The sequence below is a fragment of the Mytilus galloprovincialis genome, chromosome 6, assembly GCF_965363235.1.
Source record: "Mytilus galloprovincialis chromosome 6, xbMytGall1.hap1.1, whole genome shotgun sequence".
Lineage (NCBI taxonomy): Eukaryota > Metazoa > Mollusca > Bivalvia > Mytilida > Mytilidae > Mytilus > Mytilus galloprovincialis.
Genome location: NC_134843.1, coordinates 95,453,396 through 95,565,970, shown reverse-complemented (window position 1 = coordinate 95,565,970; position 112,575 = coordinate 95,453,396). Strand labels below are relative to the sequence as shown.

Sequence of the window (112,575 nt, the reverse complement as noted above, 5' to 3'; positions counted from 1 at the left end):
TTCTCAACAAGTTCTTGGTACCTTCCGATGAACTTTTTTTAGAAAAAGGACGAGACGTTCCTTGACATACCCCTGGTCCATCAACTTTCTGCTCAGACACTAGTGACGTTTTACAAAGTCTGAGTAGGTGCTGCAAGCTCTTGAATACCGAATAAGTTGGGAAATGCATATTCCATATGAAGATGAAGTTGGTATATTGCTACTAAGATGGGGGAAATTGATAATTTCAAAATCAAAATCGTCTTGTCATAGATTCTGGTACTGAGATGAATGTGTGTGTCAAATTCGAGGTATATGTCTAAAAATGAGGCGGAGGAAGCCGTGTCTTTAATTTCTAGGTCTGTTGGATATATTAATGGAACCAAATCGAAAAAGTTCGGATTGTTAATGGAAAGAACATCATCAATATATCTGAAAGTGAAATTAAATAACATGGCCTCTATGATCTTCTTGTTTTTGACAAGTGTCTGAAGGAACTCCGATTCATATGAAAATAAGAAGAGGTCAGCAAGGAGAGGCGCGCAGTTCGTTCCCATAGGAATGCCGACAATTTGTTGAAAAAGTCTACCTTCAAATTCAACAAATATGTTGTCAATAACAAACTCCAGCATACTGATTACTTGTTCCTCTATGTAACATGTTTTACCGTTTTGTTCACTATTAACAAAATATACCTTATGGTATCCCAAAGTAATAAATTTATAGCGTATGCTACCATTTTTATGATGAAAAGCATTGTGGATTATTTCTATTAGACAGTTTTTCAATTTCACATGGGGAATGGTGGTATACAAGGTTGAAAAATCAAAAGTTTTGATAGAACTAATTTCAGAAAAAGACTGAGATTTAAAGTTATCCAAGAGTTCTATAGAGTTTTAAAGAATCCACATATTGCTAATACCACTACGCGAGTAAACAGTTTCACAGCATTTCTGAAGACCCTCTTTCACTGCAGACAGAATTTTAGTCAATCTAATGGACAATTCTTTAGTGGAACATGCAGCTGAGGCGGCAATGTACCGTTGTTTGTATGGAATTTTATGAAGTTTAGGTATCCAATACAAACTAGGTAAGTCCTCCGATTTGTTGTTCAATGCAATGTTCATTGAAGCCATGAAGGACTTATGATTCGCCTAACTCTCATCCTTGCCAAATGATATGTTTTTGTATGTGGGATTACCTGAGTGCTCATTTATTCCTAATTCTTTTACAAGACACTCGTAGTAATACGATTTACATACAAAGACAATATTATTTGAAGCTTTGTCCGCAGGGACAACAACATACTTATCTTGAAGAGATGATAGACATTCTACCGCCTCTTTGTCTCTGAAAACGGACTTTGTTCGATCATTCACACAGTTTTTCAACTTGTGAATGCGACGTTTTATCAGAGACCTGATTGTTTTGACCCATTCTGACAAAGTGTCTAGTTGGACTTCTTCTCGTTCAGCCCATGCTCTGGCGTAGTCCTTAATGGAATCCATAATTATTTGAAGTTATGGTTCCAATTGATGTGTTGGGGTTCTCTTAACTTAGGACCATGAGAAATCACCTTTTGGAGATTTTTATGTTGAATAATGTTTAGATCCCCAGTAATAACATGGCCAGTGGGGCTGTAATTGTAAGGCGAGTGGGAACAGTCACATGCCACAGGTTTTTTTTTAGGAATTGTTCTAAATCAAGGTCCTGTAATGTTTGTTTATAGTTAAATATGTTTGGTGCAATGGTTTAAATGTGCTGTAAAAGTGGAACCGTTTATGAATAGTTGTACCTTTATTCTTATTGTGTAAATGTTATCTTTAGTAATACTATGTAAATTGAAATCATTCCTTAACCGAATTATACCTGCCAGATATATATACAAAATAAATATTTATTGTTCGTGGTTAGAATTAACCTGTCTAAGTTTTCCTCAGTCTACCTTGGATTTGATACCATGTGGGTTGAATTCAGATCACGTCATAAGGTACAAGTTTATCTATGAATGTAGATCATAATTGTAATGTTTCGGAGTAATTATATCTAATGATAGTCTGTCTCTGTAGAAGAAGTATAATTTGGCAGTTTTGTTCAAAATACAGTGTTTAAATCTGATATTAAAAAAATGCTGATTTCGACCTAAAACAAAAAGGACACACATTGTTTGTAAGAAATAGCAAAAATGAATACCGAACTCCAAGGAAAATTGAAAACAGAAAGACTTTTCGTGCAGTTAATTATTCTGGTGTGCTGTGTTTGTGTTATGTCGTAAATACATTTTAGGTGTTCGTTGTTATTCTGTGGTTTACATGTTGAAATGGACAACATTTACATATCATTTATGTATGTATTTCTCTGTCCTGAATGCTCTTGCTTTTATGTGTACTGTATTCCTGTCACGTAATGTTTTCATTTAAGGGGTACTTTTAACTTTGCAATATAAGCTGGAGGTTTGGCTAGCAATAAAACCTAGTTCAACCCACCATGTTTTTCTTAAAATGTCCTGTACCAAGTTAGGAATATGGCAGTTGTTATCACCCAGTCCGTTTTCATGTATGTTGGCGTTTATTTTTGAAGCAATTAGTGTTTCTGTTGTTCCGTTTTGTTTCCTCTTATAGTTGATGTGTTTTCCTCAGTTTTGGTTTGTGATCGGGATTTGTTTCATTTAAATCGATTTATGACAATTTAGCAGCGGTATATTCCTATTGCCTTTATTTATCAAATGGCAAAATCAAAACGTTTTAAAACTCATACACATCAAACGAATGGATAACAACTGTCATATTCCTGACTTGGTATGTTGGCATTTCCTTATGCTAAATATGATGGGTTGAACCTAGTTTTATAGCTAGCTAAGTCTCTCACTTGTATGACTGTATATAATTCATTTGTATTGACAACAATATGTGAACAAAACGACAGACATAATAGGAAAAAAATCATAATTACAAAGGTGGTTAACCCTTGATCAACCAATATTCGAATGTCCAAGTATAACAGAGACAAAAATGTAAGTAAAATAAGTCGGAATTACACGAAGAAGACAGGTTAAGTCGAAATGGTAGGCTTCAACATAAAAAAAAACCACACACACTAGAAAAGTTGATACAGCTTGGATGTTGTTCAAAGCGGCATAACCCAATGATAACTTCATGTAAAATAAAAATAATGAATGTAGTAATCTGTAATGGCATTTCGTTTTATAGAAATATAGAAGTAACATTTTGGTGTAATCATCACATTTAAAGTCATATGATAATTCAAATTTTTAAAACTAAAATTGAATATAACTTTAAAGCAAGTGCAAATCATTGAAGTTTATCCTATTCTAAGTCAGGAATTGAACTTAAGACTTTGGCAATTGTAGCCCACAGCTCAAATTTTGTAGCCCACATATATTCATTTGTAGTCCTATACAAGAAAAGCAGAAATTTAAGTAGTCCACACCAAATTTTAGAGACTATTGGCGAGTTGGCCCCTGCTAATTTCAAACCCTGATTTAAGTCTTTCGACATGTACGGTGACCTATGCTTGATAACTTCTATTTGGTCCCTGATGAAGATTTTTTATTATTTGCAATCTTACCACATCTTCACATGTTTACACTTACTGTACTAGACCTTCTATGTTTTTGGTTTTAAGTGTACGTACAGAAAAGACGCAATGAATGTAGCTATGTATGTGTTATTTGCATTAACTACTTGTCAGATTTTAAAGGGATAGATGTTATCAACCTAGTCACCAAAGCGGTTTAAATGCGGATGCAGACAATATGGCTTTAAACATGCATAACTAAAATCAAATTGTATTTTGATATACATATTTTTAAAGGTAATTTTAGTATCGTCGTGACGTAATACAGTAGCTATATCTTTTTATTATGCTTTTTCATGCTAGTGATTTTTTTGTCATTTGATTAAATTTTAATGTAATATTGATCTAGTTTAAACCCAGATTGCAATGATGTCATTGCAAGTTATTTGCTGAGGCTTGGATATATATGCAAACATTGGTGGCCATCGGTTGTTTTTCTGCTCTTTGATCGGGTTGTTTTATAGCTGACTATGCGGTATGGGCTTTGCTCATTGTTGAAGGACGTACGGTGACCTATAGTTGTTAATGTCCGTGTCATTTTGGTCTTTTGTGGATAGTTGTCTCAATTGCACCACATCTTCTTTTTTATATTGTTGTCTCTTTAACAATTCCATTCTCAATCTTAAATATTTGAAATATCTAAAAACATGTACCGAATTTTTATAAAACAATTCTGAAAATTAATTTCTGTTGGTACAGGGTGAATCATCTTCTACTGTACATCAATCGTTTCAATCTTCAAAAGTCTAATCCAGTAATCTGTAAAAATCCACATCCGGGCATGCCTAACAAAAAAGGAACGTCTGATTCATATCGTTACTTTCACTCAGACATTGACAGTGATATCTTATTATTTTATTGGTCAGTCAGTCAATATAAACAAGTGTAAATAACTAAAGTTGAGGATGGAAATGGGGAATGTGTCAAAGAGACATCAACCCGACCAAAGAACAGACATCAGCCGAAGCCCCGGCACCAATGGATCTTCGACGCAGCGAGAAAATCCCCTAACCGGATGTGGTCCTCAGCTGGCCCTTAATAAAATTGTGTACAACTTCAGTGAAAATTAACGTCACACTAAACTCCAAACTTATAAATGGGGTCCTACTAAAAAGCGCCCGGGAGCGCCCGGGTGGAGAAAAGGGGCCCGGGGAATAGAAAATGCGCCCGGGGAAGAACAAATAGCGCCCGGGGAGAAGAAAATGCGCCCGGGGAAAATATATAGATATTGCATTGGCATGCGACAACTTTGTGTCGATGATATAAGTTATGCACATTGACTTTTTTTTTATTTTAGACATTTTTTTGCAAATTCAGATAATAGACATTTGTAATAAAGCACAAAAACAGAGACCTGATTGTTTTGACCCATTCTGACAAAGTGTCTAGTTGGACTTCTTCTCGTTCAGCCCATGCTCTGGCGTAGTCCTTAATGGAATCCATAATTATTTGAAGTTATGGTTCCAATTGATGTGTTGGGGTTCTCTTAACTTAGGACCATGAGAAATCACCTTTTGGAGATTTTTATGTTGAATAATGTTTAGATCCCCAGTAATAACATGGCCAGTGGGGCTGTAATTGTAAGGCGAGTGGGAACAGTCACATGCCACAGGTTTTTTTTTAGGAATTGTTCTAAATCAAGGTCCTGTAATGTTTGTTTATAGTTAAATATGTTTGGTGCAATGGTTTAAATGTGCTGTAAAAGTGGAACCGTTTATGAATAGTTGTACCTTTATTCTTATTGTGTAAATGTTATCTTTAGTAATACTATGTAAATTGAAATCATTCCTTAACCGAATTATACCTGCCAGATATATATACAAAATAAATATTTATTGTTCGTGGTTAGAATTAACCTGTCTAAGTTTTCCTCAGTCTACCTTGGATTTGATACCATGTGGGTTGAATTCAGATCACGTCATAAGGTACAAGTTTATCTATGAATGTAGATCATAATTGTAATGTTTCGGAGTAATTATATCTAATGATAGTCTGTCTCTGTAGAAGAAGTATAATTTGGCAGTTTTGTTCAAAATACAGTGTTTAAATCTGATATTAAAAAAATGCTGATTTCGACCTAAAACAAAAAGGACACACATTGTTTGTAAGAAATAGCAAAAATGAATACCGAACTCCAAGGAAAATTGAAAACAGAAAGACTTTTCGTGCAGTTAATTATTCTGGTGTGCTGTGTTTGTGTTATGTCGTAAATACATTTTAGGTGTTCGTTGTTATTCTGTGGTTTACATGTTGAAATGGACAACATTTACATATCATTTATGTATGTATTTCTCTGTCCTGAATGCTCTTGCTTTTATGTGTACTGTATTCCTGTCACGTAATGTTTTCATTTAAGGGGTACTTTTAACTTTGCAATATAAGCTGGAGGTTTGGCTAGCAATAAAACCTAGTTCAACCCACCATGTTTTTCTTAAAATGTCCTGTACCAAGTTAGGAATATGGCAGTTGTTATCACCCAGTCCGTTTTCATGTATGTTGGCGTTTATTTTTGAAGCAATTAGTGTTTCTGTTGTTCCGTTTTGTTTCCTCTTATAGTTGATGTGTTTTCCTCAGTTTTGGTTTGTGATCGGGATTTGTTTCATTTAAATCGATTTATGACAATTTAGCAGCGGTATATTCCTATTGCCTTTATTTATCAAATGGCAAAATCAAAACGTTTTAAAACTCATACACATCAAACGAATGGATAACAACTGTCATATTCCTGACTTGGTATGTTGGCATTTCCTTATGCTAAATATGATGGGTTGAACCTAGTTTTATAGCTAGCTAAGTCTCTCACTTGTATGACTGTATATAATTCATTTGTATTGACAACAATATGTGAACAAAACGACAGACATAATAGGAAAAAAATCATAATTACAAAGGTGGTTAACCCTTGATCAACCAATATTCGAATGTCCAAGTATAACAGAGACAAAAATGTAAGTAAAATAAGTCGGAATTACACGAAGAAGACAGGTTAAGTCGAAATGGTAGGCTTCAACATAAAAAAAAACCACACACACTAGAAAAGTTGATACAGCTTGGATGTTGTTCAAAGCGGCATAACCCAATGATAACTTCATGTAAAATAAAAATAATGAATGTAGTAATCTGTAATGGCATTTCGTTTTATAGAAATATAGAAGTAACATTTTGGTGTAATCATCACATTTAAAGTCATATGATAATTCAAATTTTTAAAACTAAAATTGAATATAACTTTAAAGCAAGTGCAAATCATTGAAGTTTATCCTATTCTAAGTCAGGAATTGAACTTAAGACTTTGGCAATTGTAGCCCACAGCTCAAATTTTGTAGCCCACATATATTCATTTGTAGTCCTATACAAGAAAAGCAGAAATTTAAGTAGTCCACACCAAATTTTAGAGACTATTGGCGAGTTGGCCCCTGCTAATTTCAAACCCTGATTTAAGTCTTTCGACATGTACGGTGACCTATGCTTGATAACTTCTATTTGGTCCCTGATGAAGATTTTTTATTATTTGCAATCTTACCACATCTTCACATGTTTACACTTACTGTACTAGACCTTCTATGTTTTTGGTTTTAAGTGTACGTACAGAAAAGACGCAATGAATGTAGCTATGTATGTGTTATTTGCATTAACTACTTGTCAGATTTTAAAGGGATAGATGTTATCAACCTAGTCACCAAAGCGGTTTAAATGCGGATGCAGACAATATGGCTTTAAACATGCATAACTAAAATCAAATTGTATTTTGATATACATATTTTTAAAGGTAATTTTAGTATCGTCGTGACGTAATACAGTAGCTATATCTTTTTATTATGCTTTTTCATGCTAGTGATTTTTTTGTCATTTGATTAAATTTTAATGTAATATTGATCTAGTTTAAACCCAGATTGCAATGATGTCATTGCAAGTTATTTGCTGAGGCTTGGATATATATGCAAACATTGGTGGCCATCGGTTGTTTTTCTGCTCTTTGATCGGGTTGTTTTATAGCTGACTATGCGGTATGGGCTTTGCTCATTGTTGAAGGACGTACGGTGACCTATAGTTGTTAATGTCCGTGTCATTTTGGTCTTTTGTGGATAGTTGTCTCAATTGCACCACATCTTCTTTTTTATATTGTTGTCTCTTTAACAATTCCATTCTCAATCTTAAATATTTGAAATATCTAAAAACATGTACCGAATTTTTATAAAACAATTCTGAAAATTAATTTCTGTTGGTACAGGGTGAATCATCTTCTACTGTACATCAATCGTTTCAATCTTCAAAAGTCTAATCCAGTAATCTGTAAAAATCCACATCCGGGCATGCCTAACAAAAAAGGAACGTCTGATTCATATCGTTACTTTCACTCAGACATTGACAGTGATATCTTATTATTTTATTGGTCAGTCAGTCAATATAAACAAGTGTAAATAACTAAAGTTGAGGATGGAAATGGGGAATGTGTCAAAGAGACATCAACCCGACCAAAGAACAGACATCAGCCGAAGCCCCGGCACCAATGGATCTTCGACGCAGCGAGAAAATCCCCTAACCGGATGTGGTCCTCAGCTGGCCCTTAATAAAATTGTGTACAACTTCAGTGAAAATTAACGTCACACTAAACTCCAAACTTATAAATGGGGTCCTACTAAAAAGCGCCCGGGAGCGCCCGGGTGGAGAAAAGGGGCCCGGGGAATAGAAAATGCGCCCGGGGAAGAACAAATAGCGCCCGGGGAGAAGAAAATGCGCCCGGGGAAAATATATAGATATTGCATTGGCATGCGACAACTTTGTGTCGATGATATAAGTTATGCACATTGACTTTTTTTTTATTTTAGACATTTTTTTGCAAATTCAGATAATAGACATTTGTAATAAAGCACAAAAACAAGTATGAATGTTTCGATTTTAACAATAATACATCGGAATACGATTTCTAAATACAGATAATAATGGATCACAGTTTATGTTGAAGCTTTATAAAATGTAAGACATCAAAAGACAGGTTTTTAATAAACGATATAAAAATGAAAAATGCACAAAAACTTAAATTTCGCAGATAAATATTAATTTAATCAAAATTTAAAGAGTTACACATAATAAATCATCAAATAAAGCAGTACTATACATGAACCGTAGTTAAAGAAGTTGCGAATATTAGACTTCGGTCACTGATTATTTTTAAATAACGAAATATACGTTTTGATCGAGGACAATATCGTTCATGATTTTTTCTATTTACTATTGTTTATAACATTTACTTTCTTACTTACTTATATATAAAGGACCAAAAAAACCAATGTTTTTTTTTTTATTCAGGAAAACATTTGTTGTTATAAAATATTTTTATTTTATTCTCCCGGGCGCTTTTTTCCTTCCCCAGGCGCTTTTTCTTCACCCGGGCGCTTTTTAGTAGGACCGCATTAACGAACTAAAATTAAAAAAAACATACAAGACTAACAAAGGCCACAGGCTCCTGATTTGGGACAGGCGAAAATATGCGGCGGATTTAAACATGTTTTGTGAGATCTAAACCCTCATCCTATACCTCTAGTCATAGTAGAATAAAGAAACATAAATTTATACGCTCAGTAAAACTCGGTTTGAAAGAAATCCGAGTACGATGTCAGTCTGACAGAATAGGTAACAAAAGAAACTAGGAAAAATGTCAACGATACATAAAGTAACAAAAGAAACTAGACAAAATGTCAACGATACATAAAGTAACAAAGAAACTAGGCAAAATGTCAACGATACATAAAGTAACAAAGAAACTAGACAAAATGTCAACGATACATAAAGTAACAAAGAAACTAGGCAAAATGTCAACGATACATAAAGTAACAAAGGAACTAGGCAAAATGTCAACGATACATAAAGTAACAAAGAAACTAGGCAAAATGTCAACGATACATAAAGTAACAAAGAAACTAGACAAAATGTCAACGATACATAAAGTAACAAAGAAACTAGGCAAAATGTCAACGATACATAAAGTAACAAAGAAACTAGGCAAAATGTCAACGATACATAAAGTAACAAAGAAACTAGACAAAATGTCAACGATACATAAAGTAACAAAGAAACTAGGCAAAATGTCAACGATACATAAAGTAACAAAGAAACTAGACAAAATGTCAACGATACATAAAGTAACAAAGAAACTAGGCAAAATGTCAACGATACATAAAGTAACAAAGAAACTAGGCAAAATGTCAACGATACATAAAGTAACAAAGAAACTAGGCAAAATGTCAACGATACATAAAGTAACAAAGAAACTAGGCAAAATGTCAACGATACATAAAGTAACAAAGAAACTAGGCAAAATGTCAACGATACATAAAGTAACAAAGAAACTAGGCAAAATGTCAACGATACATAAAGTAACAAAGAAACTAGGCAAAATGTCAACGATACATAAAGTAACAAAGAAACTAGGCAAAATGTCAACGATACATAAAGTAACAAAGAAACTAGGCAAAATGTCAACGATACATAAAGTAACAAAGGAACTAGGCAAAATGTCAACGATACATAAAGTAACAAAGAAGCTAGGCAAAATGTCAACGATACATAAAGTAACAAAGGAACTAGGCAAAATGTCAACGATACATAAAGTAACAAAGAAACTAGACAAAATGTCAACGATACATAAAGTAACAAAGAAACTAGGCAAAATGTCAACGATACATAAAGTAACAAAGAAACTAGACAAAATGTCAACGATACATAAAGTAACAAAGAAACTAGGCAAAATGTCAACGATACATAAAGTAACAAAGAAACTAGACAAAATGTCAACGATACATAAAGTAACAAAGAAACTACATTATAGGTAAAATGTCAACGATACATAAAGTAGCAAAGAAACTAGGCAAAATGTCAACGATACATAAAGTAGCAAAGGACTTCTAGCAGTTACTGACATGCCAGTTCCAGACTTCAATTTGCCAGTTCCAGACTTCAATAAACTGATTGAAAGATGAATGTCTTCATCATATGAAAATTGAGGACAATCCCTCCCGTTAGGGGTTTAGTATCATACCATCATAAAGTATATGAGAAGAACATAACCCGTATAATGCCAAGTTTACAACTGGTTTTAGAATAAAACGTGTTTATTTCCGATGCAAAGACCCTAATAGTGAATCAATATTAAGCGTGGTGCATATGCATCCCTTAAACAAAATGTTAATATTAAAATTGTAGACTTGAAAGTCATTTATTTGATGAACAAATAATCAGAATGTTTTAATCTTCAAATATATTTGATAAGTTTATACTATTAAAGTCTGACTTATTCCGTGGAATTAATTTGGAAGATACAGCAGTGCATATGCAGTAAACTCTGTTTTGTAATTCATAAAATCTGACTTCAATGTTGAAATAGAAATACGTATTTAACTTGATAAACCGTTGTAAATTTAAAAAAAAAAATATGTCAGTTATATTGCCAAAGTGTAATTTTATAACTCGAGTTACTTTCATTAAATCATGGCTTTTAAATTGCATGTGTTTTTGTTTAATTCAGTGCTTGTCCCCCCTCCCCCCGTTTTATCGTGTTTCGTGGCATTTTTTTTTGGGGGGGGGGCTGTTCTGTTATACATGTGCATGGACACATCTGATAGTCTTTGCAAGATTCACACATTATCATATTTAGTTAGTCTCAGTGCAATTAAATAATTTAAAAAGAAATTGGCATGCTGTAAAGAACTTAATTTACACTGCTCCATTTATTCTGAGACTACTATAACAGTAGTTATATAGTAGTCTCAGATTTATTCAAATCATATTTCAAACAACCTATAAAAAAAAAAACCAAACTAGACCAATTGGACTATTGATCCGAGAGATAATCACACCATCAGAGTTGGTGTTATTGAATTACCTAAACAGGTGCTCCGTTGATAATCAATATCTATTTATAGCTGGTTAAAAATATTTTAATTGGTTAATGTGACGTAGTGAAATAAACAAGGAATCCCCTTGGACAAAAATAACCTTTTCGCGAGGATGCACAAGATAAATTTAAGACAGAAGAAACTGTTGGCTTGGCAATATATGGGAGTCAAAATCCTAAAGTAAAACAGATCAGTTTACATGCTACCGCTTCTGATTGGCCAGCGATGGTTGATATCACTGCAAAGTTAATTTGGTATCGGCTTGGGGAGACTTTCGACAAAATGGCGGAAGGAGGCAATAGAGTTACGTCGTGGTTGTTTTCAGATTGGGACGACAATTTGTTGGATGTTTTACTATTTGGGTGGATAGGATGGGCAGTTTTAGTCGTTCTAGTGGTCAATGCCGTTTTGACATTTTTCGGACCTCTTCAGCCGCGTGTGGCACGCTGGGAAAAGAAGGAAGGGGTTAGTGGGGCACCAGTGGCAGTGGAAACTGGTGCTGAATCAACCAGATGGTTAAATTCGGGATTAAATTGGTTCTATCTCCATTATGATTCTGTGCCGGAATTTATAGAATTATGGGTGAAATCTTTGAACGAGCAAGTTGTGAAATTAGGGGTAAGTTTCAGTGTTACAATCCAATCCCTTTTGTGTACCCCAAATATTAGTTCAATTGCATGTTTCTAGCTAATTACCGTATTTCCTGTATGCATTATACAAAGTGTATCTGATGCGCTGAGGTTCTTTGTACAGGAAATATATTACCTTTATTTCAAAATGTTAATTCCAGGTGTCACAGATGTTAGCAATATTCAGTTAGTTGTAACATTTGTAAATTTTCTTCCCAGTATGAAGCTATTTATAAAAAAAAAACATTTTCGGATTTTTTTTTTTAACTTTTTTTTTTGCATTTGTAATTTTAAATAAAAAATCAAAACAATGAAAATTAAAGTGCAATTGCTGGACATTAATTACAAAGTAATTATAGTTTACATACATGTAATTATTAATATTGATATTTTCTTTTAATGTTTTTTTGATAGACAACAGTGTGAGTGATTAATTATACATTTTTCTAACTTTATAATAAAGAAGCTGTTGCTTAAATTTAGCCTTAGACCAGGAACATATAAAGATATACTGTTCCTAGCTTGGAGCTAATTTATATTTCATTTAGGTCCCAATAATTTAATTGGCTTTGACTCATGAATAGTTTAAATTAATATTACTAACTTGGTACTTTTGCTCTCCAACAGAGACTGTGATGTGGATATAGGTTGATATGTCTGAACATGCTATATGAATGGTCTAATTTGTACAGTATTTAAGGTTCAATTATATATAATTAATATCATAATATTCAAACAGAAACATATCTTATACTCCAGCAAAAAATAAAGGTTTGTGTTGAGGGTTTACAAATTATAGTTACAGGTACATGTATGAGCACTGACCCATACATGGGGAGTTCCTGTTAAAGATATAACAATTGAACCCGACTTGTGAAAGTACTATTTTCTGGATTGGAAATATAATAATCCTGACCCTATAAATCTTAGAACTTTACATGACACTACAATGACAAAGACTTTTGAATGTGTTCAAGGATATAATTTGCCTGGTATTAGTGTTTCCAACAATCGGATGGTGTGATGCCATTCCATGTTAGGTTGGAATATAAGTCTACACAGTCAATGCCACAATCTTAAGATCAACTTTAGATCACCCTGTACAAATGCATTTATATGCAATGCAGCATGCATAACATTAAAATGTATACAAAGTTGTGTTTGATTCAAAACTTTTGAATTCCATGAATTCCCTGACCCCTGTCAGTGTGCAGTTTGTACCATGGTTAGAACCATGGTTAACCATGGTCAACCATGGTTGTATGACCATGGTTGACCATGGTTTGACAAAATTGTTAATTGGCCGACCATGGTTAACCATGGTTTTAATGACCATGGTTATTGGTGGGTCAACCATGGTAGGAACCATGGTCAACCGTGGTTACAACCATGGTCAACCATGGTTATTGATGAGTCAACCATGGTCAACCATGGTTGGAACCATGGTTATTCATGAGTCAACCATGGTCAACCATCTCCATTAAACCATGGTCTTCAAAACCATGGTTGGCCATTTTACATTCTTGTCAAATCAATCTTCAATTATCTTGAAACAGTTTGTCTACTTGTTATGGAGCCTGTATACTTCTCTTCCTTTTTGTATCAGGACTACCAACAAATGCTGAATTGCATGAAACTCTTTAAAGCTACCCTTGCAGAAATGTTCATCCATAAAATGAAAAGCAGTTTCCACCTACAAAAACATAAAATTTTCCACAAAGAATCAATTGCTCTTGATAATTTGTATAAAATAACAGATTTTAAGGATCAGAAATGTTTTTATTTTCTTTTGCAAATTTTCAATAAAAAAAAACATAACAACAAAATAAACATTATGAACATGTTTTTGTTTTAACAAATAATTGTAACCCCCTCCCCCTATTTGTTGGTTTACCTTTCAAACAAAAGAATGATTCTGTAAATTATTTTACCATAGGAATTATCAATTGACAAAATTTTCATATTGTACAGTTTCATCAGTTACACCTGGAATTAAAAACAATTGATTTATCTTAAATATAAAATTTATGTTGATATGGATAACTGATACTGACAAAAAAAATTAAAGACCCATTTCAGGTGGCATGTGTTCAATTAATGAAAGCCAAATCAAATACTGTAACAATCTTTATATCTTTTAAACAAAATATCAAACAGATTTCCTGTGAATGTACTTATCTGATAACAAATCTTCTTTACGTGACAACACTGGACATCAAATCCTTCACTTGAATTTTAAAGCGCGAAATAACTTTATTTTATTTTATTTCAAAAACACCATTTGCATAAGTTTTCAATTTATCTATTACATAGTTAAGCACAACAATTAGATATCAAGTTGACGACATGGGTACATGTATCTATCAAGTTGGATGTAAAAAATGCATAACCTTGGATTAAAAAAAAAATATTACCATGGACGGAGAACATATCAGTCTATTAGCAGCTGATGAGTTCAGTAATTTTCGAGGTGTATATTTTGTCTTTAAAACATACAGGTCTGCATACAAAGCAAGAGTATTTGAAATATCATTTCGCTTCAGATTCGATCATTTTTTTATATATAACAAAGCTACAGGTTGACTTTATAACAACAAAAAAAATCACAGTACAAAATGATGAAATATATGGGTCAAGTGAAATTCCTATAGATCTAATGAATCACAAAAACAGAGTAGGTGTGTTCGAATAGCTATTTTTTTTACTAGTTCTTGACAACAGTCTTTTAAGGTGGATGATGAAAATGCATATCTTTTCGAAAAAATATAATTTTTTGTGTGTGATAACTACTACATGTAGGGTTTATAATCTTCAACCACTGATTTGTTTTAGTCTGCCCTTCCACTAAATATTTAATTAGAATTTTTTTAAATGTTTAAGAATTTTTAGAAAATTCCACCTGAAAACTGATCAGACAATAGTTTTAAGTTAAATCAATGCAGACAAGATCATTAGACTGATGTTCATTAGCTAGTAGATACATTTGTCTTTTTAAAATACAACTGACATATATAAGGATCGTAATAGTGCTATGTTGATAAATTAATCGGTTTAATAGAGCAAAATTGGCAGCGCGTCATCCTTGCAATGGCTTCCATTTCTACGATTGTGAAATTGAACTGGCGTAATGGGGAGAGTAATATCCTGAATGTATAGTGTTAATAATTGCACATGTTGCAAGTTCAATATTAAATTATGTAAATATTTGTTTAGGGTCTGCTGAATAAAGCACACAGCACCTCTGGGTGCTGGATTTTCTTGCTCCTTAAATTCTAAGACCATAATAAAGAATATGTTTGTTTGCCATAACCCTACCTACTCAAAATATTTATTGTCCTGATGTTTTTTTTTTTTATTCAGATAGGCTTGAAGACTAATAAATATATGTCTCTTTGCCAAAACAAGAAAAGAAAATGCCTACCTACCTACCCACTGTCTCGATGTTTGGGTAGGATTTGGGCAAACCAAAACATTTTTTAAGTGTGGCCCCTATGGTTGCTTTAAGATGTTTTCTGCCTGTTGTCTCTTTAGCACATTCCCTGTTTTCGTTGTCTATTCTTTACATTATATAATTAACATAAACCTACAAAATCAGTTTGTGAGTGTTATTTAAAGTAACCTCTGCAGTATATGTATTTGTAGTTTTAAATCTTAATATATACTAAATAATTTAACAATATCATGGTTATTGATAATATATTTAAAATTGTTATAATATCTGCTGAAGAAAGATACATACATGTTGATATTAATTGTACATGTGCAATATATTATATCATATGATAATAATTGAAAACTTTTATTACAGGGTCCAGTACAGTTGAAGTTTGAGAGAGTAAAGCCCGGAAGCCTCCCGCCAAAATTTAATGAAATTACATTTGAAGCAGGATCAGATAACAAATATGTAAGTTATATTCATACAAATTATAAATGTGTTGTCATGGTTCTGAAATACATGAAATATTTGCCACTGGATGTAAAGCAGCACTCAATCAATTCATCATGGTTCAGACTTGAGAGAAATTAAAATCTGTCATGCATTTCATGAGGCACTTTTGTTTTTACAAAGTAAATTTATACAAACACTATATTCACTGATGGTTTTAATGTTCATTTGGTAAATGTATTTCCAATCATATCATCTCTGGTTATTTAATTTAAATAGTAATAATAAACACAACAAAGGCTTGTTTATTAATATATTAAAAATAAATAACTCAAGTTGGTATCAAGCGATATATCCAATGAAACTTATATTGTACAATGTATATATTGCAGTATGTGCAAGTTTTCATGTTTTTGAGTCAAGTTTTCTTTTTCCTTCAACATGACCCTTCACCTGACCAAACTGACATACACATGGTTTGATACTAGTTATGTATACTAGTAGTAGAGTATTGTCTGTCTCAAGTGATAATCTTGATAATTAAATTTTCATTTTTCTTGATGAGATTTGAATTATCACTTGAGGCAGGTGATACACTGTTATACCTACATATATACACAATGTAGCATATATATATGAGTCTAGTTTTGTAGCAATACGTTGACTATCCCATCAGTATGCATGAACTTCCAGAATACCTTAAGCTTTGAAATTATTCAAAGGGATTTTGGTTGACTCATCAAACCCAAAAGTGAAGAAACATTAAACATCAGTACTATCTGAAAGGACCAACATGTATGGCAGGTTTTTCCCCATGTTTTAAAACAATTCATGTTTAAAGTTGCTGACTTTTGTAATTCTTGTGGTTCTTATAAAATGTATAACTTGAGATATTATAATATCTTCATACTTATTACATTTGTAAAGAAAAAGAGAGAAAATATTGAAGGGTTCTCTATGTACGTGTGCATTTCTGCCACCAGTCAGAAATTTGATTGGATTATGTAACCATGGTAAATTTGAGGCGACAGTAGTATGGAGTGTTCAAATCACATAAATCCTTCAATAAGAGACGGTGCATCAACACAAACACATTGCGCCGCATTTTAAAATCACTCTTACACCTGAGTTTCATGAACTATATTACTGATAATTTTAAGTGCTGATTTCAGATTTTTGACATTTTATTTAATATTCATATATAGATCTCAGAGTGAACCAAAAAAACAATCATGAGAAGCAAAAATCTCTATTTGAGAAATTAAGTCTGATTCATCTGATACTTGTGATCAACACAATTCAGAAGCAATTATATCCATGGAAACAGATGTATTAAACAATCCTGGCAAATATGCAATTTTGACTATTTGTCTTATTTTCCTGTTCTTGAGAGCTCTATTGTTTAATTAGCACTAGATATCTGCTTAGGTTAAGTGTTTGGTTTAAAATGTCTGTCTGTTTCTTGTTACTCCATATAATAAAGATTTTACAAAATTCATGTCAAAAAGTATAGTTGAATTCATTTTTGTATTGGTTTTCAGGGTAAGAAGTTTTACACATTTCAATTTCTATATATATGTACATGTACAAGTTCCACTCCTATCATTGCCTATAGTTTTTCCCCAATTCCCCCTACCCCTTTTTAAAAATCCTAGATCCTCATCTAATATTTATATAAAGGCAAAGTTTCTGAGGACTTGTACTACATGTTAGATACATGCTATCATTACTGTGTGATTTTATCAGGCAAATCCATCTCCTTGTTGTCAATTTGTGTAAATGAACAAATGTAGCCATGCCATTCTTACATTGTCTAATTGAATATTGTTCTAAAATATAAGGATTAAATAGAAGGAAACAGAAAGTGTTCTGTTGAGAAACATCCAATCTATTACCATGATTACACTCTAAGTAGTGAAGCTGTTACAATGATATATATACTGATTATCTGTGGAAGATGTATATAGTACTGATGTTTGATTAGTCTCATTTGGAAGACTTTGGTGATGTTGACAGCTTGACATCTTAATAGATTTTGTAATTAATTTTAAAAAACCAGCCACTTAAAAAGTGTTGCATGTAGCTGTAAAGATTACTGAGGCTTGATATTTTTCTAATTCTTGTATCTCAAAATAATATCTATATATATTTTGAAATGTAAGACACAAAATCAACTTTTTTAGCAGTTTTTAAGTTGTTTTCCTCAAATCACGAGTAGCTGACTTTTAATTGAGTTTCAGGTTCTGTCATCGTTAGTTTTCATAAGATCTTGATACTTATAGCATCTGTAAAGACAAACCAGAGAGAAAATGTTAGAGGATTCTCTAGTAAAATACATTTCTGCATCCAGTCAGAAATTTAATTGGATTATGTAACCATTGTAACATTCAATGACATAGTAGATTTGACACATTCCCATTTTCTATTCTCAACTTTATTAACAGAAGAGAAAAAAACCTGTGAAAGATAATAGTGTAGCTTGTTATTTCTTCAACTAAAATGGTATAATAATGACTTGTTTGAGTCCACAGAAAGAGTGATCATGACCCACATGACCCACATGAAATTGTGATGCACAGATGCCCTTGGATGAATTGTTATGGGAAGTCAGGGTGATGGTTGTCTGTTGTATTGTCAGTACTGTTTATTTTTCATTTCCTGTAAATATTCTTTTTATTTACTATTTTCATTCATAAAGGAAATATTTCAGCTATTAACTATTATCATTTTTAGTGACTAAATTAATTTTCATTTGAAATGACAGGTAATGAAATTGTACATGTATGTAATTGTGTATAACGTACACCCCCCCATATAAGCAGGGAAAAATCTATTAAATCAAGATTCAGATTGACTATTAATGTCAGAGCAACATTGTCCCAAAATAACCCCCTCAGAGATATCTTGGCTTATATAGCTGATTATGAGGTATGTGTTTTTCTCTTTGTTGAAGGCCTTACCGTGACCTATAGTTGTTAATTTCTGTGTCATTTGGTCTATTGTGAAGAGTTGTCTCATTGGAAATCACACCACATCTTCTATTTAATGTTAGAATGTCCTATATTCCATCAGAAGTATATTAAAATGACTTCCATCTCATTTCATATAGATTTATGGCTTGTTTTATGTCTGGATCATGAAATACAAAAATGACAAATAAACTACAACTTCCATTTTATTGATAACCTGTATGGTTTTTTTTTAACATTCAATCTTTACCTGATATGATGATACAGAAAATCAGCTGGTCATTAAGATATTTTATATTTATTCTATTTCAGTTATTTCACAGTAAAGTTGACGCCAAAGATTTATCATTTGCTATATTTGCATCCCAACAAACATCAGGAGGGGTCAAACTGACCAACTTGACCGCTAATATACTCAAGCTCAAAGGAACAGTAAGTAGGAAGACAACTCTCCAACAAACTTATAAAAAGTGGTTTTCAATTTTGTTTGGCCTACAGGGCAGTCTAGTTCTTAAAGAAAATGTTTAAAAAAGAATTATTTTATTTTGAAATTGCAATTAAATATATATACATTATAAAAGAAAAGTTTATAGTTATTGAATCAATGAATGTGGCAATGTTCTGGTTGTGTTGTTTACGCATGCACTGTTACATGTTTTAGAAACTAAGCACAATTTGCAAGTCATCGTTAAGATTCAGAAATTCTAACAATACTCATTGTACATGTGTACCTTTGCCGTTTCTCCCAATTATGCACGCATATAGACATATACATAATACTCAGTATTTCCCTGTGCCTCTCTAAACATTGTATCTTCAGGGGGACACTGCTGAAACTCAATGAAACAGCATATATCAAACTCTGAAAATTGTTTGGATTGCATTTAATTAAAGTATATCTGGGACCAATGTATATATAGAAATCCATACGATTTTAACAGTATATATTCAAGTATGCAGATTAAAAGTTGTTTTTATACGACAGCAAAATTTTTTTTTGCATCGTATAATGCTATCATGTCGACGTCTGCGTTGTCCGAAGACGCATTTAGTTTCCGGACAATAACTTTAGTTTTAGTGAATGGATCTCTAATGGGATTTATTTTGGGGGTGATGGTCCCAATACATGTAGTTGGAATAAGGGGCCAAAAAGGGGCCCAAATAAGCATTTTTGTAGTTTTCAAACAATAACTTGTGTTTAAGTGTATGAATCTCTCTGAAATTATACCACAAGTTTCCATACCATGTTGGGATGGTTAGTATTGACTTTGGGAGGTTATAGCTCAAACTATTTTGCAATTAGGGGCAAAAAAGGGGGAAAACTAGGTTTTTATGGACAATTAAGACAATTAAAAGCAGTGTAAGGGAGGTAATTCAAAAACATTTAACATACAATGTTGGGTATGTTCTGATTTACCTCCCTTACACTATTTGAAAATTATGTATAAAAAATTGTCAGGTTTTGTACTAATTGCAAAAAAGGGGGGGGGGGTAGTAGTTTTCATTTTTTTCCCCCTCCAAATTTCTCAAATTCCAAATATTTGACAAGTTTGAAGAAGAAATCTTTAATTGCACAATATTGCGCAATAGATTTGTAAGAACTTGACATTTGTTTTGTGTCAGAAACTCATTATGTCAAAAATTTGATCACAATCCAAATTCAGAGCTGTATCAAGCTTGAATGTTGTGTCCATACTTGCCCCAACTGTTCAGGGTTCGACTTCTGCGGTCGTTTAAAGCTGTGCCCTGCGGAGCACCTGGTTGTTTATTGCAAATGTAATGGTTTGCTATTGTAGTTTATTTAATTTGCATTTGTCATGTAAAATTTTTAATTGCACTGCAGATTACTACTACATGTACAATGGCCAAATTTAAGTAATCTAAGAGTCACTTTTTTTAGGTTTATTCATCATGTTCATGTTTATGCAAAAATATTTCGCTATAACAAAACAAAATAATACAATACATACAGATCTGTTACCCTTTTGAACCAATTAAAATGTTAATTCTATTATAGTTTTAAAAAATATTCATACAAATTTCAGATCTGTTTTAAATGCTCAAAAGTTGGAAGTGATATGATACTGAACATCTCATTTATTGGACGACCTGATGTCAAAGTTCAAGGGAAGCCAGTAAATCCATACCAGGTAAGTTATGGACATTTAATTCAAAGGTCAAAGTATTTTTTGCTTAAAAATTTACAATTTAAGACACACTAGTCTTCCTTATAAGTGTTCAAAATAGTTCAAACAGCTGATCTATTTATTGGAGCCCCTTATAAAGAAACCAAAAACTTGTCTGAATCACGGTCTGCACAATAGACCATATATAATATGCTGAGTCTAATAGCTAGTGAGACTGAGTATTCAAAAAAACACTACATGTATAACCAGTTTTCATTATAGCTGATTTTAGAGGAAATGTGTTGACTGATTACCATCTAGAACATTGATTTGCACATTTTCAGTCTGCCTTTCCTATTGCTTATGCAATACTAAAATATTCCGTTCACTATCGTGTACACCAGATCTGTGTTACATGGTGCATCTGTAATTGCTGTTAGCTTGTAATCATATGTGTAAAACAAAACCTGTTAAAATCAGATCCTGGGAAATCAGTTTCTGTTCCTAATAAATTAAAACAATTATAGTGTTTGATTGATTTATCTTCAACATTTGGTTTTTCGACATGTAAAACCATAAATGTAATTCCATATAAGGCACCTCCCCCTAAATCTGCCTTTTCTTTCTGTAACATTGTAAATCAAGGAAGATCAGTGTGAATTATCTTGCGCTGCATCTTGTTATCCATTGATATTGAAAGATTATGTAAGAACAAGATGAAATTATTGCTTTAATTAGTTTCTTTTTGCTTGAAAACAAATGTTCTATAATGCATGGTAATAACTTAAGTGCAAAATTCTTTGCTAAACGCATTCTACAATGTTCTATGCTTACTTTAAACTATTATTCTTTCACCAACTATAAATATATATATTTACTCTGATTCTTCAAGGAAATGCGAGGGCATGTTCAGAAACCTAATTTAGCTTTTCCATTGTAAGCTTCTTACAATAAAATCTATCTGACCTTTATTGTGACATTGCTCATAGCAGTAATCAGTATAACATATGTTAAAGATTTCTCTCTGTAATGCAAAGGTAATGATATAAAATGATTTAAGGTTGGGCTACAAGGTGGGGAAACTGTGGGTTATTGATTGATATAGATGCAAGTCAAATCTCATTTCTAATTTAGTTATATTTAGAATAAATTACAGTATTTGAACATTTATAACCTCAGGTTTACTGTGGAAAAAGTCATCATGTATAATGTAACAAACAACAATTTCAATGTATTTTTGATGATATTGAAAAAGAACGTGTTATTATTAAAATTTCATATACAAATGTGTACCAGTACTTTATTTATTCTAAAGCAAGTTTTAATTTAATGTAAACAATAACAAATTTCAATGTATTTTCAATGTATTTTTCGATAAATTTTTTATAAATATAACATTTTATTATTAATATTTGATATACAAATGTTAATCTAAATTATTCTAATAGAACTTCATTCAGACTGCCATTGGACCTGAAATACTGATCTGTGTGCATGGTTTGCAAAAGTTAATGTGTGAGCATTTGTTAGCAAGTCTATCATTAAATCAAAACCTGAGGATCTGAAAAATATCTTCAAAACAGGAAATATATAATAGATTGTTGATTGATCCTTTTAAAGGAAAGTTTAAAAACCTGAATTTTTACATTCAGCCTTTATTAATGTTATTTGAATTAAAATATTTAACTGTTCAGGTTGATGTCCAAAGTTAGAAAGAAAAAATAATTTTGTGTAGATGTTGCCAATTTACTGTACAAAAACTGAGTATTGACTGATTTGATTTTAATGAACCACCAACTGTCTGTTCTCCCACCTGAAGCCTGAGTGTGTAACATGTGTGATGTTATTAGAAGCCTGAGTGTGTAACATGTGTGATGTTATTACAGTTCATCCAAGTAGTGTTACACTACTGTATTGTTCATTACAATCCTCACATCACATGGCTTTTCACAGTTGTTTCTTTCACTAGATCATGCCAAACATTTGGTGGAACAAGGCCAAGCCAATTATTTGTAGAATTTGTTGGTACTTGTCAAATCCCATTATTAAAGCATAATAATTAAAGCTTGGAGACGTTTGTCTACTAATAATTTTCCATGCTTTTGTGTTCATTATTATTGAATTGGTTTACATATGAGTTGATCATTTTATCAGCAAACAATAAGTTTTCACACATATTTGTTTTAGAGTATAAGTCATACGTGATGTGAATACATTTACATGCAAACATAAACCTAATACTATAGACTGATTTGTTTCCAGGGCTCTATCTACAAATGATCTATTTGTAAGGTTCTATATTCAGGAGTTTTTCTTGCCCTTTAGATGATGATCGAATTTAAAGTCATATGAAACCTCAAATTAAAAAAATGAGGCGTATGTTTTTTTATAACAAAATGGATAGTTTATATTATTGAACTTATGTACATATACTTTTTTCTGAAGAAAATTCTTCAATTTGTCCACATTTAGAAGAAGTTAACTTTTTTTTTAATTGCTTGCTTCCAGGAAGCAATTCGCTGACATATTTTCTGTATGCAATGTGACCTTAGCGTGAACCTTCTCGTAATAGTCCGGTGATCGCAATACGCATGGATCTGCCATTGAAATAAACTATTATCTGATTGTATAAATTGTTAAACACATGCTCAATATCCATGCTTTTTTGTTGATTGTTTACTATAAGGTGACAATCGGTAAACTTCAGAGCCAAAACACGGCATTTAATGAGCTGCCATATTTGTTAAATCATGCATAACAGACAGAGAGAAAAAAAATTGAAGATTATACAATATATTTGGTAAAAAATGATAAAATCTTGCACAGCAGAATAAGTTTATGATATACATGCATTGGTTCAAAAATTAGATAAACATTATTTTTCACCAGTCACTTGTTTCATATGACTTTAAGAAATGAAAGATTTTTAGAGCATTTACCTTAGGATAAACCATTGAGAATAATGTCCACTTGACAGTACTACATTTGTAAATCTACCGTAATTGAAAATATAAATCTTTGTGATTTAGGACAATTTTATCGTATAACTAATGTTTCCTTCTAGAAGTGTATCTTTGTGTTGTATTGTTCACTCATTGACATATAAGCCACATTGATAATTCAAGACCTGAAAGTCTGTTCTACATACAAAATGGATAATTGAGTTGTTCAAGAAGCATTCATGCTGGCACTTGTTCTTTTTGATGCCATTGATATATTATGTTTTAGCTGATAAACATTCATAACAGGGGTGGATCCAACCATTTACAAGGGGTCCATATCCAGGATAAAGGGTGAGACCCCTGCATCTACCACTGTTTAGGTGGGAGGGGATTGTCCAATTTAAGGCATAAATGTTTATAAGTATATAAATATATGAAAATTCTTCAAACCCCCTCAGATTACAGAGACAGTAATACATTTTGTAAATTTACAGTTCAATATATTGTCTAACTTGTGAACAATCAATGCTTTTACAACCCTATAAAATTTCAAAAAGAAGCTTTACATTCTAACAATTTCATTTTGAAGAAAACTTCATAGTTCTGCCAGTTATAGAAAGTTAAAAGATCTGTTGTATCTTGTTATGAAAGCTAATTAGCCTTCAAGGTCATTGCCATTTATTCAAGGACTGGATTAAGTCTATATAGACTTTCCTGCTTTGTTTCTAATATTTCCCATATTTTTTAATTAGAACAAAGAATCTTGTGTTAGCTGTTGGCCTTCAATATAATCTGTATAGATAGCTGACAGTTAGATGTGAATGATCATTTCTTTTCTCTGCAAAATTATTTTATAAAACATATTATATGTTTTGTTTCCATGGTAATACATTCCATGTAATTACCCGATTTATTATTAGACATGTATTAAGTATTCTCAGGAGATATAATTAATGACATTAAAACTCTTCCAGAAGTCTTAAGTAGCAAATAATCAATCTTCATCTGTACCTTCAAATGTCAAAGTTAAAATTATAGATGAAAATATCATCAAAGTTTATATAGGTAGTTCAGTGCAAGCTCTGAATGATTGATATGATCTGTTCCATGTTGTCAGAACTCACCTTTAAAGAAAACAAACATGTACCGGTATCCATCAGTGCATATCCCTCTCACCAACAGAAACAGGACCCCTTCCAAAAAAGCCCAATAATAAAAGTAAAAGAACAGAAATATCTTTTGAACTCTTTTATAGCTGACTGAATTTAATTTTTTGGCAATATTCTTTTATCTGCATTTGAAGTGAATTTTTTCTTGAAAGTCTGCATTTCAAGTATAGTCTGATTTTATAAACTGCTTTGGGAAAAATGAGATATATTTCAGAAGGGAGTGTAAAAAATAGTTTGTTTCCAACTGAAAATAAGTCGTCTTTATTTATGTTATTATTGTTGAAAAAGGCATAGCACACACTGATTTTAAACAGACTTGTGGTTCATATTAGAGCTTTTAGCTGTAAAGAAAAACATTTGGTAAATGTTTTTCCTCAGGTTGTATGTTTTAAATTGCTCCCAACAAATTTACAGAAATAGCAATTGTTTATGTGTGATATTGGGTAATATTTTGGCATCAAATTTCCAACAAAATAAATCCTTTTTCAGTTATTTGGCAGCTAGCTGTGTTTACACTCAATGAGTCTCAGTTTATGCCTAGGCCGACAGCTATAGAAATCAGTAAACAGGATAAATATTTGATGAAGAGTTGATGATAAACTCCTTGATTTTAATTCCACTATAATTACTCAGACATTGTGATAGACAAATTTCAGTAGGAAACTAATGAGACTTTGTAGATTGATGGATAACACACCTGACTATAAATAAAGTAATCATTTTCTCACTTTATTTCCTGGTAGTTGTCTCCTCCTGATGACTGTTGACAAATATCGCACACAATGTGGCATTATAATCTAATACAGAAGCTACTGTCATATTAAGGGTTATTTAATCAGTGGGTGATGATAACAGACAATGTTAACTCTAGATACACCTTGAGGGTGTTACTGGAATGGGTGTATCTAACTTACATTGAAATATTATTGTCAATACAGAATGATAGTTTTCAGTACTTTAAGGGTGGGGGGGGGGGGGTGTCTTTGAGTGATTCAGTGGTTTAGATATATGTTATTGAAAAGCGCATGATGTCAATTAACATCACCTTGGTGTAAATTTGAATGCTGGTCACTGATTTTCACTGTCACTCTTGGTGATCATGATTTATTGTGAAGTTATTTTGGGTGCTGTAAACCATATGTCCTCAGGATTTTTAAGGAAACCAGGAAAAAAATGATGGCCTTGCAGTGCACTGGAATAAGAGTAAAATATATGTTTTATGCATGGAAAAATAACATATGTAAAGCATATTCTTCTTGTCTGATTAATAACTCATTGTATTCACTGTTCATAATAACAGGCTCGCAATGACATGTGTAAAACATGTGTGGCACTTTTCCTGTGTGCTATCCATTTTTACAAAACGGCCGAGTACTACTACCTTGCATCTCAATAGACAGAAGGAAGTTTTTTTTTTTCATTCAAGAATTTGGTTGTGATGGTAATCTTTGGTTAGTCCTCTGAAGGTATATTATTCGGATCAGGTATACCACTTTAGTTTCAATTATCTTTTGCTATACTTGATGTGTTGGCCTTCAGAGAATTTCAAGTATTGAAGTCAGATCTTGTCTGTTGAAAATGAATGGCTTCTGTAAAAGACTCGATCTAGATGATTAAGCGTGTGCAGTATGGTATAGGCAGTAGTTTATTGATGGTAGAAGACCTTGTATTTACTTCTGGTGTCAGTTTTGTTTTGTGATATGGGTTGCTGTCTCATTGATATTTATTTTTTCATGTCTTTTTATACATAGTGATATTTTTACAAATATTGAAATTGAAAGCAAATGTTTTCAGAATGTTGAAATAATCATCTTGGAAGTTGAGCCTAGGCTAAATAGAAGATAATTAATAAATATGCAGACATTTCTGGTTGTGATATTGTTTAGGCTGTGTCTGCTTGGTCAATGAATTAATAATTGGTCAGTTATTGTCTGATTGGTCAGTAATTGTCTGAATGGTCATTAATTGTCCAGATATATGTCTGATTGGTCAGTATATAGTCCAGATGCATGTCTGATGATATTGGCTATTCATATTTCTGGCATTATGCTCAATTTTATGAGGATTGCTCAAGGACTTTTGTTAAACAAATTAATATTTATTCTACCTGAACATTTCTAAGCTATAAAATTGATAATGCCTGGCAGTATCTAGAATAAATAGACAGAAAGGTTAAAGCAGATGAAAATTTCTGACAGAAGTCTGTACCACTCATCTGATCAAGGTTGGATGATGCATCTGAAACATTTATACTGCAACATGGATAGAATACGTCTGAATACCACATAAAACGGTTATTGGAGAAGTACCAGCATTCTGTTTCTGTTTGATGGGAGGATGAGTTATTCTTGCACAGTGTTTATCCTGTTCACAAGAAGATATTTAAATCACTAAACATATTGTACTAAATCAAGGGTTATAAAAGTGATTTTATGATGGCTTTTACTTTTGATATATAAACTATAAAACAATACATTAAATTTGTAATATGAAGTAATTGTACAGCAAGATGAAAGAAATATATCAATTGTTTAGTGGTGTTTTATACTCAATCAAACAAAGTACCATTAAAGTGTTGCCTGCTATCTATATACATTTGTATTGCTTTTGGTTTTTGCCAGGTCAGACCCTACAGTAAACGGTAGCTGTTGGTAATGACAGATTAATTGTATCCAATACATTTCCCATTCTCTCTTGAATAGCTGTTAGTGAGAAATTCTAAAGTAATTCATAGTTGACCAGTGATACTAGCCAGTAAACGTTTTAAAACCATGAGTTATAAATGAATTAGATGCCCTTGTGGAATATTTTTATAGTTTATTGTTCTACCAATATAATTGAAAAGTAACATAATGAAATATTTACTTTAAATTTTATCATACTGTTAGAATCAAGGGAATAATGCTGGTAAAGGAATATCTAAATTAAGGTCTATTTATAGATAGAATTGTGCCATTTATTGACTAAGTTTCTGCAGGTTCAATGGCATGCTGTAGTTTGTATGCTCTTTTGGTCACCTCACTCAACCGTTACAGATACTTGCTGATTTTTGCAGATTTAAAAAAAAAGTTAATTGTAAAAACTGTTTCAAACAGGATCAAAACTGAATTAAATGACTCTATTTTATCTGATTGAAACATGAATTAGAGCTCACAAGAAGTCCTGCTCATGGTACTGTGGATTCATTATTATTCGTTGGATACCAATTTTCGTGGACTTCGTGGGTAAAGGTGAACCACAAAATTAAATGTTCAACGAATGCCAGATTTCCTATTGGCTTGTATGCAATCTTTGGCGAAAACCACGAAATTAAAAATCAACGAATAAATAAGTTTTCCTTAATCCACGAAAATTGGTACCCACGAAAATAAGTGAATCCACAGTATCTCCACATGTCATGAATCTGCTAACAACTCTTAATAAGTTTACATTGAAAAGACGATAGTATCTGCACATGCCATGGCACTATTAAGCAAGAACTCTTAAAGTTTACATTTGTAAGAAAGCCTAATAGTTATAACATCAATTTAATGACTAAACAAGTATCTTTCCTTTTTTGTTTCAAGATTCTGCTTACGTATTAGACTTGCTAAAAAGGGTGTCATTTTGAACTTCCTTGCTGATAATAAATTAGTTGTACTGTTTTCTATTAATGAGTTGAAGAACAGAGAGACTCCTATGTTTATTATATACAGACATATACAGAGCAGCCTGAATAATAAGATTTTAGTGTTTGATGTTACATTGTGTGAAGTACACATACTCCCAACGTTTATACTGTTATATATTGGTGTATAAGAAAATGATAAATCAAGGTTACTGACTAATGATAAAGATGATGTTTATAAAGGCATTCTGGCAGTTTGCTAACAAAATGATGAGTTTTATGTTTTTCTAACTATCTTATCTGCATCTCAAAAGCAAAACTAAAAAAACAAATGATGATTAAAAGGGAAATTCCATGAATATGTCAATATCATGTTATAACTGCATGATATCTTCAAGTTTCTTACATTTATGTGTGTATGTTGAAAGGGTATACCTTTCATATAGTATTCAGACTAGTGCACAATATTAAACACTTAAATATTCCTTCAATATCTTAGTAAATTTCGAATTTAAAAAAGCAATTTCCATTGTTTTTTCAACTTGATTAACACCTGCTTTCTTGCGAAAAGTTCTTTCTTTAGAAGATGTGATCTTTTGTTTTTGGTTGTTTGCTGTCTCATAAACTTCCTTTATTCCTACCTATCACATTTTATAAAGATAGTGAGCAAAATGTAGTCTTTATTATAGAAATGGGAGTGAGTCTCAAATCCTGACCATATAGACCTTGGTCAAATACAAAATGTACTTAACTACATGTAATTACATTGTATATCATTCAAGATCTAGGGAAGTAATTTGCAAAGGAATATGTTTAACAGTTACAATAAAACTGAGAAAGGAAATGGGGAATTTGTCAAAGCGACAACAACTGGACCATAGAGCAGACAACAGCCGAAGGCCACCAATGGGTCTTCAATGTAGCAAGAAACTCCCACACCTGGAGGCGTCCTTCAGCTGGTCCATAAAGTACAGCAAGTATCCTACAAGTATCTATGCTAGTCGTTGCTTATTGTTCATTGTTGTTCTTTTTATTTTTACAGGATCCATCAGACTTGGTTGATATTGAGGTCGTAGAAGAAGTTGTACGTAACGCTATTTGTCTTGTTATTTTTACAGGATCCATCAGACCTGGTTGATATTGAGGTTGTAGAAGAAGTTGTACGTAACGCTATTTGTCTTGTTATTTTTACAGGATCCATCAGACCTGGTTGATATTGAGGTTGTAGAAGAAGTTGTACGTAACGCCATTTGTCTTGTTATTTTTACAGGATCCATCAGACTTGGTTGATATTGAGGTCGTAGAAGAAGTTGTACGTAACGCTATTTGTCTTGTTATTTTTACAGGATCCATCAGACCTGGTTGATATTGAGGTCGTAGAAGAAGTTGTACGTAACGCCATTTGTCTTTTTATTTTTACAGGATCCATCAGACCTGGTTGATATTGAGGTCGTAGAAGAAGTTGTACGTAACGCCATTTGTCTTTTTATTTTTACAGGATCCATCAGACCTGGTTGATATTGAGGTCGTAGAAGAAGTTGTACGTAACGCCATTTGTCTTGCCAACACTGACATCAACATTACTAAGTGGTTGACAGGTTCTACTCAGAATCTCCCCCGCCCAGACACCTCATCCCAACCCTCCAGCCCACTCCATGCTGCAGAACCTGTGTTTGAATCAATGGAAGCCAAGGAACAACACAGTGCTGTAAGTTTTTAACCAGCTATGATGATATACCATATATTGAATTACTTTTGACTGGGTTTTGTTTGCAGTTTTGGCATGAGATGTGGCATTTTACTCTTTAGAATGCATTTAAATGATCATGAATATTCAATCTTCATGAAGGGAACATTTTGCAGTAAAATCACAACCTAAAAAAAATGAAAATTGACTTCTGTTACTTTACAAACTGTGCACAGTTAACTATGAGTTCAATTTTAGTGCATTAAACATCCTTAGTGTGATGTCTGCTTGTGGACGTTACTAAGTAACCTAATTGAAGTTGAAGTTGAAAACACCCAACTCATTAATCAATAATAACTTGGTAAGACAGATATCAAATAAATAATCAACTAGCCATTATGCTGCAGCTTGTATGGAAATAACCTGACCTTTATTTAGTTTTTGTCATGTTTACTCTTGTTTATATTATAGTTCCATGCTCCACCACAACAGCGAGTGCAGCGATCCATGTCCGGTGATAAAAGGTTACTGGTTAAAATTATCAAAGCTAGTGGACTTGGATCAAAAGGTTTGTATAAGATTGATAGACTACTTTTTCAAGTATATATATGAAAGAAAGGGAATGTTTTAATAAGGTGACTTATTGCTGGCCAGCACTGGCTATAGTTTATAGGCAGCAACTGACATCATGCAGGTACCCTAGAATATATCCAGAGTACAACAGGCACGTTGATGTTACTGTAAACTAATTTTCACATGAAATTTATTAACCCTTCACCCCTTTTCCCCTTTTTTGCAAGTAGAAACATAAGGTGAATATAAATCTTCCCTCATACACCAACAATACTAAAACATCACTGAAAATCATGGTGAAGTCTGCTAGAAAAGAAAGTAAGTATCTTCATAACCCACTAATTCTTTGGAAAATTCCTGTACAAGTCAGTAATTTGACGGTTTTATTCCATTCATTCCGTTATCAGGTATCAGGTTTTTATTAACTTTTGCTAATTCTTTTTTATTATATCATGCTATTACAGTTAATGCAAAATGATAGTTTTCAATAATTAAGGACCCGTGAGGGTCTTTCGTCAATTTAACCTTATTTCAAGGTAAAGTATGATGAATGCAGGATCTCCAATTGAATTACATGGCATTGTAAATATTAATATAAAATCAATTAACGTAGATTTATCTAGATCTGCTTAACAGATATCATATATTATTATTGACTAAAAACCAGTATATAAAAAAGTAAGATTCAAATTTATATGTAAAAACCTGTGGATCAATATGATATGAATTGTACATTGAAATCAATAGGATTTTCTAGATCCATTTTAAAACAAAGTTTGCTCAGTTGAATGGGTTGTATCAACAATATACAAGTCTTTATGGCAGCTACTTTAAATGAGATTAAACAGTAAATACCTTGGGAATTGTGAAATATGGATTTTTATCAATTATTTATCTTATTTTATCACTACTTTGAATATTATGGCCTTATTTGTTTCATGTAGATGTTATATTTGTTAAGATATGACTTTCAACATATAATCAAAAGCCTTGACATAGATAGAGATTTTTGAAAATAATAAAACGTGTGCATAAAGAGCTGGGTATATCATTTTTTTTTAAATATATTTTGGAATTGTTTTCAAATTTGTAATACTTTTAATTATGAAATTTTTGCATTATTTTTGTCTTTGGATAAGATTGCAATATTAAAGAAAGGGTTGCAAAAATAACAACTTGCATTTTTAAATTTGATAGATTTGTTTAATATAGCTCGCGCTTTTTGGAAATTGAAATAGTTAATCTCACTTATTTGCCCATTTGTCATCAATAACAATAATGAATATTTGCCAAAGCTTCCAAAAGCATATAAAAATATATTGTAAATAAGACTTTTTTCCCTATGCTCAGAATTCTAAAGGTGAAAACAAAGTGTCCAAATTGAAAGTACTTTTAACATCAAATTGTACACGATGCGGTGTTAAACCTTAGTACATGTATCATAATTTGCATCTTTATTTTAAGAAGATGTGCTGATATATCCAAACCTCCAGCCCCAAAATTTGAGTAGGTCACAGGGAATCTTCCATATTTTCAGATTGGGTTCTGAAATGGTCTTTGATCAATAAGTCAGTCCAACTGATATTTCATATACATATCAATCACATTACTAATTCATTTGAATATTTCGATCCTGTTTCTTGCAATTTTAGAATAAGAGAGGTCAATATTCAATTTTTTAATATTATTAATTCGTATATTTTAACTTATTTGATTCATTCAGGGATAGTCACATGTTAAACTATATTTTCAATGGTATATAGAAAACAGCGGACAGCAAAAAGCATATTGCACAACAAAACACATATTGCACGGTTATTTTTAGACTGACATTCTTTGTGACGTCAAGATATGAATTTCATGATATTGTTAACAGTTTTTGATATTTTTTTTTATCTATGATCGATTATTTGAAGAAAAAAATTCTTCAAATAGAAAATAAGATGTAAAAAAAATAAAAATACAAGTAAATGAAATAACAACGTTTACCTATCTGTTGTTAATGTCTAAGAGACAATATGATATCTATAAAATTCCAACAATGTCAAAATCAAATGACGATTTTGATACAAATATGGTTGGAAATTAATAATATAACAATTATAGCCTATTTATGAGATCAATACAGGATATATCGACCCAAAGAAGAATATTGACCTTGGAACTTGTCCTCAGTCAATATTCTTCTTTCAGGTCAATATATCCTTGTATCGTCGACCTCATACAAATGCTATCATTGTATAATAAACAAAAGCAGTGCTGATCATGAGGCACAGCTATTTCACAGAACATGTTACAAATAGCACGAAGCTATTTTCAAATGACTGTTATAAGGAGTTCAATTCAGATAAAAATTTTAAAGTATTAAGACATAGAAGGAGCTTTGGTTGTTTTATGTCTTTCGTATTTGTTTAATCTCATGTATGCGTACCCCATAGCTCTGTTTTTCTAATGAGAGTAAGAAAATTAATGAACATAGGAAACTACATTTTGAACAATTTGATGTCTAAATTGAAGCACAAATGGTAATCTATAATAGTACTGTTATAATTTATCTCTTATAATATGAAATGGGTAAAGAAATATAACTTTAGATTAAATTTGTCTGATTTCAGCACAAGTTGACCCTACCTGTTTGGTGTACCTGGACACACCTGCTCAGACTTACTCCACCAATGAATGTAGAGGCACTGCCAATCCTTTCTGGGATGAACAGTTCTTGTTGTAAGTGATTTGGACTATGAGAAGTGCTTCTTGGCCCAAAACAAATGAAAATCATCCAAGCAAATAACCACAAGTAAAAGGGGAACAAAAATAACACTACAGCATCTATCTTTTTTTATTGAACAAATATTTTATGTGTACTTAAAGATGTTGTATTTGATTAGATTTTATTAACTCCAAATGATCTGTTGAGGATTCAGTATTATTTGTTAGATACCAACTTTAGTGTATTTTGTGGCGACCCATAAAATTAAATGTTTAGGGAATGACTAATTTTCTTAAGGCTTGTATTCAGACTTTGGTATAACCATGTTATTAAATGTCCACGAACATGCAAGTTTTCCTTCATCCACAAAGATTGGTACCCACAAAAATAATGGAATCCACAGTATTAGATTTAAGTTTTGAGAGCAGTATCTACAGAGTTTATTGCAGAGATTTAAGTTTTGAGAGCAGTATCTACAGAGTTTATTGCAGAGATTTTTTTAAAAAATAAGCCTGAATTGTACACAATTTAAAATTGACCGAAATAAATTGAACAGGATTGATTGTTTTGACTGATTTTCATTTTAGTGATGTTAATCAGAATTCCAGCCAGCTGAAGTTTGAAGTCCTAGACAGACGCAAGCCAACAACAGGTACAATGGAGAAAATGTTTTATTTAAATGTTTTTGTTTAGCTGCTTTGTTTAAGATTCATTGACATAGTTATTTTAGAATAGAAAATAACTTATATTTCTATAATCTTGCAAATTTCAGACAATTGTAGCCAAAAATGTATGATGGGGAAAAGATATTTTTATGTGCCCTGAATTTAGTAGTATTCTTAGGATAACTATTTCTGTGGATTTCATAGATAAAATTGAACCATGAATATATTTATGACATGAAGTACACATTTTATATAATTCACAAAAATTGTTTCCTACAAAAATAAACTAATGGCTATTTAGACAAAAATATTCATTTTTACGATCTTTTTGATTAATAATCCATTTGTTCATTGTGTATGGCTAACTATTTTGCCTTTTGTAGAGAATTTTCTTGGAGAGGCAGTTGTATACTATGATGAGTTAAAGAGAAATCCAAGCAGTCGCCAGATCATATCATTACAAGGCCGTCCTGAGAGAGGAAATGATATTGTCTCAGGTTCCATAACTGTGGAGGTATGTACAGTTGTCTCCCCTTATTTCTGTGTGATTTAATGGGTTTTACATTGATGATGGATTGGTTTATTTTCCATTAACTGGTGTGTTAAAAAAACAGGTCGATTAACAAAATATACAGTTCTAACTGATATAAAGGTCAATTCTATTAGTAAGAGAAAATACTGTAATGTTTACTGTTAGGTCATTGTATTCCTGTCCTGCTGCCTCTTAGATAAGGTCAGTTTTTAAATTCTTATCTAGTCCAAAAGGTGACCTTTTTATGCAGATTTGACAGCATTACATTTTTTGATGTATCCTTGATATGCCCAGAGATTTTGAAATATTCTTCATTTGAACCGAGACATTGAAAGTACAAACTGATAACAATTGTTGTTATGTGCTTTCTTCCTTCACACCATAAGTTTTTTTAAAAAACATTTAGTTTAGATTATCCTTTTAGTTGGGAGTAATTCTTTTTCATCTGTTTCTTTTCTGTCCTTCAATATTAAAAATATTTCTATCAAGTTCTTATTTTTGTGAAATATTTTTACTGAATACAATGCATAGAAATAAGTGATTTACCAGGTTTATGTTTCATGAATATCAAAGGAACAAACACACGTTCAAGCTTTATCTCTAAATCTATTTCCTATTTTTACTGTGCTTCAGAAATTTTTTTATATTTTTATTTTAGTGGTTTATTGCATGCATGTAATGATGTAATACTTCTGTAATTATTTTTTGAATTTCTACTTGTTTTTTTATGACAATGATCATATTTATTCACATTTTTTCTTGGAATATTTTCAGTCTTCTTAAAACTTTTTGTATTTTTATACTTATTAACGTTGTTATCACTATTTATCTCCCTTTGTTGTAATCCCATCATTTCTGCGGTTTCAGTTCCACAGTTTGGCGGCCTAAGACACTTCCTTTCTGTTTGATGTGTGTGTAATAGTGTAGAAAACGTTTTTGTGTCCAGTGTGTCTAAAAATAGCTTTGTAAATAGCAAGCAATCTACATACAGGTGAGTTGTCATGACAACCAATTTCAATGTTTCTATTGTTGTTTTGTAGCATCAATGACAAGAAAATGGATTTCATTTCTGGTTTTTATAGAATATATGAATTTTATTTGGCATTAAGTAAAAAAGACTCTTAATTTGTTGATTAAATTATTGGAATATTATTTTATTAGATTTAAATTACGCATTCTTGTCAATGATTATGGACTGATAGATCTGTACATAGTTTGCTTGTTATGTCAAAGTGAGACGCACATGCATGGGATCTTCACACACTAACAAGTTTGTTTCCTTATAGATCCCTGCTTTGATTTTTGTACATCAGGTTGTTTTATGTTAAATTGTATTGTTTATATCATTGTAAATGTTGATCTTTTTTTTTAAATGAAGGTATTTCCATACTATAAAGGTCATTATCGTTATTTTACGAAATTGTCCTTTGATCTTGCTGACTGATAATTTCCTTTCTCAGCAGAGTTGAGTGGTATGAAAAATGATTGCTAGAAACTAAGGGGCACATGGTGTTGCTAATACAATGTTGTCATAGGTAAAAATAGTGAAATATAGATTATCATTGGTCATCTCAACTCCATTCTTTATAGAATAGCTAATCAAAGAATTCAAATATAGAAAAATATTCAACGAGTGACCGATCAACACATTTATACAGGAATGCGTGTAGAGCATGAGTGAAGTATTAGTGTTGTTAGGTCATGAGTTGAATATTTTTGTATGTTTGAATTTTTATATTAGTTTTTATTTTTATTACATTGGCAAACGTTTTTTTTATGAAATTAAAGTAGATAATGTAAAGCACTATACCTTTTTCTATGAAATTCAGTTTGTTTTGATGCAACATCTTGTCAACGCTTATTGTTGTATGATGTCAGAGGAGTGAAATAACCACGTTTATTTCACATGTGAAATTATCGGTTTTTATTTCACTTAGAAATTAATGTAATTTATTGCAACCAATGTAATAATGTTTAAAACCTAATGAGAATTATTTATACAGCAATATATTTTGTGAATAAAATGAGATTTTGATTATAAGTGAATGAGACGGCAACGTAATCTGAAAGACCAACATATTGTAGAGGGAAACATGACATCCTTTATCAATACATTGGTTTCATCAAATCATCCAAAGTCTGCAATAAAAGTAAATGAATTGAACAAACCATCATAGATATACCTTCAATACCGTGTTCTCCAAATATTAGTTTTTAGTATTGCCTAAATAATTTGTTTTTCTCTCAAAAATGATGTGGGGAGAACATCAGTCAGACATCAACTCAGTAACACAATTTTAACAGTTATAGATATTGAGATATGGTGTATGTCAGCTGTTTGTTTATGCATGACATATTTATAAAATTGCCTGTATTTCCCACTTCACTAGGTTTGTAAAAGTAGTTAGAATTTGAACTTGTCTAGTTGTTTAATAGTGAATTAAAATAACACAGAATAAATTTTGAACGTTGAAAGTACTTTCCCGATTTAACTTTCAATGGCAACATTCAAACCTTAAAAAATTTGAAAACCAGAATACTTCAACACGTCAAAAACTATTAATCCAAAAGAGACCCAAAAAAATTATATCTAAATCAGTCTTAGACCAACTTTGTCTGATGGTGTTAGAACATTAGTTTCATACGAATTTCTAAATCTATCAATGGAGAATTTGATAAAGGTTCATGATAAATCTAGTTAGTACTGAGGCACTGATTTATTTTTATGCCTCTGCCTCAAGGCCATGTAGGCATTAAGTGTTACATTGACTGTCAATCCCTCAGTCCTACTGTCTTATTTTCGTTTGAGAAGCAAGCTTGAGTGGGGTCATTCATACCCTCAAATACATTCTTCTATTATAGTTTGTATTTTGTGCTAGCATGGTTATTGTTATTGTTTTATTAAAATGTAGATAGTATAAAATATAAATATATCTAGAGTCATAGAATTAATTATTCAGTGTTACTTATATGTTTTATGTTTTAAATGTTTAGAATGTTAATTTCTACCTTCTTTCTATTTCTGTTTCTATCATCTTGAATATTTGATAATAATTGTTCTTATTAAAATACAGATTCTCTGCCTGATTTGCCTAATACTTACAAGGATCTGACAATATTGAGTTGTACAATGTACTGTTAAATTGACCTATAACTACTTGTCAATTGTTAAAAATGATGGGGTATACTTGAAATAAAATAGTATGCATTTTCATGTGTTTTTTCTGAGATTTGATTGCTTAAATAAAAAGATAGTACATAGTAAGTGTGGAAATAATTCTACTTGTAAATATAAGTCTTCATAGACAGAAATATTTCCGTTGGTTCTGCCAGTGTTGTTCTCTATCTGAATTTAAAAGTATAAATTATTTATTTTTGTAGTTTCTTGTGTTGGACCCGTTAGAAGCTGAAGCCTACAACTATTCTACTCCCAAAAATCAGATTTCCCCCAAACGAACAATAGAAGTAACACAAGCTAAATCTCCAAGTGGCATGTTAGTTACCAAGACAACTACAACCACTCAAAAACATAACAACAGACATGAACCTGGTTTAAATAGTAAGTATTGTTAACATTGTACTAGACATCACAAAAATATTACTTTCACATAACTTTTTCGCACTGATGAAGTGTATGACAATCATCACAAGAATATTTTTTAACACGAACAAGAAACCTAGGGAAATGTGTTAAAACTGCAAAAGGAAAAAGCAACCATAGGCTCATAGTACAAAAATTAGAATATTCAATTTAAATCTGAGGTTATAAAAGTTGAATTGGCAAAAAAACATACAGCATAAATTGTGCACACAGCAATCTAAGGGTATTGAAATCAAATACTGGTATAAGAAAAAAGGAAAAAAAAAAGACAATATTATTCCAGCAGCCTTTAAAGCAGTTATCGTTCATTCTAATGCAACAACGTTTGTAACGTTCATTTTGATTGGATAACGTCACTTTCTTACATGGCATCAATTGACAATTGATGCTATGGGACGTACGCGCAAGCGCAGACGGCATATGACAGATTTTAAATACATGTTTTAACGTTATTTTCTGTCAGTTTCATTAGAATGGAGATAACAATATTGTATTTTAAGCTCCGACGGCATCAATTGGAGATTTGATGGTCGCAAATACCCGTTTACTGTCTCCGCTAACGCGTCGCCAGTAAACTTAATTTGCGACCATCAAATCCCCAATTGATGCCGTCGGAGCTTAAAATACAATACAGTTATCTCCTAATTTCAAAAAGATGGGGAAAACAGCATGGCTTCATGTTCCCTTGGTACATATAAAGTATGACTGATAAGATCTCAAAACATGTCATATAAATTAATTGTGAAAAAATAAAATTGAGAATGGAAATGGGGAATATGTCAAAAAGACAACAACCCAACCAAAGAGGAGACAACAACAGCCAAAGGCCATCAATGGGTCTTCAACGCAGCGAGAAAATCCAGCACCCAAAGATGGGTCAATAAGAGCACTTTTGTGTCAGTTTTCACTGATTGACACTCTTCAGCAACTTAAATGTTACCCATTGTAGTCTGAAAGTATTTAACTTTAAACACAAACTCTCCTTCGTTTTTATGAACCAAAAATATTGAGAACATGAAGAGAAGTACAAGGACAGGTATCAGATTACTGTAAATTATATGATCTTTCATTATAGGTTCGCCAAATTATGTAGAAAAGCATCAGAATTTTGATTATGATATATCGGGATCTTCCAGCCTGGATAGAACATCACCAGATAATATGTTACCCCAGGACAGATCTTTATCACAGTCTTCTGGTAAGATTAAACACATGTGTTAATCAATACACCTGATCGCTATTTGTCAGCAAATTACTGGACATTACACAGGTTCCTGTAAAATTTTGACATCAAAATACAAATATCTGATGCGACAATGGAAAACTGAATGTTGTATGATATCAAGCAGAACAGATTTTTGGGTCAGTCGGGAATAACGATAAGGTGTATACTATATAAAAATAGAGGATTATGAAGGGGTATACTTGACAGATTATGCAATAGATATATCTTTGATGAAGAAAAATATAAATTTTATATTGAATGATGAATTTCTGAAAATTAGTGCATTTTCATGAAAAACAAGTAAAATACCGTTGAGCACAAAACTGTGTTAGGCATAACAGGCACCATGCACAAAAATAATATTCCTAATTCACTACATGATTGGCTATTTACACGTTGAATGTAACAGCTGTGTATAAAGACTAATTTTAAAAATACTCAGTAATTGAATAAATCTATTTAGAGTGAAGCATCTTAAATTGCTGATTCCTAGAGTCCCTGTTACTTTCTGGCAAGAACATGCAGTATTTCCCCATTTAATTTCTTATGACATCAAACATTGATGTTGTAGAGGTGATTTTTGGGTTACAAGTATATAATGGCAAGTAACAATTAAAGTAAACTAAGACACCTCTGACACATACTTTTGTTCATTTATAAACCATATCATTAAAGTGTCAAATAAAAAAAGTTCATAAACTGTATCACAAGAGGAAAGGGGAAAAGTTGAATTAGAAATCGACCAACACAGTAAATAAAACTGATTAGTGAATGGAAGTATATTAAATGAATCAATATACAATGTTTACAGGAGCCACATACAGAGTAAGTCAAGCATGACTTTTACTGAAGCATGACAGACTAGTTCCTTGTTTAGTTATTGCTTTTCTACATGAGTATACCCTCAATTTGTTTACCAGGCTGTTAGTTGTTGCACTGATCTGAAACTTTTATCTTTGAATTATTTACCAAAAGATAGGTATAAATTTGTTATCCATTTCTTTGAAAGTTGGTCTTAAACTTTTTTTTTATCCTGATATAATTTAAATCCTTATAATTATTGAATTTTTGTGAATTGAGAAATTCAGTATAGATATAACAAAATTGTTTGAAATAGAAGGAAGTTTACAGGCAGAGCTAGAAGCTGGGTGACAGTAGAAAAAAATTCAGAATAATAAACAACTCAATTATTTAGGGGAAGAATCAAAAAAGAGCAATTAACAAAATAGAGGAAAACAAAAGGAACACATGATTTTAGAATGCTTTTGCTTTGCCTTGAGTAATCACCCAGACCATTATTCCATGGATCAGTTCATAATAAAAGTTCAGATGTATTCATCATTTGATTATTAAAAAAGATCTATTTAAAGTCTAAATGGACCATTTGCATAAACAGACTAAAATACTCCAACTGTCCATATGACTTCACAATTGATGTCAATTTTGGAATTTCTGTATGCAGGTTTCATGAAAAACTGAAGGTCTATGAAGTTTAATTGTTATATTAATTGTCCCAAACAAAGCATTTTATATTTGAATCTCTTGCTTACAAAGACATGTACAGTTATTAGTATTTCAAAAGATTTGAATTGAAGCCTAAAACTATATTCTTAAAATTAAAGTCAACGTTCAAAATTATGTTCTAGATCCATACCTATGCTTGCCATCCAAATTCTAAAAAACATATATTTATATTAGAAATAAAAAGAATTAAAAAACCGTGCATTTTCGGTAAAGTATATGAGTTTTATAACATGTTTGTTGAAATTTTACTAAATTATTCACCTTTTAAGAATCTTAAGGATTATGGGTAATGTCTTTGAACTCCAAAATTGAAATTACATTACACTATTGGTTGAATAGCCATTGTGTTGTACATTTTAAATCAATCACAAAGTTTACCTGCACACTTTAGAAAATATTACCCAGAATACATTAGATTCTAGCATGGTGAATTGTGTGATATTTATGTTTGCATGGTGTTTTGTTTACAGAGTTTGTTCAGATAGATGGTGTAGACTCAGTTGTAGAAACTGCCATTAGAGAACTTAAAAGTAACAAACGTAAATCTAGAACACCCACCAAGACCACCACACTTATTATAACAGGTGTACAAAGGGTAAGTCCACCACACTTATCAAATCCAAGAAAGATTTATAATTTTATAACAGATCAAATTTCTGTAAATGAATAATTTGATTTGTGACCTTTGAAATGAACCTTTTATGAGGTCTTGGAGGTGGATATTAGGCCATTGATGTTTCAGTTTTAATTTTTTTAAGGGTAACCATTTCGTACGTTATTTTAACATTAGTGAGGTCCATTAAATAAGAAATGTTTAAGTAAATAGAAATCAATGATATTTTGACACAAAGTTTATGACCACAAAAGTATTGATTTTGGGTGTTTTGGTTCCAACTGTTTAGGAATTAGGGGTAAAAAAAGGGCCCAAATAAGCATTATTCTTGGTTTTTGCACAATAACTTTAGTATAAGTAAATAGAAATCATTGAAATTTAAACACAAGATTTATCAACACAAAAGGAAGTTTGGGATTGATTTTGGGAGTTGAGATCCCAACAGTTAAGGAATCGGGGGTCAAAAAGGGGCCCAAATAAGCATTTTTCTTGTTTTTCGCACCATAACTTTAGTATAAGTAAACTGAAATCTATGAAATTTAAACACAAGGTTTATGACCATAAAAGGAAGGTTGGGATTGATTTTGGGAGTTTTGGTCCCAACAGTTTAGGAATAAGGGGCCCAAAGGGTCAAAAATTAAACTTTGTTTGATTTCATCAAAAATTGAATAATTGGGGTTCTTTGATATGCCAAATCTAACTGTGTATGTAGATTCTTAATTTTTGGTCCGGTTTTCAAATTGGTCTACATTAAGGTCCAAAGGGTCCAAAATTTAACTCAGTTTGATTTAACAAAAATTGAATCCGGGGTTCTTTGAAATGCTGAATCTAGAAATGTACTTAGATTTTTGATTATTGGCCCAGTTTTCAAGTTTGTCCAAATCGGGGTCCAAATTAAACTTTTTTTGATTTCATCAAAAATTAAATAATTGGGGTTCTTTGATATGCCAAATCTAACTGTGTATGTAGATTCTTAATTTTTTGTCCCGTTTTCAAGTTGGTCTACATTAAAGTCCAAAGGGTCCAAAATTAAACTAAGTTTGATTTTAACAAAAATTGAATTTTTGGGCTTCTTTGATATGCTAAATCTAAACATGTACTTAGATTTTTGATTATGGGCCCAGTTTTCAAGTTGGTCCAAATCAGGATCCAAAATTATTATATTAAGTATTGTGCAATAGCAAGAAATTTTCAATTGCACAGTATTCAGCAATAGCAAGAAATCTTTGATTGCACAGTATTATGCAATAGCAAGAAATCTTCAATTGCACAGTATTATGCAATAGCAAGAAATTTTCAATTGCACAGTATTGCACAATAGCAAGAAATCTTCAATTGCACAGTATTGTGCAATAGCAAGTATTTTCAATTGCACAGTATTGCACAATAGCAAGAAATATCTAATTGCACAATATTACGCAATAGCAAGAAATTTTCAATTGGAGTTATCTTTCTTTGTCCAGAATAGTAGTTGAATCAACTTAAATCATTGTTTTACACCATGTATAATGTATATTCACTTTTACTACCAACTGATAAATTAAAACAATCTTTACCATTCAGTGATAACAAGCACTTTTTTTACATTTCAATATTTTATGATGTATTTAAATGAGTAGTTATTGTTGCAAACTCCATTAGAAATTTGAATTGAGATCAGTTTTGGAATAAGGAAAAGGAGGATGTGAAAAAAAATTGGGGGGGGGGGGGGTGAATTTTTCTCATTTCAGAAAATAAAATTTCTTCAAACATTTTTTTGAGAGGATTAATATTCAACAGCATAGTGAATTGCTCAAAGGCAAAAAAAAATTTTAAGTTCATTAGACCACATTCATTCTGTGTCAGAAACCTATGCTGTGTCAACTATTTAATCACAATCCAAATTTAGAGCTGAATCCAGCTTGAATGTTATGTCCATACTTGCCCAACCGTTCAGGGTTCAACCTCTGCGGTCGTATAAAGCTGCGCCCTGTGGAGCATCTGGTTCTTTTTGAAAAAAGAACTAATTTAATACTTTTGATTGCAAATTTGAAAACACAGATGATTCAAGTGTACTTAAATTCCAAGCAATATTTACATGATTAAAGAGTATTCAGAACAAAAGGTGTGTTTTAAAAATTGCTTCCTTTAATCACAAAAATTGAAATAAGGACTTCTAAAAGCAACAAATGTCATAGTTTGAAATGGACATATTGTGTTAGGGAAACATACTTACTTTTTCATGTTCAGTGTATTGGTATAGGCCTTTTATATGTGTTAATACAGAATTTGATTGAAGAATCTACATGTAGATTGAATAAAACAATTTACTTCTTTCAAATACCATTGTTTGTATGAACTTAGTTAAGTAATTTGTCATTCAGTTTCTTGTAGAAATTTATCTTATTTGCAATCATACCACATCTTCTTTTTTTTAATTAATAAGCCTACAGTTTTATAACCCATACTACTTATTTTGTAGACACCAGAACAGTTAGATGATGATTGTATACCTACAGTGATAACACAACCCCCATCACCAGGGCATCATGACAGACCAGGTACATATTCATAACATCTGTTAAACATAAGTTGAAGGTTTTTTTTAATGTAAAATATGAAAATCTTTTTAGTTTTTTCAGACCTCTTCCAGTGCAACATCTTTTTACATCTTTAGAAGTTTTTTTTTATATTTTTTTTTTATAAAAGATGGAAAGCATATGAAGGTTTTCTATTGTAAAATATAAGATTTACAATGATTGAGAGATAATATTTACAGTAAGTGATAGATTTTTGAATATTTCAACGTAAGGATGTAGTCTATCTTGCAAAAATAGAAATTCCTACTTGGAGATTTGAAACCAGTTTTAAATAGTTTAAGGAATAGATGCTTAGTGGTTGTGTCAAAAATGTCGGTTATTGATTTGGGGATGTACGACAGGCGAGCGGGTGGGCGGGCGGCAACCAAATGTTGTCCGTGCATTTACTCATGAAGCGTTCAACTAAACCTTTTAAAATTTTAATATGTTGTTACTGACAACAAAATGGAGGTCAAGTTCAATAATGACGATTTTGACTTTTACCGTTCAGGAGTTACGGTTCTTGAAAGTTTAAAAAATGTTGTGTCTGTGCATTTACTCATGAACCGTTCAACCAAACCTTTTAAAATTTTAATATGTTGTCACTGACAACATAACGGAGGTCAAGTTCAATAATGACGATTTTTACTTTTACCGTTCAGGAGTTACGGTTCTTGAAAGTTTAAAAAATGTTGTGTCCATGCATTTACTCATGAACCAGTCAACCAAACCTTTTAAAATTTTAATATGTTGTTACTGACAACAGAATGGAGGTCAAGTTCAATAATGACGATTTTGACTTTTACCGTTCTGGAGTTACGGTTCTTGAAAGTTTAAAAAATGTTGTGTCCATGCATTTACTCATGAACCGTTCAACCTAACCTTTTAAAATTTTAATATGTTATTACTGACAACAAAATGGAGGTGAAGTTCATTTTTTAGATATTTTCAAAATCCTAGGTAGGTGGACTTACCAATTTTTTCTTACTTTATGCATTAAGGGCACACAGTTTGTCCTGCTAGAGGGTCATTTTCTATCTAGTTTATATGTTGTTATTGTTGTTATTGTTGACAACATGGAAGTCAAGTTTGATATTGATAATCATAAATTTTACCTATTAGGAGTTTTGGTCCTTGTAATATTGATAAATGCCAGAACACAAATAAATGTTAAAGAATCCGGTTTACTGTCATTTTGACAGCTCTTGTTTTGTAAAAGTTCAGAAAAGTTTTCCTTACAAAAAGATTTCTTATGCTTCAAATGTTTGACATGTTATGAAGTTTCAAGGGATTAAGTTGATAATTAAAAAGGAAAATCAGTAGAACATACAAAATTTCTAAGGAAAGATCTGGCACAATCTTTAGAATCTTTGCTAGCAATAAGGTTTATATGTATACAGTATATAATGATAGTTTATATGCTTTTTTATTTTTTTCATTATGATTTTCCCCCCCTTTTTCTGTGTTCTTTAATTTTGTACTGGTAACTTTTCAGAAAAAAAGAAAGGGTCTTCTTTTGCTGGTAGAATTAAGAAGAAATTCACTCGTTCCAAGAAACGCTCTCAGAGTGCAGATAGAGCTGGTGGTTCCCTCCGAGAGGGTTCCAACTATCTCCAGCCTCCAGAGGGCAGCACCTCTCCACGTTCTAAAGGTCTTTTTTTGGTTTCTGTTGTGGCTTTTGTTACCTTGTTTTGATGGTTTATAGTTATAGTTACAATTTCTATGACATTAATTTCAATGCATGCTATTTTATCGACTGTTGTTTAGTTTAATTAGTTGCTTTAAATTAAGATTTTTGTTTTACATATATTTGCTAAGATATAGGTTTTATTATCTACTAGATAGTATATTATCCCTTATATTTATATATTTTATGAATGTTATAGTTAGAGCTGTTATATACAATTTGATCATTTTGTCTGAGACAGAGCATGTGAAAATCATCCTGTTTCCACATGTTAAACAGGGAGATCATTAAATTTACTGTTCTTAATATTTATGGAATAATGTAATGTCAGCATAAATCAGCCAACATAGCTGGGCAGATATTGATGGGAAAAAAAATTGTAGACCACAGCCTGTTGATGTTTAAAAAGGAATGAAACATGGTTCCAAATGTATTAGGGGAGACAATCTAGTTTACACATGTGGACTCTTAGGTTCCTTTAATAATTAACTCATGTTGGTTTTTATCATGCCTACCAATCTTATTAAAGTAAAAAATTTCTTATTCCAAATATACGTGGAGACAATTTGTAAAACATTTGCCATGATAGCCTTTGAAGAGGATAAAAGACATAAAAAAACAATATTAGTTTTAACAAATAGGTTTGGTGTGAGCTAAGACTCGATGTTGAAGACCGTATTTTTACCTATAACATGATAATGGTTTACTGTTACAAATTGTGACGTGGATGCAGAGTTGTCTCATTGGCACTCATACCACATTTTCCTATACCTATAGATAAATATTGTACTTATAAAGAATTGTTTTAGTTGTTCATCACAGGCAATCTGCCCTATGTAATATGTTGTTGTCTTTCTTTTTATATTGGACTTTTAATGAACTTTTTACAAAATCTCTTCCAAACATATATTCCAACCAAAAGCAAAAAAGGAAAAAAAAAATTGTGGACAATACTTCTAGAAAATTATAGAAAAGAAACTAGAAACAGAAAATTTCCTATGTTAACATTTTCAATAAAATAGTGGGTAGATATCACTAGGCATACATGTGAGGATTTTATCAATATCAAATATGTTACAGTTTAATTATGGTCTGTTATCAATTGCATTTAAACCAAAATACTAAAAAAAGGCTAACTGAAAACATTTATTTTGTGAAAAAAATTATTTGAAATAATTTAGCTTTTCCAGAACTGGATGAAGTCTGTTACTAAAAATGCACATTCTATGCATCTTAATATCATTTGCATATTTATATTCCCATATTTGTCATTTGCATAGTATTTTAGAGGACATGGACATATTGTGTTGGTTTCCCGCTTAATATTCATCTTAATGATAATTTTGTTTATATGATTGCATTGAGGATTCTTTATCTTTGTTATAAGGTTTAAATTTTGAAGACGAGTAACAATGGATTAATGGATTAAGAAGAACCATGAATAAATATAAGTTTCTTCTATGATTTTATGTATTAATTTTTTAATTGTCTTTTTTAAAGTTTCATTAATTGGATTTTAGGAAAACATGACTCAAGTCAACAGAAATAGTGATGTCACCTGCATTTGCTTTTTACCAGTACATGTATATTTATACCTTGTTCATAATAATTTCTGTTTGTTTATTTTCAGATGATATGGAACTAGGAAGACAAGAAAATCCGGGAACACCTAATCTAAAGAAATCAAGATCATTAGGTGGTAGTTTAAAGAAACTTTTTAGGCGAAGTAGAAAACGCTCTCAAGGAAGAGAGGATCAAGAAATGTCTAGGGAGAGTTCGTTATCTAGGTCATCTGCTAGGAATATATCTAAGGGTCCATCACGGGAAACATCATTAACAAGGACTGGACAATCATCTAGAGAGTCTGCTATATCTTAATATGTTCATTATAGATCTAGATGTAATTAATTATCTCACAGCTTTAATATCTCAAAGAGTCAACTAAAGCTTTAAAATGTCTAGTCATCATCATGAGAAAATGACTGTTTATAAGTTGATTGAGAAATGTTCCTTCAAAAAGGAGAGCTCAGTCAGGAAAGATGATAAATTTGATTTCTCCACAATTATTTCAGATAATTTAGCTGAAGGTTTATCGAAAAAGTGAATATTCTAATATGATTTAGATTATGAAATGAACTTATATTTTACAGAAATGATTTCAGATGTAGCAAGTTAAACTTATGTTACATTATACATAATTATAACTTTTAAGGTTTCTGTATCATAATGGAAATTCAGGGTAATGATAGAGAAAATTATCAATTGATACTACTAGGGATTTTTACCATCATTTTGTAAATTTTGTTTATACATCCTGGTCAGTATAACATTCACAAGGACAATTATGATATTGATTTCTTAATCTATGAGGATTTCTTTGGTATGTGATATCTAAATGATGACCTTTCCTGGTTTTGACCTCTCCTTGACCTCTCCTTAAAGAAGATAGAATCTCAAACTGAAAGATTTACCTCATTAGTCGAAAGAATGAGACATACCAATGAAAGTTATTTATAGAACATGAAAAATGTGGAAACATGAGATATTTGTCTATTAGGTACTTCTAAAGCCTTTATTAAAGTAAATGTTTACCCTTGTATACATGATGTATAAAAAAACCCTAAGCTGTATCTTATTCATGATAAGATTATAGTCCTGTAAGGGTGAACTCCAGCTGAATTAGAACATATTCCTTGTCATATGAATTGTAGATGCCAATGAAGGAATAATATTAAAAAGATTTTCTTTCGAAATATTATTGTTTAGAGCCCAACCTCTCTGATTGCTAGTAGGTTTAGACCAGTCCACCTCTCTGCCTTGACCACAAAGTGTAGACTATGATGAACTATAAAAAATAGCAAAATAAAATGGTGACAAGAAGGTGGAGACATACATTGTATCAATATGTCAACAATTTGTAATCAATACTGGTTTCAGCTGATGACTCAATAGCTTTGTTCATTATTGACCTGGAACCAGTTTGCTGCATATGACCCTTCTCATGTTTGGGTCAAAATGTTAAATAATTCCAGAAGTGTTTTCAAAATGGAACTGAGTGTTGATAGGTCTGTCCAATGATGTAAAAATGTCTGATGATTAGCTTTGTTGTAATAATATACATACAAAATAAGATGAAACATATATAAAGTATGATTCAAAAGCAGTATGGAAGGACTAGAACATGATAAGCTGACATATGTAAGAAATTAAATGTATTATACCTATTTCAATTATCACTCAAAAAATGAGAGAGTGCTTAATGGTAACTACCATTTCATTGCTGTAAAATTGCCCAATCATGAAGTCTTGCCAGATATCATTGTAAATACTCAGAAACAGCTAGTTAATTCAAAATGGAAAGGGATCTTTTGTTGCAGCCAAAACTCATTATCTAAATCTTAGACATGCATTTTATTGAAAAATTCAATTACACGAACTGTCCTTTCTGACAAATACTACAAAGACTTTAGGCTGTTTAATTTTGAGATAATGATATTTGTCTGTAACTTGTTTGGGTTAGGAGGTGATTTCATCAAACCATCTTCCTTTGAAAGCCAAAATGCAAACACATATGCTCAAGGAGTGATAACAAGTCATGCAGAAATCGACAAAATGTTATATTTGTAATTTGAATACATGTGATATTTTTCCGCTAACAATTCCTTGTGTTGTAAATGACTCTATTTTCTATTAAGATTTTTATGTAATATGCAACTATGAATTAGCTTGTTTGTGTCAGTAAAATTTGAACATCTTTAAATACTTCATATATATTTTTATGATTCTATATCTCATATGGTAAATTGTTGTTACAAAAGTTTTCGTATTTTCATCACATATTTTTGTAACGCAGTTTCATTTTTCTGAAGCGTTTGTAAGAAACTACTTGACATTTACATGCGAGCTTATTTCAGTATTTATTTCTTTAACAATTTATGTATGGATAAAACTGAAAAAAAAATCCAGTTAAATGTGCTAGAGGTTGTATAGAGAACATAAAACTGTTTCTGTAAATGATACTATATATTTTTCTGAGGTTGGCAGACTAACTAAATTTTTAACAATTTATTTTACTTTGACTTTATTTTTGTAAAAAAACAAAATGACTGAGGGACAGTTATACAGAGCTGCAAGAAATTTTGCTAACTATATTTAGGGCAGGGATAAATGCTAAATGTATTTAGGGTAGGGATAGATGTTTATATTTTGGGGTGGGATAAATGCAAACTTATAACATAAATAAAAATAGAAAAATTGTAAAATGAATCATTTATCACATAAAAATAGAAATATCAAAAAGACTAACCTGTGTGAATCATATTTTATCTATTAGTCCCTTTTTCTCTTTGTCCCACTCATCCTGAAAGGATACTCTTAGTGTGAAGTAAAGATTTGATATAATTCTCATATATCATTTACAAATTATTTGTATTTTCTGTAGATGGGTAAACCTTTAAAAGTTTGAATTAATATTTAAAACTTTGCTAAAGATCCAGTTAGTACAGACGTTTTCAAAAAAATAAGGTTAAGAATTTGGAACTCCATGTAACTGAAATTTCTTGGTTGATGATGCATAGTCAATAACTAATGTTCTTCAAAAAACTTTCTAAAATAAGAAATAACAAATGTTTGAATAATTAAGGTAAAAGCTTTAAAGGAATACATTTTGAGAAGTAAAGATAAATAATTTTGTAATTTTTTTTCTAAAAGGATTTTTTTTCTCAGATAATTGACTTTTTGTACATGTTTACTAGCTTTATTTAATTTGTCAAGACCTAGTACCTCAGCTTTGTGCTATAAATGTGTCATGATTTGTTTTATTATAGATTTATGAGAAGAGAAAAATGTCTGGTTTTTATACCACAAGCTCATCACCGTGCTGTTTTATTGTTGTTTGTTGAAAGTGTTATGTAAAGATATATATTTTAAAAGAAATGTTATTTGTAGTATGAAATATTAGATGAAAGCAGAATAAGTTTTACATGTTTCACAACTTCTGTATATTTAATCTGTATATGCATATTTTTTTAAAAAGTAGGAAAAAACTATTCACAATTTTATTAAATATCTTTATAATTCATGAACTTAAAATCTTCAGAGGAAAACATATATAAATGAACTATCTTACACAAAGTTAATTACGAAGAACAAAGATTTCATGTGTTGAATGCTACTGAAAAGTGTTAATAACATATTCCATATGTTTCAATTTCATATCATAACAAAGAATGAAAGAATGAGAATCGTAGAAATCAAACACACCTTCTACATAACAACCCAGAAATCATTCATATGAAGTGTTTCATTGCTGATAATCCTCTTCCTTTATTTGTGATAAAATTTAGTATGAATGAAATAGTAGATTTCATGTTATTTTTTGGATGTGTGCAATATTTTAGCAGATTTGAATAAAATATTTATTTCACATTTTTTTGTTTCTTGTGTACTTTACCTGCTTGACCAATACAAGGTAGTTTTAAGTAAGAGATCAGTTCTTTGTTTAAACAAAGCACAATGACATTCTTCTAGTATTTGTGTTTTGGAAATGTAAATTTAGCACGAGTTAAACTTAGTAGGAATAGGCGAGTGAAAATTAAGAAACCGTTATTATTTCATTTGGAAAATTTGAGAAAATATCAGTTTATCTTTAATGGTTCCACAAGTGATAGTAAAAGGTAAAAAAAAATGTCTGGAGTTTTTCTCTGTGTCCTGCAGACTTAGAAGAGTCTTTAAATAGAGATGGAAATTAGAAGAAAAAACTCTGAGAAAAAGTCCAGAACTTCATTGAATGCACATTCAATTTTGTGTACTATGCTCTTATAGATAGCATATAGAATTAAAACGGTGAATGTGTCAAAGAGACGACAATCTATCCAGTGGATGGAAAATAGAAAGAAGGCCACCAATATTGATCATCAATGCATTAGTGACATCGGAATAAAATTGTTGAAATCTAGTTAATTTAAAAAGATAAGAATTAAGAAAAGAAGTTTATGTGTGTTTCCTTTAAAAAAAGAAGGGTGAAAGATACCAGAGGGACAGTCAAATTCATAGATCGAAAACAATCTGATAATGCCATGGCTAAAAATGAAAAAGACAAACAAAAATAATAGTAAATAGAACAACAGAGAAAATCAAAGACTAGGCAACACGAACCACAACAAAACCTTGGGTTGATCTCAGGTGCTCCGGAAGGGTAAGCAGATCTTGCTCCACATGTGGCATCCGTCGTGTTGCTCAAGTTAATAGAAACCCGGTATTTAAAATTTCTTTGACATACTTTTTCGTTCAAAGTTCATTTCAAGAATTCAACGTGCCAGACTTTTCACAACTTGTGCTTCACAAACAAATAGACTTGTCGAATCGTGAATTTAATTTGAGCTGTAAAAATTCCTTGATGTTTGGATATGTGTTCAATTCACTTACAAAGTACCTGAAATCTATTCCAGTTCCTATATAATGACGACCGATCATCGGTTTATCTACCTTTATCCTTATTGCTCTTGTTGAAGTACCTGGATTGGTATAGTTTGATAAATATTGATTGAAAATGACATGCTGATTAGTACTACAGTTTTGAAACGTTTTGTTTGTAATGTAATGCGTATTTAAATACTAGTAATATGAAAAACCAAAAGCAGTGCTTGGAACCCCACCAGTCTGCAACTAGCGACACATTTTTATTTAGTGTTGAGTCAACTGAAATCTGAACACTATCAATCATATTTTTTTTTTCAAACAAATTCAATACAAGAGGGATTCACCACTGAAACGGAATAGCCACATTGTAGTAGATATTTATTTAAGAAAGTTGTCACAAGGAGATTACAAGATTAAGATAGACTAGCAATAATATTTTATGGTTATTTGGTTGTTACTTTTTTGGTGTGTAGTTTGTATACTTTTTAATTTAAGAAACGAAAAATACCAAAAGTATATCAACTATGTTATATTAGAATAAGAAGATGTGGTATGAATATCAATGAGTCAACTATCCACTAAAGTTCAAATGAAGAGGATTTAATGCCAGTTTTATAATCTGTTGGTTTTTTTTTTTTGAATTTTTATACAAGGTTAAATGTTTTGTTCCTCGCGGTGTAAGGTACGTCGGAAGCTTTAAAATGAGTCAAATAAGTCCATTTGTTTGTATGTTGGCGTGTTTTTGTAGAAGTTCAGTATTTCTGTTATTCCTTTGTTTCCCTCTCTTGGTATGGTTTGTGACCCGCATTTGTTTCCGCTTAATCGATGTATGGTTATTTTATACATCTTTGGTTTTCTAATATTCGGCTGTGATCGGTCCTGATGAATGTTAATCCGGAAAAGCACTTCGGACACATGCAATTGATAACGTGCTGTTTTCATTTTTTATTCAGATTGCAACTATCTTCTAGTTATTAGATACATATTAATTTACAATTACTGACACATTCAATACAGCATTTGTTTGGAGCAGACTTGACACAGTTGTCACAAGTTTCCTTAAAAAAAAAAGACGACATATATTCTTAAACTATTTACTATCCTCATAAGCCATGCTTACGTTTAAATGTAAATGATTTTATGAACTTGTCATAACGGAAAAACTGATTCTATTACTGCGTCGAATGTTTTTTCCTCTCGAGGCTGTTAACCTTTCAATGGACTAAGTACTAATTAGGACGAAATAGGCACTCAAATGAATTAAATTTGATATATCTAGGATTTTCAGAATTAAATGTTGAATAGGTGTTATATTTTAAATATATGTTTTATTCTGCTGAATAAACCTTATCGTCAGTTATACAGCAATGATATAACAGTCAAATCACAAAATTTGCGAACTTGCGCATAATCTTGACAATTTGACTTATAGAGCACAACTGTCGCCAACAGATATTAAAACAATAAGTGCATTTGTGTTTAACTGTTTTAATAGGTACCAATTGTTTTTGGCCGATCTTTGTGCTCTATGTTTATGAACCCAAAATGTTGTCACAATTTTAGGAATATAACACGGAATAAATCATGTTATGTCAGTAGGAATTATAATGTTTTATGTTTTTATATTTACGTGAAAATAAACATACCCTTTCAAATTTTATCCATTGACCAACAAATACAGGAATACATCAAAAACAACCAAAACGGTCCTTTCTAATAAAAAAAAGTTCGAAATTAGTAAATCAAGGCATTAGAATTAAGAAGGCGTAAAAAATAAAGATATTTTGCAGTAAAATTACACATTTAAAACATTTTGTACTTTACTGTTTGCAGCGGAATAATAACAACATAATGTGTTTTGTTTTTGGTTTTAGAGTCAATGGTTAAAATAATGTCTTCAGTGATGGACTCCCACACACCTAAGAGTATTTCATATTGATTACAGAACAATTTATGCACAACTGCATTTAAAGGGGTGCTAGTATTAATAAATTGTTTCTATTTTTGTAATGATATACATACATCATCCTATGAGTTATATATTACTGTAGAAGAATAACAGAAGATCTAAAATTTCATTATGACGGTAATATTTTTTCTGTCTATGAAGAAATAACATCAAAAATGTTATTTCGAATAGACAGGAAAATATTACAGTTATTTCTTATAATGTAATTCTAAATCCCATTTTAAACCTGGGTAAACCATGAAAAAACATTGATGACGTCACGGTCACATGACTGAATTATGTCTATGAGCTGATAAACAAACCAACGTTAGCCAATCAGAAGGCGTGTTTCATCCAAAATTAAATTATATGGTTTTTTTTACAGACCCTGTATTTGTTTTTGATCCTTAAACAGACAATATACGTTGCAAATCCTTCATGATAGCTCGACATTGTAGTTGCATGTATTGTGCTTAAGTTCTTTGGTTTTTAATTCCCCAAGGCATTGGACTTTTGATTCAAAGCGAACCTGAGAACGATATCCTTAAAAAATGTGTCCGTGCTCTGAAATCGGTATTATACGTTGGCATAATGAAAAGACAACATCTAACAAAGTAAAGAAATATTTACAATGATCGATGATAAAGTTTTTTTGTAGAACCACTGAATTGATTTTGCCGCTTGATTAGGGACTTTCCGTTATGAATTTTTTCTGGAGTTGTTATTACTTTTTATTAGAATTACATATGCCTAATATTGCCGCGGTTTGAGTACATGTATTGTTCAGTTCATTTGGCTATGAGACTACTCAAAACAACTGACATGACTACTAGATCGCTGACTAAATACGTTATAAATACTATATTTTGACGAAGTAAATGACTTGCTCTTCAACTTTGTACTTGTTTGGCTTTATAAAGATTTTGATATGAGCGTCACTGATGAGTCTTATGTAGACGAAACGCGCGTCTGGCGTACTAAATTATAATCCTGGTACCTTTGATAACTATTTACACCACTGGGTCGATGCCACTGCTGGTGCACGTTTCGTCCCCGAGGGTATCACCAGCCCAGAAGTTAACACTTCGGTGTTGACATGAATATCAATAATGTGGTCATTTTTACAAATTTCCTGTTTATAAAACTTTGAATTTTTGGAAAAACTAAGGATTTTCTTATCCCAGGCATAGATTACCTTAGCATTATTTGGCACAACTTTTTGGAATTTTGGATCCTAATGCTCTTCAACTTTGTACTTGTTTGACTTTATAAATATTTTGATATGAGCGTCACTGATGAGTCTTATGTAGACGAAACGCTCGTCTGGCGTACTAAATTATAATCCTGGTACCTTTGATAACTATTCTAGTTTACATGAAATTCGTCTACGTGTTTTACTCCACCATGTTATTCCACTATTTTCTAGACGGAAATGCCGATTCCATGTCATATTTATAATAATAATAAGACCGTTGCTTTCCATTCGTTTGAAGTGCTTGCGCTTTTAATTTTGTCATTTGATAAGGGACTTTCCGATATGGAATTTTATTGGAGATATGTATTTTTATTGCTTTGATTTTAACAAGGATATGAACATGATATTCACAGGACGTCTTTGAATTGATTTACATGTCACATGACATTCACAGAACGTCTTTGAATTGATTTACATGTAACATGACATTCACAGACCGTCTTTGAATTGATATACATGTCACATGACATTCACAGAACGTCTTTGAATTAATTTACATGTCACATGACTTTCACAGAACGTCTTTGAATTGATATACATGTCACATGTATCACTGATAATCTATTATATGTGATAATACAGATGTCAGATATTTTAATACTGTACTTGTATTTCCTATCACGATTTCCTTAATAGAGGATTGGAACTCACAAGGAAGCTATTAAACCAAGTGTTCCAAATGGTGAAGTAGAAATCATCCCTTCGTAAATTTTACGGACGCCATCACGAGTTGGTTGAGCGTTATGGAATTACCGTTTCGCAGGTGATATCGGATATGCTCCTTATATCGTAACTACAATACCCTTTCCTTTTTCACGAATGTGACCCCGAATAAGACTATTTGCCGGATTTGTAATAACATAAGCAACACGACGGGTGCCACATGTGGAGCAGGCTATGCTTACCCTTCCGGAGCACATGAGATCACCCCATTTTTTGAGAGGTGCGTGGTGCTAAGTCTTTACTTTTCTATGTTGTGTCGTTGGTCGTGTAATGTCATATCGTATTATATTTTGCATTATTTAGAGAACTTTCTATGTTGTGATGTTACACTATTGTTTCATTTAAAGGTGAAGTTTTGGTTCCATTCAAACCATTAAAAGCCGATGCAATTGTTTTCACGTGTTTCTATTTGAGATTGGAATACTAGGTTTATTTGAGATAGTACTACTTTTGACAATAATTTTCGAATGTCTAAGTCGGGTATCTATTATGAGTGTATTTGTGTACACAAGAGTTAAAAGGTCAAATAAAAAAATGAGGCTGAGGAGCACTGATGGCCTAAAATCCGAAAGGGTTACCAAATACAGCGAAGGTAATCTATTCAAGGGGCATAGAATGCAGAAAAGTTTCGCTATCAGTAATTTTTTTAATATGACCGTAATAATGATAATTTATGTCAACACATAAGTGTTAAATATTTGAATCACCGAATGAACTTCAAAAAATTATCAAGCTCGATACCATTTATTGAGATATTTAAAGTCCAGAGAAAATAAAAATGAGAGAAATTTAAAAAGGCTATGAACTAGATTTACATTAAACGGAAAACGATTATGTCATATTACAACCAATGACAATGCTGGACTCCTACATTCAGAAGGAACACAAAGAATGATGCATGTTAAACTTGTTTGTGAGAACTCAAACATTCCTTTAATCTTTAGGAAGAAAAAAATAAAGTTGCCTTTCTTTATACCCCCCAAAATAACATCCATTAATTTTCGTGCTTTGGACCACAAGAGCTTTCCATTGCACTTATGATGTTTACACCCTTTAGGTCATGTCCTGTAACCTTGTATAGAATTCGTCATCTCAAATAATTTTCAGATTTACAACAATAATTGCACGAATAAACCAAGACAACAGTAATTTATCGATAAATCTTTATCGACTATATACTGAAATAACTCCAGTTAAAAATAAATTGCAAAAAACATGTTATTTTTAATCTAACTAATTGTCAGATATTTAAACTTCCTCTGTCTGGTAGATAATTAGTTTTAAATTTACTCTTTTGTGTCCCGATTACTATTATTTGGTTGTTTATCTTTTTCAATTTTAGCCATGGCGTTGTATTTTGTTTTTTTCGATCCATGAGTTTGACTGTCCCTTTGTATCTATCGACCCTCTTTCTGAGACTTCAACCTATCTTTATTAACCTGGGCGTTTATGTTTAACTTTAGCACTTGTAACCAAAGCCAATTGTAACCGGTATCAAGTGTGTATTTTACCTCTACTCAGTAGATAACGCTGCTTTCGACCCTAAGTAGTATATATAATGAATTTTAAAAAGTCTGTGTTCCAAATTATTTATTGATAGTGATGAGATAAGATAGGATAAATAGATGTTTTTATGTTTTTTCACAAGATATAAAATACAAGCCATAATGAGCTTCTTTCCGACGATAAAACATGCACATCAGAAGTAAGAAAATTCGTGGAAAATTGATTATAATTGATGAAATTTTATTCCAGAAACAGCAACGTGTTTCTATTCGAGATTGGTATACTTAGTTTATTTAAGATGGTACCTCTTTCCGACAATAATTTTCGAAATTGTAAGTCTCGTATCTATTATAAATTTGTATCTGCACACAAGATTTAAAAGGTCAAATATAAAATTGGAATTGAGGAACATTGATGGCCAAATTTCTAGAAGAGTTACCAAATACAGCGAAGGTAATCTATTCCGGGGAATAGAATGCATAAAAGTAAAATCAGTAAATTTTTGAATATGACCGTATCAATGATCGATAATTTGTGTCAACAAAAAAGTGTGAAATATTTGAATCAACGAATGAACTTCAATAATCATTGTTACGGCCAGAAATTACCTTTAAATTGTAGCCAACAAAAGACACAAATCAATAAGAAACTTTAACAATATTTATTATACAAAAGTTTACAAGAAGTATTACACAAATATTACTGTCAACTTAACTGTCAAAATATGAGTCCAATCTTTTATCTTTATCTGTATCCGGATATCTTTCGGAATCCAATCTGAATATTACGGTCACAATCCAGTATGATGTTGTTTGTAGAATAAAAGTGTCAATCCAAATGCTATGAATATTAATGTCTATCGATGTCTAAGTCTAAGTCCAAGAGTGAGTGTTTAACTTTAGTGTCTGTATATATATATATAGTTGTCATGGAAGATTCTAGAACAGTCTATAATGTAACGTCCTAGAAAATTATAACGGAAGTTTCTAGTAAAATGTAGAAGTTTATATAACGCATCTTTTATTAAGATCATTCTGGAATCATTATGTAAGTCAAATGGAAAGTTCCAATCATTTTGTGATATTTCCAGTGATTTCCAAACTGCACAGTTGTAAGATTATTCTGTAAACAACTATTAGGCCACACAACACAAATCAGGCCAACATAACTAAATACAATAATTACAATATCATAACATCATCAAATCCGATACAATTTATTAAGATATTGAAAGCCCCGAGAAAACAAAAATGTGAAACAATTAAAGAAAAGGACTATGAACTAGATTTACATTAAACGGAAAACGGTTATGTCAGATTGCAACCAATGACAGCTGCGACTCCTACATTCAGAAGGAACACAAAGAATGATGCATGTTAAACTTGTTTGTGAGAACTCAAACATTCCTTTAATCTTTAGGAAGAAAAAAATAAAGTTGCCTTTCTTTATACCCCCCAAAATAACATCCATTAATTTTCGGGCTTTGGACCACAAGAGCTTTCCATTGCACTTATGATGTTTACACCCTTCAGGTCATGTCCTGTAAGCTTGTATAGAATTCGTCATCTCAAATAATTTTCAGATTTACTCCCATAATTGCACAAATAAACTAAGACAACAGTAATTTATCGATATTCCGATCTCACAAATCGTTTGCAAAGACAATCAAGGTGAAAAAAAAAATACCACGAAATTAACATGAACTTCAAAAGGAAAGATAAACTTATTATTTGATACTTGAAACGAGCATATATATGTCAAGACAATACAACAACTTTCTATAATTTTATTATGATTATAAATGGCAAATTTTTCTTCGATTACTAGAATTTTATTTTTTTTTCATTTCTGCGTTAAAAAAAATTTCAAATTCAGTATTTTTCCTTTTTTCTTTTGATAAAGCCTTCGTCATTTTCGAAGGATTTCTTTTAGATTTTATCGCTAACCTAAAAGCATGTTTTACATTGCTCCGCGAGTACTTGTACCAGGACTATAGGTATGCATTGACCACACCACATAGAACATTGACAGAACGAATACTTAAAAATGTTAAGAGCTTTTTTATTATTATAAAGCATACTAATTAAAAATTATGCAACTTCATAGGAATTGATTTTACTTACAGTAAATATGACTATATACTGATAACTCCAGTTAAAATAAAATTACAAAAATACATGTTATTCATTCTAACTAACTTTCAGCTATTTAAACTTTCTCTGTCTGGTAGATATAATACTCAAATGCCTATAGCTAACAATAGGTTTTTTCAAAGTAGTAGTATAAGATATGAATCACAAAAAAAAAACGACGTAGAAAATACTTGAAAAAAAATGTGAAATAATCAAGTTTTATAACAGATTTTACCACTGTGACGTATCACAACTGGATATGGGTTCTCCGAAGCAAAACATATCTATTTTACTACCTGTACAGTAAAAGTATTTTCCCTACAATATATAAGCTTTTCTTACATGAATTTATCTGTAAAAACAATAGTTTATTTCGTAATGCATTGTTGTTCAAGCTTGAATAAATTTAACTTTGTTTTACGAAAACTTCAAATGAATAGCTGAAGGATGATAAATGTGTTTTTAACTCGTCACATATTTCTTTGAATAGGTACCAACAGGTCCGATTGTGACCATATTTGAAATAGAAGCCAATTCGAAATCATAAATAGTTCTTAATAGTAGCTACATTATTTTGATTCAGTATCACAAAAACCTTCTTGCCAGCAACAAGATATAATGAAAATCAAAAGAATTTGAACTCACCTGACTTTACATTTATTTATTCCACCGCTTCGATGAAATTTTTGTCTAATATAGTTTGTTTGTTCTTCTTTTTCTTTTTTAGCCATATCATTTTCAGTATTTTTTTCGACTTATGAGTTTGAATGTCCCTCTGGTACCTTTCGCCGCTCTTTGTTCGGTGGTGATGCTACAAAGTAATTACAGTTAAAACACTGGGTGCAAAGAAGGACGAAAAAAGTTTGATAAGTGCAATAAAAATGATTGTTTGTAAAATTGCAAAACGTTTTCTATCTAATTATTCTTTCAGTTATGTTTAAATATTACATGGCTAATTTTCTCTGTCTTGAAAAAATGAAATAGAAACTGTTAAGACATTAATGTTTTCTTCATTATTTTCACATTATATGCTGATCATAGATATCGGAAGATGTGGTGTGAGTGCCAATGAGACAACTCTCCATCCAAATAACAATTTATAAAAGTAAACCATTATAGGTCAATGTCACACATGTTTGTTCAACATGTAGAAAGCAAAGTGTAGTCGTTTGTTTTATCAGCTGTAACAAAACATTAAAAAAATCTCGTTAGCAATAATTTGACTGATGAGTCACGAAACGCACGTCTGGCGTATATACAAAATTTAGTCCTGGTATCTGTGATGAGTTTATTTACAACCACTGGGTCGAAGCCACTGCTGTGGAGATTTATTTCCCCGAGGGTATCATCAGCCCAGTAGTCATCACTTTTTGTGCTGACATGAATTATCATTGATATGGTTATATTTATAAATTAACTGTTTACAAAATTTTAATTTTTTGAAAAAACTAAGGCTTTTCTACCTCAGGCATAGATTGCCTTAGCTGTATTTAGCATAACTTTTAAGAATTTTGGTCCTTAATGCTCTTCAAATTCGTACTTTATTTGGCCATTTTAACTTTTTTTTTATTCGAGCGTCACTGATGAGTCTTTTGTAGACGAAACGCGCGTTTGGCGTATATACAAAATTTAGTCCTGGTATTTATGATGAGTTTATTGTCATGAGTTTAATTGGGATTCGCGTACGGTTTATATCCGTGTGTATTGAAACATTTCTGCAAGCCAATACCGAGATCAAGGATGATGTGATATAAGTTGTTTTGATAACATTATTACTTTATACATAAAGAAAAATCATAGTTTTCATCGTTAAAAAACTTTTAAATGTTGGAATTAATTTCAAACATAATAAATGTTTGAGGGTCTAGTAGATGAATAATTTCTATAATTTTGTTTTAGGTCAATGTTTTATCATCTCAAAAACACGTTATTCTGTAAGAATTTCATGAATACAATTTTAGTATTAATCTTTATATAACGAGTTGATCATATACATTGATATATATTTTCCGATTATTGAATGTATATATGCATATGCCTCATTCAGCTCTCTTTCATAACAAATAAATAACAATGTTAGTCTTCAAGTAAATGTAAGAATTCAGTCAAAATTCAAAAAAATTATATCACAATCTCTTTATTTCTTTACTTGCCGAAATTAATTCCTTAAATTTCAATTTTTCTACCTCTTTAACCCGTTATATGTCATACATTTGTAGTAGTTGGTTTAAGAAATCTGTAATCATTTAATGGGTTCCAATTTGCAAAATGCATTGAATTACATGTCCATTGCGAGGTAGATTACTACAAAAAAAAAAAAGAACTACATGAATTTCTACTATTCTATATTTTATATTGTATTATGGAAAGTGTATTTAATTAATGTACCATTGAAATGTGCGCCTTTGCAAAAGAGGGATGAAAGATACCAGAGGGACAGTCAAACTCATAGTTAAAGAAAAGAAAAGAAATATATGTCTCACGGTGTAATCTTTTTAAGCATACGTTCACTTGTTGATAAGGATAAGGTTAGTCTCTTTATTTATCGAAATCCACGACATGCCCCTTTAAATTTTGAAACTTAGAAATCTTGTTATTTATTTCGTTTATAAGAATGTAACTTTTATCATTTTTAGACAGATTGGACAAACAACGGGTTTATCCGTCTAATCTACATGGTCGACGAAGACGAACTCTGCATTACATAAACAAAAATATCTGTCTGCAGTGAAAGAAGGTCTATAGAAACACTGTGAAACTGTTTACTCGCGTAGTGGTATTAAACATATTTGGATTAAAAAAAAAATATTTTAAATCTCCATCTTTCTCTGAAACCTTGAATTTTTCAACACTGTAAACCACCATTCCCCATATGAAATTAAAAAAAGTCTAATAGTAAATAATCCATAATGCTCTCCAACACAAAAATGGTAGCATACTCTATACATTTATCAATTTGGGTTACCTAAGGCATATTTTGTTAAGAGTGAACAAAAATGTAAAACATGCCATCAAGAGGGACAAGTGATCAGTATGCTGAAGTTTCAATAATTGTTGAACTTGGAGGTTAACGTTTTCAACAAATTGTCGACAATCACATGGAAAAGAACAGTATTCAAGAGATTACATATCTTACTCGGACTTTGTGAAAAGTAAAATCACAAAAATACTGAACTCCGGAAAATTCAAACGGTACGTTATTAATCAAATGGCAAAATCAAAAGCCCAAACACATCAAACGAACGGATGACAACTGTCATATTCCTGACTGACTTGGTACAGTCATATGGAACATTTTAATACTGAACAAAAAGGTAAAACACACCACACAGAGGAACAAGTGATCAGTTTGCTGGAATTCCTTTTTCAACAAATTGTCGTAAATCCTATGGAACGAACAGTGCACATCTCATTGTCAATAGTAATATTAAAAATTACCAGTGTTTGAGCATAATATTGACGGATAAAGGTTATGTAAAAAACGTCAAAGAATATCAATAACTTGCTGATAATTAATCCGTGTCAACTTCACAAATAAGACATGATGGTCTTGAGGTATAGATTATTTGAATGGACGTTGTTTATTATCTTAATAACGTATTATAGTCTCATTCTATTTGTCTTTGCAAATAATGGACGTGTGCTGTATGGTACATTTTGGTAATATCATTTAGGCGTGACTCGGTACTTTCAAATCTCACTACTATGTTGTTGTGCTTGTGTTTCATTTTTTCGTATGTGCTTTATCTTTTTTGTTTTGTTTTTCTTTGTTGATATATTGTTTTTTTTTTTTAAATAGTGGCTTATATTACAACACAATGTTAATTGCTGTACCCCTTTTTGACATTTTTACCTTTTATGTCTGTTTCATTACACATTTTTGTAAATATCTATAAATGAATTTTATGCAACTGTCATACAAGTTAGAGTGATCGCAAACTATCAGAATGTTACTATGAGTTTGCTCATACGTCGAAATTAAACTGGCCACGCCTTTGCTAGAAAGATAAATATCAATATACAAAAAAAGTAGTACACAAAAACATATCATAGAAACTAAAGACTACCCAATTTGACTAACACCTGCCCTACCAAAACTGTGGATGGTATCAGGTGCACCGGATTTGTTCGTAAACCCGACTCCACATGCGGCACCCGTTATGGTTCTCATGCTAGTACAAACACTTATAACATGTAATTTGGCGAAATATGTCTCGACATATTCCTTATAGATAGTAATCTATAACAAGTTAGCAAAAACCTTACATCCCAGCTCCTTTGTTCTAACAGGGGTGATCTGAACCGGATCACCCCTACCAGAAAACCCCAGTTTGAGTTTCTTAGTTATGCATGTTTTCCTTTGTTCTGTAACATTTTGGCGGGAATGTCAAATCCACGATAAAACTTATAATGAATTATACAGAAAAGACTATCTGTCTAAATCACGTAAAAAAAAATATAGTGTATATGCTGGGATTCGAACTCAAGACCTTTAGCATACCAACCCACGACACATACCACTACACCAGGACGACTCGATACGAACTATCAGTAATTTAACATGCTTAACGGAAGCAAGATATTTTTATAAGTGGGGCGAGTTGGCAGACCTTTATTCAGTGGGGTTTAAACCCTTTTTGTTAATAAGTGAGTTGTCAGTCTGATTGTTAAATTTGATTTTACACTTTTTCAAAAGTTGGGCGAGTCGGTAAACAAGAGTGGGGCGACGTTTTTATAAAGTGTCGATTTAGTGTAGACCTATTGGCCAGTGGGGCGAGTTGACATTGTTTGACATCTACTCGTCGTGTTCGGGGGTCATAAAGGGTATACATCATATAGTAATATATAAAGTATATTATAATTAGGGATGTCAACTAGGTGAAGATTCACTAATCGATTACTCGTTGGATTTACCGAGCGATACTCGAGTACTCGCTCGGTAATACATTTACAAGATAGAGATACAAAGTTATACCCATTTTATGAATTGTGGATCGGTGTCTCATTGCATAAAACCCTCAACATAATTACCTAGGACAAGGTAATAGTCCAAACTGAAGAAAAAAAATTAAACCATAATTTATAGTACTGTATATTTGTTACATGTACTAATTATGTAAATTGGCAATAACCTAATCAAGTAAATTAATTAATGTCAATAGAAAAGTGTTACTCAAACAACAGTATTAAGGAACCGTAAAAACAACATATATAATGGTCGACAAAAGGGCGATGCTTAGAATTTACTGATGACCGGGAGTCGCTCTCATTAATAATATTTTTTGTTTAAGATTAAGTACACAACAACATTCTAATAGGAAACCGATTAGTCGCGTATCATTTTGGTATTCGATACTCGGTCCTACCGAGCGATATTCGATTACTCCAGTACTCGTTGCCATCCCTAATTATAATGGTTGTGTGGCGTTCTAAACTAGATTTTATGAATTGTAAATGGTTTTTCGTCTTATCTGAAACAGCCGGGATGGGATGTTAAATAGTTACCCCATTCGGACTTGGTGTGTCAGTGTGAGATCACCCTCTGGTCGTGTCCTCGTGGGATAACTATTAAAGAACATGAGTAGATGATCATCTACTGTCAAGAGATATTAAATAAAATCTATACGGGTTTAAGTGTATGTTAAAAAAGAGGGACGAAAGATACCAAAGGGACAGTCAAACTCATAAATCTAAAACAAACTGACAACGCCATGGCTAAAAATGAAAAAGACAAACAAACAACAGCACACACGACACAACATAGAAAACTAAAGAATAAACAACACGAACCCCACCAAAAAACTAGGGGTGATCACAGGTGCTCCGGAAGGGTAAGCAGATCCTGCTCCACATGCGGCACCCGTCGTGTTGCTTATGTGATATCAAATCCGGTAAATAGTCTAATTCGGTAGGTCACATTCATGAAAGGGAAGGGGGTTGTAGTTACGACGTAAGGAACATATCCGATATCATTTGTGAAACGGTTATTCCATAACGGTCAACCAACTCGTGATGGCGTCCGTAAAATTTACGAAGGGATGATTTCAACTTCTCCATTTGGAACTCTTGGTTTAATTGCTTCCTTGTGAGCAGCAACCCTCTATCAAGAAAATCATGATAGGAAATGCAAGCACGGGAATATCGTATCAATTGGGAGATATATACCCCGTATGCAGGTGCTGCTGGAATGTTGCTACTTAGAAATGGAAAGTTCACAATTGGAAAGCTGAAATCATCTCTTTTGTCGTAAAGTTTTGTTTTCAACCGACCCTCATTGTCAATTTCTAGATGTAAGTCAAGATATGAGGCCGACTTAACTGTATCTGTAGTATCCTTTATCTCTAGCTCGATTGGATAGATGCGTTCCACATAGTCACCAATTTTGAATTATTTAGTGAAAGAACATCATCTATATAGCGAAAAGAAGAGTTAAAGGATATTGCTAACTTCTTATCTTTCTTCCTAAGAAGTTCCTGCATGAAGTCAGCCTCATAATAATAAAGAAACAAGTCGGCAAGTAGAGGGGCACAGTTTGTTCCCATTGGAATGCCGACAGTCTGTTGAAAAACACGTCCTCCGAACGTAACAAATATGTTGTCAATCAAGAAATCAAGCATCTTGATAATATCAGTTTCAGAGAATTTTTTGTTCGAATCAGAGTGATCCTTTACAAAGTAGGATTTATCCCTCCCTAAGACAAGATACTTGTATCTACGTTGGCCATTCTTTTTTACAAAGCAAAGCAATAACAACTCTTTCAATTTGTCTTTTAGTTTGGAATGTGGAATGCTAGTGTAAAGAGGAGAAAAGTCAAATGTTTTAATACTGTTACAAGATGAAAGAGAGTTAGATTGTATGTACTCTAAAAGATCTTTGGAATTTTTAAGTATCCACATCTGATTCACGCCCCCTTTAGAAGCTGATACATGGTTGCAACCTTGATAGTTGAGTGGCAGTTTCAGTTTAATCCTTGTTGTAGTGTTTCTATCTACGATCATATGTGCAGCAGTGGTGAACTGCTGAAGACAGGAAAGTGAGATGTTCTCACTGGTGACTAATTATGTTATACAACATCTCTTGGCTGATTTCCGCTATATATAACACACACACATATATATATATACGAGTCTAAATTGAAAACTACGTTCAAACCTATGATTGCGTTAGATAAAAACCGCAATTTTTATACGTGTGCATGTAAAACAAATTTCGTTGTAGAAGGGTCTAAAAACAGCACAAACAACATTTTCCAAAAGACCAAAAAAGTGAAAAAGTATATTTAAACAAAACGCATTTGACTAACAGGTCGAACAACTGATGTTCTTTAACCCTACTGACTGCCATTGGCGATTGCCAAATAAAATTGATCACAAGAGTAACAAAATGGATCTTAATATAAATTTAATACTAAACAGAAAAAAATCAACTTGTGGCCACGATGTTATGCTACAAACATACGGTGTCAATATTTTTTTAGCACAACAGATCCGGATTTCGACAATAAATGTCTCTTCAGTGATGTTAGGGATCGAAACGGTATTTGGGAGGCCATATAAAAAGTACCCTCAGTTTTAGAAAAAGTACCCTCATTTTTAGATAGACTCTTGAATTTTAAGAGTCAATAAGGATGAACGGATATATATATATATATATATATATATATATATATATATATATATATATATATATATAACAAAATTTTCGAATTGTTAAAAGATATCAACAAGAATCTTGTTTTTTGTTTTAAGATTGGTTTTCAATAATCTTCTAAATAATTTTAACCAGTGTTTTCCCTTCGACACATAGGTTTTAAGTTATAGTAGACAAAGGGAAGTAGCTGATGATGCTCCTTTTTATTTCGTATTTTAATTTGAGGAGGACCTTTCCAAATAAAGGCAACAGTAGTATACCGCTGTTCGAAAGACTCATAAATCGATTGATAGAAAAAAAATCCGGGTTACAAACTAAAACTGTTGTAAATACATCAACAAAAGAGGAAAAGAAAGAAACAACAAACACTGCAGTGCAACAAAAGTCCGGTTGAACATATTTTGTAAGAACCAATTTTTATGTCCAGATATATAAGATACTATTACCTCTTATTTAAAATCAAATATGACTTGAAATATGTTTTGTTAGTGTCGTTCGGCTTCCTATCATTCACTGCTAGAATTCATGCTATACTCATCTCAATTATTCATATACATACTTCTGACATTGATACAAAATACAAATTTTCGGCTGAGTTTGATAATTTTACATAAATAGATGACAAATAACTATTGTAGACTTATCATCCTTTGTGTTTATATGCTGACAAACCAATATTGAGTTAAGTTATACACGATTTGTACACTACAGTTTATTGGATAGTAATGTTGTTCGACCGAAATCGGTATCACCAATGTATCACCAATGTAAAAAGTGTGTGTACAAATAATGTTTCTAAAAATGATGAAATTGTATAAGCTTCCTGATGAAATATCATGCCTTTCTATAATACAAAGACCTTCGTTGTAATATGTAATGTAAACTTCATGCTTTATTCATAGATTATCGTTGATCATATCAACTAGATTGATTGATTTCGGTTGAGCCGGTACGGCGAAAGTAAGAAAAGCAATCGAGTTGAGATGACCAATGATAATCTGTCTACCGCTATTTTACCTATGACGACATTGTCAATTTCATATCAATCTAATTAGCAACGCCACGTTTCTAGTGGTAAATTTACATCTCAAGCAAGTAGAATGATATGAAAGATTATCACAAAAAAAGATCAAAGGAAAAATGCCAAAAATAACGATAAATATATATATCATCAAACTGTTCATTATAAACATACAGAGAAAACAGGATCACTATGATCGTGACACACAGTATGAAGTTCTTATCCAAATTTAAAATAATTTCATAACACAGAATTTGAGTACAAATTTTTGAATTCAACATGACAACGCACTGATAAATGTCAAAACTAAACACAATTTAAATGGTATTTAACTAGCTTACTTCATGTTATAAAGAAATTAAATCACAATACATATCTCTAAATTTTAAAAGCATAATGATATTATTGAACAAATAATTATGCAGTGGTCCCGGAAAGATGAAAAAGCAACATGGCAATGACATCATGCTTATTTCGTAAAAAGAAAAAGACGGTTTCGATCAATTGATTTAATAATTATTATAATCTAACAGTTTTTGCATATTTCCAATGTACCAAAATAAAACTAAGAATGAAAATGGAGAATGTGTCAAACAACCCGACCAGAGAGCAGATACCATATGTCTACAAAAGAAAATATCATCTTAATCTCAATAAAAGAATAATCAGCCTTCTGCCATATTGTACATGTGATATTCTGTTGTTGAATCATAATCATGCTCTGTTGTTGTCGTCGCGTTTGTATCTGTATATATTCTGTAAAATATAAATAACATAAAATTAATAATTTCGACATTGCTGATACTTTTTATTTTTTTCGTTGATTCACTAACACATAAAAAAATATTATGCACTTTTTTATTAGGGTAAAGAAGTACCTATGCTATAGCCAGGAACTCTTAAAACACAAAATGAATATTTCTCTCTAAATATATACAGTTTAGAAATATATTTAGAAGGGTTTTATCAAACACAAGAAAAGTATTGCCCCCGTAATTTCATGTAAGATAACTGTAAACATGAGGTTAGTATATACTTGTTTTACATCATGAATTTTCTATGTGATATTCATGCGAATATCTTATTCATATACGGCCTATTACTGGTTACTGTTCAAAACAGTTTCACGGTTTACATCCGTAAGAGACAGGGACCATTTAACATGTGAAATTATAATTTTGAAAATACTTTAAACGACAAAATTATTTTATATTTCTTCTTCCTGTGTGACCTCCGTCGTCGTCGTTAACTTTTACAAAAATCTTCTCCGACGAAACTACTGAGCTAAATTTAACCAAATTTAGCCACAATCATCATTGGGGTATCTTGTTAAAAAAAATATGTGTGGGGTGACCTGGCCAACCAACCAAGATGGCCGCCATGGCTAAAAATAGAAAATAGGGGTAAAATGTAGATTTTGGCTTATAACTTTGAAACCAAAGCATTTAGAGCAAATCTGACAGGGTTAAATTGTTAATTGAGTCAAGATCTATCTGCCCTGTAATATTCAGATTAATCGGACAATTGGTTGCTGGGTTCCTGCCCCTGAATTGGTAATTTCAAGGAATTTTTGCTGTTTTGGGTTATTATCTTGAGTATTATTATAGATAGAGATAAACTGTAAACAGCATTAGGCTCAGCAAAATAAGATCTACAAATAAGTTAACATGACCAAAATGGTCAATTGACCCCTTAAGGAGTTATTGCCCTTTATAGTCAATTTTCAACAATTTTCATGAATTACAAAATATTTTCCTCTATTACTTAAGGGCCAAGTTCATTATAGATAGAGATAATTGTAAGAAGCAAGAATGTTCAGTAAAGTAAGATCTACAAACACATCACCATCAACAAAACACAATTTTGTCATGAATCCATCTGTGTCTTTTGTTTAATATGCACATAGACCAAGGTGAGCGACACAGGCTCTTAAAGTCATAAGAAACCTCAAATTAAAAAAAAATATGCATATGTTTTTTATAACTAAATGGATAGTTTTCATTATACAACTTATGTACATATTCTTTTTTCTGAGGAAAATTCTTTTATTTGTCCACATTTAGAAGAAGTTTACTTATTTTTAATTGCTTGCTTCCAGGAAGCAATTCGCCGAAATATTTTCCGTATGCATAGTGACCCGAGCGTAACCCTCCACGTAAAAATCCGGTGATCGCATTACGCATGGATCTGTCATTGAAATAAACAAATATCTGATTATACATGTTAAACACGTGCTCAATACCCATGCTTTTTGTGATTTGTTTACTATAAGGTGACAATCGGTAAAACTCGGCTTCAAAACACGGCATTTAATGACAAGCCATATTTGTTAAATTATAACAAACAGAGAGAAAAAAAATTGACGATTATATGATATATTTGCATAAATAATGATAAAATCGTGCACAGAGGACTAAGTTTATGATATATACATGAATTGGTTCAAGAATTGGATAAACATTATGTTTCACCACTCACTCGTTTCATATGACTTTAAGAGCCTCTAGTTTATTTATTAAATCTACTAGTGAGGGATAAGATGTTAAAACTAAGATCTCACCTTTCTTTTTTCCACTTTATAACAATGACACCTGTTAGTTACAAGAAAACCATGAAATTACAAAAAGGTTTAAAGCTCTCGATTTATGTGTACTTGCTATTTGTAATAAAATTTGTAGTTTAATCTTTAAAAAGCTTACATTGCCTGAAGTAATTTGTTCATACAGAAAACAATGTCCGGAAAAATAATTTCAATTCAAAGTATATCCAAGTAAGTTACACATTTCTGTACCATTATCATGTTTCTTTTATAAGGTTTCTTGAATGTACTTGTAATTGTTTGCTTCTTTGGCACATATTTGTTTGTTTTTATAGTTATTAAAATTAAAACACAATGTTGACTGCCGTACCCCTGCTTTTGACATTTCACCTATTATGTCAGTTCGTTTTGTTCACACATCGTTGTCAATATAATGGAATTTGATGCAAACCGTTAAATGAATGGAAAATAACTGTCATATTCCTGAAGTTTAACTCACTTTTTTTGTATAACAAAACCGATATCGCAAATCCTATGAGAATCCCTGCTATTAGAATAGCAATGCAAGCTATTAAAATTGTATTCATTTCGGATGAACAGACTGGAAATGAATTAAATTATCAAATTAAATGTAATTCAATCAATAAATTACTTATATTGTTAACGATATATATATAAACACATTTATGTTTTATTTAGGGTATATTCATAGTATACCGCCATCTTGGATTGTACTATTGCTGTGCACAATCAGTCAAGTTATTTGCCCAAATCTGCAAATTTTTAGACAGATGTGCAATTTTATGGATAAGACTGTTTATTTATATGGAGAAAACTTGCTAATTTATTTGCGTTACTTAAAATATTTAAACAAATAACAAACATTTGTGTTTAAAATTTTTTTTTTCAACTAAGCCATTTAATAACAAATTTATACTGGACTGATAGGGAAATTTTTATTTTTACTTGTAGCAAGAAAACGAGTTTGGTGACACCATTTTTTCCTTTTATTTTCTTAAAAAATATTATAAAACCTATCTTCTCACAATTTATTTCCAAATTATATCTCATAGTTTTTTCTATGACAAAAAAATGTGTTTTTTTCATGATCATTTTGAGCAAATTTAAGCAACGACTCATAGCTTCAAAAAAAGCACGGTGATCCATCCTTTTATTATATTTTTGAAAAGAGCATAGTAAAATCTTTCATTTTGGCAAAGTATAAGAAAGTTCTATCTCAAGAAACCTTAACCAATGATCTACCTTAATTGATTCACAAATTATGTAGATCCAATTCAGTGGTTGTCGTTTGTTTTTGTGTTACATATTTGATTTTCGTTCATTTTTTGTACATAAATAAGGCCGTTAGTTTTCTCGTTTGAATTGGTTTACATTGCCATTTTTGGGCTTTTTATAGCTAACTATGCGGTCTTGGGTTTGGTAATTGTTGAAGGCCCTACAGTGACCTATAGTTGTTAATTACTGTGTCATTGTGGTCACTTGTGGAGAGTTGTCTCATTGGCCGTCATACCACTATTTTTTTTATATTGTATAAACAACAATTACTGTGTTTTTACAAGACTGTAATTATACCGCTATATGTATATCATTTCATTGCGCCCTCCGATTTAATAGTGAACATGTTACTGCTGGAAAAGAAGAACACAGTTATTTTCAATCAATGTGTCACTCAAATTATATATGTACAAAACAATTATTGACGAAAAGCAGATGTTATGCACAGCAACAAACAACATCCAATGAAATTAAAGCTCGTGATTTTTGTACAGGTACACACCATAACTGGCGGGTATAACCATGTTTGTGGATGTTCAATCCACTCTCCTTGTTCGGAGTTTTCTTTGATATTTTTTTTGTACTATAACTCCGGTACATTGATAATAAGCTTTTGTGGACGCATATCCAGGAAATAATTGAATGAAGGTTTTATAAAATTAGTCTATGTTTCTTGTAAACGGCATTCTCACATGATATTTATTGAACTTATAAATTTATATACAAAGCACTTTTACTATAGAAATAGTCCATAAAGATCCTTTTATATAGATTCTGACATTGATACCAGTTGGTTATCGTATTTATCCAATCGAGATAGTTGGTATTTATTATTTAACTATCGAGATTAGATAAATCCGATAATCCATGAGTAACAATGTAAGAATTTGTTTCTCTAATGATTAAAAAATATTTTTTGTTTTTTTTGTTAAACGAAAATCCCCTTCGATTGCCTTCGAGATTTCACATAGTTGTCAATTTCATTAACCCTTGTTAGAATATTTAAATAAGCTGATTAAGGTTATGACCCTTTAACTCATCCCATCATCTTCTTAGATCACACATTGATTATTATTTTTTATACAATGAGAATAGAAAGGTATAAATTGTCAAAGAATTAGAGAAATATGCATATCGGTTGTAGACTTTTCTTCACGGATAGAAATAATCTTAAATACCATACCTGTTGATTCGTCATAGGTTAAAGTAGTGGATTGTTTTAGCTTTAAATCTGTTAATTAAAAACATTTTTGTAATCACAAGAATTTCACTGGTACAGTAATAAGTATTTTCCTAGAAATGTTTTTGTCAGCAATTCATCTAATTGGTTATTTGAAAAAGACGTCAACATGAATATATTCTTAAAAAATAAACCGTTTAAAAAGACAATTTCTGTAAATAAATTATCTTTCAAACTCTGTTCCTTTTGTTTAATTTTATAATTTTTGCTCCATGCTAAATCAAGGCGAACTGTTGCAAAAGGGAATAGGATAAGATTCGCTAGAGTTACAGATTAGAAGATTCACTAAAGTTAAAGATTAGAAGATTCGCTAAAGTTACAGATTAGAAGATTCGATAAATATACACATTAGAAGATTGTTCTTGTATCTAAAGTTCTAAGATTTAAAAATCATGTCGTTAGTGAGATGATACATAGACATATCGTGATGGTGACAGTAAATGTAAGTAGTGTTGACTTCAGTCGTTTTCCCCCATAACTCTGTAGGAACAGTTTTGCCTATATGTTTAAGTAGCAGACCCCTTCTATTGAAGTCCGTCTAGTATAAATATGCAAGATAACGTTGCAATTGAGATACATAAACGCCATACAATGTGGCAGAAGGTATGTAACTGACTGATAAGTTAGAATTGTGTTATATTTCCTGATGTAACTTTTCTTTTCTTAGCCAGGTATGAGGTATATTCCGTTTGATTCTTTGTATGACGTTCGCATCTCTAAGTTGGTGCAAAGTGTGCAATTGAGCATTGTTGTTTCAAATTTTATATAAATTTGGTGTTTCTATTTTCTTCAAAAAACTTTCAGAATCATAAATATAATAAACGCTTTTCAGAAGGTTTTATTATACAAGATTTTTATCAAAACGATTGTTCACGTCCTGCCTATTCTGTTATATTATTTATCAAATCATGCTGAAAAGTCCTTCAAATATTTTATCGGCCAGAAAAATTATTGGTAAATCTTAAAATTATTTTATGATATGCATTCAGGTGTATCAGTTATTAAATAGTTATCACAGGTACCAGGCTTATAATTTAAAACGCCAGACGCGGGTTTCGTCTACATACGACTCATTAGTGAAGCTATAATCAATATAGTTAGAAAGCAAAACAAGTACAAAGTTGTAGAGGATAATATTCTTATATTACAAGGTGTGTGCGAACGACTTTGGTCTCCCCAATGTTGATTATAAAATAAGAAGATGTGGTATGATTGCCACAAGCGACCACAATTACACAGAAATTAACAACTATATATAATCATACAGCCTTCAACAATTAGCAAAGCCCATACTGCATAGTCAGCTATTAAAGGCGGTCGAAATGACAATGTATAACAATTCAAACAAGAAAACTAACGGCCTTGTACAAAAATTGAACAAAAAACAAATATGTAACATATAAACAAACGACAACCACTGAATTACAGGCTCCTGACTTGGGATAGACACAAACAAACAGAATGTGGCGGGATTAAACATTTTAGCGGGATCCCAACCCTCTCCCTAACCTGGGACAGTGGTATGACAGTACAACATAAGAACAAACTATAAAAATCAGTTCAAGGAGCGGGATTAAACATGTTAGCGGGATCCTTACCCTCCCCCTAACCTGGGACAGTGGTATAACAGTACAACATAAGAACGAACTATAAAAATCAGTTGAAAAGGGCTAAAAACTTGAGATTGACAAAAATACAAGTGAACGTGGCCAGGTACTTGTACATTCCAACAACAATAAAGACACTAGGAACAGATCTCAGAGTACTCGAAGTTAACAGACAGTTAGTTCTGAGCTACTAACAACTAATAAAAAAATCATGCATCTAAAACAAAATTATCAATCCGTACACATCCAACATTCAATGGCTTTAGTGTAAAGACGTCATAAACAGTCAGCGAAAAACATGAACTTGTGCAATGCCAAGATACAGGTATCGACATATTGTAGATCCGTGAATGTGTATATGTTTATAACATACTAGTAATATTTAGTTTGTTTTTAATTTACTGATAAAAAAATCAAAAGTTATGCCAATAAAAACAACATTCAATTATCTTATTACAGTGTTGAATTAGTAACCTTTTAGAATAAGTTTATTTAAAGCATCGACAAGTTTACCAAGTACAACCAAACTTTACAACCAAATCTTTATATCTATGAAAAAAAATAGTAAAGGTTTTAAGTAATTTATGGTAACGAAATCCCTGGCTTAATCTGAGAGTTCTCAGGATGTTCTTGTCCCAAGCAGAAAACCTTAGTCGTATTTGGCACAACTTTTTTGAACTTTTGGTCCTCAGTGCTGTTCAACTTTGTACTTGTTTTGGCTTTCGAACTTTTGTATCTGAGCGTCACTAGTAAGTCTTGTGTGGACGAAACGCATTTCTGGCGTATTAAAATTTAAACTTGCTGCCTTTTGTAAGCTATTCATCGTGTGTTTCTTTGTCTAATATGTTCTCCTATTTATTTGAATTGTAGTCCTGTAATGTTATGTTGTCATTTTAATGTTATATTTAACATTGCCATTAAAGCGGGAGGCTTGGCATGCCACAAAACCATGTTCAACCCACCAGTTTTTTCTTTAAAAAAAAAGTCCTGTACCAAGTCAGGAATATGGCCATTGTTATATTATAGTTGGTTTCTGTGTGTGGTACATTTTAACGTTCTGTTTATGTTGTGTCGTTTGTTTCCTCTTATACTTGAGTGTGAATTCACATTACTATACGATGTGTGACGGTACTTTTCTATCCCAAATTCATGTATTTAGTTTTGATGTTTTATTTGTTGGTCTCATCGGATTTTGTCTAATGCTTAGTTCGTTTCTGTGTGTGTTACATTTTAATGTTGTGTCGTTGTTCTCCTCTTATATTTGATGCGTTTCCCTCAGTTTTAGTTTGTAACACGGATTTTTTTTTTTATCGATTTATGAGTTTCGAACAGCGGTATACTACTGTTGCCTTTATTTAATTATTTACCAGTAATATATAATCTACGTTCGTTAAATCAAAAACGCCACAACAGACACGGGAATAGCGAACGAGCTGTAAAATATAAACAACGTAAAATGGTGCCAAAGGAACATCACCATCTAAAAATGGAAAATTAACAATAGGGAACGAAAGATCGTCCCTTTTGACGTAAATTTTAGTGTGGAGTTTCCCGTTTAAAACCTAAATATCGAAATCTAGGAAATGACAGTTATTACCGTTTACATTAGATTTATTCAAAGTAAGTTCCTTTTGGGTAAGTTTCAGTATATTGAGAAATTCTTCATTATTTAACGAAAATATATATCATCAAGATAATGATACGTGTTGTTGAATTTATCTATAAAATGCAATTTCGACGGGTCTTTTATGAGTTTGGTCATAAACTGTGATTCATAACAGTACAAAAACAAGTCTGTTATTAAAGGAAGCAATTAGTGCCAATAGGGATACTTACAACCTGTATTTATTTGGCTTTTTAACTATTTTGATCTGAGCGTCACTGATGGGTCTTATGTAGACGAAACGCGCGTCTAGCGTATAAAATTATAATCCTGGTACTTTTGATAACTATCAATCATCTCATCACACCTCCAGTAAGTATATCTTGCATATTTACCTTTCTCATTAGAGAAGAAGGCTTTAAATGAGTTGCAGCAAATATATTTGCATTCAGATTTACAAAACGACAGTTTCATTAAATAGGAAAACTTTTGTTTGATAAAATAGTGTGAAAGTGTAGCGTAAAGAGTAGAAAAATCAAATTTGCCAACAGAATCAAAAGTACCATCAAAAGCAAGTAATTTATCTAAAACATCCAAAGAATGTTTTACACTCCAAATTTATCTAAAACATCTAAAGATTTTTTTACACTCCAAATTTATCTAAAACATCCAAAGAATTGTTTACACTCCAAATTTATCTAAAACATCCAAAAAAAATTTTACACTCCAAATTTATCTAAAAGTATATACTATATGATAGTAGTTAAGGTTCTTGTTAAAAGCACTGAAAGATTAGTTGTAGAATAATTACTAAAGGCCGAGATGAAACGATATTTAAAGTTTGTTTTGTGTAGTTAAGGTGGCCAATACATAGTAGGGACCTTCAATTGTTCAGAAGAAGCCTTAAGCTTCGATGTGGTTATGATATATTTGTTTACTATATGACTCTGTGTGGAGCGCATGGCCATGAATGTAGATGAATTTAAAATTTCCTTCTTAAGAACGTCCGTGTAGTATTTACGGCATACCACCACAGCATTGATGGCTGCTTTGTCGGCCGGTACAAACACAAACCGATTTGAACGTCCTTGAAGTTTATTTCTTATTCTGGAAATAGGTGTATTATGTACTATGTTATTTACTTCTAAATTATTTTTCAAAATATGATATTCTTGTTTGGCTTGATAACTATTTTGATCTGAGCGTATTTATATTCAGTTTGCATAATATTTTAGTCCTACCTTATCTTAACAAAAGTAAGTTGATAATCAAACAATGCCTTTATTCGATAAACTGAATAAAATAACTCAAAATACCTAGGGCTTTAATTTGATCGCCAAATAAGTATAATATGAAATCTAAGCCATATCATGATTAATAACTTGCTTAAAAAAATTCTTTTCTACACCTCATTCTATCTTTCTGTTTTAATTGTCTACCTTTGAATTTCACTGTTCCAAATCTATCTATATGTACTGCCTGGTTGTCAGTTGAGGAACCTATGACTTTACAGCGATATGTTCCTTCATCTGAACATAAAACGTTATCGGCTGAGATGTCAAACTCTAGTCCAGACGAAGTGGTGACTGGGTTTACATATTCTCTAATAGCAGTGGCACGATTTCGCCATTCCGACCGATGCCAAAATGTTTGATTTTGCAGAGTTTTTAAATTAAGAAAAACACTGACGATGTCATAAAAACCAGCTGATGTATTTTTAGAGAGTATGATGTGTGTTACACCACCCCACCTTGCCACATTAGAAGGACTACATCGAAACTTAAGTTTTTCTTGCTGAAATAGAGCTGTACGTGTTAGTACCATGGAGACATCTTGGCAAGATACAATATTATCTGGAAAAAAATGGAAGATTGATTTTAATTTTCATCTTTGTGTTAGGGTCCCTAGTACAAAGCAATACTACATTCTTCTTTTATAGATACTAAATCTTGCTATACTCATTAAAAATTAGCGAAATAAAAATTAAACCCGTTACTTCTCTTAAAAAAACCCATAAGCATCGCTTGGTCAAAATCAAGCGTATTTACAAAGTTATCATCAACATTGCACATAAAATTTAATAAAAAATCCTTAAAAAAATCAGTAAATTGTAACAAATTGACACAATTAATAAACATGTGTTCTAAATCTTCTCTAGATTGTGCACACACTGGACAAGTGTCATTATCAGTCATGTTACATTTTAAAAGTTTAACTTTAGTAAACAAAGTTCTATGAAGTACTTGAAAATTAAGTTCCCTGCATTCACCAGGCAAGATATATAAATTTTAAATAATATAACATTTTGAAAGTTCTAATTCTGGATACTTTTCGATCCAATAAGATTCTGATACAGGAAATTTTCCAACAATTTGTATTAAGAGATTATAAAAAGTTCGAGTACTTTGTGGCATAGGAACTTCTTTATCTTCAACAGAAAAAGAAAAACAATCTGCAGTTACTTCAAAATTCTTTGAAACTGGATTAATATTTTCATTGATAAAATGTACACATTCAGGAGGCAGACTGACAAGCATATTTTCTATTTTTGAAAAAAGTATATACAGATATTTTTCCATAGCAAAATAATCCGAATTTAATAGTCTACTAAGAAATTTTAATCTAAAGGCAAACATTTTGAGCATTATGTCTGGAAAATGCAGACCACCTTTAGATTTTTCTAAAATAATTGTTTCATATGCCACATGATGAGTTTTAAAATTCCATAAAAAATCAACACATATTTTCTTAATTTGTAAATAATACTTAGAAGGCATAGTCTGCACTGTAAGTGTATACCATAATTTTGACATCAGAAGAGATGATATAACAGCAAATCTACAATGAAGTGAAAGATGTCTCCGTTTCCATAAATTTAAAACAGTAGTAATGGAGCTGATTTTTTTCTCCCAGTTTAATATATTGCGTTTTTCTTGAAATTTTCCTACCCAAACTCCTAAAACTTCTATTACATTATCACATATCTTAATACCTAACTGCTCAATGTCATTTTGTAACAAATATCCATTTCCTAATATTAGGATTTCAGATTTTTCTTTATTGATTTTAGCACCTGAAGCACCACTTTAGATTTTAAGAATATCAAAAACAATAAAAAGTGACTTCCTATTTGCCAAGGAAAAGGTTGTATCATCAGCATGCTGAAAAATAGTGGAATAAATATTTGAGCCAGGTATTTTTATACCAGTAATGTCTGTGTTTTGTAAAATTGCCTGTCCTAATGTTTCTGAAACAATAGTGTATAGGATCGAACTTAAAGGAAATCCTTGTTTTATTCCGTTATTAAAACTAAAATATGGGGTCAAATGCCTATTACACTTCACAGAACTTCTAACATTCGTGTAAAAAATTGATATCCATTTTCTAAATCTTTCTCCGAAACCAAATTTTTCTAAAACACTAAATAAAAAATCATGACTAACTCTGTCAAAGGCCTTTTCTTGGTCCGTTTTTAAAAATAAACTTCTAACTCTTCTTCGTCTATTAAAACAATAACGTTAACTATACTACATACAGTGTCTGATATATCTCGACCTATTACAGAACAAGTTTGTGTATTACTAATGATCTTTGTCAATGTTAATTTCAGTCTATTCGCCATGATTCGGGCTAAAATCTTGTAATCAACATTAGGTAATATGATTGGTCTGTAAGATTTTATATCATTTTTGTCACCTTTCTTTTTTAAAATGAAAAAACTAATTCTTTTGTAACAATGCTACCTACCCCGACTTCTTATTAATGAACATTACGAAAAAATATTGGTGGTTGAAATAAGCAATGTCTACACTTTTTCTTAGAACTTTTTTGTCAATTCTCAAGCTAACATCAGAGAGCTATCAGTAAACAAAAGACCATATATTGTATCAAAAGTAAATTCAATGAACAAAGAACATAAGAATAAATCAGCATTTATATCCAGAAATAAAGCACAGATATTACCAATGTTATTTCTACTGATCGGGCGGAGCTTAGGTTTTAATTTGCATTAGGACAGTCTATTTGAAGATGTGTGTGATAAGGATATGATGGCCGTTATAATTATACTTGATTTCTAATCACCTATCAGTGTCACTTAACTGATATCCAAATGAACTGAGTGTATGATATTGGACGAATAACTGGACACTTCATTGATGAGTTTATCCCGAAACACCTGTTTATAGATGGACTTGTCTTGAATAAGCGAACCGGTTAAACTCCGCCCAGTCAAGTGAAATAAATCAAGTAATAACTTATTATTATTCAATCATTGAAGAATGCAATATGGTACTTTAAAAAGAATTAAGTCATAATTTGTCAACTCGTAAATTTTCTTTTTTTTTTTTAATAAGGCAAACTTGTCTGTCAATTTTTTTTTTATTTGCTATATAGTAGGGTCGGTGTACCTGTTAATGTCGATCCAATTGTATCACGAGTAGTCGCACTAGAAACACTGTGAATCAGTGAATTCAATGCCTTGAACATTGATAGAATAAAACGGTCGATTGCTAAACCTCATGGAATAGTTAAAGAATTGGAAAGCACACATGAACAATTAGATTCATTTGTTATACTTACGACATGTCTGCATAAACACTAACATAAGTCCAGCTAGAATTAGATAATAAATTAGCATTTTTCAAGCAAATGAACTTGATATTGGCTACAAAAACTTCCTCATTCTGTCTGATGTATCAAACTTTATCTTTTCCTGTTTGATATATTACGCAAATTTCCGGAGGTTTACTTCAACAATTCTTTTATGGTATAATATTGTTTTATCACATCAGTAAATCTAAATATAGTCATATATTTGTATAGCGAAAATTCAGTCTTTAGTTTTCTATCTTGTTTTTTATGTACAAGTGTTTGTCTGTATGTCTGTATGTATGTTTGTGTGTACGTCTGTTTGTCTGTATGTCTGTTTGTCAGTTGGTCCTTTCTTTTTTAGACATGGCGTTGTCATTATATTTTCGACTTATGAAAGAGACAACAGTTTGAATGTCCCTCTGGTATCCTTCGCCTCTGTTTTCCAAGTAGAAAAAAGAACCCTGTTATAGTATACCAGACCAGTGCTCATGAATGAAATCCTTTAACAAATCTAGCATCTTCTAAATGGGATATCAAAGTGTCCGTTAGGCATTCGTACCCGTCCGTTTTATTTGGTCAATATACCAACGGACACCAAATGGATACAAAACCCTTTTTTCATCTGTCGGCGTCCATTCGAGCTATCCGGTAAGGTGTGACCACAGCTTTAACCAGTAAGCATGAGTTATTAATACTAATAAATAATTGTTCTATTAAATGCTGGTCATAACCCTTATGGAAATATCCAAGAAACACAAAGAGCCTATACTATGAAAAGGCAATTGAAATTTTGCAGTCACATATAGGAAATAAAAAATAAAAATCTGTCTCTCAATTATGATAACATTGCATTGAAAGATGTACCCAATTGATTTTCTGAAATCATTTGTCTTATATAGTTATCAAAGGTACCAGGATTATAATTTAGTACGCCAGAAGCGCGTTTCGTCTACATAAGACTCATCAGTGACGCTCATATCAAAATATTTATTAACAAGTTAAAAGTTGAAGAGGATAGAGGACTCAAAATTGCAAAAGGTTGTGCCAAATACGGCTAAGGTAATCTATCTGGGATAAGAAAAACCTTAGTTATAATGTTTGCATTTTTGTTTATGATTTTCTATGATGAGGGCCACAAGGAAGATAAGTTATATAACTAGCTGTGAAATCCTCATAAAAAATAAATTATTGTTGTTGTTGTTATCCAAATAAATTTTGACTGATATATTTGGATACAAAAACAACTCTTGTGAAGAATGAGATACATACATTTTGGCTTTTAAAAGTACTTTTCAAAAGCGCGTGTCTTGTAATTCTGCTACTTTTCGCATGAAGCTACATATACTAAATGTTTAATTCTTCTAGACTACTTCTAAGATAAATGTATTCTCTAAAACTTGTTAAAATTATGAGAAAATTGATAAAACTGTCATCTTTTTTACCAAAGTACTTAAACATGATAAGACAAATTATGAGACAAGGTAGAATCTGCAGTCAAGCAACATCCACTGCGCAATACGCAAAATGTATTCAAAACCTTGTAGAGCTTATGAAATTTCGCATAATGCTGTTGAACATTACACAAATAAACACATTACAGTTACTGTATTTCATTTTATTATAAAGACTAACTCAACTGGGTATATTTTATGTGCCTATCTATTGCAGTACATTTTCTATTTGTGGTCGTATTATATTCAATAATGATATTCCTGTTTTTAAATAAGCTGTCACTGGGACAAAATAGTGAACAGAGTCTACTCAGAATCTCGAGAAGGAGCAAACAGACACATAACCTTCCATAAATAATGATTAATGTAAAAGTGTTTGGTATATATTTTTACAGTACAATGTTGAATATGAAAAACGAGATCTAGGTTGCATTTCTGTAAATATTGACAATGCAATTTTCCATAGGAACTCCTTTTACGGCTAAAACTGTACCACTTTTACTATGAAGTTTTGAAAAAAATCTTATCTAGAATGGTGAAGTTGAAATCATCCCTTCGTAAATTTAACGGACGCCATCACGTGTTGGTTGACCGTTATGGAATAACCGTTTCACAAATGATATCGGATATGTTTCTTACGTCGTAACTACAATCCCCTTCCCTTTCACGAATGTGACCTACCTAATAAGACTATTTACCGGATTTGTTATCACTTAATCAACACGACGGGTGCCACATGTGCAGCAGGATCTGTTCACCCTTCCGGAGCACCTGAGATCACCCCTAGTTTTTTTGATGGGGTTCGTGTTGTTTACTCTTTAGTTGTCTATGTTGTGTGTGTGTTTGTTTGTCTTTTTCATTTTTAGCCATGGCGTTGTCAGTTTGTTTTAGATTTATGAGTTTGACTGTCCCTTTGGTATCTTTTGTCCCTCTTTTATCTTAGAATTGAAAGTTCATAGGCACTACAATTTTTTTCAAAGGTCAAAATATAGTGCTGTGCGGCATATTTTCAACGTTTATATGCCCTGAACTTTTCAGAGTTCAAACTAACACTTATTTTCTTAACTACCCCTACCTCGAATGAAGGGTTACCACAGATTTCAATGTAAACAATATGCACATGTATATTTACTGGTAACATTCCCAAGTTATGTCTCTATGAGATGGAACACAGACACCATAACTGGGAACCAGTATGTAAACAAAATTAATTTTCCATGAAAATTCTAAATCTCCCCAAAAGTGGCGTGGTTTGGGAAATATATAGCTGTATTTACAAAGTGCAACATGTATCTCATTCTACATTATCTTGAATATATAAAGTATGTAGGCAATACATTATCTTATTAACGAAAACATCATGCCAATTTCAACTTTTGTTTACACAATCATGATCAACCAATTCATCTTATTAGTAAAGGCTAATATCTGAATTCTAGGTTTGATTATATTGTGTTTTGTTTTTTTGTGACAAATACGTTGATAATAAGAAGGAAAAAGTAAAATCACAAAAATACTGGACTCCGAGAAAAATTCAAAATGGAAAGTCAATAATCAAATAACAAAATCAAAGGTCAAACACACCAAACGAATTGAAAACAACTGTCATATTCCTGGCAATTCTTTTAAAATGGAGGATTAATTGCATATAAGACGATGTGGTATGAGTGCCAATGAGACAACTCTCTCACCCAAGTAAAAAATTGTAAATGTAAACCATTATAGGTCAAATTACGGTCTTCAACACGGATAAAAACTTGAAACGAAAAAGATTCACAAGTCACAAAATTAAAGACAGACATAATCTTGACCATCAGAAAAAACACATAAGCAATTGTTCAGAAAACCAAAGATTAAGCAAAACAAAACCGACCAATTGCCGGAATAAAAACAGGTGTTCTGGGAGGGTAGAACTGGTGGCACCCATCTTGTCGCACAGAGGAAATAAAAATTCCATGATAAGTCGCATTCGTTAATGACGCAAACCATTAAGGAAGTTGTGATTGGGTTTACGACTAGTTGAACATATCCGAGCTCATGTTAGACACATACATTCTTTTAAGGTCAACCAATCATGATTCAACTTGACCATTTCAAACCATTTTTTAAATAACTCACTTGTTATAAACAACCCTGATTCATGATAGTCGTTTTGTTCCAACTTGTCAATTCAGTTTTTTGTATGGCCATATTTTAAGGTCTCTTTAAGTACAAATGGTCGACTGTGCACAGAGGTTGCATTTCATTTATGGATTGGTAGATTTCATCCTCAGCCGGAGCATTTGATTTTCATCGCTTCTAATGAACTTGATATGCCATTTTCAACTTATTATGTAGTATCTACTACGGTCTTGTAAATTACTTTTCAGGTTTTTTTTTTATTAAGCACTGATATGTGACAATATTTTTTTGAGGTAACAGTATTGGTGTAAGGATCATGTGCAAGGAAATTTACGCAAAAGAAATGTAGAATATATTTGTAAGTAAGAAATATGTGATATAAAAACACTATTTTTTATTGCTCGCTCGAATATTCCTTTTTAACGGAACTCATGTTGTAAATTGGGAAGAAATATTCCTCATGAAAAGACCTAGTTATTGTATTAAAAGATATATAAAACTAGAGGCTCTAAAGAGCCTGTGTCGCTCACCTTGGTCTATGTGAATATTAAACAAAGGAAGCAGATGGATTCATGACAAAATTGTGTTTTGGTGATGGTGATGTGTTTGTACATCTTACTTTACTGAACATTCTTGCTGCTTACAATTATCTCTATCTATAATGAGCTTGGCCCAGTAGTTTCAGTGGAAAATGTTAGTTAAAATTTACAAATTTTATGAAAATTGTTAAAAATTGACTATAAAGGACAATAACTCCTAAGGATTCAATTGACAATTTCCGTCATGTTGACTTATTTGTAAACCTTACTTTGCTTAACATTATTGATGTTTACAGTTTATCTCTATCTATAATAATATTCAAGATAATAACCAAAAACAGCAAAATTTCCTTAAAATTACCAATTCAGGGGCAGTAACCCAACAACGGGTTGTCAGATTCATCTGAAAATTTCAGGGCAGATAGATCTTGACCTGATAAACAATTTTACCCCCCATGTCAGATTTGCTCTAAAGGCTGCGGTTTCAGAGTTATAAGCCAAAATCTACATTTCACCCCCAAGTTCTATTTTTAGCCATGGCGGCCATCTTGGTTGGTTGGCCGGGTCGGGTTTTGATAATACTGCTGTTTCTTTTTTTAAATCATATTTGAATGAAAGAACTCAACAAGTACAAATTGGTAATGCTCATTCTGAAAAACTTTATATCAAGTATGGTGTCCCCCAAGGCTCCATATTAGGCCCCCTTCTGTTTATATTATACATAAACGACCTTCCTATTTATATGCAAAATTGTTGCACTGATTTATATGCCGATGATTCAACTTTACATCTTTCTGGTAATTGTTATCAAACTCTACAGTCAAAGGTACAAGAAGATTTACATGGTGTAGAGGAATGGTGCAATGATAACAATATGTTCATCAATAAAACTAAAACAAAATATATGATTATTGGAACGAAGCAAAGAGCAATGCCACATTACAATGAGAGTTGTTTAACTATTAACAATCAAGTGATACAATCTTCCACATGTGAAAGTCTTTTAGGCATTAAAATTGACCCTTCCCTCACATGGACAAACCAAATTGATGTGATCTGCTCAAAAATATCATCTAGACTATATCTACTATTAAAGATTAAAAAATTTCTAAATCTAGACTGCAGAAAATTATTCTATAATGGTTATATCTTGCCACTAATTGATTATTGTTGTATAGTGTGGAGTAGTTGTAGCAGTGAGGGTTTAAAAAGGATATTAAAATTACAAAAGAGGGCTGCTAGATTAATACTAGAAACAGACCCATTCGCTCCTTCTGCACCCTTATTCAAACATTTAAACTGGATGACAGTTGAACAGAGAATAAAATATCATAAGTTAGTGATGACATTTAAGTGTATTAAAAATTATGCCCCATCATATCTTACTAACAAGTTTCATTATGTTTCAGACAGAAATCCATACCCCTTGAGAAATGCTGTTCAAGGAAACCTCATACTCCCTAAACCAAAAACAGAATTGTTCAAAAAATCTTTTATGTATTCTGGACCATTCTTGTGGAATAATTTGCCAATACCGTTAAGAAATATTACAAATGTTAATTCTTTCAAATACAAAATAACAGATCATTTATTGAAATCAACCTAGCTATATCAATAATATTAAAAACTGATCATGTCATCATGTTTATTTTTTTCATCACATTTTATCAAGTTGTATTAAACATTATTATCATACTTGACTTTTTATAGTAATGTATGCAATGTATATGTTTGCATTTTGTTTGATTTCTCATGATGAGGGCCTCAGGGAAGATTAGTTATATAGCTAACTGTGTAACCCTCTTAAAATAAAGTATTGTTGTTGTTGTTGTTGTTGTTGTTGTTGTCACCGAACACAATTTTTAAACTGAATACTCCAATGATGATTGTGGCCAAGTTTGGTTTAATTTTGCCCAGTAGTTTCAGAGGAGAAGATTTTTGTAAAAGATAACTAAGATTTACGAAAAATGGTTAAAAATTGACTATAAAGGACAATAACTCCTAAAGGGGTCAACAGACCATTTTGGTCTTGTTGACTTATTTGTAGATCTTACTTAACTGAACATATTTGCTGTTTACAGTTTATCTCTATCTATGATAATATTCAAGATAATAACAAAAAACAGCAAAATTTCCTTAAAATTACCAATTCAGGGGCAGCAACCTATCAACGGGTTGTCCGATTCATCTCAAAATTTAAGGGCAGATAGATCTTGACCTGATTAACAATTTTATTCCTGTCAGATTTGCTCCAAATGCTTTGGTTTTTTGAGTTATAAGCCAAAAACTGCATTTTACCCGTATGTTCTATTTTTAGCCATGGCGGCCATTTTGGTTGGTTGTCCGGGTTACCGGACACAACTTATAAACTAGATACCCTTATAATGATTTTGGCCATGTTTGGTTAAATTTGGCCCAGTAGTTTCAGAGGAAAAGATTTTTGTAAAAGTTAACGACGACGGACGACGACGGACGCTGGACGCCAAGTGATGAGAAAAGCTCACTTGGCCCTTCGTGCCAGGTGAGCTAAAAATGTTGTCGATCGCGAGGCAAAATATACCAAAGCGACATTCAAACTCACAAAACTAAAAATAAGATCCAAGGCCTTTGCAAAAAAAAAAAAGAGTATGACAACAAACAAACAACTGTTTAAAAAACACAACTCAGAAAACAAAAGACTAAGCAATACGAACCTCACCAAAAATCGGGAGTAATCTCAAGTGTTCAGAAATAGTAAGCAGACACCGTACAAGGAGAAAATCCTTTAGATTTCTCTTTTATAGTTGGGAGAATTCCAAATAACTAGAGCGGCCTTAATGATTTGATGGACGAACTATTCTAACGAATGATAATAATGAAACATTCATCTTATAACAAAATCAAATAACTTTATTATCATAAAATATATAAAGATGATTCACAAATGGTTATATTAAATGACAAAAAAACTTTAACAATAATAATGATATAACAAAAACAAAAACATAAGATGCAATAATAAAAGAAAATATATTACGCTTAATAGTGCAAATAAGCCTTCAAAATCTTGATGACTTCAATATATTCCTACAAAAATTACCATATCATTGGAGAGCAATTATTTATCTATCAATTATTCAAATATTATACAACTATGGCCTGCTGAGGAGGAGCATATCTAAAATTATCGATCCGAGTAAGGGTTATTCACCTTCTCAAAGGACCATAATTGTTTCAGTATACAAAACCTGAGACAGATAGAGGGTCCGACCACTCCCCTTTTGTGGGAATATGTTGTTGATTATTTAGGGAATCACTGAGGCATGACTGGAGCGGTCCCCTCTTAGACAGTCAGTGGGCCCCCTTTTTAATAATTTCTGTATCCGCCACTGCAAACAAACAATACGAGGTAAAATATTGTAACATCATGTCAACAGGTACTTTAATTTTTTTTGACTATGTTGTGTCTATTAACATGTGTCGTATCTACAACATAGGTAGACTCTTTCTGTAAAATATAGATTTTTCTTTTACATGTGATAATATGTTTTATTTTCTGGGGAATTATGGTTACTGCCTCTTTCTTTTAAATGTAAAAAAATTAAGGTCCACTTCCAATTTAGAATTTACTTCCTAAATGGTTGGGTATATACACATATGAAAAAGGAAGATAAATTGTATACATATGTCAAGGGGTAAGCATGCCCACGACACAGACAAATAAGATAAAGATGTTTAGAGGTTTTACGTTTAAATCAATTGAGGTTTTTGCTATATGTCATTAATTGATTTATTAGTATCTACCCCCTGCAATTAAAGCTACTGTAAATGTTCAATGTATTAGTTCAATAGAAATCCAATATGATAATGTAATTTGTTTATATAAATTGACAGCATTTTATAGGAGCTATTTTCTTATCCCAGGCATAGATTACCTTAGCCGTATTTGGCACAGCTTTTTGGAATTTTGGATCATCAATGCTCTTCAACTTTGTACTTGTTTGGCTTTATAAATGTTTTGATATGAGCGTCACTGATGAGTCTTATGCAGACGAAACGCGTGTCTGGCGTACAAAATTATAATCCTGGTACCTTTGATAACTATTTTACTATTTCAGTTAAAATTGTATCATTTAGTTTTCTTGGTAGTTTCTAGTGGAGCTTCTACGGGAGAATTCTTACGTGATAGATTTGCACAACTTGTCGAGTGAATAATCGGTGCCATATAATTGTTTTAAGGACCATGCAAAGTTATTGTGACAAAGCAATACACAATATTTTATATACTATTTGGTTTAAATCACATAATAACCTAAGTACAACTGTTAATAGATAATGCCGTTGAGAAAAAAATAAATGCAATGTTCATTATGGTATATGATAGTACATACATGGAAAGATAATGTCGATGTTCTTATGTTCATGCAAGATGCAACCTACACATTTTATACGAAACAATACAATTCAAAATATGGACTTGCTGTAGATCACATTTCATAACAGATTTGCATTGGTTTTTATTGCTGAGTAATCTGTATTCCTATTCTGCCTTCCCGGAAGGAGGGACAATTAGAAAAAGTTTCTGCATAAATTTAGTTGCTAAACCTGCAAATAAAACACACCAAAATTATTCATTTAATTAGTTGTCCGATATATTGATTTAAGACTAAACACTTTACATAATCTTCCTTTATGCTAAATGTTATGTTTATTCTGAGTGAATTTCTACTTTTAACTCTACTGTAAAAAAAGTGGGATCCAAATTTGTTCAACCTATTTTTTTAAGTTGTTGTATCATTAATTCAAATATTTACTTCAATTGTAACATTAAGCATTTTTGTTTTTTCCATACAACTGGCATAGGGAAACCTATGCATGTTCGTGTAAATAATACGATTACACATCATAAAAGTACACATATATATAATAATTAAGTTGAAGAACAAAATAGTATGATATCAAATACGGATGAAGCATAACTGATATATATTTATTGAAAATTGTATCTGGTAAATTATTATTTAAGGAATAACTGTAATATTTTTTTGGTCTTTGAAGAAATAACATCAAAAATGTGGTACACATTTAATAACCCCGTAGCGTGTTATATAAAATTGTGCATCATATTTTTATGTAATTTCGAATAGACAGAAAAAATATTAAAGTCATCCTTATAATCTCATTCTAAAATGGAGTAAATAATGATAAAAACGTTGATGACGTCGTGTTCACATGACACAATTATGTCTATGAGCTGATAGACAAAGCACTTTCTGCAATCAGTAGTCAGTACTTCGGTGTTGATATGAATATCAACTATATGGTCATTTTTATATGTTTCCTGTTTACAAAACTTTACCTTAGCCGCATTTGGCACAACTTTTTGGAATTTTGGAGTTCTAATGCTCTTTAACTTTGTACTTGTTTGGCTTTATAACTGGTGAATCTTATGTAGACGAAACGCGCGTCTGGCGTATTAAATTATAACCCTAGTACCTTTCGTAAATACTTTATATTCCGCAAATCAGAATAGTTATCAAAGGTACTTGGATTATGATTTAATACGCCAGACGCGCGTTTCGTCTACATTCGACTCATCAGTGACGCTCAAATCAAAACAGTTAATAAGTCAAACAAATACAAAGTTGAAGAGCATTGGGGACCAAAAATTCCATAAAGGTTTGCCAAATACAGCTACGGTAAGCTATTTCTGGGATAAGAAAATCCTTAGTTTTTTTGGAAAATTCAAAGTTTTGTAAACAGGATGCATAATTGATATATACTTATTGAAAATTATTTCTGGTAAATTATTATTTAAGGAATGACTGTAATATTGTTTTCTGTCTATGAAGAAATAACATAAAAAAGGAAAAAAATAAATCAAAAGACGTGTTACATCCTTAATTAAATTATTTTAACATAACTTACCCACGCATGGAATCTTTATTTCTTTGTAAACCAACAAAAAGTACAACAATAGTCCAACAGCCATAAATATCAGAACATGGATATATTCTGGCTTTGGTAAGTATATTAAAGGAACGAGAACTAAATAGACAGAGAGAATCATAACAAGAATCGGCACCACAAGAGGAACCTGAAAGATCAACATAAAAAACATCAGGTCAAACATGAACAAACTTGTATAACAAATAAACAAATACATTAAGCATGGGACTGAAACTACCAATTATAAATTTCTAAGGTTTTTTTTTAAATGTACAGGTTCCTGCTCTTGTTTGAAAATTGTACTTAAAAAAATGACTGTATCTGAAAAATGACCTGAAAATGAATTAAATTATTATTTATTCTAAAAAGTCTTAAAAATCCAGCATTTAAACATTTAATCTTTTATTTATATGTGTCACTTCTAATAAATGAGCAACTCATCAACACAACTTTGTTTACGTCATTTTTATAAATTTCCCTTTGACAAAAGTATATTGTAATACTGAGGATTTTCTTATCCCAGTCATATATCATCTTAGCTTTGTTTGACACCATTTTTGGAAGTTTGGGTCCTCAGTGCTCCTCAACTTTGTACTTGTTTGGCTTTATAACTTTTTTTTTTATCTGAGCGTCACTGATGAGTCTTATGTAGACGAAACACGTATGAAATTATAAGACTGGTACTTTTGATAGCTTTTTGCAAAACGTCCACTTAATAATTCCAACTAATTGGTATTTGTGTAAAATACCCTTTGACATTCAACAAGGAATTTATTTTACTGCTATGAAAGTTCTACTTTTCTTTAATCGTGTATTTCCGATAAAAATCATACATGTGAAAAGAACCCAAAATTGTGTGCATATGTAAGAAAAAAAAGCGTTGTGTAGCTCGATATTCCATTATTTATATATTTCAGCTTAGGCTCCTTTTTTTTATTTATCACTATTTCTTCAAGTGTTTAAAATTTAAAATGGTTACCTTTTAAATTGGAGTGAAACATGCAATGGTCAGACTCTCTTAACCCCAATGTGCAACCAAAGCTATAGAATGTCATTGTTTGTTATTATCTACACACTGCAACAACTGGTATGTGTATTTTGCACCAAAACTGGTGTCTCTGTCTCCTCCTACACCACCACGCTAATAGGTGTTTTAATTATCAAAGTTTTGGCAATTTGAAACAAATTGACTTTGGCATGATTCTGGGATAATAAAATGGGACAGAAAATACGGGATATATAAATATGAAACTTTTGGCTTTGATAGAAGTGGACCCCAAAATGAGTGGAGTTTTTTATTTGTAAGTACCTGATAGTTGTCGTGTTCAGCTTTATGCTTAAATCTGTAGCGTAGTACAAGTACTGTAGAAGCAGTTAAGCCATAGAATATCCAAGCAGTAAAACTGAAGAAACCAATCAACGAACTTAGGTCAAATGGAACAACTAAAAGTGCTGAGATTATAAGCTGAAACGTTACAAAAAACAAAATGTTATAATCTGTTAAATCAGGTATATTGATAAGTAAGTCAGAAAAGAAAGTTGACGATTGCTGTGCCGTTTAAAAAGGCGCTTTCCTTTTCTGAAGGGAGAAAAACAAGCCAAGTTATACGCATTTTTGTAAACTGCGCACGATGACTTACATCTATTTGTGGCAATGAAATTTCATATAGTTTACACAAATCTTTAGAAATATTATCCTTTTTTTAAGAACAATTTTAAACCAAAATAAGATGTTAAATAAATGTAACAGTAGTATACCGCTGTTCAATAGTCATAAATCGATTAGGAGAAGACAAATCCAGGTTACAAAACAAAACAGAGGGAAACACATCAACTATAAGAGGAAATCAACGGAAGAACAGAAACACTGAACTGCAACAAAAACAAACGACAACTTACATAAAATCGGCAACTGCAACAATTTATATCTGAAAAGGTACAGGATATTTAAAAAAAAAATGTGTCGGGTTGAACTTTGTTTTATGGCTAGCCAATCTTCCCGCTTATTCGACAATGTAAAAAATACCGCTAAAATGGCAGTTAACGTGAAAAAGTTGACTATTTATTTCAAAACTAAAATCATGTTTCTAATGAAAAGCGATGTAATTGTCAAAACCAATTTGAAAATTTGAAAACTAAGTCTATTGAACGAAATGCTCATACAAGTCGTTTTTATCTTATTGCTAAGTTACTTTTATTAAACAGCAAGTGTAATATTTTACAAAACAAATTATGGTACTATCAATATATTTAAAGGTGCCATTACATTGCTCCTTTGTGATCAAATCATTATATACACAATTAATATTTATTTTGTACATTTCAATAAAAAAAATCAAAGTCTTATCTAGTAAAAAAAAATCGCAGAATCGCCCAACCGGTGTGTTAATTGCTTTCGCCGGATTTATACGAGAAAGTTCACGCTGAGGTAAGGCTGATATAATTGAATATGGAAAACATGTCGGTAAATTGATGGCCTCTTGGCTGGAAGCCAACAATTCAGAAAAAGGAAATTTCTTTTAAATTTGAGATTTTGTTTGTGTAATTTGAAGTTTCATAAGACTTTAAATAATGTTGATCTCCAAGTAAAACTCCCCTTTTACAAATTTACCTAAAATAACAATTACTGTAACTTAAATTCGATATGCATCAATGTACATTCAAACTTACTGTAAATATCATGGACGGGATCGGAGTGTGTCTCCGTAAGTGTAAGAATGATAACACAGACGGCAAATGACCATCATATGCGGCAACATAACATAATCTGAAAAAAAGTTATACAGTTTGTAATTGGATCCTAGTGAATACCATAGTTATATGTTCACATCAAGTCTTCAAAAACATTTCTTGTGTGTTTATTGCTATCGAATGAATTTCTGTTTGACAATATATGTTGTGAGGTCAATATTGCGTGATTCACAGTACAGTTCGTATAATAAAACATTTTGTTCCATTGGTGTAGGGCAATCAAGAAATTGTTTTTTTTTTGTGTAATATCTAATTTTCTAGAACTTTAGAATTGTTGTCTCCAATATATTTTCCATTTGGTGAAAAAACGATATATTTGGTTTTGACCTGCAAATTTGGTTTTGACCTGCAAAATTCAGTTCAGTAGACAAGAGTACTTTCAAATCGTTCTTTCGTGTTGATTTGACCTGTTGATACAAATTGTAATGCTTTTTGTAATTAAATGTGTACTTGCATCTCGTCTCTTTATTTCTAATATATACAAGTTTTAATAGGTGTTTGGTATGACTATACATTTTCACTTTTGTTCTGTGATGAATATGTAAACAATATATTGTTCTCCATTAATGTATACCTAACAATAAAATTATTTTCATTTACCTGTGTACAATATTCTATTTGGTGGCATTTTGTTCAAGGTGATGGTGGTATTTCTGAAATTGTTTAACATCTCACCCCTTATTTTATTGATATTGTATTTACATTGTGCCATATATCAATTTATTCGCTCATTGTATATTCACTTGTTTTGTGATCATATGTCTTTTGTTGAGTGAAATCATCTTAATTGATATTTTATAATATGTCTTTCTATTTTGTTTCGGGTAAGGGTGAAGGTGGTACCTATCAAAAAGCTTAAACCAGTTCCATTTGTTTGGATCTATTATAAGTCAAGAACTTGATGTTCAGTGGTTGTCATTTGTTAATGTGGAATATAAATGTCTTTCGTTTCGCGTTTTTATTTATATAGATTAGATCGTTGATATTTGCGTTTGAGTACTTTAACACTAGTCATGTTTCGGGCCCTTATAGCTTGCTGTTCGGTGTGAGTCAAGGTTCCGTGTTGAAGACCGCACTTTGACCAACAATTATTTACTTTAACAAATTGTGAATTGAATGGAGAGTTGTCTCATTTGTACTCATACCACATTTTTGTTTATATCTATGAACATATCACAACTTTTTTATAATAAGGAAGGAGATGTGGTATGATAGCCAATGAGACAAGTATCCACCATTTTAATCATAACCAACCGTACGGCCTTTAAAAAAGAAAAAAAAAACCAATGAGAAAATCATCCAATATCGTATTGTCGGCTATAAAAGGCTCAGAGAAGAAAAATATGAAACAACTTAATTGAGAAAACTAACGGCCTTACTCAAAGCAAAATTATTCACGAAAACAAATATTTGACAGTCATTATCCAACGACAACCACTTAACTACAGGATCCTCACTTTCTTGGAACATGCACCATAAAGTAAGTGGCAGGGCTCTACCCTCTCCCTAACATGAGACAGTGTTGTGACAGCACAACAATAAGGACAAACTATAAAATCAGTTGAAAGTACGGTGACCTATAGTTGTTTATTTCTGTGTCAATTAGTCTCTTGTGGTGAGTTGTCTGATTGGCAATCATACCACATCTTCTTTTTCATATTAACTTAACATTTCGGAACAAAGCATTATCCAGTATTTGTTGTAAGAAAATATTTTATTAGTACAAAAATACAATGTCTTCATAAAATAATATGATTCAAGAAAAAATAACGTTAGTAACATTGAATTAACCAAGCACCTATTATTAACGTAAAATAAAATGCTAGCTTACCGTCCACTTGAAAATAATGATCCGTTTGCGGAACCAAAACACGAGCAAACAACAAAAACAGGAATAATCCATTGCATAACACCCAACATTCTTTTACCCCATTCCTGTAAGTAGAATCAAAAAAGTTTCGAAAAATACATAATTCATGGCAAAGTGTGTCGGATTCATCATGCTCTTCAAAATTGAATAGGTTTGTGATTTTAAAAAGTATTGCATCTAGCATCACTGCAGAAACATTAATTGTCGAAATGCGCATCTGTAAAAAGGGTTCTGTTCCAGTTATTATAGTTTTATGTTTTCCAGACTTTTTTATACTAAAAAAATACTCAATTACTTGTTTATTTTGCGTTCTAGATATTTGCTCTAATAATTCGCTTACTGCGATTCTAGTCTTTACGAACAACTATTTAGAACTTGACATAAATTCAAATCCCTATAATGTACTGTGCATGCAGTGTAATTTTTTGTTGAATAAATGATTGATTTTGACACTTTGAGTTCTGATGCTGTCAGTTTTTTTTTTGTTTTTTTTTTGTTGTTATAGCTTCTTCGATTTAAATCATTTATGAATTCAATTAATGAAAACAATTCATTGTTTTGAGTACAACATACCACTGCTACTGCTCCCGACTCTAGTATTTCTGCCTGAGTGAGTACAGCAAAGTAGCCAATATTTACTACTATATACACCACTGTGACTAGAGGTATTGCTATACATATAGCGCGTGGAATATTTCTGTAATGATATAATGTCAAGTTTATAATGGCTTAAATCTTCAGTAAGCTTTTCAAATTGAGGCTTTCTTCAATAAATGATATTTTGTCTCGTTAACTCATGCTAATTTGTTTACTAGTATATAAATAAATCACATTTCCGTAGAGTTTATTGGAATTGTTTAACGTTGTTTTACCATAAGCTATCCTACTTTTTCGTAACATATATGTATCACTCAATTATAACTTCTCTTTAAATTGCTATTACTATTGAGATTTAAGAAAATAAACAATTTTGTAGATTTCAAGTATTCTAAAGAACAACTTACTTTCTTGGATTCTGAAGTTCCTCAGTAACAAAATTTAAGTTATTCCTACATCAAATGAAAGAAGACACGTTAAAACTTGCATATCAAACAATGAAAGTGATATCAAGGAAAAACTCCTTTCGTACATTATAAAAGTTCATAAATTCGTGAAAAATTGATAATCTGAAATAAGCACGATGTTCTAGTGTAGTTAAGTCTGTTAGTCAGGCGTTCGTTTGGCATGATTGTGTTTAGTCCCTTCAATGTCATGAATCCTAATAATTTTGATGAGATAATTAGAAATAGTGCGCACCAGGTTAAAAAATACATTGGCATTACTTTTAAACTCATGCGAACGACTTTCTATTTCATGTGCACGGTTTTCGAACTGGTGCGCACGACTTTTAAATTGTTGCTCACGATATAATCATGGGATATCGTCTTTAGCTCAAGTCTCATAATTAAATATCTTGAACAACTCGTTAAACTAAATACGAAGGATACCATGTCAACATATTTTACTACACAGTAAATTGATATGGATTAACTTTAGATTAAAAGAAAATCATCGCGATTTTCGAAGATTGTATTGATATTATTATTTCGTTAGAAGATGGAGACCTTGTTCGTGTCTTTTCTTGTGAAAAAAGAGGGTCAATAGGTTGTCGTTTGTTATTTCTACATAACTAGGATAGATTAACATATGTGTTTTTTTTTTTAATTTGTTTTATTTAGAGAGGTGCAGTAATAACAGCATGATGACACATTGAGCTACCAATTTTCACTTTTCTGTACAAACCTTGTATAATAATGTGACCTCCGAATTACACCATTTGCCGGGTATGTAATAACATGAGCAACACAGCGGGTGCACATGTGGAACAGGATCTGCTTACCCTTCAGGAGCACCTGAGATCAACCTCAGTTTTTGATGGGGTTCGTGTTGTTCAGTCTTTAGTTTTCTATGTTATTTTTTGTGTACTATTGTTTGTCTTTTTAATTTTTAGCCATGACGTTGTCAGTTTATTTTCGATTTATGAGTTTGACTGTTCCTCTGGTATCTTTTGCCCCCCTTTTTTAACAATTTAAACTTAGATAATGATAAATATAATCAATACAATCTAGCAAAGGAAAGTCCCCATGAAACGGTGCATAATTAGATCGTTTAAATGCACTATTACCAATGTTTGTCAAAGGGTCTACATTTCCATAGGAATCAATATGCAATTTTAGATGATTTTCATAGATTTTAATGCAATGAGTTTTGATGAATAAAAGGCGAGTGGTCTGAGCAGTCGATCTACTGTATTACTAGCAACACTGGACACACTGCAGTTGTGAGTTCGATCTCTGCACATGGCAGGTGGGCTAGGGTGCAATTTTTATTGAACAGGATTGTCAGTTTTCATACCAAAGGTCGGTGGTTCTTATGGACACTCCGGCTTCCTCCACCAAAACAAATTAGCCGTCACGAAAGAGCACAATCGTGTTGAGAGTGGTGTTAAACACCAATCAATAAAAAAAATCTGAAACTTACCATCCGTCATATGCCCACAATCCGTTATAAAATGACAGAACTATAATAGACGTTTCTGTCCCCGTTCCCTCGAACCCACTGGCAATTGTTTCTGTATTTCCCTGTGACAGACTATAGAATCCACCACCTACTATAATGGCAGCTGCCAACAGTTTAACAACCATCATGACAACTTGAATTCTTTCAGCAAATTTGATACTCATACAGTTGATAACACACAGCAAGACTGAAAATACGTATGTTTCAAGTAAAATCTTTGATTACAGTATATTATTGTTTCTTACTATTCTAAACTGTTTCTGAACACAAACAGCTAAAGCAATCAGAATATAAATTGAATTGAAAAACTAGATAAAAATGTTGAGTTTTTTGTTTACAATTTTGTCGTAGTGACTGTTCATTTATATCAATAATTTTGTAAAGTATTGCAATTAATAGCATTTTTATATTTTAGCATACCAGAAACAAAAAAAGACGTGTACAGTAGTTACTTATAACTGCTGCTTAGAAATGAACCACGTGCTTCATACAATGGTCATATCCAGGCAGACTCTTAAAAAAAAAGAAATGCTTTTACATTTGTAAAATTCATAATTTGTAATATTTCCCCTACATAATGATTAAATTATCTTACCCATTGCTAAAACTGTGAATATTTTTGTTAAGTATATAGGTGGTAAACAGTCGTGATAGAAAGGCTGAGTAACATAAGTCCCGAGAGTGAAGCACATAATAGCAAACATGGACGGTCTAATGATAAATACGCTGATCCAGTCAAATAAAAACGCTGGTATTCTTCCAAAACATTTGTGTTTATCGTTTGGATTGAATGCTTCCATGAGATATGCATGCTCTCCGCCAGAACGGGCGATTGTTGTCCCTAACTCAGCATATGTCAGGGCTCCTGAAAATAAATCAATAAATCATCATCAAATCCAAATTCATTTTAATTTCAATCAATACCGTTAAACTACTGAGAGTAATGAAAAAAACAGCAAAATCTTCAGAAATATGCATTCCTATTGTATTAAAATATTCTCTTGAATCTCTCCAGTTGAAGGACGCCTCCGGGTGCGGGATTTTCTCGCTACATTGAAGACCTGTTGGTGACCCTCTGCTGTTGTTTTTTTTATTTGGTCGGGTTGTTGTCTCTTTGACACATTCCCCATTTCCATTCTCAATTTTATTTATCTTGTCCAATGTTACAAAATGAAGTGAAATGGATTGTTTGGTAATTATTTTGAGAATAGAGCAAAACATTTTATGAACAGAACCAAACATATTGACTATAAGAGAATGACTGGGGTATATGATATTTGTTCTAGATACATACCTAACATGGATATTATACCACAACTAAGCCATATGACTAAACTCATTCCTACAGATCCGGCTCCTTCCAATACACCTTTAGGTGAAACAAATATTCCGGAACCTATAATTACATACGTATAATTTGCTCTGAGTGGATTTATCATAATAATGTTCCCTTTATTGTTCAAAAAACAAAACCAGAAAGATTTTAAACACAATGCAAAACTTAAAACTTCAAGTACAAATTGTTTTTCAAATGATTAGCAAATTCTCCATTTTATTAAAAATTATATTTTCTACTCTCTTTTTCTTAAATGGACGCGAATAGGAAACGGTGCGAAACACAATAAATTGTTCTACTTTGTGACTCTGTCTGCAGTGTCAACAATGAACAAAACATTAACTTTAAAAGTCTTTTAGATAATAGGGAAAATACTAAATGTTTTTCTCTCTAGTGAAGCTAGCTATAAAATCATATTTAACCCACAATTTTTCTGTGAAAAAGACAGTATCAAGTCAAATAAATGACAGTTGCGTGAATGTCTCTCCTCTGAATTTACCTTAATGTTCGATATTTTGTTTTATTGCGGATACCAACACTGGTCCAAGTATCTGTTGTCTTTTCCAAGTCAGGAAAACTCGTCAGTGGTTTTATCAATATTACGCCCAATATTTTTAAGCAAGATGGAGACTTTGTACTGTGGTATATATTTGAAATAATAATTTATTCAAATATTTTCTCGAGTTGGGACAATACAACGCTTTATATATTATCTATTGTTAGAGATCTTGACCTCTAGTTGATGTGTGTCTTTTTTGTTGTTGAAATATTTGTTACGGGTTGTTGTTTTATCTCATTGGCGTCAACTCCCTACGTTAACAAATACGTCCCTAAGTATCCAGCCATCAAAGGACATTATTATGTGTAATCAACAGACCGCTGAAAACTTAAACTTATGAAATACGAGCTCCTTTAAAACTGTTTGTGATATCAGGTAAAGTGTGAAGATATAGTATCGAAATGCATAACCGTTGGTATTGCTCTTTAATCAAATCAAGTAATTAGTCGAATTTCGATGAGATAGGGACACCTCTATACATCTTTTATTTTCTAATGGGTTTCTATGTCATCTACGAATATTTCTCATCTCTTTTACTAGTAATTCAAATTCAAAATGTACATGCAAAACAGAAAGCAGGTAAACAAACCGATCATTGTGCCTGCTATAATAGCGGTTCCGCTTATTAGTCCAAGACTTCGCTCCATGCGAACATCATCTTCCGGAAGCGGGGTATGTTTTTCCCTGACATTGTCATTATGATTTAAAAGACCATTGCCATTCGAAGTATATCCATTTCCGTTTAACAATTTTTCAGATCGATGTATGCTTCCATTTTGTCCTTTGGTTGAGTTACCATTTGGAATGTGTCCGTTTAGTTTGACATCATACGAATGATGTGCGTCAAATCCTGAATTCATTTTCACAACAGGTAAACCATTACCGATGACTACAAAATATAAGATAAATCTTATTTTTTGAATATTTAAAAATAATCATACAATGATAATAAAAGAAATTGAACTCCTGTTTTTTACACATTGAATTTCAATACCATCGTTCATACCTAGTCTGTTTAGCTTTAATAGTTAATCTGGTCTTGGGTAATACTAAGTTGTGTGTTCTAAAAAATGTGGTCTTGCTTTGAGGATTACATTGCAATTATTTAATTATCATTCAGACGCAATAAACGCTTGGGTTATCTAATACGATACTAGTTTCAAACAAATGATTAATCAAGTGCATTAAAGCGATATGACGACTGACACTCTGACCTCGATTTAACATGCTAGTTTACAAGGTAAAAGTCAACAGGATCACAAGTCGCCCTACCCAGACATTGTTCTAATTCCGAGAAAACCCACCAGGACACCCTCCTACCCTTAAAGCCACCTATGATCATCGCAGTGAACATTTGTTTTATAAAATGGAATTGTTGCGATATTCAGGATCAAAAGTTAGCTGACGATGTAAAATTATACATAAAATTGACAATGTAATGGCTTAAAAAGAAAAAAAAACCTACAGACAAACAACAGTACACAAAACACAACATATAAAACTAACTAATGTGTCACACGAACCGCACCAAACACAGGTGCTGATCGCAGGTGCCCCGGATGGTACGCAGATCCTGCTCAACATGTGACACCCGTCGCTTTGCTGATATTAGTTAACAAATATGACAATAAATATTTCAGAAAATATTTTTGTTTACTTTATAATGTATCTGCGTACGTATCATATATGTCTTTTTGACACGATTGTCATCGGCTTTCTTTTCGTGTTAGTTTTTTAAAAGAACACACCACTTTAATTTCTTATCTTGTTAAACAGATAGAATATACACATAAAGTGACTTTAAGATGAAGAACGACAATTACATATTGTTTCTTACAAGTAGTGATTTGTGTTGTTATCATCAAATGATACTCAATATCCTTTCTTTCAGCGTTCTATTAAGGCGCAACAAAGAAGTAAAAAAAAAAAAACAAAAAAAAACCCAATCAATTCAATAAAACAAATATCATAGAAAAGGAGCAAATAAAGAACATGCTTTCACAATATCGATAAAAGAATGTTTGAAAGTACTCAAAGCAAGCTCAAAGTACCTAATCTTTCACTCTGTTCTTTTACCTTTTTTATTCCAAAATTTATCAAATATTTAACTTTGGCTAATTTAATCATTCTTCCAAAAATACAAAAATAAAGTATAAAAGATTTATTTTAAGTTCCTTTAAATGTTTATAAAACATTCCATTTTGTATTGTTTTCCTCTACAACCAAACAAAGTGACATAGTCAAACAATGTGATGAAAACGTTAAGTACGATGGTACACAACTGGAGTCCCATATACGACCTTCATACAATTATAATCAACAAAAATAATTTTATAATTAATCAAAAGATTTTCTGAATATATATTATATATAAAAATATGAAAATCGAGACACCAGTCTAAAGATTTGATGAAAAGTGACGACCAATTTACCTGGCTTTTCGGTCTTTTCGGTTATGAATTTTAATCTCTCTAGAAACATGTACTTTTCGGCAAATTCAAATTGGGTGGAATCAGTTGTTTATTGTAGTTACCGAACCGTTAATGTTTATTTATAAAGAAAGTCATGACTTAAAGGAATGAACATTCGTCACCGAAAACAGATATATTTACGGATTAGTAAATAATTCACAACGGTTATTTGCAATGAACGAGATTGTATATTGCAATGGTATATTACCACAACAGAAATGATAAGAACACGGCCCAAGAATGAGGCGTGCTTAAAAATAAAATCACAAAATTACTGAACTCCGCGGAAAATTCAGTCGGAAAGTCCCTCATCACATGGCAAAATCAAATGACAAAATATTTCAAAAACGAATGACCAACAACTGTTATTTTTCTGACTGGTACAGGCAATTTGAAATGTAGAAACTGGTGGATTGAACCTGTTTTTATAGCGATAGACCTCTCACTTTTATGACAGTCGGATTAAATTCCGTTTTTTTCGACGATGCGTGAACAAAACAGACATAATCGTTAAAATAGTCAAAAATATAGTTACAGCAGTCATCACTGTGTTACAATCTCAAGATCAACAAACATACACAAAAAACACAAAAAGCATTTATCAAATTAAAAAAACACATTCCTTGTTTCACGTGTTTGTTAACAGCGCATGAATTAACTAAAAACAACATTACCGTGAATAAACAGAGTAAAAAAAGAATACACTTTGCTGTGCGGGTGGTTGTGTAGAATAAAGGGGGCGGGTAATTGTTTCGAAACATCTAATACACTCAATCCAATTTGAATTCAGTGTTTTGAACAACTAACAAGAAATAAAAAGGTCCAATTTTACTTATACGTTACACATGTTACTGCTAAAATTCTATTCTAAATTTACGTAAACAAGAATACAATAAAATTGATATAAGAACGATCATGTCAGTTCTGAATTAGATTCTATTTTCTACAAGACATTCTTGTGTTTTGGGGCATATTTGTACTTGTGTGCCGGTTTGTGGTTATTTCCGAGTATTTTCACGTCGGTGTGCCGGTTTATGGTTGTTCCCAAATAGTTGCACTTAAGTGTGTCGGTTTATGTTTGTTCTAGAGTACTTGCACTTAGGTGTGACGGTTAAAGGTTGTTCCTGATTGATTACACTTGGCTGTTACGGTTTATGGTTGTTTCCAAGTAGTTGCACATATGTGAAAATAAAGGCAACAGTAGTATACCGCTGTTCAAAACTCATAAATCTATGGACAAAAACCAAAATCGGGGTAACAAACTAAAACTGAGGGAAATGCATTAAATATTAGAGGAGAACAACGACACAACATTAAAATGAAACACACACAGCAACGGACTAAGCATTAGACAGATCCGATGAAAATAACCAATATAACATAAAAAACCAAATACATGAATTTGGGATAGAAAAGTACCGTGACACGTCTTATAGTAATGTGAATTCTCACTAAAAAAAATAGGAGAAAACAAACGACACAACGGAAACACAACGTAAAAATGTTACACACACAGAAACGAACTATGATATAACAATGGCCATTTTCCTGACTTGGTACAGGACATTTTTAAAGAAACAAATATAACAATATAACATCAAAACCAAATACATGAATGTGTAAATTTGAGAATGGAAATGGGGAATGTGTCAAAGAGACAACAACATGACCATAGAACAGACAACAGCAGAAGGTCACCAACAGGTCTTTAATGCAGTGAGAAATTTCGAACCCGGAGGCGTCCTTCAGCTGGTCCCCAAACAAATATATATACTAGTTCAGTGATAATGAACGCCATTCTAAATTCCTAATTATACACAAGAAACTAAAATTAAAAATAAAACAAAGCTTACAAAGGCCAGAGGCTCCTGACTTTTGACAGGCGCAAAAATGAGGCGGGGTTAAACATGTTTTTGAGATCTCAACCCTCCCCTATACCTCTAGACAATGTAGAAAAGTAAACGCATAACAATATGCACAATAAAATTCAGTTCAGGCGAAGTCCGAGTCTGGTGTCAGAAGATGTAACCAAAGAAAATAAACAAAAGGACAATAATACATAAATAACAAGACTACTAGCAGTTAACTGACATGTCAGCTCTAGACTTCGATTAAACTGGTTGAAATATTATGTCTTCATCATATGAATATCAGGTTCAATCCTTCATGTTAGGGGTTTAGTATCATACCATCATCACATCTATGAGAAGAACTTAACCCGTGTCATGCCAACAACTATTTTTTTAAATAAATGTGTTGAGTTCCGATGCAAAGACCCTATAAGTGAATCAATATTAACGCCAAAACTACACCATAAGATGGTGACAAGGGAACCTCACCATCTAAAAATGGATAATTAACGATAGGAAATGAAAAATTATCTCTTTAATCTCTGTGTGCCGGTTTATGGTTTTTCCTGAGTATTTGCACTTAGGCGCCGGTTTATGTTTGTTTATGGGTGTTTACGCTGTGTCGGTTTATGGTTGTTCACAAATATTTGCAATTAGGAGTGCCGGTTTATGTGTACCAGTTTATGGTTGTTTCTGATTATTTGCACTTAGGTGTGCTGGTTTATGGTTGAACTCAACCAAATTCTTTTATGAACACAAAGATGTGTTAGAAAGTTTGCCTGCATCTTTAGAGTTATAATTAACAATGTGATATCAAATCTTAATTGTAACGGTGATGTTGTTTTTAAAGTTCTTAAATTAAGATATTATCCATGAAATCTTATTGATTCTTTTAAATAAACTTATGTTTAAAGGTTATCTATTAAACACAGTAGTAAAATCTTATTATATTGTTTTATTGGTACAAGCATTCGTTTTTTGTTGTTTTTTTTTTTTGACAAAATAAAACATAACTGAACATATATTGCTTGATATGTACAGTTATGAACACTTATGATACTAAATCCTATTGAAACTGTTTATTTATATTTTGGAATTGCACAAGATCGTGGATTTGAACTAGTTTTCAGTAACTACGAGTACTCTTATTTCGGTGCTTTGTTTTCTGGTGCTCACACAAAGAGATCTTTTCTATTTACATGTTATAAATTGACAGTTTGCTTATGTGCAACTAAAATACTAATACATTTGAAATATAATACGCTGAAACTGTTATATTTTACAGGTAAGTTAAAGCCAATTATCATTTTATTGATAGGAAATGAAAACAATTTAAAATAATCATCGATTGTCTCTTTCTTTTTCAAATCAAAATTATATATCTCTTATAAGGTATACATTTTATACATACCAAATATGGCAGCTTGTTACCTTCCAAATATGGCAGACTACATTTAAATGACTTGTGTTAAAGACATGGTGAGTGATTTATATATCGATCGTATAGCACATTGTCGTATTGACTTACAGTTTAAAAATTAATGAGGTATACATTTGACATTAGCATACATATTAGCAAACGTTGACCCAAATCCCGTTATGGACTGTCGGCAATGCTCCCACAAACCAGTCAGTAAGTAGACCGCAAATACTTTATTTTATGCTTATTAAATATCAGAAGACTGAGAAAAATCGCCTTTGCACATCTATATAAAAATGAGGTTATGTCGCTATGGTATTTCTACACACCGTTGGACAGAAAACGGAATCTCATAAGTGCATTTAAAATGTTTTTTAGCCTTTTATGATCATTCTTTTTATAATTATCGATTTTCCATTTTCCAAATGTTGTAATATATTTTTATTAAATGTTACGAATGTGAACCTCAAGGAATTGCGAGGAAATAGGCTTATATAATATGTTTTAGTTCTCCATAATTTCCAAACGACTTTGAATCTGTTAGAGGAATTGCAGGATTAGATTATGCACTTTTAGTTCGAAAACATCATCCCGCACTTCCTATAATATTTATTCGAATTTTAAATTCTTTACGATAACTTAAGCTTCATAAAATGTTCCATCAATTTGTTAAAACAACTAAAGTTTGATAAAAGGAAAATCTTATCTTGTCTAAGAACCAAGTAAGTCATTCGGTTCCAGATTTCACTCGATTTTGAAGATTTTACAAAAATAATGTATTTGATTTGCGGGCTTCAAAAATTTATTAAAATTAATACGTAAAAAATTACCATTTAAGACTTCAGACATTAATATTTTATTTATTTTTGTCTAGTTGCCCATTTTTTACTTTGAATGATACAAATACAGGGTATATTGAAGCCAGCTTTCCAATTTTCATCATTTTTCAAGAAAATGGTACTTTAAAATATTACTACGTCCGTAGCACTCATGCTGCGATACTGCTGAAGCCATATCGCGGATGTTTTATATTTGTTTATCCTGGCTGGTTTGAATTTAATTTCCCATAAATTGGGGGAAATATATTTTTATTCGTCTTTAGATTTTTTATAGCATTTTCATTCGAATCGGTAAACATCAAATATTTCAATAATCTTTTTTAAGTGTTTAATATTTTATAAATCCAATTACTTTTTATGAGATCAAGATTAAAGATATTGTTTACATGGTAAACAATTTACTAAATAATGCAAATACAAAAAAGGTACTTCAGATTAATTACGATCAGTCGGATTATAAAAAAGTTAATTTGTATTATGAACTAACAAACAAATTGGATAGAGGATTATTGCGAGTAAATGTATATCTTAAGAGTTAAGTCCTACTTTTTACACATAGATGGAAGTCGGTTGCTTTTGGGTAACAGCTTACTCTAATGCCTCAAAGAGAAAAAAACTTAAAACCAGATTTAAAAGATTTTTGTCTCTATACGAATTTTTAAGAACACCTTTTTAACGCCGCTTTGAGAAGAGATAAATTTCCCTTAATTTTGTGTGGTATATTGCTGTGATAATATGACTGAAACAATTGCATTATTTTTTTTATTTTTTTTTATAGAACTGTACAATATTAAATGTTTTATTTGCAATGCAATTAGGATCTATGTCTTCATTAAAAATATCGAATATCAAGCCTTTTTACATTTAATCTGTTTACCTCTATGATTCCGAAGACACTTGTTGTATACAGACGTAAATTGAACTATTCTACAGTAAAATCTTGATAAAATGAACATGACATGTGAACATCCCTTCTAAAAAATAATGAAATAAGAGGTACATGTCGTGCTTTTATTACTGTAACAGTTATTTGTTTTGTTGGTAGATTAACAGTAGATATAAGAAGATGTGGTATGAGTGCCAATGAGACAACTCTCCATACAAGTCACAAGTTGTAAAAGAAAAACCATTAATGGTCAAAGTACGGTCTTCAACAAGCATATTCTTGAACAAAAGTATTTTTTGGTCCATTTTCGCCTGTATATGGATGCTCCGATGTTTGCTTTAAAAAAAATGTGGTGCTAGTAGTCCATGTATATGTTTATAAAATGTCCAAATATTTTGTGAAACCCACATGTCAAATCGTGTACAAAACCAAGACTTTTGCTAATTTTTGCGTTATTTGATCTTTTGTGGAGAGTATCTCATTGGCAATCATACCACATCTTCATTTTAATATTTAGCAGTGTGTTTATAAACCTTACACGTATCATAATCACAGTCTGTCAAGGAGTCTTTCATAAAAAAAAAAGTTGAAAAAGGTAGACGATATCTATTGACATCATCTTGCCTAAAATATAAATATTATTAGGTTTTGTACAAAATATGCACATTTGGAAATGAAAGTTAATTCCAAGAAAAATTGTTATGGAATTTCATGTTTATCTTTAATTATTAGTCTTGGAACATACAAATAACATTAATTTCTTTTTTTACTAAATTCAATTTCACCTACAAAACTTCATTATTTTAAAGTAAAAAAAGGTACTATTTTTATTTATTGTTTTCGTCAATTGATTAAACAAACTGAATTATGTTATATAAAGGTTATAAACAATAACAGTTGCGGTAAGTACGTATAAGTACAGTTATTCAAATAAATATGTTTTAATGTAAATATCAAATATAAATAAGATGGATTATTATAATCGTTACACGTTTTTTTTTATAATCGCATTTTTACGTCTTAATAATAAAATGTAAATGAAAATTCTAAGAATAAACATTTGATTGCAGACACCTTATGTGTTGTAAGAACACTGTCTTACGAAAAATGATATATTTATTATTTTGATATGTTTTCCGACAAAGAAATATTTAATTTTAATTGGATCATTTCGTTTTAATCATTACAGACATAGCTAGACAAACGTGATATACTGATTTTCCCATGCCGCTTTAATTTAATTTTTGTTTCCAAATTAATCTTATATTGTTGAAAAAAATTAATTGCAGAATCAAGGAAATTTCGAATCTCCGAATTTTTGCGTATTTTCGAGTCTTCTAATAACAGGGAAGTAACTCGTGTATTGACACAGAAGAATTTCTAGAATGTCATGTCAGAATACATAGTCTATATATAATATTGATATCCTAGATGATAACGAAGAGGGCATTTTATGGTTAGAATTTTCAGCTAAATCAGAAAATATAAGTTTTTGTGTCGTAATATGTTATTTACCACCAGCTGAATCGTGCAGGCCTGTTGATGCGGACACTTTTTTCCAAACACTAATGCAACAAGTCTATTTATATCAACATAAAGGGAAAATTTTTATTTGTGGAGATTTTAACGCCCGTGTGGGTTGTAATTCAGATTATATAGAGGGGGTTGATTTAGTGAGACCTAGGAATGTTCTAGATCAAAAAGAAAACCACCATGGAGATACATTTATAAATTTTCTGAGTGATACAAATTTTGGGATGTTAAATGGTCGTTTTCAAGACAGCGAATACACTTGTATTTCTACATCAGGTAGATCCGTAGTTGACTATATTTGCGTCCCATATGAAGATCTGGATACCATTAGCGACTTTAAAATAATATCTATGTCGGATGTAGTTAATAACATTGCTTATGTTCCAGAAAGTATCCCTGATCATTCGTTTTTGTATAGTGATATTAAAATTGAATTGAATTACAAAACAATCTCCGAAGAGCCACAATTAATACGAAAACCTAAATATAACGTGTCGACTGTTCCGAATGACTTTCTGATGAATGAGCAAATACATTCAAAGGTGATGGAAACTATTCAAAATATTGAAAATTATATAAATGTATCTAGTGATATACAAAACGCATATGACCAATTTCAAGGTTTGCTTAAGTGTGAAATGAACAACAAGCTACAAATAAACACAAGTGGTTTTGGTCGTAATAAAAGCACAAAATCTAGGTATAAACCTTACTGGAACAATGTCTAAAGTGTGCGCATGTGAAAAGAAATGGTTGCGCTGTAATGGTCCGAGCGGCACAAAACAAAGATTAAAAACAGATTATTGTGTGGAAAGGAAGACATTCGATCGTCTTAACAGAAAATATAAGCGGCAACACCAAATAACAGAGCGAAAGAAATTAGAAGAAAAACTATGTACATCAAATCAGCGCGAATTTTGGAAGTCTGTTGGTAAAATTGGAATCGCAAGTGAACGTAAACCATGTATTCCGATGGCGGTATTAGGTCCAAATGGAAATGTAAATACGAATAAAAACGACGTTCTTAATAAATGGAAAAGTGACTTTCAAAATTTATTTCAACGCAATGATGGAGATAATAGCCAACTTAATGCATCTACTTTCAACACAGAAATAGACGTTACGCCGCTAAATCAACCAATTTCACGAGACGAGGTCGTTAATGCCGTAATAAACGCTAAATTACGAAAGGCCACGGGAATAGATGAAATTCCGACGGAAGTTTTAAAGAATGACGCGGCAATAGACTTACTTTATCAAATTATCAGTGGTTGCTTTAATCTTGGAAAAGTTCCGTATCAGTGGAATAGTGGTATCACCAATCCAATTTTAAAACCGGGATCTGACGACGATAGAAATCCCATGAACTACAGGGGAATCACTTTGGTTTCCGTGCCGTGTAAGATATATTGTTACATTTTAAACACGAGACTTAGCTCTTGGTTGGAAAATAACGAAATTCTGTGTGATGAGCAAAATGGGTTCCGCCGTAACCGTAGTTGCGAAGAACATATTCACACGCTTCATTCTATTCTGAACGACAGAAAAATATCAAGAAAGTCAACTTATGTATGCTTTGTAGACATGAAGAAAGCTTTTGACACCGTCGAACATCATCTTCTGTGGTTTAAATTACAACGTGTTGGTGTCCGTGGACAGTTCTTATCTGCGATTCAATCCTTGTATAATGACCTAAAATGTACCGTTCGTATCAATAGTGACCAGACCCCTTGGTTCAGTGTAGATGCCGGTGTGAAGCAGGGCTGTATCCTATCGCCCACTTTGTTTTCAGTATATATCAATACTTTGGCAGATCGTATAAACTCTCTAGAATGTGGAGTGCATATTGATGATTTTCATCTCAGTTTATTGCTCTACGCGGACGATATAGCGCTAATAGCTCCAGATAAAGAAAGTCTACAACGTATGTTAAATGTAGTAACTGAATGGTGCGCTGAATGGAAGTTATCCGTAAACATTGGCAAAACTAAAATTGTCCATTTCCGTCCACAGTCATCCATACGTTCAGATTTTACGTTCCGATGTTCTGGAAAAATTATTGACTACATTGATTCATACAAATACCTTGGAGTGTGGATGGACGAACATTTAACTTTCGTAAAAAATGCAAAAGAACTGGCCAAAGCAGCGAGCCGTGCTTTGGATGCTTTAATTAGAAAAACTCAATCCATGGGAGGGATGACTTTTAAAGTGTACAATAAACTATATACGTCCGTTGTTGAACCAATTTTACTTTATGGTAGTGGTATCTGGGGCACAAAATCGTTCAGTGCCATATCAGCAGTACAAAACCGAGCATGTAAATTTTTCTTATCGGTGGGAAAGCGCACATCGAACGTAGCTTCACGCGGTGATATGGGATGGACTTCACCAATAACAAAACAACGAATAAATTATTGTAGACTTTTGTGCAAATTGATCCGTACTGACCAACAAAGAATTTCCTACAAAACTTTTAAATGGACGTCTAGAAGAAGAAAGGGTTGGTCATTTGAAGTGCATAAGATTGTTGATCGGATCACACTAAAGGATCCGACGTATGACTTAACATTATCGACTAAATCAGTTATGCATATGATAAGTGAAAAACTATGTGAGCTGGACAACACAGAATGGTATGAAGAACTTTTTGATGACCGTCGTAATATAAAAAACGGAAACAAATTGCGCACTTACAGATGTTATAAACAATGTGTGAAAACAGAACCTTATGTGCTTTTAAACATTTCTAAAC

The 112,575-nt window shown here is 31.8% G+C and overlaps 3 protein-coding genes across 10 annotated transcripts; 1 reads left to right on the top strand and 2 right to left on the bottom strand.

The window, feature by feature from the left end:
* Positions 1-11,538: 11,538 nt before the first annotated feature.
* Positions 11,539-51,601, top strand: LOC143080805 (phospholipid transfer protein C2CD2L-like). 6 transcript variants are annotated; one of them, XM_076256857.1, is made up of 16 exons: positions 11,539-12,089; positions 15,909-16,004; positions 19,268-19,387; positions 21,001-21,105; positions 30,070-30,096; positions 30,325-30,507; positions 30,958-31,054; positions 33,675-33,783; positions 34,357-34,421; positions 34,818-34,948; positions 38,348-38,525; positions 39,643-39,765; positions 41,787-41,911; positions 44,391-44,469; positions 45,983-46,138; positions 47,805-51,601. In XM_076256857.1, the coding sequence occupies exons 1-16, from the start codon at positions 11,697-11,699 to the stop codon at positions 48,050-48,052; spliced, it is 2,235 nt and encodes a 744-aa protein (XP_076112972.1). In that variant the 5' UTR covers positions 11,539-11,696; the 3' UTR covers positions 48,053-51,601. The 6 variants fall into 6 exon arrangements, with proteins under 6 accessions (XP_076112972.1, XP_076112971.1, XP_076112973.1 ...); XM_076256856.1 differs by lacking the exon at positions 30,070-30,096 and adding an exon at positions 29,842-29,868; XM_076256858.1 differs by lacking the exons at positions 30,070-30,096; positions 41,787-41,911 and adding an exon at positions 40,604-40,617 and having other exon boundaries at positions 30,298-30,507.
* Positions 51,602-69,276: 17,675 nt separating this feature from the next.
* Positions 69,277-81,827, bottom strand: LOC143078436 (uncharacterized). Its single transcript, XM_076253306.1, has 5 exons — positions 81,696-81,827; positions 78,554-78,967; positions 73,848-73,895; positions 71,390-71,420; positions 69,277-69,585 (listed from the first exon to the last, which is right to left on the bottom strand). The coding sequence occupies exons 1-5, from the start codon at positions 81,751-81,753 to the stop codon at positions 69,495-69,497; spliced, it is 642 nt and encodes a 213-aa protein (XP_076109421.1). The 5' UTR covers positions 81,754-81,827; the 3' UTR covers positions 69,277-69,494.
* A 6,859-nt stretch (positions 81,828-88,686) lies between these two features.
* LOC143080804 (b(0,+)-type amino acid transporter 1-like) lies at positions 88,687-106,632 on the bottom strand. 3 transcript variants are annotated; one of them, XM_076256851.1, is made up of 12 exons: positions 106,554-106,632; positions 101,411-101,710; positions 100,221-100,322; positions 99,522-99,791; positions 98,888-99,113; positions 97,372-97,416; positions 96,941-97,064; positions 96,329-96,432; positions 94,417-94,513; positions 93,056-93,211; positions 91,726-91,894; positions 88,687-90,402 (listed from the first exon to the last, which is right to left on the bottom strand). In XM_076256851.1, the coding sequence occupies exons 2-12, from the start codon at positions 101,679-101,681 to the stop codon at positions 90,338-90,340; spliced, it is 1,629 nt and encodes a 542-aa protein (XP_076112966.1). In that variant the 5' UTR covers positions 101,682-101,710; positions 106,554-106,632; the 3' UTR covers positions 88,687-90,337. The 3 variants fall into 3 exon arrangements, with proteins under 3 accessions (XP_076112966.1, XP_076112967.1, XP_076112968.1); XM_076256852.1 differs by lacking the exons at positions 101,411-101,710; positions 106,554-106,632 and adding an exon at positions 100,762-101,078; XM_076256853.1 differs by lacking the exons at positions 88,687-90,402; positions 91,726-91,894 and adding an exon at positions 95,098-95,150 and having other exon boundaries at positions 93,176-93,211.
* Between the last annotated feature and the right edge of the window lie 5,943 nt (positions 106,633-112,575).

What these genes read in the sequence shown, in the direction of transcription:
- LOC143080804 (XM_076256851.1), bottom strand. Translation starts at nt 101,681, where the DNA reads ATGAATTCAGGATTTGACGCACATCATTCGTATGATGTCAAACTAAAC. An exon ending in AGTCGGGAGCAGTAGCAGTG is followed by an intron (nt 96,433 to 96,940) that starts GTATGTTGTACT and finishes TTCTACTTACAG; the next exon opens with GAATGGGGTAAAAGAATGTT. An exon ending in AATAAAGATTCCATGCGTGG is followed by an intron (nt 90,403 to 91,725) that starts GTAAGTTATGTT and finishes TTTTATTTGCAG; the next exon opens with GTTTAGCAACTAAATTTATG.
- LOC143078436 (XM_076253306.1), bottom strand. Translation starts at nt 81,753, where the DNA reads ATGCTAATTTATTATCTAATTCTAGCTGGACTTATGTTAGTGTTTATG. An exon ending in AACCTATGACGAATCAACAG is followed by an intron (nt 71,421 to 73,847) that starts GTATGGTATTTA and finishes TGTAACTAACAG; the next exon opens with GTGTCATTGTTATAAAGTGG. An exon ending in ATAAAGTGGAAAAAAGAAAG is followed by an intron (nt 69,586 to 71,389) that starts GTGAGATCTTAG and finishes TATATTTTACAG; the next exon opens with AATATATACAGATACAAACG.
- LOC143080805 (XM_076256857.1), top strand. Translation starts at nt 11,697, where the DNA reads ATGGTTGATATCACTGCAAAGTTAATTTGGTATCGGCTTGGGGAGACT. An exon ending in AGCAAGTTGTGAAATTAGGG is followed by an intron (nt 12,090 to 15,908) that starts GTAAGTTTCAGT and finishes CTTTTATTACAG; the next exon opens with GGTCCAGTACAGTTGAAGTT. An exon ending in TAGTGGACTTGGATCAAAAG is followed by an intron (nt 31,055 to 33,674) that starts GTTTGTATAAGA and finishes GTCTGATTTCAG; the next exon opens with CACAAGTTGACCCTACCTGT.